At 46.2% G+C, this 144,179-nt stretch overlaps 1 long non-coding RNA gene across 1 annotated transcript; it reads right to left on the bottom strand.

Moving 5' to 3' along the window:
* Positions 1-37,512: 37,512 nt before the first annotated feature.
* LOC141165084 (uncharacterized) lies at positions 37,513-111,606 on the bottom strand. Its single transcript, XR_012251050.1, has 3 exons — positions 111,548-111,606; positions 37,958-38,038; positions 37,513-37,696 (listed from the first exon to the last, which is right to left on the bottom strand). It is a non-coding gene; the product is annotated as an uncharacterized lncRNA (long non-coding RNA).
* Positions 111,607-144,179: the final 32,573 nt, after the last annotated feature.

The following is a 144,179-nucleotide window of genomic DNA, read 5'->3' as shown; positions in this document are numbered from 1 at the left end:
TTCCCAACATCTGCAAAATTGAGTTCCAACGCGTGGTGCATCGCACACCAGTCGGCGATCTGAAAGCTACAAGCGCTGCTGAAGCACGGCGAGGGCGGCCTGTAGCCGAGGCAGTACTGCAGTGCTTCCAGATTCCGACTGATGTGGTCATTTTGAATATGGAGGCTGAGGAGGAGGAGGAGGTGCAGAAGCTGTAGGATGTGGTGGCAAACCTGATTGACCCAGGGCCCGCAAATCTTGGCATCAGGAGGACGTGTTCCGTTCTAGGGTCTGACTGGGTCCCGGCTTGCACTATATTAACCCAATGTGCCGTCATCGAGATGTACCATCCCTGCCCACAAGCACTTGTCCATGTGACCGTGGTCAGGTGGACCTTCCCAGTAACTGCGTTGTTGAGGGCATGGGTAGTGTTCTGGGACACGTGCTTGTGTAATGCGGGGATGTCACACCTGGAAAAATAGTGGCGGTTGGGGACCTAGAGCAAAAGGATGGCGACCGCCATCAGATTGAGGAAAGATTCTGTCTCTACAAGACTAAAAGGCAACATTTCAAGTGCAAGCATTCAATAAATGTGTGAGTTTAGTTGTGTGGCCTGCAGGGCGTTAGCTGCATATTTGCTCTTGAGTTCAAAAGACTGGGGTAGGGACAACTGAACGCAGCATTGGGACAAGGATATGGATGCTGACGGTGATGGTTGCATGTGTGTAATGACAGGTACAGGGCGGGAGGCATCATCGCCTGCTCCATGGACAGAGGATTGGCATGCATGCACAACAGTGGAGCAGGCAGTGGTGTCACCTGCAAACACTGTTTCTGGACCCTGGCGTTAGGCCAAACTAGTCGGATGCTTTGCTGTCATGTGCCTGAGCATGCTGGTGGTGGTCAGTCTGATAGTTATGTTGCCCCTGCTGATGCTGGCATGGCAGAGGGTGCAAATGGCCTTTTTGAGGTTATCTGGACAGTCTTTAAAAAAGAGCCAGATCTGGAAGACCTAACAGTTGGACTGGCAACTTCCCTCATGTTCGTGTTCTGGGGAACAGTTGCCCGCCTTGTGTCTGTGGCCACCCCACTGCTTGTTACTGCCTGTTGTGGTGCTACGCCTCCCTCCCCCTGTGTGCTGCTGTCCCCACTATGCATGTCACCTTGCCAGGTTGGGTCAGTGACTTCATAGTCCACTACTTCGTCTTCCAAGTGCGCACTCTGGGCCTCCTCCTGATGTGTCTCATCATCATCATCAACCTCTTGCGACAGTTTCCCACCATCGTCTTCACGTGACCGTGGCTGCTCAAATATTTCGGCATCGCTACATGCGATCTCCTCTTGCCTCACTTGAAGCGGGCCGGGCGAGAGGCCCGAATCTATAAATGGAAAAGTGAACAGCCCGTCAGAGTGTTCAAGTATGGGATCACTTGTCTCTGGGCACTCGGCATGTTGAGAGGAAGCAGGATCAGGGTGAGGAATATGTAGTCCAGACTCATGGCTACTGAGATTTGACTGTGTGGACAACAGGATGGTGGTGATGGCAAACTGACTGGAAGTTTTATCTGCTAGCCAACAACAACAATGTTTTCACACTACTTCAAGAGTTGTGTTCCATGGCCCCCTAGTAATTGGGACAGGAAGGTAGTTCGACATGATGTGGGTGTTTGTTGTGCTCCCTCAGCACGTACAATTTCATCTTGCCCACGGCCTCGGCCTCTGTATGCACCATCACCATCACGTCCACTTCCCCGTCCCCTTGCCACATGCCTTGACCATTTTAAATGGAGTGTAATATTTGGCCCGCTGCACAAAATGTCTGTATTATGGCTGTAGTAATATGGGATAATGTGTGATGACCACAGGTTTGTCCAGTGGCCTTTTAATATAGTATTGGTCAGCGACCAAGTGTTAATAGCTTCAACAAAACAAAGCTGACTGACTTTAAATGGAGGGTAATATTTAGCACCCTACAAAAATGTCACAATTATTACCACACTAATATGGGATCACGTATGATGACCACGGGTTTAGGGAGTGGCCTTATAGATGTGGTATTGGTCAGTGACCAAGTGTGAATAGGTTCAACAAAACACAGCTGGCTGACTTTAAATGGAGTGTAATATTTGGCACGCTCCATAAAATGTCTGTTTTATTACCGTAGTAATATGAGATCACGTGTGATGACCACGGTTTTGGGAACTGGCCTTATAGATGTGGTATTGGTCAGTGACCAAGTGTGAATAGGTTCAACAAAACACAGCTGGCTGACTTTAAATGGAGTGTAATATTTGGCACGCTCCATAAAATGTCTGTTTTATTACCGTAGTAATATGAGATCACGTGTGATGACCACGGTTTTAGGAACTGGCCTTATAGATGTGGTATTGGTCAATGACCAAGTGTGAATAGGTTCAACAATACACAGCTAGCTGACTTAAAATGGAGTGTAATATTTGTCACGCTCCACAAAATGTCTGTATTATTACTGCAATAATATGGGATGATGGAAAAGTTTCTCTGCTTCAACAATACAGCAATGCGAATAAAAAAAATAAAAAATCTGTCTGTATTCTGCTAACAAGCAAAAGGAGCAGTAAAATGGTGTACTGTATTGCTTTTTAAGCAAATAACCAGGATTAAGAGCAAACAAAAATAGCCCTGATATGTTGAGCTATGGATATCTGTAATAGCAGCAGCAGACAGAACTTGCAATGGGCTCAATTGTGCTGTATACAGTGTCCACAAACCCTGCCTGGCTAACTCCTGCTATCACCAGTAATATATGCAGCTGAATTAGTCCTCAGAAGGACTGTTAGTTCAGATGGATATATATATATATATTGCTGTAGAATACCTATATCTAACTATTAAACCGTCAATTCTGTCCCTCACTCAGCAGCACCTCTCCCTATCCCTACTCTGCCTGTTTGAAGTGTAGACTGTGACGAGCATAGGGTCACCAGTTGTTATTTAGACCCAATGATGCTTTGCGGCCAGCCAATCACTGTAATGCCACAACCAACATGGCTACAGCATTACAGTGAGTGGCAGGAAATCCCTATATGTTAATTGGCTGTCTAAAGAGCACCAAACATTCGGGGCGGGGACCCGAGCTCCTGCCCGAGCATCCCGAAAATACTCGAGTAGCGCTGACCATCTCAAGCAGTGAGATGCTCGGGCGAATACCGAGCAGAGGCGAGCATGCTCACTCATCACAACATATTACCTAAGATTCACAAGTCTATAATAGATCCACCCAAAAAGAATAATCTCCAGCGATGGATAAAATTAAAAGCAGTGCTTCCTTTATTAAATGCAAGTTAAAATAAACATGTAAGTCTGCAATAGAGAAGTTATGCCACCATATTCACTCCAGTGATGATTTACATGAGTCAAATTTTGACTCTTATAAGTCTTAATCTTGATCTGTTTGTTGATAGAGCAGATCTCACATTTATAATGGTATAGAACCTCCCTATGAATAAAGGGATGAATAAAGAGACAAATGGTTATATAACATTATGGTTATTAAAAAATTTCTTCCCATCCTAATCAGGATATTAAACTTGCACAGTTTCTGCAGAATACCAAAATGAGTTTTGTGGCAAGAAAAGCTTGTACCTTGGGCAACATTCTCTCTCCGAGCCATTTCTATGACAAACCACCAAATATTAATAATCCATCAATCTGGTTGTCATCCAAAGGACTTTTTAAATGTGGACATAATATCTGTAAGTCCTGCAATCATGCATGGGTTTCACCTACATTTTCTTCCCTAGCAAATGGCCGCCAATATCCTGTAAAAAGTTTTATCAACTGTAACACAACGGCAGTAATTTATCTGATAGAATGTGCCCTATATTCAATATGTAGGATGCACTATGGGTCCTTTGAAAAAACTGATCCGTAGGCACTTATCCGATACAACCAGTGATTCTGCAACTAATATTTCGGCGGTCTCCAAGCATTTTGCTTTAAAACATGCGGGAGAAACCCATCACTTGAAATTCATGGGATTAAAAAAATAATCAGACCTATAAGAGGGGCAGACCTAAAAAAAAACTGAGAAAGTTATTGGATATTTAAATTGCAAACTAGAATCCGCATGATTTAAATACCCTACAAGATCTTATACTTCAGTACAATTGATCTAATCATGTTTATTGTTCTTTCATCCTTTATCAACTTTGCTCTTTGTTTCTGTTTTTATACTTCTGTCTTTTTCTATGGAGCTTTTCTTTTGGTAAAACTTTTTTCCTTTTTTATTTATTTATTTTTATTTTTTTATTTTTCTCCCTGCCTTTTCTACCTATAGACAATTTGATTTGTCCTTCCCATTAATTCAATTCATCTGTTTTCATAGGGAGGTTCTATACCATTATATATTTGAAATTTGCACTATCAACAGATCATGATTAAGACTCATAAGAGTCGAAACGTGTCAATTTGATTGATGTAAATCATCACTGGAGTGAATATATGGTGGCATAACTTGTCTATCTCGGACTTACTTGTTTACTTTTACTTGGATTTAATAAAGGAAGCACTGCTTTTAATTTTATCTAACGCTGGAGATTATCCTTTCCGTGTGCTCTATATAAACCGACCCAAATCAGGGTGGCTCCCTGCGAGGATTTTTGAGGCGTGGATATGACAGACTCTATGCTGGTGAGCTCACTCTCCCCTTTCCCTGTTTTTGTATAATAGATCCACCGGGACGACCGATAGTCTCGGGAAGTGATTCAGTTTTTAGTCATTTAGGTGTCTTCTTGGATCGAATCTTGGGCCCCTTTTCAAAATGTACTATATCTTATATACAGGATTCTGATGATTTCTTATGTAAAATAAGAGAGGTAACCATTGAAAAAATGAGGAAATTATCCTTGCATCTTTTGATATTATATCACTATATACCTCAATAGATCATCAAAGAGAGTTAGAAGCAGTTGAAAGAAAATTGAGAGAAACTGATTACTCACCTAATTGTAAGAAGCTCATTGTTGCTATGCTCAAATTAGTAGGGTGTAAAGGCAGGCAGTGTATATAGCAGACTGCAGTGCATATAGCACAAGAGGCTCCATTCCAATTCTGCCTTCTGCTGCTGTTAGATATTTCTATACAAAGGCCCAGGTCTCAGGGGCCCGGAATACTTTTCTTTGTGTCTTAATCCTCATTATTTGCTTAAAAAGCAATCCAGAGAACACCATTTTTCTGTGCCATTTGCTTGCTGGCACTGCAGAATACAACCAGGTCCTTTCCATATTACAGCGCTAGAAATCCAGCTATTTAAAATGGTGTTTTCTCCATCAAACGGATCACATATACGTTGTCAGAAAATACTGCAATTTCTGGCCCCCTTTGAAAATTTCCTTTAGTGTGTCAGTGAAGCAATTCACAGCAGTTTGCTGTTCAAACTACTTACCTACAGGCCAGGTACTGAAAACTCTGTTATGTCCGTCACACTGATCACATATATGTTGTCAGAAAATACTGCCATTTCTGGCCTCCATTAAAAATTTCCTTTCATGTGTCAGTGAAACAATTCACCGCAGTTTGCTGTTCAAACTACTTACCTACAGGCCAGGTATTTAAAACTCTGCTTTCTCCATCACACGGATCACATATACGTTGTCAGAAAATACTGCAATTTCTGGACTCCATTAAATATTTCCTTTAGTGTGTCAGTGAAGCAATTTACAGCAGTTTGCTGCTCAAACTACTTACATACAGGCCAGGTATTTAAAACTCTGTTTTCTCTGTCACACGGATCACATATAAGTTCGCTCCAAACTCAGTCATTTGTAGTGAGCGCGGAAGATACTGTCCTCCATTTAAAATGGGCAAGGCACATGGCAAGGGACGGGGAACTGGACATGATGGTAATGGTGCATGCAGAGGCCGTGGACAAGGCCGTGGGCAAGCCGAAATTGTGCCACAACAAACACCCACATCTTCTGGCCTGACCTTCCTGTCCCAATTTCTAGGGGAAAGCAGCACACCACTTTTGAACCCAGAGCAGTGTCAAAAGGTAGTTGATTGAATAGCGGATAATGCTTCCAGTCATGTAGCCACCACCACCACCACCACCCTGTCTTCCACACGGTCACGTCTCAGTAGCCATGAGTCTGGACCGCATATTCCTCACTCTGATCCTCCTTCCTCCCACCATGCCGAGTACCCAGAGACAACTGTTCCCACACTTGGACACTCTGAAGAGCTGTTCACTTTTCCATTTATAGATTCGGGCCTCTCACTCGGTCCACTTAAAGCAGGGCAAGAGGAGATCACGTGTAGCGATGCCCAAATATTTGAGTAGCCACGGTCACACGATGGCGATGGTGGGAAAGTGTCACAAGAGGTGGACGATGATGAGAAACAATTGCCAGAAAGTCAGGAGGAGAACCAGAGTGCGGAAGTGGAAGATGAGGTGGTGGATGATATAGCAACTGACCCAACCTGGCAGGAGGACATGCAGAGCTAGGACAGCAGCACACAGGGGGATGGAGGCAGAGCACCCCAACAGGCAGGAAGAAGCAGTGTGGTGGCCGCAGACAGAAGGCAGGCAACCATTCCCCGTAACACCAACACGAAGGAAGTTGCCAGTACAACTGTTAGGTCTTCCCGAGTCTTGTTGTTTTTTAAAGACTCTGACGATAACCCCAAAAAAGCCATTTGCACCACCTGCCAGGCCAGAATCAGCAGCGGTGGCAAAATGACCAGACTGACCACCACCAGCATGATCAAGCACCCGACTTTGTGGGCCGAACCCCAAAGTCCAGGAACTGTGTCTGCGGGTGGCACCATTGCTTCTTCCACTGTTGTGCATGCAAGCCAATCCCCTGTCCATGGTGCATGCGAAGATGCCTCCTGCCCTGCACCTGTCGTTGCACACTCTCAAGTAGCAGCATCAGGAAACATGTCCATGTCCTTGTCCCAGTGCAGCGTTCAGTTGTCCATACCCTAGTCCTTGTAACGCAAGCGCAAATACGCAGCCAACGCCCCACAGGCCACACTATTAAATTCTCACATTTCACGACTGCTTGCGCTCGAAATGCTGCCTTTTAGGCTCGTGGAGACGGAAGCATTCCGCAACCTGATGGCGGCAGCTATCCCTTGGTTCTCGGTTCCCAGCCGCCACTATTTCTCCCGGTGTGCCATCCCCGCTTTACACAAGCACGTATTCCAAAACATTAGCCATGCCCTCAACAACACAGCTACCGGTAAATTCCACCTAACCACGAACACATGGACAAGTTCTTGTGGACAGGGACGGTAAATCTTGCTGACGGCATGCTGGGTTAACATAGTGGAAGCAAGGACCCAGTCAGACCTTGGGACTGAACACGTCCTCCCGGCGCCAAGAATTGCGGGCCCTAGGTCAATCGGGGTTGCCCCCACGGTCTACAGCTCCTGCACCTCATCCTCCTCAGCCTCCTCCTCCTATTCAGACTCCATCTCCGAAGTGATCACATCAGTCACAAGCTGACAGCTCTGAAAGAGCAGGCAGATCTGTGGCTCACACCGCTGAACCTACAGCCAGGCATGGTCATGTGTGACAATGGCCGGAACCTGGTGGCGGCTCTGAGGCAAGGCGAGCTCACACACGTACCATGCCTGGCCCATGTGCTTAACCTCGTGGTTCAGCGGTTTCTCAAATCCTACACGGAGCTGCCGGATCTGCTTGTTAAAGTACGACGCCTGTGTGCCCATTTTAGAAAGTCAGCTACAGCTTCCGCCGCCTTTGCCGTGATTCAGCAGCATTTGCAGCTTCCGGCTCACAGACTGGTGTGTGATGTCTCCACGCGTTGGAACTCTACACTACAGATGTTGGGAAGGATTTGTGAGCAGAATAGGGCAGTTGTTGAGTATCAGCATCAACCAGGACGTCGATATTCAGTTCAGACTCCACACATAAGACCTCAGGAGTGGACATAGATGTCAGACATATGTACAATCCTCCAGAAATTTGAGGACTATACCAAGATGGTGAGCGGCGATGACGCCATAATTAGCTTCACCACCCCGCTTCTCTGTCTTCTGAAATGCTCTATGCTCACAATCAAAGAGGATGCATTGCAGGCGGAGCACAATGAGATGGAGCAAGGAACCATACAAAGTAATTACACACAGCCAAGCCTCATCTCATCCCAACGTGGATTGGGTGACAATGAGGAAGAAGACGAGGAGTAGGAAGGACAGGAGCTAGTTTCATGCACTATAGATGGTACTACCTGCACAGCTGTCATACCGTCTGTTCAGCGTGGATGGCCAGAGGACATAGAGGAGGAGGAGGAGGAGACCATGGTCAGTCATCCTCTTGGTGAGGACACGGGAGTCTTGCCTGTTAGTAGTCTTGCACGCATGGCTGAGTTTATGTTACGCTGCCTTTCCCATGACCCTCGCGTTCTCAAAATTTTGGGTTACAGTCATTACTGGTTGGTGACACTTGTAGACCCACGCTACAAGGAGAACTTTATATCTCTTATTGCTGAGGTGAACTGGTCTATAAAAATGGGGCTGTACCATATGCCCTTGTTGCGGAACTATTAAAAAAATTCCCATCTGAAAACGCTGGCGGCAGAGGGCACACTTCGTTGGACAACCAAGGAGTACAGGCAAGAGAGGCACAACTCCAATCCAGTAGAGGCAGGGGAACACTGTCAAAGTTATGGGAGAGTTTTCTCAGACCCTCCCATGGCACAGTCCCTGAGGCGCGGGGTACTCTCACAAAGAGTGCAAAGTTTTGGAAGATGCTGAGGGAGTACCTTGCTGACCATAACAACATCCTCCGTGATTCCTCTGTGCCTTATAATTATTGGGTATCCAAGCTGTATACGTGGCATGAACTGCCTCTCTATGCCTTGGAGGTCCTGGCCTGCCCTGCCGCCAGCGTTTTATCAGAGCGGGTTTTTAGTGCCGCTGGTGGAATTATAACTGATAAGCGCATCCGCCTGTCAACTGAAAATGCTGACAGGCTGACTCTTATAAAAATGAACAAGGGCTGGATTGGGCCAAACTTCTCAACACCACTGAATGATAGCAGCGTAACATAAACTCAAATCCAATGTCTTTTCTTGGGAGGTGTATTCCCATGCACCTTTTCACACCCAGACATGGGTATATGCTTCTTGATTTTGGCTATTTGCTCTTGCCCTTCTCCATATCCTCATCCTCCAGCACCATATCATCAGGGTGACTGTGGTCCGTGATGCAACACCCACATAATTTTTTTAGAGGGTGTTTATGATGCCTGTAAAAAAAAATTTTTATACAGTATGTTCATGTATACCCCCCAGGGGTAAATGTTTGTCAGCCCATACACTTAGTGCATGAGCATTACAAGTAAAGGAGGCCCTCTCCTTTCTAATGGGAACATTTTTTTATGAGACTCTCCTCCACGTCTCTTCCAAGGGGCATTGAAGTGCCTCTAAATTTTTGGCAGCCCTTGCATTCACTGCACAGGCCAACACTATGGGAGACTTTCTCTTTTCTAATGGGAATTTGTCACTACTGTGGCCCTGCTCTATATGTCTTTAAATTCTTAGTGGGATTTTTCCAAAAATTGGTCAGCCATTGGACTCACTGCATACCCTATAACTGTATAGCAGACCCTCTCCTTTCTAATGGGAACATGTCGTACTTGTTACTGCGGCCCTGCTCTGTGTGTCTTTAATTTCTTAGCGGGGTTTTTCCTAAAATTGGTCAGCCATTGGACTCACTGCATACCCTATAACTGTATAGCAGACTCTCTCCTTTCTTATGGGAATTTGTCGTTACTGTTGCCCTGCTCTATGTGTCTTTAAATTCTTAGTGGGGTTTTTCCTAAAATTGGTCAGCTGTTGGACTCACTGCATACCCTATAACTGTATAGCAGACCCACTCCTTTCTAATGGGAACATGTCGTACTCGTTACTGTGGCTCTGCTCTGTGTGTCTTTAAATTCTTAGTGGGCTTTTACCTAAAATTGGTCAGCCGTTGGTCTCACTGCATACCCTATAACTGTATACCAGACTCTCTCCTTTCTAATGGGAACATGTCGTACTCGTTTCTGTGGCCCTGCTCTGTGTGTCTTTAAATTCTTAGTGGGGTTTTTCCTAAAATTAGTCAGTCGTTGGACTCACTGCATACCCTATAACTGTATAGCAGACTCTCTCCTTTCTAATGGGAATTTGTCGTTACTGTGGCCCTGCTCTATATGTCTTTAAATCCTTAGTGGGGTTTTTCCCAAACTTTGGCAGCCCTTGCAGTCACAGCATGGGCATTACCACTATGGGAGACCTGATCCTTTATAATGGGGACATTTTTTTACTGAGACCCTCCTCTATGTCTCTTCAAAGGGGTATTGGGTTGCGTCCGAATTTTTGGCAGCCCTTGCAGTCACTGTATATGCAATAACAGTAGAGTAGACCCACTTGTTAATAATTGGAGCAACAAAGCATAGCCGGCAGATGGCTCTCTAACAATAGCAAGGGCCGACTGCTGGCCTTTTAAGAATAGTAAGGGCCGTCTGATGGCCCTATAAAAATAGGCTTTATGACTTTCAGAGTCCCTCCATCATAAATAAAACAGGATGTGTCTTATGATGTGTCACACACCACATTGCCAGATAAGGTTGTAAAATGTTAAAATCACATTTCCAGGTGAATGCATTTGTCTTAAAAAATAACATAAAATAAAACAAAACAATAGGATCTTTCTTTAGTATAAAAAACAGTGTCACCAATTTAACCTCAATGTAATCACATTGTTCAGCTTATGCACCTCCACCTCCATCTCCGAAATGACCACATCAGTCGCAAGCTGACAGCACTGCAGCACTGCCTTGGCCAAGCGGCAACAGGCTGTGCTAAAGATAACATGCTTAATGCTTAACTGACAAACCGCCCAATGTTGCAGAGTTGTTGAAAGCTGTTACACAGAAGCCTGATCTGTGGCTCTCACCGCTGAACATACAGCCAGGCATGGTCGTGTGTGACAATGGGTGGAACCTGGTGACGGAGAAATGACAGCCGGAGTAGATACGGTTTCCCTCTACGCCAGTACTTTCACTGAGCTAAATACAACTCTCAGCAAAAAAAGTTGTGGACTGGCTCCGTACCGTCCCTGGCCACATTCACCTGTCCATGTGTTTGTGGTTAGGTGGTCCTTCCCAGTAAGTGCGCTGGGGAGGGCACGGGACCCGTGCTTGTGGAAGGCGGAGACGATACCGGGACAAACAGTGGCGGCTGGGGACCGAGTATGGACACCCCGCTGCCGCCGGCATGAGGTTGTGAAAAGCTTCCGCCTCCACGAGCTTAAAAGGCCATATTTCAAGTGCAAGCAGCTGCCCAGAAATCTGGCAGTTTAGTGTTGCGGCCTGTGGGTGGGTAGGTGTGTGGCTGTCTGCATACTTGCACTTGCATTCTATGTAACTGAAAACTAAGCAGATGGTGGCCTCTATCATCATCATGGCCTCACCTCGGCACTATGAACTCTCCTGAAGGAGAAGCCAGGGCCCGCCAGAGGAGTCTCCGATTCTCTGGTGGGCCTGTCCAACCCTGCCGAGAAGCAGCCATGGCTAAGAAAAGTGTGGCGGAAGGTTCCCGGACACTCCATGGCTGCTTTTTTTAATGTGGATCGGCCATGCTTATGCATGTTATTTCTTAAACCGCATTACAGATCAGGCCATTGTCCAACTCTGTATTCAAGAAATTAAATGCGCTAAGAAAGATGTGTGTGTGTGAAAGCACCACCGACAAGTGCTAGTTGATGTTGGATGGGTTGCCATTGCTTCTGCAACAAGCTGCAAGCAGCTGTCAAAAAATTGGCAGTATAGTATTGCAGCCTGTGGGTGGGTGGCTGGCTGCATACTATAATGGGGTAGGGACAACTGAACGCTGCACTGGGACAAGGACATGGACGGTGATTGTTGCAAGTCAGCAATGACAGGTGCATGGCGGGAGGCATCTTCGAATGCGCCAAGGATCAATTTTAGGCAGTGACCTGGGAGTCAGAAATGCTTTCATAGGTCTTCCCCATGCTGTTCCCATGTCTTTTCTGCACTGTATGCATGTGTCTGATGATGTGTCACACACCACATGGCCAGATAAGGTTGTAAAATGTTAAATTGACATTTCCCAGTGAATGCATTTGTCTTTGTTGAAAGCAATGCAAAAGTGCAAGAACGCATCAAAAACGCTACGTGTGAACATAGCCCAAGGTATGGAGTAGTATTTTTGTTTTTGGTTATCTATTTTGCTTTATATACACTGTACATGTCATGGAAAGGATGTTCCTTAACATATTTCCCAGGAAAATCCATTTTGGTTTTGTTTTGGTATGTTTTATTGTGAGTCCGTAAAAGTGGCGTAATACCTCTGACAAAGTTGTTGACCTGGGAGTCAGAAATGCTTCCTGGGGTCTTCCCCATGCTGTTCCCATGTCATTTGAGCACTGTTCCCATCGATTTGGGCAATTTTTAGGCCCTCTGCAGACCGCCAGGGAAAGCCGCCTGAAAAATGCTCAAGGTTCCCATAGACTTACATTGGGCTCGTTGCTCGGGTCGAGCCCCCGAGTATTCCAATTTGCTCGACCCGAGCAACGAGTACTCGAGCATTTTTAGTGCTCTCTCATCACTAATAGGAACAGATAGGAACAATTTATTGAAATTCAAAATTAATCATCCTAGGAAGTTAGTGGAATCACTTTGTATGTAAACTTTTGACTTAGCAGTAAGTAATAAAATGCCTTAAAAAATTCTCTATCTCTCATTATTCTGGTGTTTGGCAAATATTAAAAAATATAGTAATCCTAATAGACCTAAAACAGGAAAGTTTTTTTCTGATTTCATGTCAGACATTGAGAAAAACATGCATATGTGTCTTTTTATATAGTGTATGTAAACTTCTGGTTTCATTTGTATATATCCAAGTAATAATGATGATGTATCTGCCCTGCAATATTATGGAGAGCACGATGACATACAGTATATAGATAAATTGCAAAAAATGTAAAGAATATAACCAAATAAATAAACAGAAAGTCAAGGTTAATACTAGTGATGATCGAGCATTAAAAAGCTTGAGTGCTCTGTACTCAAATCTAGCAGGTCGGACGCTCGGACGGGCTCGGTTTGAGTACCGAGTATAATGAAAGTCAAAGGGAAACTTGAGTATTTTTCCCGAAGATCCTAGAAGGAAGGCTGAGGAGGCAGGAAAATTGCTCAAATGGAATGGGAACAGCTTGGGGAAGACGCCTGGAGGCATCTCTGACTCCCAGGTTGCTGCTGGGAACAATGTTGTCAGAGTATTACTCCACGTTTATGGACTAACAATAAAACATAGAAAAACAAAGATAAAATGGATTTTACAAGAAAAAATGCTAGGAAACATTATTTCCAGTATAATGATTTGTATAAAGGGCAAAATCAAAAAGAGAAAAAAAAAACCTGCCTCCTCCACCACTTAATAGCCTAGCCATCTTCACTGTATTTCCCCATCAACTATGGGTACAATAGATTACATAGTAGAAAAGGAAATAAAACTACACCCACCGGTAGTCACCAGTAAATGTAATTTTAACATTTTACTACCTTATCTAGGCATGTGGAATGTGTAACATGGCCAGACACATAATGTTTAATTTGTGAACAAGAGAATTGTAGGGGTAGACCTCATACACATCCTGTAAAAATTAAGAAGAAGGGCATCATAGACACCATGGAAAAATTAAGAGCGAGGACTGCCTGATGACCTTCTAAAACTATAATTGAGAGCCTCATGATGACCCTCATTAAAATTATAAGTGAGGGCTGCCTGTTTAACCTCTAAAAGTTATGAGCGAGGACAGTAGCATGATGACCCTCTAAAAATTATGAGCGAGGGCTGCCTGTTTACCCTCTAAGAATTATTAGCGAAGACCACATGATGACCCCATAAACATTTTGAGCGAGGGCCACCTGTTTACCTTCTAAAAATTATGAGTGAGAGCTGCTTTATGACCTTCTAAAAATTATAAAAATTATAAACGATGGCCTATTTACCCTCTTAAAATTATGAGCAAGGGCGGCATGATGACCCTTTAACAATTATGAGTGCTGCATGATGATGTTCTAAAAATTATGAGTGAGAGCTGCCTGGTGACACTCTAAAAATTATAAGTGAAGGCCACATGATGACCCTCAAAAATTATGAGCGAGGGCCATCTAATGACCCTCAAAAATTATGAACGAGGGCAACCTAATGACCCTCTAAAAATTATGAGCGAGGACTAACTGTTTACCCTCTAAAAATTATGAATGAGGGCCGCCTGATGACCTCCTAAAATTATGAATGAGGGCTGCCAGATGACCCTCTAAAAATTATGAGCGATGGCTGCCTGATTACCCTCTAAAAATTCTGAGCAATGGGCAGCATGATGACCCTCTAACAATTATGAGTGAGGGCCACCTGGTGACACTTTAAAATTATGAATGAGAACAACCTGTAAGCTATCTAAAAATTATGAGCGAGGGCCGCTTGTTTACCTCCTAAAAATTATGAGCAAGGGATGCCTGATGACCCTCTAAAAATAATAAGCGACGGCGGCCTGCTTACCCTCTAAATATTATGAAGGAGGACCTCATGATAACCCCCTAAAAATTACGAGAGAGGGCCACCTAATGACGTTTAAAAATTATGAGCGAGGGCCACTTGATGACCCTCTAAAAATTATAAATGAGGGCCACCTGATGACCCTCTAAAAATTATAAATGAGGGCCACCTGATGACACTCTAAAAATTATGAGTGAGGGCTGCATGATGATCCTCTAAAAAATTGGAGTGAGGGCCACATGAGACCTTGTTGATATGGTGGGGGAGGAGGGGAAGGACATGAAAAAGAAGAAACCATGAACTGTATACCCTTTTTTGGGTGGGAAGGGGTGCATGGGTAAAAACCAGAAAAAAAAGGAACATTTGAATTGGCTTTTTGTTCCGCTTCTATCATCGGGTAAGGTTGAGAAGTCTTGGCCAATCCAGGTCTTATTCATTTTGATAAGAGTCAGCCTGTCAGCATTTTCATAGTAAATGCGCCTATCAGTTATTATGCCCCCGGGGGCACTAAAAACCCGCTCTGACAAAACGCTAGTGGCAGGGCAGACCAGCACCTCCAAGGAGTAGAGGGACAGTTCATGCCACGTGTCCAGCTTAGAAACCCAATTGTTATATGGCACAGAGGAATCACGGAGGATGCTGGTGTACACCTTCCCCAATTCTGGTAAGCATGGCCCCTTCATTCCAAATTCTGGTATGCATGGCACCACTCATCCCCAATCCTAGTATACATGGCCCCCTCATGACCAATCCTGGTTTGCATGGACCCTCATCTCCAATTCTGGAATGCATGGCCCCCTCATCCCCAATCCTGGCATGCATGGCACCCTTGTTTCCTAATGCTGGTATGAATGGCCCCTTCATCCCCAATTCAGGTATGCATGGCACCCCTCATCCCCAATCCTAGTATGCATAGCCCCCTCATCTTCAATCCTGGTATGCATGGCCCTGTCATGCCCAATCCTGGTATGCATGGCACCCCTGATCCCCATCCTAGTATGCATGGTGCCCCTGATCCCTATCATCATATGCATGGTACCCCTCATCCCAATCCTGGTATGTATGGCACCCCTCATCCCTATCCTGGTATGCATGGCACGCCTCATCCCCAATCCTAGTATGCATGGCCCCTTCATCACCAATCCTGGTATGCATGGCACCCTCATCTCCAATTCTGGTATGCATGGCCCCCTCATCCCCAATCCTGGTATGCATGGCACCCCTATTTCCTAATGCTGGCATGCATGTCAACTTCATCCCCAATTCTGGTATGCATGGCACCCCTCATCCCCAATTCTAGTATGCATAGCCCCCTCATCCCCAATCCTGGTATGCATGGCCCCGTCATGCCCAGTCCTGGTATGCATGGCACCCCTGATCCCTATCATCATATGCATGGTACCCCTCATCCCAATCCTGGTATGTATGGCACCCCTCATCCCTATCCAGGTATGCATGTCACCCCACATCCCCAATCCTAGTATGCATGGCCCCCTCATCCCCAATCCTGGTATGCATGTCCCCCTCATCTTCAATTTTGGTATGAATGGCCCCCTCATCCCCAATCCTGGTATGCATGGCCCCCTCATTCCCAGTCCTGGTGTGCATGGACCCCTCATCCCCAATCCTGGTATGCATGGCACCCCTGATCCCCATCCTGGTACGCATGGCACCCCTCATCCCCATCCTGGTACGCATGGCACCCCTGATCCCCATCCTTGTAGGCATGGCACCTCTGATACCCAATTCTGGTATGCATGGCACCACTGATCCCCATCCTGGTATGCATGACGCCCCTGATTCCTATCGTCATATGCATGGTACCCCTCATCCCAATCCTGGTATGTATGGCACCCCTCATCCCTATCCTGGTATGCATGGCACCCCTCATCCCAATCCTGGTATGCATGACACCCCTCATCCCCATCCTGGTATGCATGGCACCCCTCATCCCCCAATCCTGTTATGCATGGCACCCCATCCCTAATCCTGGTTTGTATGGCACTCCACATCCCGTTCCTGGTATGCATGGCCCCCTCATCCCAAATCCTGGTATGCATGGCCCCCTAATCTCCAATTCTGGTATGCATGGCCCCCTCATCCCCAATCCTGGTATGCATGGCACCCCTGTTTCCTAATGCTGGTATGCATGGCCCCCTCATCCCAATCCTGGTATGTATGTCACCCCTCATCCCTATCCTGGTATGCATGGCACCCCTCATCCAAATCATGGTATGCATGGCACCCCTCATCCCCAATCCTGGTATTCATGGCACCCCTCATCCCCAATCCTGGTATTCATGGCATCCCTCATCGCCAATCCTGGTATGTATGGCACCCATGTTTCCTAATGCTGGTATGCATAGCACCCCTGATCCCCATCCTGGTACGGATGGCACCCCTGATCCACATCCTGGTACGCATGGCAGCCCTTTTCCCCATCCTGGTATGCATGGCACCCCTGATCCCCATCCTGGTATGCATGGCACCCCTGATACCCAATCCTGGTATGCATGGTGCCCCTGATCCCCATCCTGGTATGCATGGCGCCCCTGATCCCTATCATCATATGCATGGTACCCCTCATCCCAATCCTGGTATGTATGGCACCCCTCATCCCTATCCTGGTATGCATGGCACCCCTCATCTTAATGCTGGTATGCATGGCACCCCTGATCCCTATCCTGCTATGCATGGCACCCCATCCCTCATTATGGTATGCATGGCACTAGTGTTGAGTGAGTACTAAAATGTTCGGGTGCTCGAAGCTCGGGCCGAGCTCACCGTGATACTCGTGTGCTTGACCCGACCAACGAGCCCAATGTTAGTCTATGGAAGACTCGAGCATTTTTGCGGCGGCACCCCCGGCAGTCTGTGTGACACATGCATACAGTGCTGAAAAGACATGGGAACAGCATGGGGAAGAACCCTGGAAGCATCTCTGACACCCAGGTCACTGCCTAAAAGTGTGCCCACACTCGGTCCCCAGCTGCCAGGGGGTGGCCGGGTGTCCATACTCGGTCACAAGCCGCCCCTATTTGTCCTGGTGCGCCTTATACACAAACGTGCATACCAAAACATTACCTGTGCCCTCCCCAGCGCATTTAGTGGGAAGGACAGCCAAACCACAAATGCGTGGACAAGTGAATGTGGCTAGGGAGGGTCCATCTCACTGACGCCTTCACACTGGGTTAATATTGTGGAAGCCGGGACTCAGTTGGACAATGGGATGCAACAGGTCCTCCAGACAGAGGATTGCGGGTCCTGGGTCGATCAGGCTTCAACACAAAGTTCAGAAGGTAGACAGCAGCAGTGGTCGGACTCCTACACAATGAGTAAATTATTCATGATCATGAGGACATCCATCTCCTTAGCTTTCTGTTCCTTGGAATGCAAGTGCATGTATGTAGTAGCGGCTAGGCCTGAGGTGGTCAGCGTTTTGGCGCATATCCTACCTCCTCCGAGGATTGCTGGATGCTTTCCTGCTACTATCCCAGTTCTATGACTCCAGGTAAAACAAAGCTTCAGGTGATGAATGATGGATGAGGTGGTGGAAAAGGATAGAGCAGGAGGAACAGGGACCATTCACATCAATATCAGGCCAGTCAATCACAAATGTCTTGCAGTATGTTTCTGAACCAAAAGGAGCGGTTCGGCTACACAGTTATAGGGCATACAGTGAGTGCAATTCCTACTAAAAATTTCTAGGCACTCCAATGCCCCTTGAAAGTGACATGGAGGTCAGAGGGACTTAACTAAACCGTTTTTTCCATTTATAGCAACTGGGTCTCCTGTACACTGTTGGCCTAAGCAGTGAATGGAAGGCTTTCCAAAAATTATGAGGAACTGCAATGCCCCTTGAAACAGACATGGATTACAGCATACTAAAATCCTTCTACCCATTATTGGGGAGTGGGTCTCCCTTAGTGTTCGCCTATGCATTGAAAAGCAAAAGCTGACTAAAATTAGGAGGAAATGCAATAGCCGTTGGAAGAGTCGTGGAGGTTAGAGTTAATTAAAAACAACATTTCAATGCCCATTGGTAGAGCTGTGGAGTTCAGAGTGGTTTAACAAGATGGTTTTAATGCACCTTGGAAGAGACTTGGAGGTCGCAGTGGAATAAAAACACAAAATCAATGCCCCTTGGAAGATTGGTGGAGGTCGCAGTAGGTTAACAAGACGTTTTTAATGCCTCTTGGAATAGTGGTGGAGGTCGCAGTAGCTTAACAAGATGGTTTAAATGCTCATTGGAAGAGACGTGGTGGTCACAGTGGAATAAAAAAACAAGATCAATGCCCCTTGGAAGAGTGGTGGAGGTCGCAGTAGCTTAACAAGATGGTTTTAATGCCCCTTGATAGAGAGGTGGAGGTTGCAGTAGCTTGACAAGACTGTTTAAATGCCCCTTGGAAGAGACGTGGAGGTCACAGTGGAATAAAAAGACAATATCAATGCCCCTTGGAAGAGTGGTGGAGGTCGCAGTAGCTTAACAAGACAGTTTAAATGCCCATTGGAAGAGACGTTGAGGTCACAGTGGAATAAAAAGACAATTTCAATGCCCCTTGGAAGAGTGGTGGAGGTCGCAGTAGCTTAACAAGACGTTTTTAATGCCCCTTGGAATAGTGGTGGAGGTCGCAGTAGCTTAACAAGATGGTTTAAATGCCCCTTGGAAGAGTGGTGGAGGTCGCAGTAGCTTAACAAGACGGTTTCAATTCACCTTGGAAGAGTGGTGGAGGTTGCAGTGGAATAAAAAGACAATATCAATCCCACTTGGAAGAGTGGTGGAGGTCGCAGTAGCTTAACAAGACAGTTTAAATGCCCCTTGGAAGAGACATGGAGGTCACAGTGGAATAAAAAGACAATATCAATTACCCTTGGAAGAGTGGTGGAGGTGCAGTAGTTTAACAAGACGGTTCAAATGCCCCTTGGAAGAGACGTTGAGGTGACAGTGGAATAAAAAGACAATATCAATGCCCCTTGGAAGAGTGGTGGAGGTCGCAGTAGATTGAAAAGACGGTTTAAATGCCCCTTGGAAGATACGTGGAGGTCACAGTGGAATAAAAAGACAATATCAATGCCCCTTGGAAGAGTGGTGGAGGTCGTAGTAGCTTAAAAAGACGGTTTTAATGCCCCTTGGAAGAGCGGTGGAGGTTCCAGTAGCTTAATAAGATGGTTTTAATGTCCCTTGGAAGAGTGTTGGAGGTCGCAGTAGCTTAAAAAGATGATTTTAATGCACCTTGGAAGAGTGGTGGAGGTCGCAGTGGAATAAAAAGACAATATCAATGCAACTTGGAAGAGTGGTGGAGTTTGCAGTAGCTTAACAAGATGGTTTTAATGACCCTTGGAAGAGTGGTGGATGTCGCAGTGGAATAAAAAGACAATATCAATGCCCCTTGGAAGAGTGATGGAGGTTGCAGTAGCTTAACAATACGGTTTAAATGCCCCTTGGAAGAGACGTGGAGGTCACAGTGGAATAAAAAGACAATATCAATGCGCCTTGGAAGAGTGGTGGAGGTCGCAGTAGCTTAACAAGAAAGTTTAAATGCCCCTTGGAAGAGACGTGGAGGTCACATTGGAATAAAAAGACAATATCAAGGCCCCTTTGAAGAGTGGTGGAGGTCGCAGTAGCTTAACAAGACTGTTTTAATGCCCTTGGAAGAGTGGTGGAAGTCGCAGTAGCTTAACAAGACGGTTTAAATGCCCCTTGGAAGAGACGTGGAGGTCACAGTGGACTAAAAAGACAATATCAATGCCCCTTGGAAAAGTGGTGGAGGTCGCAGTAGCTTAACAAGACGGTTTTAATGCCCCTTGGAAGAGCGGTGGAGGTCACAGTAGCTTAACAAGACAGTTTTAATGCTCCTTAGAAGAATGGTGGAGGTCGCAGTGGAATAAACAGACAATATCAATGCCCCCTGGAAGAGATGTGGATGTCACAGTAGCTTAACAAGACGGTTTTAATGCCCCTTGGAAGAGACGTGGAGGTCAGAGTGGTTTAACAAGATGGTTTTAATGCCCCTTGGAAGAGACGTGGAGTTCAGAGAAGCTTAACAAGACGGTTTTCATGCCCCTTACAAGAGCCATGCAGTACATTATATTATAAACATTATTCCCATTATTGGGGAGTGGGTTTCCCATAGTCTTTGCCTTTGCCTTCCAAGCAAAAGCTGACAAAAATTAGGACGGAGGAACTTGCAATGCTGGCAAGCAAGAGCCATGCAGTACAGCATATTCAAAGCATTATTCCCATTATTGGGGAGTGGGTCTCCCATAGTCTTTGCCTATGCCTCCCAAGCAAAAGCTGCCAAAAATTAGGACGTAGGAACTTGCAATGCTGGCAACACGGACCATGGTTACCCTGGTGGTATAGGGGTGGGGGAGGCTGAGGATAAGGAGAAGAGCAAAATACAGCCGAAATGATGAAGCGTATACCCATGAAATAACACAGTGGATTTGACTTTATGTTACTCTACTGTCATTTGGTGGTGATGAGAAGTCTTGTCAAATCCAGCCGTTGTTCATTTTGATAAGGGTCAGCTTGTCCGCATTTTCAGTTGACAGGTGAGTGCGCTTATCAGTTATAATTCCCCCAGCGGCACTAAAAACATGCTCCGATAACACGCTAGCGGCAGGGCAGGCCAGGACCTCCAAGGCGTACAGAGCGAGTTCATTCCAAGTGTCCAGCTTGGATACCCAATAATTAAAAGGCACAGAGGAATCACGGAGGACGCTGGTACGGTCGGCAAGGCACTCCCTCACCATCTTTTGAAACTTTCCACTCTTTGTGAGAGTACCCCGCGCCACAGGTCCTGTAAGCTGCTCGGGTCTCAGAAAGCTGTCCAAGAATATTGACAGTGTTTTTCTGCCTCTGCTGGATTGGAGTTGCGTCTCTCTCGCCTGTACGCCTTGGTTGACCACCGCCACCGCCATAAGGTTGCAGAAGGATTCCGTCTCCACAAGCCTAAAAGGCAGCATTTCCAATGCAAGCAGTCATGAAATGTGCGAATTTAGGACTGTGGCCTGTGGGGCTTTGACTGCAAATTTGCGCTTTCATTCAAATCTCTGGGATATGGACAATTGAACGCTGCAGTGGGACATGGACGTTGATGCTGTTTCTTGAGAAACTGCCATAACAAGAAAAGGCTGAGAGGAGGGGGCATCTTTGCATGCAGTATGGACAGGGGATTGCCTTGCACACACAACAGGGGGTTCTATTACACGCACAACAGTGGAAGAAGCAGTGGTGACACCCGCTGACACTGGTCGTGGACACTGGGGTTCGCCCCACAAAGTCGGGTGCTTTGCTGACATGTGCCTGATCATGCTGGTGGTGGTCAGGCTGGTAGTATTGTCACCCCTGCTGATGCTGGCATGGCAGGTGGTACAAATGGCCTTTTTGGGATTATCAGCAAAGTCTTTAAAAAAATTCCAGACTCTGGAAGACCTACCGGTTGTACTGGCAACGTCCCTCGTGTTGGTGTTACGGGAAACTCTTGCCCGCCTTCTGTGTGCGGCCACCACACTGCTTCTTCCTGCCTGTTGGGGTACCCTGACTCCCTCCCCCTGTGTGCTGCTGGCCTCGCTCTGCGTGTCCTCCTGCCACGTTGAGTCAGTTACTAGATCATCCACCACCTCCTCCTCCTCTTCCACTTGCGCACCACGATCCTCCTCCTCACTTCGTGGCAATTGTGTCTAGTCATCGTCCACCTCTTGTGACCAATTGCCAGCGTCTACTTCCTCTGGCCGTGGCTGTACAAATATTTGGGCATCGCCACATGGGATCTCCTCTTCCACCACTTCAAGGGAGCAGGCGAGGGGCACAAATATGGAAATAGACCAGTGAACAGCTCTTCAGAGTGTCCCACTGTGGGATCAGTTGCTGTCTGACGACACTCGGCATGGAGGGAGGAAGGAGCATCTGGGTGAGGAGGAGTATGCGGTCGAGACTCACGGCTACTAAAACTTTACCGTGTGGAAGACAGACCGGAGGTGGTGGTGCCCAGGTAACTGGAAGTATTATCTGCTATCCAATTAATAACCTGTTCACACTGAACAGTTTGCAATACTGGTGTTGTAGTGAGGTTCCCTAGTTATTCGGTCAAGAAGTGGGAGCGAGAAGATGTGGCTGTTGGTTGTGGCACATTTTCACCTTGGCCACGGCCCCGTCCTCTACACACACCATCACCAGAACGTCCAGTTCCACGTCCGTTGCCACGCGCCTTGCCCATTGTAAATTAAATAAAATAGCTTACACTCACACTATCAATGGAAAAAGGGTAATAAAAAGGAGATTAGAACCGTGGAAGAGGAAAACCACAGTTCTATTACTCTGGCAAACACCAGAATCTTTTATACAGGTATATTAGTGTCTGAACAGTCAGGGAGACACTATTACTGTTTTTTTTATGTAAAAAAGGCCAAAAGCTGGATAATACGGAGATTTGAACCATGGAACTGCAAAACCAAAAACTTCTAGTTATCTGGCCTACACCAAAATATTTTAAACAGATATATTTGTGTCTGAACAGTCAGGGAGACACTTTTACTGTTTTTTTTATTTAAAAAAGGCCAAAAGCTGAATAATACAGAGATTTGAACCGTGCAACTGCAAAACCAAACTTCTAGTTATCTGGCCTACACCAGAATATTTTAAACAGATATATTGGTGTCTGAACAGTCACAGACACACTCAATTTTTTGTTTGGGGGGGGGGGTGGGAAATACCAAAAGTTTAATAAGACTCGTATTTGTACAGTCTGATTGAGGAAAAAATAAATACAGGATTTCGATGAAAAAAAAAGGATTTCTCCTGGCCCCTGAGACCGGGGGACAAGTCTAGCAATTTGACCAGCAGGAGCACACAGGACTGTAATGCAGTGTTTGCTGGTATAACCACTGCGTCTCCTATACAGCCTGCCTGCATGCCTGATATCTGGGATGGATATTAGTCCTGAGAAGGACTGTTTGTTTGATTTGGCAGGCTTTAGAGACCCTACACTAACTATTTCACAGTATAAATCTCTCCCTAGCTCTGCAGCACTGACCCTACACTGTCTGATCCGGAGCGACTGTGTCCAATATGGCGGCGCCTGGTTTTAAACACTCGAGGTGACGCTGTGCGGCCAGCCAATCACAGTAATGCTCACAAACAACATGGCTGCTGCATTACAATGACTGGCTGGCAATCCCTGCATGTTCATTGGCTCTGTAAAGAGCACCAAACGTGCAGGGTGGAGTGTAACCCGGAAATGCTCGGTGCTCGCCGAACATCCCAAGTAGCGAGATGCTCGGGCGAGTGCCGAGCAGTGTCGAGCGTGCTCGCTCAACACTACATGGCACCCATCATCCCCCAATCCAGTTATGCATGGCACCCCATCCTTCATCCTGGTTTGTATGGCACTCCTCATCCCTTTTCTGGTATGCATGGCACCCCTCATCCTTATTCTGGTATGTTTGGAATCACTCATCCTAATCCAGGTATGCATAGCACCCCTAATCCTTATCCTGGTATGCATGGTACCCCTCATCCCAATCCTGGTCTGTATGGCACCCTCATCCCTATCCTGGTATGCATGGTACCCCTCATCCCTATCCTGGTATGTATGGCACCCCTCATCCCTATCCTGGTATGCATGGCACCTGTAACATACCTGGCGGCGTCCTTGCATGGTGGTCCATCTCCCACTGTGCAAGAGCGCGCACTTGATCTCCAGTCCAGAATGTCTCTCTGGCTTCCCTCCATGCTGTCTGTTTGTGTCTGTTTCTGCTGCTTAAGGGCGGCGCCCGATCACTTCCTGCTTTTTGTACCTGCTGTGGGTCACACCCCTTGTGCGTCCTCAGCCTATTGCTGTCTGTCACCTGGTATATAGCTCAGCTGCTCCCATCTATCCCTGCCTGAGCATAGTGTTTCTTTCAGTGTGTGCTTGCATTCTGAAGGTGCCAGGTCCCGTTCTTTGTCTCCTGCTTTGCGGTATCAGTTCCCGTGTCTGAACTGAGTCCTGTCTATGTCTCCTGCCTTGCGGTATCAGTTCCCGTGTCTGAACTGAGTCCTGTCAGTGTTCTCTTGTCTGCCTATCCTGGAGGCTGTATTTCCAGGCCTGTCTGGACACGCTCCTAGCCTGTTCCTCCCGCCTTCTAGGGGCCGATTACCTAGACCTGTTCCTGTATCTTGTCTGTCCTGTCTGAACACGCTCCTTGCCTGTTCCTCCCGCCTCTCTGGGGGCCGTATTCCCAGACCCGCTCCTGTATCCCGCTGCAGTGTCGGTCTCCTCCGTACACTCAGTTCCAGTCTGAACTCTTTCCTATCCTTTACCTGTTTTGCCTCTATGTCCGTTCCCTTCCTTTTTCTGCAGAGTCTGAACTCGTACCTAACTCCTGCTTGTTGTCTCTGTACTCCCGTTTGTGAGTTTGTGGTCCACTCGCTACTTCACTGCAAGTATCCTGTGGGTATCTGGCTCTGCCTTTCTCTTCCTGTCTGTTCCGTGTGAACAGAGCCCTGTCCCCCCTGCTCTGCCTTGCTTACCGTTCCGGCGGTTCTAGCCTGCTCCTACTCCTTTGTTCACCGCTCCGGCGGTTCTAGCCTGCTCTGACTCCTTTGCTCACCGCTCCGGCGGTTCTAGCCTGCTCTGACTCCTTTGCTCACCGCTTCGGTGGTTCTAGCCTGCTCTGACTCCTTTGCTCGCTGCTCCGGCAGCCTTGCTCCGCTCGGACCCTTTTGCTCGCTGCTCCGGCAGTATCGCTCCGCTCTTATCCTTTTGCTCACTGCTCCGGCAGTCTTGCTCCACTCTTGCTCACCGCTCCAGGCGGCCTCGTCCTGCTTTACTCTTGCTCACTGCTCCGGCAGTCTCGCTCAGCTCTGACCCTTTGTTAACCGCTCCTGGCGGCCTTGTCCTGCTCCACTCTTGCTCACCGCTCCAGGCGGCCTCGTCCTGCTTTACTCTTGCTCACTGCTCCGGCAGTCTCGCTCAGCTCTGACCCTTTGTTCACCGCTCCTGGCGGCCTTGTCCTGCCCTGTTCTCGCTCACCTCTCTGGGCGGCCTCACTCTGCTGTGTTTGTCCGCCACATCTGTGGTTCTGTTCCTGAGTCCCAGTGTGTACTGGGTCCTATCCCGCCAGTGTCCCTACCTGCTAGTGCCTCCCTGTCTGCACTCTAACTGTGCTTGCCTGTACCCCTCTGCCTATATTGTTCCTGAGTTCCAGTGTGTACTGGGTCCTATCCCGCCTGTGTTCCTACCTGCTAGTGCCTCCCTGTCTGCACTCTAGCTGTGCTTGCCTGTACCCCCCTGCCTGCATACCAGTCGTGCCTTCCTATACCCACCAGTCTGTGTGCCAGCCTACCAGTCTGTTCCTGTATTCCCCTGTGTGGGTCAACAGCCGTGTCCGGGGTCTGTCCTGGAGTAGCACCTGGTCCCTCTGCTCGGTTCCTCCTTGGTGCACTGGCGTCGTATGCCGTCGTGCGACCCTGGTCGGATCGGGTGAATACCTAGTTACGCCCCTCCAGGCATTCACTCTCCGGCACGGTCCAGTGGAATCACTACATAAACACGCACACGCCAGTCAGTCCGGGCGTGTGCATTACAGCATGCTCAGGCCATGGTTCCCGTTGAGCCCCACGGCGTTCGCTCTCTGAGAAGTTTTCCAGCGAATACATGCATTAAAATAAATAAATAATTTTTTTCCTTAGCTGAGTTCCAGGCGAATTACGCACCGTCCAGATGGATCTATCAGCTCTCGTTCCTGCGGATCCGCCACGTTACTATGGGGATCCAAGACAGTGTTGTGCATTTGTGGAGCAATGCATGCTACACTTTAAGGCCTACCCTCTCTATTTTCCTTCCGATTGGGCTAAAGTGGCCTTTATGATTGACTACCTAGCGGGTGATGCCTTGAAATGGGTCACCCCCCTATGGGAAGCATGGGATCCTGTCGTCCTTGACCTGCAGGCCTTCCTGGTGGCCTTTCGTATGGTCTTCGAGGACCCTAACCCTGAAGCCCCTGCTGAAGCTTCACTTAACAATATCCCGGAGCAGCCCCGACGGGTAATGTGTGTGGGTAGCGCAATAGTCCTCCAGCCCAATGAGACTACTGCCCACCCAGAATCCTCACAGGGTGACTACGCTTTCCAGAATACTTCTCCCAACCTCAAGAGGCAGTCCAGACGTGCTAGACGTAGAGGCAAGCTGTCACGCCAGGGTCTGTCCTCCCTGAGACCTCCTGACCCCAACCTTGAAGTCCCTACTGAAGCTTCATCTCCCTGTATCCCGGAGAAGCCCCAACGGGTAATGTGCGTGGGTAGTGCACCAGTTCTCCTGCCCGAAGAGACTTCTGCCCATCCAGACTCCACACAGGAGAACTTCCTGCACCCGGCATCAGATGCTTCACCCACTTTAACCGGTGTGCATGTCCAAGGATGCTCCAAAGCTGTGGTTACCTCAGAGTCTGTGCACCTCTACTACCTGGTGGAGGACCCCCTGTTGCCTCCTGAATCCTCCGGGATACCACTCGATGACAAATGGAGAGAGACTTCTCTACACCCGGTACTCGATACTTTGTCCGCTTCGTCCTGTGAGCCTGACAATGGGTACCCCAAAGTGGTAGTTACCCCCGAGTCTCTACACCCCTCCGACCAGGCGGAGGACCTCCAGTTGTCTCCTGTACCCTCTGGGGTGCCACCTGAAAATATGTGGAGAGAGACTTCCTTGTGTGCTGTTCCTGGTACTCCACCCGTTTCGTCTGTTGCTGAGAATGGCTGGATAGGAGGTAGCATCCTAGCTAACCAGATGAGATCAGTTTTTCCTGTGGACAGTGGAAGTGATCTCCTTGAAGTGAACGACTGGTCCTCGAATTCCCTGCGGAAGATTCTGGCAGGCCTGAAGAAGAGGGGGCGTAAGGGGGGGGTACTGTAACATACCTGGCGGCGTCCTTGCATGGTGGTCCATCTCCCACTGTGCAAGAGCGCGCACTTGATCTCCAGTCCAGAATGTCTCTCTGGCTTCCCTCCATGCTGTCTGTTTGTGTCTGTTTCTGCTGCTTAAGGGCGGCGCCCGATCACTTCCTGCTTTTTGTACCTGCTGTGGGTCACACCCCTTGTGCGTCCTCAGCCTATTGCTGTCTGTCACCTGGTATATAGCTCAGCTGCTCCCATCTATCCCTGCCTGAGCATAGTGTTTCTTTCAGTGTGTGCTTGCACTCTGAAGGTGCCAGGTCCCGTTCTTTGTCTCCTGCTTTGCGGTATCAGTTCCCGTGTCTGAACTGAGTCCTGTCTATGTCTCCTGCCTTGCGGTATCAGTTCCCGTGTCTGAACTGAGTCCTGTCTGTGTTCTCTTGTCTGCCTATCCTGGAGGCTGTATTTCCAGGCCTGTCTGGACACGCTCCTAGCCTGTTCCTCCCGCCTTCTAGGGGCCGATTACCTAGACCTGTTCCTGTATCTTGTCTGTCCTGTCTGAACACGCTCCTTGCCTGTTCCTCCCGCCTCTCTGGGGGCCGTATTCCCAGACCCGCTCCTGTATCCCGCTGCAGTGTCGGTCTCCTCCGTACACTCAGTTCCAGTCTGAACTCTTTCCTATCCTTTACCTGTTTTGCCTCTATGTCCGTTCCCTTCCTTTTTCTGCAGAGTCTGAACTCGTACCTAACTCCTGCTTGTTGTCTCTGTACTCCCGTTTGTGAGTTTGTGGTCCACTCGCTACTTCACTGCAAGTATCCTGTGGGTATCTGGCTCTGCCTTTCTCTTCCTGTCTGTTCCGTGTGAACAGAGCCCTGTCCCCCCTGCTCTGCCTTGCTTACCGTTCCGGCGGTTCTAGCCTGCTCCTACTCCTTTGTTCACCGCTCCGGCGGTTCTAGCCTGCTCTGACTCCTTTGCTCACCGCTCCGGCGGTTCTAGCCTGCTCTGACTCCTTTGCTCACCGCTTCGGCGGTTCTAGCCTGCTCTGACTCCTTTGCTCGCTGCTCCGACAGCCTTGCTCCGCTCGGACCCTTTTGCTCGCTGCTCCGGCAGTATCGCTCCGCTCTTATCCTTTTGCTCACTGCTCCGGCAGTCTTGCTCCACTCTTGCTCACCGCTCCAGGCGGCCTCGTCCTGCTTTACTCTTGCTCACTGCTCCGGCAGTCTCGCTCAGCTCTGACCCTTTGTTAACCGCTCCTGGCGGCCTTGTCCTGCTCCACTCTTGCTCACCGCTCCAGGCGGCCTCGTCCTGCTTTACTCTTGCTCACTGCTCCGGCAGTCTCGCTCAGCTCTGACCCTTTGTTCACCGCTCCTGGCGGCCTTGTCCTGCCCTGTTCTCGCTCACCTCTCTGGGCGGCCTCACTCTGCTGTGTTTGTCCGCCACATCTGTGGTTCTGTTCCTGAGTCCCAGTGTGTACTGGGTCCTATCCCGCCAGTGTCCCTACCTGCTAGTGCCTCCCTGTCTGCACTCTAGCTGTGCTTGCCTGTACCCCTCTGCCTATATTGTTCCTGAGTTCCAGTGTGTACTGGGTCCTATCCCGCCTGTGTTCCTACCTGCTAGTGCCTCCCTGTCTGCACTCTAGCTGTGCTTGCCTGTACCCCCCTGCCTGCATACCAGTCGTGCCTGCCTATACCCACCAGTCTGTGTGCCAGCCTACCAGTCTGTTCCTGTATTCCCCTGTGTGGGTCAACAGCCGTGTCCGGGGTCTGTCCTGGAGTAGCACCTGGTCCCTCTGCTCGGTTCCTCCTTGGTGCACTGGCGTCGTATGCCGTCGTGCGACCCTGGTCGGATCGGGTGAATACCTAGTTACGCCCCTCCAGGCATTCACTCTCCGGCACGGTCCAGTGGAATCACTACATAAACACGCACACGCCAGTCAGTCCGGGCGTGTGCATTACAGTACCCCTCATCCCTATCCTGGTATGCAGTTATTATGTCCCCGGGGGCACTAAAAACCCGCTCTGAAAAAACGCTAGTGGCAGGGCAGACCAGCACCTCCAAGGCGTAGAGGGACAGTTCATGTCACGTGTACAGCTTAGATACCCAATTGTTATATGGCACAGAGGAATCACGAAGGATGCTGGTGTGGTCGGCTAGGTACATCTTCCCCAATTCTGGTATGCATGGCCCATTCTTCCCCAATTCTGGTATGCATGGCAACCCTCATACCCAATCCTAGTATGCATGGCCCCCTCATATCCAATCCTGGTATGCATTGCCCCCTCATCTCCAATCCTGGTATGCATAGCCCCCTCATGCCCAATCCTGGTATGCATGGCACCCCTGTTTCCTAATGCTGGCATGCATGGCACCCCTGATCCCCATCCTGGTATGCATGGCACCCCTGATCCCCATCCTGGTATGCATGGCACCCCTAATACCCAATCCTGGTATGCATGGTGCCCCTGATCCCTATAATCATATGCATGGTACCCCTCATCCCAATCCTGGTATGTACGGCACCCCTCATCCCTATCCTGGTATGCATGGCACCCCTCATCCCAATCCTAGTATGCATGGCCCCCTCATCCTTAATCCTGGTATGCATGACCCCTCATCTCCAATTCTGGTAAGCATGGCCCCCTCATCCCCAATCCTGGTATGCATGGCACCCCTGTTTCCTAATGCTGGTATGCATGACCCTTTCAGAACCAAATCTGGTATGCATGGCACCCCTCATCCTCAATGTTAGTATGCATAGCGCCTTCATTCCCAATCTTGGTATGCATAGCCCCTCATGCCCAATCATGGTATGCATGGCCCCCTCATGCCCAATCATGGTATGTATTGCACCCCTGTTTCCTAATGCTGGTATGCATGGCACCCCTGATCCCCATCCTGGTATGCAAGGCACCCCTGATTCCCAATCCTGGTGTGCATGGCACCCCTGATCCCCATCCTAATATGCATGGTACCCCTCATCCCAATTGTGGTATGTATGGCACCCCTCATCCCTATCCTGGTATGCATGGCACTCCTCATCCCAATCCTGGTATGTATGGCACCACTCATCCCTATCCTGGTATGCATGGCACCCCTCATCCCTATCTTGGTATGCATGGCACCCCTCATCCCAATCCTGGTATGCATGGCACCCCTCATCCCCATCCTGGTATGCATGGCACCCCTCATCCCCCAATCCTGTTATGCATGGCACCCCATCCTTCATCCTGGTTTGTATAGCACTCCTTATCCCTTTCCTGGTATGCATGGCACCCCTCATCCCAATCTTGGTATGCATGGCACCCTTCATCCCCAATCCCAGTATGCATGGCCCCCTCATCCCCAATCCTGGCATGCATGGCCCCCTCATGCCCAATCCTGGTATGCATGGCACCCCAGTTTCCTAATGCTGGTATGCATGGCACCCCTGATCCCCATCCTGGTATGTATTGCGCCCCTGATCCCTATCATCATATGCATGGTACCCCTCATCCCAATCCTGGTATGTATGTCACCCCTCATCCCTATCCTGGTATGCATGGTACCCCTCATCCCAATCCTGGTATGCATGGAACTCCTCATCCCTTTCCTGGTATGCATGGCACCCCACATCCTTATTCTGGTATGTATGTCACCACTCAACCTTATCCAGGTTTGCATGGCACCCATCATCCCTATCCTGGCATGCATGGCACCCCTCATCCCTATCCTGGTATGTATGGCACCCCATCCCTCATCCTGGTATGCATGGCACCCCTCATCCCAATCCTATTATGCATGGCACCCCATCCCTCATCCTGGTTTGTATGGCACTCCTCTTCCCTTTCCTGGTATGCATGGCACCCCTCATCCTTATTCTGGTATGCATGGCACCACTCATCCTTATTCAGGTATGCATGGCACCCCTAATCCCTATCCTGGTATGCATGGCACCCCTGATCCCCATCCTTGTATGCATGGCGCATCTGATTCCTCTCATCATATGCATGATACCCCTCATCCCAATCCTGGTATGTATGGCACCCCTCATCCCTATCCTGGTATGCATGGCACCCCTCATCCATATCCTGGTATGCATGGCACCCCATCCCTCATCCCAGTTTGTATGGTAATCCTCAACCCTTTCCTGGTATGTATGGCACCCCTCATCCCTAACCTGGCATGTCTGGCACCCCTCATCCCTATCCTGGTATGCATGGTACCCCTTATCCCTATCCTGGCATGCATGGCACCCTTCATCCCTATCCTTTTATGCATGGCACCCCTCATCCCTATCCTGGTATGCATGGTACCCTATCCCTCATCTCTTGTATGCATGGCACCCCTCATCCCCATTCTGTTATGCATGGTATCCCTTATCCCTATCCTGGTATGCATGGTACCCCTCATCCCCATTCTGGTATGCATGGGACCCTCTCATCCTTATCCTGGTATGCATGGTACCCTATCCCTCATCCCTTGTTTGCATGGCAACCCTCATCCCTATCGTGGTATGCATGGCACCCCTCATCCCTATCCTGGTTTGCATGGCACCCCTCATTCCTATCCTGGTATGCATGGTACCCCTCATTCCTATCCTGGTATGCATGGTACCCCTCATTCCTATCCTGGTATGCATGGTACCCCTCATCCCTATCCTGGTATGCATGGTACCCCTCATCCCTATCCTGGTATGTAGGGCCCCCCTCATCCCTATCCTGGTATGCATGGTACCCCCTCATCTCTATCCTGGTATGCATGGTACCCCTCATCCCTATCCTGGTATGTAGGGCCCCCCTCATCCCTATCCTGGTATGCATGGTACCCCTCATTCCTATCCTGGTATGCATGGTACCCCTCATTCCTATCCTGGTATGCATGGTACCCCTCATCCCTATCCTGGTATGCATGGTACCCCTCATCCCTATCCTGGTATGTAGGGCCCCCCTCATCCCTATCCTGGTATGCATGGTACCCCCTCATCTCTATCCTGGTATGCATGGTACCCCTCATCCCTATCCTGGTATGCATGGTACCCCTCATCCCTGTCCTGGTATGCATGGTACCCACTCATCACAATCCTGGTAAGCATGGCACCCCATCATCACTATCCCTCATCCTGGTATGCAAGGCACCCCATCCCTCATCCTTATATGCATGGCACCCCTCATCCCTATTCTGGAAAGCATGGTATCCTATCCCTCATCTCTTGTATGCATGGCACCCCTCATCCCCATTCTGTTATGCATGGTACCGCTTATCCCTATCCTGGTATGCATGGTACCCCTCATCCCCATTCTGGTATGCATGGGACCCTCTCATCCTTATCCTGGTATGCATGGTACCCCATCCCTCATCCCTTGTTTGCATGGCACCCCTCATCCCTATCGTGGTATGCATGGCACCCCTCATTCCTATCCTAGTATGCATGGTACCCCTCATCCCTATCCTGGTATGCATGGTACCCCTCATCCCTATCCTGGTATGCATGGTACCCACTCATCCCTATCCTGGTATGCATGGCACCCCTCATCCCTATCCTGGTATGCATGGTACCCTATCCCTCATCTCTTGTATGCATGGCACCCCTCATCCCCATTCTGTTATGCATGGTATCCCTTATCCCTATCCTGGTATGCATGGTACCCCTCATCCCCATTCTGGTATGCATGAGACCCTCTCATTCTTATCCTGGTATTCATGGTACCCCATCCCTCATCCCTTGTTTGCATGGCACCCCTCATCCCTATCGTGGTATGCATGGCACCCCTCATCCCTATCCTGGTATGCATGGTACCCCTCATTCCTATCCTGGTATGCATGGTACCACCTCATCTCTATCCTGGTATGCATGGTACCCCTCATCCCTGTCCTAGTATGCATGGTACCTACTCATCATTATCCTGGTATGCATGGCACCCCATCATCTCTATCCCTCATCCTGGTATGCAAGGCACACCCATCCCTCATCCTTATATGCATGATACCTCTCTTCCTTATCCTGGTATGTTTGGTACCGCCTCATCCCTATTCTGGTATGTATGGTACACCCTCATCCCTTTCCTGGTATGCATGGTACCCCCTCATCCCTATCCTCGTATGCATGGTACCCCTTAATCCCTATCCTGGTGTGCATGGTACCCCTCATCGCTATCATGCTGCATACACACAAAAAAATAAACAGTTATACTCAACTTTCTTCCCTGTGCTCCAGCGCTGCGTTCTGTTTTGCCGGAGGTCAGGGGAGGAGTGTGGCACTGGAGTACACGCGTGCCCATACCGCGCTGTCTGACGCCATTTTGTTGAAGGCACACTGCTAATGTGTCTTCAGTAAAATGGCGTCGGACAGCTCGCTTTGCGCATGTGCGATTCCGACTTCGCACCCCTGACCCGGCCCAGCCAGAACAGAGGCACAGCAGCAACGCTCCTCCCGGAAAGGTAAGCATGTCCATATGGACCCGGAAATCGCGGTATGCGTTCAGTGTTTATGCATACCGCAATCTCTGGCGACATACACTTCTCTTACCTATAACGGCTCGATGCGGTCTTCTGTCTGGAGCCAGACTGCGCAGGCGCGTTGTGCCTGCGCAGTCTATAGAGGCTTCGGACAGAGGGACGCAGCTAGCATTATATTATAGATGTCCTCCCCCAATTCATTATAATTAAATGTTATCTCCCCAATTCATAATAATTACATTTCCTCCCCCAATTAATAATAATTACATGTCCTCTCCCCTAATCCATTATAATTACATCTTCCTTTCCAAAATCATTATGATTACATGTCCTTTCTCCCAATTCATCAGAATTGCAAGCACTCCTCCATAATTCATTATAATTACATTTATCCCACCCCTACCCCCATTCATTGTATATTCATGTCCTCTCTGACATGTGTGGTACATTTTTGGATACTTAGAGTACACCACATGTAAACTAAGTACAGGATGGGCTATTTATATGGATACACCTAAATTAAATGGGAATGGTTGGTGATATCAACTTCCTGTTTGTGGCACATTAGTATATGGGAGGGGGAAAACATTTCCAGATGGGTGGTGACCATGGTGGCCATTTTGAAGTCAGCCATTTTGGATCCAACTTTATTTTTTTCAATGGGAAGAGAGTCATGTGACACATCAAACATATTGAGAATTTCATAAGAAAAACAATGGTGTGCTTGGTTTTAACGTAACTTTATTCTTTCATGAGTTTTTTACAAGTTTATGACCACTTATAAAATGTGTTCAAAGTGCTGCCCACTGTGTTGGATTGTCAATGCAACTCTCTTCTCCCACTCTTGACACACTGATAGCAACACCGCAGAAGAAATGCTAGCACAGGCTTCCAGAAGACTTATTTCCCACATGAAAAACTCATTTGCTGCTTGCTGACAAATCCATACAAATAATAAGAAATTAGGAAAAACAACTGCAGAAAAGTGGGATAAATAAGGAAGTTACAAGTAAATAAATATTTATATAAAAATGCATATATAACACTACAATACCAAGGATACATTTATATATCCATTTGTTATGCTCTTATGCTGTCCACTTTTTTCTCGAACAGCACACTCAGCCATAGAGTTTCATTGATTCGTAAACAAATTAGTTTTTAAACTGAACCTATGTCTCCTGTCCATGAGACTCAGAGTATGTTCTATTCTCATCCATTTTCCACATGAATCTTGGCCATCAAAGTCTTTGGGGATCTGTGCAAAATATATGTCACATGGAAGACATACTTTTGTATTTCAGACTTCCATCCACATTTTATCTTTTTTTAACTGATCCATTGTTAAGAGTCAATGGTTAAAAAAAGACAATTGGAAAAAAATGAAAGCATCTTGGATGCAACTAGGATGACACCTGAGAAAAACAATTGGTCCCTTTCTCTCAGATGGTAACACTCACACGGATGTGTGTATATAGTTTAAGACCTGTAGGGGCATCTGATAAAATATCTCAGGGCCCCCTCCTTCTTTTTAGAAGTTGTAAATATTACTGCCATAAGATTGCCCTAATATCAGTGTAATGATGTTTAAAATATGCAAAACATCATACAGCTCTAAATAATCACTATAATCACAAAGCACAACCTGAATAAATATATATATATATATATATATATATATACATATATATATATATATATATAAATAATTCATATGGGGAAGCATAGCTGAATTCATAAACATACGCCAGTGCATATCAATGCTACTAATGCATTTTCCTTCAAAGAAACAGTATAGTAGTACGGTGCTTACCCATATGGTACTTACCATGAATGGATACGAATGCTGAACTCTCCTCACTGCACCAACATGCGTTTCGCTTACAGCTTTTTCAAGAGATCAAATGCTAAATAAAAGTCTCTTATATTAGTTCCAACCATTTTTTATAACCGACACTAGCTAAACCTCTTTTTCATAATGCTACCCTAAATAAATGATTTTCAAGCTTTGTGTTTCCCTTCTGAGTGATACATTGTGGGATAATTTTAGTGTAAAACTTTAGCATAGTGCAATGCACAACAGTGAGTCTTCCTTAAATCCCACTGAACAGATGCCAACATAATGGGTTATAGATAACTTAGTGACAAAGTATTTATAATTGGTGGAGAAAGGTTGAACTTGATGGTCCGTTTTTTTTTCAACCTATGTAAGTATGTAATATCCTCGAAATTAAGATCTACTTTGGAGAATCTCAGAATTCCTTACGTTCTTGGTCGCATATAGACTTTTTAATTAAATAGTTTTGAGATGTTTTACTTATTAGTTTAGTTTTCCAAAAGACACAGTATGAAATGCTAGACTGTAAAATGATTTCAGGAAGTGTACATGCAATCAGCAGTGGCACTATCACTCAACCCTGTCACATTTAATACAAAATTGACAAAGAGAAAGGCATCTTGATAAAACTCATGGAGCAGATTTGATACGAAATTGGAAAGGCTAAGGCAATGTGTTTATTTGATGTGCCAAGACATCATTAACATCAAGACAATGTGTCACTTGTTTAATCTGACAAGTGGAAATAAACTCCTACTATATAGGAAAGGTTTGATGTGTTCTTTATGAGTACATATTGAGAGACTATGTACTCCTTATTAAGTTTTTAAACATAGGGATTGATTGGCATATGTCAAGTTTCTGAATATTTCCTGTCTGTAGAGACCATGTATTGAAAAAAATTCCTGACTTCCAATATAACAGTGGTTAAAAATAAAATCAATGTAAAAATCTACAGTTCTAAGAATTATGTGGGATAGTTACAGATTACAAATAAACAAAAATAACTTTTGCAAAGAAAATATTTCAGCCTATCACATCTGCAAGTCATATTACAAATAATATTATCCTTTGAAAAAAAAAATATCCTCAAAAGGGAACAGAACTGTGGTTTATTAAAATTATTCTATGGCATAGCTTTAAAAGTTTGATCCAGTTTTGTATTTCAACATTTTTTCTTGAAAATATTGATAAGCAAATTCTAATAAGTTAAACTATTTCAATATACTTTGTATAGCACTGCCAATTATAATATAGTATGTTCAAAAAGGACATAAATATGTTAACAGGTACGCGGATGCAACAGCGCAGACAATGAGGAGACAGTGGTACTTAAACCATCAACTATTTATTAGATTAACACAATTAGAGGGGTGCCTTCGTCACAATATCAAGGGGCAGAGAAAAAGGTTAAAAGGAAACAAATTATGATACAAAAGGAATATGGCAATTCGGATAAACAAGATATTGACACAATACTATTTACACATTATAGTTATATTACTACAATTAGCGTAAACAACTTTTATTGTCAGTAAGGTCTTAGTCTTAATACCCTAACCAAAAGGGCATCTCTATCACTACCAGGCCCATAACCATTGTCACTTTCTAGGCAGCACAAAATGTCACACAGGTCCTAATGGGGAGTCGATGATATTGCCCTCTAGGCCGCAAATCTTAAATTGATGAGTAACTCCGCAAACTCGTCACGCTGGCCGCCTTTATTCCTGAAGCACAGCCTTGATCCCCACTTTGTACCATATGTCTACACTGAGAGTGACAGCTCATGTGAACATCCCTCCTCTGCAGCCTAGTCATCTCTCTCTTGGTCCTGGCTCTGCTCACTCAGCTCAGCTCTCCCAGCTCTGGTCTCTCTTGGTTCCTTCACTCGGGTTTGGTCTCTTGGGTATTCACCTGGGTCTGGTCTCTCTGTCCCTTTACTCGGTCAGGCCTTTTGGTTCCATTACTCAGGTCTGGTCTCTCAGTTCCTTTACTCTGGTCATCATTTTTTGGGGGAGGGAAGAGTTTAAACTATTACTTTATTATTACTTTTTTTTAATCACAATAGATAAATTTTACTTGCATTGCTTGATTTTTTATGATAACTATAATGTGCTGACATACCAATACATTAATCTCTGATATTCACACTTAAATTTTTTTGCTGCATTTTCCCCACATTTTTTAAATGAAAAAAAAATTACTGTCCCAGCAAAATGAATGAGATTTCTGATATCTCATGCACATGTTGCTTACTTTTTCCTTCCAGATTTGAAGCAGTTTCGATTCTGTAGTACGTCAATTCTTACAGCGTTTTTGCAGCTTTTTTCACAAATTCTAATAAATAGGAAAAAAACACGTAAAGATAACACTTGGAAAACCCATGCAAAAGCGCACATTTTTATGCAGCATTCTTCCTGCCAAGAGACACTTTTTTATTTAACGTGTGCACATACCCTTACTTGTACCCTTGTATTATTAATTGAATGGTGAACTGCAGAGGTATAATTCATGAACATCTATGGTATTTTATAGGGGGGAGCAGCCAGATGCTGATTGTTTTTGTTTGATAAGGCAGGCTAGTTCACATTTTTCTAAGCTCCAATGTGTCATAATTAGCCACAGTGAGAAAAATATACACAAATGCATTTGTAAGCTGGTCAGAAGTTTGATGCCGCTCTTGACCATAAACATGGCTCATAGACTGACGACTGAGAGACTGTTGTATGTTAATCTTTAATGGGCTGCAACACCTGAAAAAGATCAACCACAACATGACATAACATGACTCAGGTTGGCTACTACAGTGGGTACGGAAAGTATTCATACCCCTTTAAATTTTCACTCCTTGTTTCATTGCAGCCATTTGGTAAATTCTAAACAGTTCATTTTTTTCTCATTAAAGTACACTCTGCACCCCATCTTAACTGAAAAAAAAACAGATGTAGAAATTTTTGCAAACTTATTAAAAAAGAAAAACTGAAATATCACATGGTCATAAGTATTCAGACCCTTTGCTCAGACACTCATATTTAAGTCACATGCTGTCCATTTCCTTGTGTTCCTCCTTGAGATGGTTCTACTCCTTCATTGGAGTCCAGTTGTGTTTAATTAAACTGATAGGGCTTGATTTAGAAAGGCACACACCTGTCTATATAAGACCTCACAGCTCACAGTGCATGTCAGACCAAATGAGAATCATGAGCTCAAAGGAACTGCCCAAGGAGCTCAGAGACAGAATTGCGGCAAGGCACAGATCTGACCAAGGTTACAAAAGAATTTCTGCATTATTCAAGGTTCCTAAGAGCACAGTGGCCTCCATAATCCTTAAGTACAAGAAGTTTGGGACCACCAGAAGTCTTCCTAGACCTGGCCATCCAGCCAAACTGAGCAATCGTGGGAGAAGAGCCTTGGTGAGAGAGGTAAAGAAGAACCCCAAGATCACTGTGGCTGAGCTCCAGAGATGCAGTAGGGAGATGGGAGAAAGTTCCACAAAGTCAACTATCACTGCAGCCCTCCGTCAGTCGAACCTTTAAGGCAGAGTGGCCCAACGGAAGCCTCTCCTCAGTGCAAGACATATGAAAGCCCGCATACAGTTTGCTCAAAAACACATGAAGGACTCCCAGACTATGAGAAATAAGATTCTCTGGTCTGATGAGATGAAAATAGAACTTTTTGGTGATAATTCCAAGCGGTATGTGTGGAGAAAACCAGGCACTGCTCATCACCTGCCCAATACAATCCCAACAGTGAAACATGGTGGTGACAGCATCATGCTATGTGGGTGTTTTCCGGCTGCAGGGGCAGGACAACTGGTTGCAATTGAAGGAAACATGAATGCGCCAAAGTACAAAGATATCCTGGATGAAAACCTCTTCAAGAGTGCTCTGGACCTCAGACTTGGCCGAAGTCCCAACAATACAATGGCCCAAAGCACACAGCTAAAACAACAACAATAATATTATTATTATTATTAATAATAATGCTTTAGTGCATATAAGGGTGTGGCCGTCCTTTGAGCTGAAAGGTTCATTCTGCCTCTCAGGTCTATGCTTCTACTAAGGGTTCAGTCTCTCTGCCCTTATCCATATGTATGTCACTTGACAAATGGTAAGGTTTTATTATTAGAGTTAGGACTGTCCCATAAGGGTTCCCGTGATGTGGCCGGATGGATTTTACATTATTTTGATCAAAATTCATGTTAACTAAATACCCTTTATTATTTATCATTATTTTTATGCACTGTGTGATTTATCCATTTACTTTTAGGTATTTGTGCATTTTGCTTTTGTCTTTGTTTTTTTTCTGTCTAATGGCCTTATGTGAACATGCATTTATATTTTGCATGCACATCAACTTATGTTTCAGTTCAGACTCCCAGGTTTTTTCTTTGTAGTCTAATGTGCTTTAGTGCATATAAGGGTGTGGCCATTCTTTGTCTGAGCTGAAAGGTTCATTCTGCCTCTCAGGTTCATGCTTCTACTAAGGGTTCAGTCTCTCTGCCCTTATCCATATGTATGTCACTTGACAAATGGTAAAGTCTTAATATTAAAGTTAGGACTGTCCCATAAGAGTGGCCGTGATGTGGCGGGATGGCTTTTACATTTTGATCAAAATGTATGTTAACTAAATACCCTTTATTTATCATTATTTTTATGCACTGTCTAATTTATCCACTTACTTTTAGGTATTTGTGTATTTTGCTTTTGTCTTTGTTTTTTTTTTCTTAAAATAACAAAGGAGTGGCTTCAGAACAACTTTGTGACCATTCTTGACTGGCCCAGCCAGAGCCCTGACCTAAACCCAATTGAGCATCTCTGGAGAGACCTGAAAATTGCTGTCCACCAACGTTCACCATCCAACCTCACGGAACTGGAGAGGATCTGCAAGGTAGAAAGGCAGAGGATCTCCAAATCCAGGTGTGAAAAACTTGTTGCATCTTTCCCAAGAAGACTCATGGCTGTATTAGCTCAAAAGGGTGCTTCTACTCAATACCGAGCAAAGGGTCTGAATACTTATGACCATGTGATATTTTAGTTATTCTTTAATAAATTTGCAAAAAATTCAACATTTCTGTTTTTTTTCAGTCAAGATGGGGTGCAGAGTGTACTTTAATGAGAGAAAAAAAAATTAACTTTTAAGAATATACCAAATGGCTAAAATGAAACAAAGAGTGAAAAATTTAAAGGGGTCTGAATACTTTCCGTACCCACTCTATTTCAATGGAGCAAACCAACAAAAAAAGATGAAGGCTATAATAAATAACAAATCTCTAGCGTTTCACACAATCACTCCTGTCCAATCACCCGCTGTAAAGCTGTGCTTCATAGATTTGGTGGTCTCTTGATGTGTATTGTGTAGTCTAAAGACATTTATTTCAAAGTGTTCCATGACTTCTGTGGGTTATAATATTTTTGGATACAGTCAGTGGTTCCACCAATAAGATGGTGCAAATTATAATTCCAACAAGAAGTTTTTCTGTAGGTTACATAGAGTGTGTGCATGCACAAAGGCATACTCAAGATATTTACCTGCAAGACATTGAAGCTAGGCGTTTTTTCCCCCTTTAAATATGAAACTGAATGATGAATCCAAGAACTTTACTGACAAATAAGTTGGTTTATGCTTGAAAGATTTCTCAATTGAGAATGTGAATGAACTGAAATTGTCTCAATGAGGCAGTTAGATTCTTTCATTACTTGACCTTCAAATACTCTTTTCTTTTATTTTTTGTTCAAAACTAGAAACTTATCTGTTTTTAAGCATTTTATGCAGCGCTTTTATCCCATCCATCTAAGCTTTTATTCAGCTCTTCATGCACTATCAACATTGTATTTATGCTTAAGCTGTAATTGAAAGGTCCAATAGCAAATAAAGTCAAACATTTTACCTTCAAGATAACCCACTTTGGATGGGATTATTAACAAACTGTCATTATTGCAACAATTACCTCTGTATGAATTCAGCAAAGAATTATAAAATACAGAATTGCAAAACATTTCAGATATTGAGCCTTGTAATGAACATGGAGAAATTAAATACTTTACATATAAATATACTTCTTGTATAAACGTGTCACTTCAATGATAAATTACTCATCCTAAATTGCAGTGCAGGAATTGCTGTATTCAAGATGGAGGCTTTTAAGATGCTGGAGAGATATAATTGGTACAAACTCACTAATTGGTCCATATAATAATGATAATGGTAATAATAATGGTAATAATAACACCTTTAGCAAGTCTGGCTTCTCTATCTACAAGAGATGAGCAATTATAGCCAAAGGAAGCTTCATTTAGTCATTGCAGGATTGCAGGAGAAAATGGTATTTCATGGTATCTAAGGTAGAGTTGTGTTATATCTCCCAAAGAAGAATCTGCTTTGTGCTCTGGCTACTATACAGGGTCCTGAACAAGTGGCATCCCACTATAAGATCTATTACCTTAAAGGGAACCTGTTAGGTTGGATAATTTTATTAATTTGGAATTATAAGGTTAGTCTGCAAGTTAATAGTTATGAAGGTGCTGCAGTACTGAAAGTGTGGCATTGAGAAGAAAATGAACTTTCTACCTCTCAGGAGCCACCAGCTTTCAGTGCTGGAGTGCTGGCATTGCTTCAGTCATCACTCATTAAACAGTAAGTGGTGGCTGTAGCTTGCCCTGTTACTTTGACTTACCGGTCACTCACCTGTGCACTACAAATGCCCACAAAAGCAGTGGTTGCAACCGACTTCGAAAATCTCTTGGTTGGCTGGTTGTGACGTACTGTATGTCACCGCTGCCTCCCAGGGCACACACAATGTGTCAATGAAGCTGGGCTGCAAAAATCTGGCTTACTGCACATTGTCAGGTAGGCAGAGATTTACAAAGAGCCAGTGGTGGTGACAGTGGACTAGTAATTCATGTTAGTTACACACCAAGGGCATGAGAACATGATTAGTGGATTGACTGAAGGCCGAGGGTGGCTAAAGATGTTTTTTGGTGTTGATGTTTGTGCTCAGGACACTCTAGAATATTTTGTCCATGCTAAACTAGCAAACTATTTTCAATATATCTTGCTTTGTTCACACATCCAAGTAGGATTATTTCTGCTGCATATAGAGAGATAGATAGATTAAAGGGGTGGTCTGAACTACAAATTAATTTCAATTACTAATGCCTATCAGTTTAATGCTTTAATCTAAACTATTTTCTAATATACTTTAATTCAAAATTCCCTTTCCTTCCCTAGCTACACTATCTGACTGCTTTACTTTTTTTTTTTACAATTTCCTTTTTCATGATGTTTCATTTGAGAATCCCAGTGCATGCCACTGCCGCAGCATTTGCGCTCTCCCTAAAACGAAGCGCCATTGGTGACCTTCATATCAGGTGCTCAGCTAGTCCCTGCTCTGTCACTGTGCGATGTGCACAATGACAGTGCACTCTCGTTGGTTCAGATCAGTAGTAATGAGCCAGCAGCCGAGCACACTATTAGTGCACTTTGTAAGCGAAATATCAGGCTTGTAAATACCCACACCACCCATGCAAGTAATATTTTTATTTAACTTTATACCTGGTCTGGAGGATCTGTACTATATTCTCTTTATATTAGCTAGATACTTCATTGTTCATTTCATATGGATTGGCTCACAATTCATTTCAGATCAGCAGACAAGTGCAGATGATATTCTACCTCAGAATGTACAGTGGGTATGGAAAGTATTCAGACTCTTTAAATTTTTCACTCTTTGTTTCATTGCAGCCATTTGGTAAATTCTAAAAAGTTCATTTTTTTTCTCATTAAAGTACACTCTGCACACCATCTTGACTGAAAAAAAACAGAAATGTAGAAATTTTTGCAAAGTTATTAAAAAAGAAATACTGAAATATCCCATGGTCATAAGTATTCAGACCCTTTGCTCAGACACTCATATTTAAGCCACATGCTGTCCATTTCCGTGTGATCCTCCTTGAGATGGTTCTACTCCTTCATTGGAGTCCAGTTGTGTTTAATTAAACTGATAGGACTTGATTTGGAAAGGCACACACCTGTCTATATAAGACCTCACAGCTCACAGTGCATGTCAGACCAAATGAGAATCATAAGCTCAAAAGGAACTGCCCAAGGAGCTCAGAGAAAGAATTGTGGCAAGGCACTGATCTGGCCAAGGTTACAAAAGAATTTCTGCATTATTCAAGGTTCCTAAGAGCATTTAAATCCCTCTCATGTCATTTTGGGGTCTACTAATATGTGGATTGAGATATTACTTATAGGGGAGACGTGTCCCCTTTTATTTAAAGTTTCTCTCTCCCCCACTATAGGCTATTAATCAGTTTTTCTAGTTTTCTAGGGATTATTGACCATATATTACATGGTTAATTTGTAGGTCTTTTTATCCTAAGAGCACAGTGGCCTCCATAATCCTTAAGTAGAAGAAGTTTGGGACCACCAGAAGTCTTCCTAGACCTGGCCATCCAGCCAAACTGAGCAATCGTGGAAGAAGAGCCTTGGTGAGAGAGGATCCTGAGCATTTCTGCATCGTGGACACATAGCCTAAATCCTCATTATTTTCTTAAAAAGCAATCCAGAGAACACCGTTTTTCTGTGTCATTTGCTTGTTGGCTCTGCAGAATAAAGCCAGGTCCTTTCCATATTACAGCGCTAGAAATCCATCTATTTAAAACTGTTTCTCCGTCACACGGATAACATATACATTGTCAGAAAATACTGCCATTTCTGGCCTCCATTAAAAATTTCCTTTAGTGTGTCAGTGAAGCAATTCACAGCAGTTTGCTGTTCAAACTACTTACCTACAGGCAATCTATTTGAAACTCTGTTTTCTCCGTCACACGGATCACATATAAATTCGCTCCAAACTCAGTCATTTGTAGTTGACAGGCGGATGCGCTTATCAGATATAATTGCACCAGCAGCACTAAAACCCCGCTCTGATAAAATGCTGGCGGCAGGGCAGGCCAGGACCTGCAAGGCATAGAGAGCCAGTTCATTCCACGTATCCAGCTTGGATACCTAATAATTATAGGGCACAGCGTGGTTCAGCGGTTTCTCAAATCCTACCCGGAGCTGCCGGATCTGCTTGTCAAAGTACGCCGCCTGTGTACCCATTTTAGAAAGTCAGCTACAGCTTCCGCCACCCTTGCTGTGTTTCAGCAGCATTTGCAGCTTCCGGCTCACAGACTGGTGTGGATTTTCCCACACTTTAGAACTCTACACTGCACATGTTGGGAAGGATTTGTGAACAGAAGAGGGCAGTGGTTGAGTACTAGCATCAACAAGGCCATCGGTATTCAGTTCAGACTCCACACATAAGACCTCAGGAGGGGACTTGGATGTCAGACATATGTACCATCCTCCAAAACTTTGAGGACTCCATCAAGATGGTGAGCAGCGATGACGCCATAATTAGCGTCACCATCCCGCTTCTCTGTCTTCTGAAACGTTCTCTGCTCACAATCAAAGAGGATGGAGCACGATGAGATGGAGAAAGGAACCATACAGGGTGATTACACACAGCCAAGCCCTCATCTCATCCCAATGTGGATTGGGTGACAAAGAGGAACAGAAGGAGGAGGAGGAGGAGAAGGAGGAAGGACAGGAGCTAGTTTCATGCACTATAGACGGTACTACCTGCACGGCTGTCATACCGTCTGTTCAGCGTGGATGGCGAGAGGACAGAGAGGAGGAGGAGGAGAGCATGGTCAGTCATCCTCTTGGTGAGGACACGGAAGTCTTGCCTGTTAGTAGTCTTGCACGCATGGATGAGTTTATGTTACGCTGCCTTTCCCATGACCCTCGCATCTCAGCGTTTTTTCAGAGCGGGTTTTTAGTGCCGCTGGTGGAATTATATCTGATAAGCGCATCCGCCTGTCAACTGTGGCCCTGCTCTATGTGTCTTTAAATAGTGGGGTTTTTCCTAAATTGGTTAGCCGTTGGACTCAATGGATAACTTATAACTGTAGAGCAGACTCTCTCCTTTCCAATGGGAACATGTCGTACTTGTTACTGTGGCCCTGCTCTATGTGACTTTAAATTCTTAGTAGGGTTTTTCCCAAATTTTGGCAGCCCTTGCAGTCACAGCATGGGCATTACCACTATGGGAGACCCACTCCTTTATAATGGAAACATTTTTTTTACTGAGACCCTCCTCTATGTCTCTTCAAAGGGGTATTGGGTTGCATACAAATTTTTGGCAGCCCTTGCAGTCACTGGATACGCAATAACAGTATAGGGACCCACTTGTTAATAATGGGAACAACAAAGCACAGCCGGCTGATGGCTCTCTAACAATAGTGAGGGCCGACTGCTGACCTTTTAAGAATAGTAAGGGCTGTCTGATGTCCCTATAAAAATAGGCTTTATGACTTTCAGAGTCCCTCCATCATAAATAAAACAGGATGTGACTGATGATGTGTCACACACCACATTGCCAGATAAGGTTGTAAAATGTTAAAATGACATTTCCTGGTGAATGCATTTGTCTTAAAAAAAATAAAGTAAAAAAAACAAAAACAATAGGATCTTTCATTAGTATAAAAAACAGCGTCACCAATTTAACCTCAGCGTAATCGCATTGTTCAGCTCCTGCACCTCCTCCTCCATTTCCAAAATGACCACATCAGTCACAAGCTGACAGCACTGCAGCACTGCCTTGGCCAAGCGGCAACAGGCTGTGCTGAAGATAACATGCTTAATGCTTAATTGACAAACCGCCCAGCGCTGCAGAGTTGTTGAAAGCTGTAACACAGCAGCCTGATCTGTGGCTCTCACCGCTGAACATAGAGCCAGGTATGGTCGTGTGTGACAATGTTTGGAACCTGGTGACGGAGAAATGACATCCAGAGTAGATACGGTTTCCCTCTATGCCAGTCCTTTCACCGAGCTAAATGGCTGTGGTGAAATAACACTCAGCAAACAAAAGCTGTGTACTGGCTCCATACCGTCCCTGGCCACATTCACCTGTCCACAGGTTTGTAGTTAGGAGGTCCTTCCCAGTAAGTGCACTGGGAGGGCACAGGTAATGTTGTGGGAACCGTGCTTGTGGAAGGCAGAGATGACACCGGGAGAAACAGTGGCGGCTGGGGACCGAGTATGGACACCCGGCAGCGCGCCGGCATGAGGTTGTAAAAAGCTTCCGCCTCCACGAGCCTAAAAGGCCATATTTCAAGTGCAAGCAGCTGCCCAGAAATCTTGCAGTTTAGTGTTGCGGCTAATGGGTGGGTGGGTGACTGGCTGCATACTTGCACTTGCATTCCGAGTAACAGAAAACTAAGCAGATGGTGGCCTCTATCATAATCATGGCCTCACCTTGGCTCTATGAACTCTTCTGATGGAGAAGCCAGGCCCACCGGAAGAGTCTCCGGTTCTCTGGTGGGCCCGTCCAACCCTGCCGAGAAGCAGCCCTGGCTAAGAAAAAGAAAAGTGTGGGGGAATGTTCCGGGACCCTCTATGGCTACTTTTTTAATGTGGATCGGACATACTTATGCATGTTACTTCTTAAACCGCAATGCAGATCAGGCCATTGTCCAACTCTGTATTCATGAAATTAAATGCGCAAAAGAAAGATGTTTGTGTGTCAAAGCACCACCGACAAGTGCGAGTTGATGTTGGATGGGCTGCCATTGCTTCTGCAACAAGCTGCATTAGAGGACTTCCTGGTAGAAATGACACCCAGGGCAGATACGATTTCCCTCTATGCCAGTCCTTTCACCGAGCTAAATACAATTCTCATCAAAAAATGCTGGTGGCTGGCTCCGTACCATCCCTGGTCTCATTCACCTGTTCACGTGTTTGTGGTTAGGCAGTCCTTCCCAGTAAGTGCACTGGGGAGGGCACGGGTAATGTTGTGGAACCAGTGCTTTTGGAAGGCGGAGATGATACCGGGAGAAATAGTGGCGGCTGGGGATGGAGTATGGTCACCCGGCCACCGCCAGCAGGAGGTTATGAAAAGCTTCTGCCTCCACAAGCCTAAAAGGCAAAATTTCAAGTGAAAGCAGCTTTAGAGGACTTCCTGGGAGAAATGACAGCTGGGTAGATATGGTGTCCCAAGTCCTTTCACCAAGCTAACGAATATGGCTGTGGTGAAATACAACTCAGCAAAAAAAGCTGTGGACTGGCTCCGTATCATCCCTGGCCACATTCACCTGTCGAAGTGTTTGTAGTTAGGCAGTCCTTCCCAGTAAGTGCACTGGGGAGGGCACGGGTAATGTTGTGGGACCCGTGCTTGTGGAAAACGGAGACGACACCGGGAGAAACAGTGGTGGCTGGGAACCGAGTATGGACACCCGGCATGAGGTTATGAAAAGCTCCCGCCTCCACGAGCCTAAAAGGCCACATTTCAAGTGCAAGCAGATGTCAAAAAAATTGGCAGTAAAGTATTGCAGCCTGTGGGTGGGTGGCTGGCTGGCTGCATTCTTGCGCTTGCATTCCAAGGAATGGGGTAGGGACAACAGAATGTTGCACTGGTTCAAGGATATGGACAGTGATTGTTGCAAGTCTGCAACGACAGGTGCATGGTGGGAGGCATCTTTGCATGTGCAAAGGATCACTTAAAATGGGCACACTTTTAGTCTGTGACCTGGGAGTCAGAAATGCTTCCAGAGGTCTTCCCAATGCTGTTCCCATGGCTTTTCAGCACTGTATGCATGTGTCTGATAATGTGTCACACACTACATGGCCAGATAAGGTTGTAAAAGGTTAAAATTGACATTTCCCAGTGAATGAATTTGTCTTTGTTGAAAGCAATGTGAAAGTGCAAGAACACAACAAAAACGCTATGTGTGAACATAGCCCAAGGTGTGGAGGAGTATTTTTGGTTTTGGTTTTTGTATGTTTTATTGTGAGTCCGTAAAAGTGGCGTAATACTCTCACAACGTTGTTGACAGCAGTGACCTGGGAGTCAGAAATGCTTCCAGGGGTCTTCCCCATGCTGTTCCCATGTCATTTGAGCACTGTTCCCATCGATTTGGGCAATTTTTAGGCCCTCTGCAGACCGCCGGGGGAGCCGCCTGAAAAATGCTCGAGTTTCCCATAGACTTACATTGGGCCCGTTGCTCGGGTCGAGCACCCGAGTATTCCAATTTGCTCAACCCGAGCAACGAGTACCCAAGCAATTTAGTGCTCGCTCATCACTAATGATAATTCTACTTAAGCCTAATAACTTAAAGTGGAGTAATCAATTGTCACTTCAATATTGTCTGGTCTATGTGACATTTAACTTTGTTTTTTGCAGAATAGCTAGAATCATTGATAACAATATTACCATCATGGGGGAAGTTATTTATTAAAGTACATCATAGAATAATGCACCAATTTGTTAAAAACAAGGATAAATAAGTTCTAGATCATGGACTTTCATAGATTTATCATTTTTACTAGTGTTGAGCGAGCATGCTCGACACTGCTCGGTACTCGCCCGAGTATCTCACTACTCAGGATGTTCGGCGAGCACCGAGCATTTTCGGGTTACTCGGGCGGGAGATCGGTTCTCCGCCCTGCATGTTTGGCGCTCTTTACAGAGCCAATGAACATGCAGGGATTGCCAGCCAGTCACTAATAACGCAGCCATGTTGGTTGTGGGCATTACAGTGATTGGCTGGCCGCGCAGCGTCACCTCGAGTATTTAAAACCGGGCGCCACCATCTTGGACACAGTCGCTCCAGATCAGAAAGTGTAGGGAGAGTGCTGCTGAGCTAGAGAGAGATTTATACTGCGAAATAGGTAGTGTAGGGTCTCTAAAGCCTGCAAAATCAAACAAATAGTCCTTCTGAGAACTAATATCCATCCCAGATATCAGGCAGGCAGGCTGTATAGGAGATGCAGTGGTTATACCAACAAACACTGCATTACAGTCCTGTGTGTTGCTGCTCAAATTGGTAGACTTAGCCCCAGGTCTCAGGGGCCAGGAAAAATCCTTTTTTTTTCATCTAAAGCCTCTTTTTTTTTTTTTCTCAGTCAGACTGTACAAATACCCGTCTTATTAACCTTTTAGTATTCCCCCCCCCCAAAAAAAAGAGATTAGTTACTTACCGGTAACGGGATTTCTCGGAGACCATGACAGCACCACGAGAGAGGGAATCCGCCCACCAAGGACCGGAAACCTACAGGCTTAAAAGTGGGCGGCCCTCCCTCTCGCCTCAGTTTGGATTACAGAGCATTAAGAGGACCGCCCGGTTAGTAGACATAGCAAGATAATCATGAAACAAACAGTATATACATTTTCTTACAACACCAATGTGTGAGAATAAAGAATGAAAACAGATAAGAAGTGCTCCCAAAAAGGGGTGAAGGGAGGGAATATAAGGATGCTGTCATGGTCTCTGAGAAATCCCATTACCGGTAAGTAACTAATCTCTTTATCAGTCGACCATGACAGCACCACGAGAGAATTGCAGAGATGAAGATTCTAGGGAGGGACCATCGCTTGGAGCACCCTTCTCCCAAATGTGAGGTCAGACGAAGCACCCAGATCTAGTCTATAGTGCTTATAGAAGGTAGATTGAGAAGACCAGGTAGCTGCCTTACATATGTCCTCCATCGAGATGCCAGACCTCTCTGCCCATGAGGTTGCCACCGCCCGGGTAGAGTGAGCTTTCAGGCCACGCGGTGCTTCCTCTCCGCTGGATACATAGGCTAGCCTAATGGCCTCCCTAATCCATCTAGCTATGGTGGATCTAGAGACCTTAAGCCCCTTCCTAACCCCCTGATAGGAGATAAACAGGGAACTATCTCTCCTAAAGGGCTGAGTGACAGCAAGGTACCTAACCACACACCTTTTCACATCTAAAGCATGGAAATCTGCTTCTCTCTGATTACTAGGGTTCGGGCAAAAAGAGGGTAATATTACTTCCTGAAGTCTATGATAACGGGAAGCTACCTTAGGCAAGTATGCTGGATCTGCTCTAAGAATTATTCTGTCGTCCAGGACCTGGGTGAAGGGAGGGCCAGAGTCTGAATATCACCAATCCTCCTAGCAGATGTTAGGGCTACAAGAAGCTCTGTTTTGAGGGTAATAGATCTCAGGGATACAGAATCTACCGGCTCAATGGGTGACCCAGCTAACGCTTTCAGAACCACGTTTAGGTCCCATGGAACGACATTAGTTTTGGTAACCGGCCGGGACCTACCAACTGCTTTTATAAATCGGGAAATCTAATAGTTTTCTGCAAGGACACAGTTATAGAGAGCACCTAGTGCTGACACTTGAACCTTCAAGGTGCTCGTTGCTAACCCCAGCTCGAAGCCCCTTTGTAGGAACTCTAAAATCTTCCCAATTGGTGCTCCCTTATCCATTGAAGATTTAGAAAAGGATTAAATCTTGTTACAAATTTTTGCATAAATTTTGGTAGTGACAGGCTTTCTACTACGTAATAAAGTAGATACTAGACTCTGGGAAAACCCTTTTAGTTCTAGCAGGGACCTCTCAAATTCCATGCCATCAAGTGGAGGCCCGGAGCTCGCGGATGGAGCACTGGACCCTGGCTGAGGAGATCCGGAACTTCAGGCAGGACCCAAGGGTCCGAGACGGACATGTTCCTCAGGCATGAGAACCAGGGCCTTTTGGGCCAAAAGGGGGCGATCAAGAGGACCCTTGCCTTGTCCTCTCTGATCTTTCTTAGCACCATAGGCAGAAGGTTTAACGGTGGGAAGGCATAGGCCAGACTGAAGTTCCAAGGGATTTGGAGAACGTCTGCTGTCAGGGGCCTTTCTCTCGGATCTAGGGAGCAAAAAACCTTTGTCTTCCGGTTTTGCTTTGTGGCGAAGAGATCCACCACCGGAAGACCCCATTTCCGGACTAATAGGGAAAAAATGTCCTGTTTTAGTTCCCATTCGCCTTGCCTTAAAAAATGACGGCTTAAGAAGTCTGCCTTTGAATTTTCTTTCCCTTTGATGTGGAGGGCTGTCAAAGAGAGGAGATGGCGTTCCGAGATCTGAAAGAGATGATCTGCCACTCTCATTAGCGATCCAGCACGAGTAATATAAGCTACTGCTATATTATTATTGGACAGGATCCTAATGTTCTTATTGTGAAGGAATGGTAAGAAATGATTAACAGCCCTATCAACTGCCAGTAGTTCCCTGTTATTAGAGGAAAGAGCTCTCTCAGCGTCCGACCAGAACCCCTGGGCAATCATATCCCCCAAGTGAGCTCCCCAGCCATGTAGACTTGCGTCAGTTGTAATTATTTCAGATATTCTGACCACCCAGGGAACTCCTTGAGATAAGTTTTCTAAATTCTCCCACCACTGTAGAGAGTCAATAGACCGAGGAGATAAGAATATCCGTCTCTCCAAGTGCCGACGTAGTGAGACCTCAATCTGTAGGACGTCCCACTGTATAACTCTGGAGTGGTATTGTGCCCACATTACCCCCGGCAGACAAGATATTAGGGTACCAAGTAAGGACATTGCAGCCCTAAGGGACATGACCGGCTTTGCAAGAACATCCTTCCACCAGCCTTTTGACCTTCTGTTTTTTGGCTTCTGGAAGGAAACACATCTGGAGGTCTGAGTCTAGCATGATACCTAGGAACTGCTGTACTCTCGAAGGGACTACCCTGGATTTCTCCAGATTTAGAATCCAGCCGAGGTTTTCCAGAATAGAGGAGACCAATTTAAGATGGGAGACACATTGAGAGGCTGAGTCCCCAATGATCAAAAAATCATCTAAGTAAGGGATAGTTAACACATTATGTTCCCGTACATGAGCCATCACCTCCGCTATCACCTTTGTAAATACTCTAGGGGCTATAGCGAGACTGAATGGCAAGGCCGCAAATTGGAAATGTTTGATTTCATCCCCTATGACCAAGGCCACTCTAAGGTATTTTTGGAAGCTTCTGTCTATAGGTATATGGTAATATGCGTCCTTTAGATCCAAAACTACCATGTGACAGCCTGAAAACAATAGTTTTATAGTAGACTTAATGGACTCCATTTTAAAGATGGGAATTAACAAAAATTTATTCAGGGCCTTAAGGTTAATAATGCACCTAAAGGATCCGTCAGGTTTAGTGACTAAAAATAACGGTGAGTAGAACCCCAGTCCCTTTTCTGCTATCGGAACCTCCACTAAGACGGCCTTATGGAGCAGATTCAGGACCTCCACTTGTAGGGCCATCTGCTACCGTGTTGAGGACCGGTTTGGGGTCAGGACGAACCTCCCACGAGGGACTCTCTGAAAGTCGAGTCTCAGGCCGGAACCTGGGCCGCGAGTCATTGGCTCGGTTTTCGGGGACCTTGGCTAGCAGAAGAGGATCCGAACAGGAGCCCTTTACCTTTCGGTCTACGGTTTTCCCATTTATCCTGACCCTTCTGGCGCTTAATACGTAGAAACCTTCTTTTCTGAAAAGGACGTTTGTACGTGGGGGCAGATAGGTTAGGAAAGCCCCTTTTTGTGTCACTTGCTCTATCCAGTAGCTCATCCAGAACCGACCCAAAAAGATGTCCCCCTTCACAAGGGATAGGGCAGAGTCTTGTCCTCGCATGAATGTCCCCCGGCCAACATTTTAGCCACAAGGCTCTCCGGGCCGAGTTAGACATGGCGGCCGACCTTACTGCTAATCTGACAGAATCTGCCGATGCGTCCGCTAGAAAGGCTGCCGCCCCCTGAAGAAGAGACATGTCCGCCAAGATTTCCTTCCTGGGGGTATTGTTTTTAAGATGGGCTTCAAGCTGGTCCAGCCAGATCATTAGGGACCTTGCGGTACAAGTAGCTGCCACCGCGGGTTTTAGGGCTCCCGCCGAAGTCTCCCAGGTCCCTCTAAGGAAAGAATCAGCCTTTCTATCCAGGGGGTCTTTAAGAGCTCCCATATCATCAAACGGAAGGGAGGAACTCTTAGAGGCTTTGGAAATGGCCACATCTATCTTGGGGGCTTTTTCCCAGGAGGAAGAGGCCGATTCCTCAAAGGGGTACTTCCTTTTGAAGAATGGAGGTAGAGCGCCCTTCCTTTCCGTTTTTTTCCATTCACTAAGGATTAAGTCCTGAATCTTTTCGTTCAACGGAAAACTCCTTCTCTTCCTTTGACCCAGCCCCCCGAACATAACGTCCTGGACTGACTTCTCCTGCCTGGCCTCTGTGATGCCCATAGTGGACCGAACTATTTTAATCAATCCGTCCACTTCACCAAGGGGGAAGCAATTTTGTCCCACACCACTATCAGAGGAGGAAGCTGAGGAAAAGGCTGCACTATCTGAATCCAACTCATAGGGAGAAGATAGGGGGTCATCCAAGACTAAGGGGATCTCACAGTCCGAGTTCACTTTCTCTTTAACCCTCTTGGAGAGGACTTTGCGAATCTCTGTTTTAACTAAGGTTTTTAAACCAGAAGTTAGAGCAGGACCCTCTTCTGCCAGTGTCTGGTTTATGCATAACTGACATATCTTTTTAGGGTATCCGTCAGGAAGAAGAGACTTGCATAGCGCACACTGTATATGCCTTGCCTTGGCGGTACATTTCTTCCCCTGTTAAAATTTAGAAGGGGAGAAGGGATACCATATTACTAAGTGAACTTACTCGAAGATCACTTACCCAGGCGGCTCAGGAAGGAAAAACAGCTGGTACCGGTTTGGAGGAAGGACCCTTCTCAGCCGGGGGACCTTCCCTAGAGGCTGAAGATTCGTCCATTCTACCGGAGGTATGGTGACCAGACCTAGACCCCGAGCTCCGTTTTCCTGAGGACCGGCTACCAGAACCACGTGCGCGATGCGTTTTTTTGGGGCTCCCCAGACAGCCGCTGAGATGGTGAAGATGGTGGCTGCTCCACCTGCTGCTGCTGCAACTGGACACCTTCAGACTCCATAATGAAAGAATGAAGCTTTGGGAAGCACTGAGCCATGTTACCTGATAGGTTAAATAGGTATTGACTCCTCCCCTCTAGCAGCGCATCAGCACACTTTTTCCATTTTTTTTTTTTTTTATTTCACGCTCTCTTTACACGGCACATGATCGCCGAGTCACAGTGACGTCATCGGGCCGCAACTTACCAAAACCCGGAAGTACGCGCCACACGAGCTTCGCGCGAGCACGCATGCTGTCAGCACTCCCTCAGGTAAGCCGCGCTTTAGTGATGCACCGCACTGCGTTCACCCAGGGCAGGGTGAGGGGACACAATCGCCTTGGCCCTCGCCCCCCCTCCCCATCCCCATACTTACGGAGAGTGATGGTGGGCTGTCACCCCCACTCGGGATGCAGACCCCACGGCACTTTTGGGGCTCAGCCAGGGCCTACACTCCCACGGGAGGCGCACCTGGCTTGAGGCAGAAAAGGGGATGCCACCCCAGACAGGGGCGCAGCCCCACTGCAAAAGGAACCCCCAGTGCTCAGGATGCTGTGCCTCTCCCATATAGGGGCGCGCGAGCATAGGCCAACGCTGGAGCTGCCGTCCCCAGACAGGGGCGCAGGATCGACAGCCGTCGCCATCCACGTTCTTTCGCCTGCGACCGGCTTCCTCCATCAAGGACAGGAAACCAAACTGAGGCGAGAGGGAGGGCCGCCCCCTTTTAAGCCTGTAGGTTTCCTGTCCTTGGTGGGCGGATTCCCTCTCTCGTGGTGCTGTCATGGTCGACCGATAAAACTAAAGTGTGTCTGTGAGTGTTCAGAAAAAAATATATCTGTTTAAGAGAGTCTGGTTTCGGCCAGATAACTAGAACTGTGGTTTTGCAGTTCCACGGTTCAAATCTCTGTATTATCCACTTTTTTGCCTTTTTTCCATAAAAAAAACAGATTGAGTGTCTCGCTGACTGTTCAGACACAAATATATCTGTTTAAAAGATTCTGGTTTAGGCCAGAAAACTAGAACTGTGGTTTTCCTCTTCCATGATTCAAATCTCCTTTTTCTTACCCTTTTGCCATTGATAGTGCGAGTGTAAGCTATTTTACTTCATTTACAATGGGCAAGAGGCGTGGCATGGAACGCGGAACTGGACTTTCTGGTGATGGTGCGTGCAGAGGACGGGGCCCTGGCCAAGTTGAAAGTGTGCCACAACCAACTGCCACATCTTCTCGCTCCTACTTCTTGACTGAATTACTATGGAAGCACACAACAACACCACTATTGCGACCTGATCTGTGTGAACAGGTTATTAATTGGATAGTAGATAATATTTCCAGTTACCTGGGCACCGACACCTCCGGTCTGTCTTCCACACTGTCAAGTCACGTAGCCATGAGTCTCGACAGCATACTTCTCCTCACCCTGATGGTCCTTCCTCCCACCATGCCGAGTGTCGTCAGACAGCAACTGATCCCACACTTGGACACTCTGAAGAGCTGTTCACTGGTCCATTTCCAGATTTGGGCCCCTCGCATGCTCCACTTGAAGTGGTGGAAGAGGAGATCCTATATAGCGATGGCCAAATATTTGAACAGCCACGGCCACAGGAAGGCGACGTTGGCAATTTGTCACAAGAGGTGGACGATGACGATAGACAATTGCCAGGAAGTGAGGAGGAGGACTTTGTTGTGGTAGTGGAAGAGGAGGAGGTGGTGGATGATCTAGTAACTGACCCAACGTGGCAGGACGACAAGCAGAGCGAGGCCAGCAGCACACAGGGGGAGGGAGGCACAGTAAGCCAACAGGCAGGAAGAAGCAGTTTGGTGGCCGAAGACAGAAGGCGGGCAAACGTTCCCCGTAACACCAACATGAGGGACGTTGCCAGTACAACCGGTAGGTCTTCCAGAGTCTGGAATTTTTTTAAAGACTCTGCTGATAACCCCAAAAAGGCCTTTTGTACCACCTGCCAAGCCAGCATCAGCAGGGGTGACAAAACTACCAGCCTGACCACCACCAGCATGATCAGGCACATGTCAGCAAAGCACCAGACTTTGTGGGGCGAACCCCAGGGTCCACAACCAGTGTCAGCGGGTGTCACCACTGCTTCTTCCAATGTTGAGCATGTTAGAGAACCCACTGTTGTGCGTGCAAGGCAATCCCCTGTCCATACTGCATGCAAAGATGCCCCCTCCTCTCAGTCTTCTCAAGAAACAGCATCAACGTCCACATCCACGTCCCACTGCAGCGTTCAATTGTGCATATCCCAGACCTTTGAACGAAAGCGCAAATTCGCAACTAACGCCACAAAGGCCATAGTCCTAAATTCACACATTTCACGACTGCTTGCTTTGGAAATGCTGCGTTATAGGCTGGTGGAGACGGAATCCTTCCGCAACCTTATGGAGGTGCCCGTCCCTCGGTTCTCGGTCCTCAGCCGACACTATTTTGCCCGGTGTGCGATCCCCGCACTACACAAGCACATGTCCCAAAACATCTGCCGTGCCCTCAACAACGCAGTTACTGGGAGAGTCCACCTGACAACGGACACATGGACAAGTGCTTGTGGCCAGGGATGGTACATCTCCCTGACGGCACACTGGATAAACATAGTGGAAGCCGGGACCCAGTCGGACCTTGGGACGGAACACATCCTCCCCATACCGAGGATTGCGGGCCCGATGTCAGTCAGAGTTGCCCTCACAGTGTACAGCTCCTGCGCATCATCCTCCTTCTCCTCATGTTCAGCCTCCATCTCAGATAACCACATCAGTTACAAGCTGGAAGCACTGCAGTACTGCCTCAGCCAAGCAGCAACAGGCTGTGCTGAAACTCATAAGCCTAGGTGAGAAACCTCACACTGCTTGTGAGTTGTGGACAGCTGTGAAAGAGCAGGTAGATCTGTGGCTGAGACCGCTGAACCTACATTCAGGCATGGTCGTGTGTGACAATGGCCGTAACCTGGTGGCGGCTCTGAGGCGAGGCGAGATCACACACGTATCATGCCTGGTTTATGTGCTTAACCTCGTGGTTCAGCGGTTTCTTACCCCGAGTTGCCAGATCTGCTCGTCAAAGTACGCCGCCTGTCAGCTCATTTTCGGAAGTCGGCTGCAGCTTCCGCCGCCCTTGCTGTGCTGCAGCAGTGGTTGCAGCTTCCGGCACACCGACTGGTGTGTGATGTCCCTACACGTTGGAACTCTACCCTCCACATGTTGCAAAGGATTTGTGAGCAGAAGAGAGCAGTTGTGGAGTACCAGCTGCAACAAGGCCGTCGATATTCAGGTCGAACTCCACACATAAAACCTCAGGAGTGGACCTGGATGTCTGACATATGTACCATCCTGACAAACTATGAGGAGTCAACCAAGATGGTGAGTGGCGATGACGCCATCATTAGCATCAGCATCCCACATGTCTGTCTTTTGCATCGCTCTCTGCAGAGAATTAAAGAGGAGGCATTGCAGCCAGAGTATGATGAGATGGATCAAGAAGCCGTAGCGGGCGATTACACAGCCCAGCCTCAACTCATCCCAATGTGCATTGGGGGATAATGAGGGAGAGGAGGAGGAGGAGGAAGAAGTACAGGAGCTGGTATCATGCGCTGTAGACGGTAGTACCTGTACAACTGTCTTACCGTCGGTTCAGCGTGGGTGGCCTGATGACAGGGGGGAAGGAGGAGGAGGGGGAGGAGGAGGAGGAGGAGGAGGAGACCATGGTCGGTCGTCATCTTGGTGAGGACTCGTAAGTCTTGCCTGTTACCAGTCTGGCACGCATGGCTGACTTTATGTTACGCTGCCTTAACCGTGACCATCGCGTTGTCAAAATGTTTGGGTGACAGTCATTACTGGTTGGTGACACTTTTAGACCCCCGCTACAAGGAGAACTTGCACTCTTATTCCTGAAGTCGAGAGGTCTACAAAAATGGGGCAGTACCAGAGGCCCTTGCTGCAGAACTGTTAAAAAAACTCCCATCTGAACACGCTAGTGGCAGAGGTCACAGTTCGTTGCCCAACCAAGGCGTACAGGCGAGAGAGACGCAACTCCAATCCAGCAGAGGCAGGGGAACACTGTCATGTTCTGGGACAGTTTTCTGAGACCCGCCCAGCTTACAGGCCCTGAGGCGCAGGGTATTCTCACAAGGAGTGGAAAGTTTCAAAAGATGGTGAGGGAGTACCTTGCCGACTGTACCAGCGTCCTCCGTGATTCCTCTGTGCCTTTTAATTATTGGGTATCCAAGCTGGACACTTGGAATGAACTCGCTCTGTACGCCTTGGAGGTCCTGGCCTGTCCTGCCGCTAGCGTGTTATCGGAGCGTGTTTTTAGTGTCGCTGATAAGCGCACTCACTTGTCAACTGACAATGCTGACAAGCTGACCCTTATCAAAATGAACAAGGGCTGGATTGGGCCAGACTTCTCATCACCACCAAATGACAGCAGAGTAACATAAAGTCAAATCCACTGTTATTTCGGGAGGTGTATTCCCATGCATCGCTTCACACCCACACATGGGTATACGCTTCCTCATTTCGGCTGTATTTTGCTCTTCTCCTTATCCTCAGCCTCCACCACCACTATACCACCAGGGTGACAGTGTTCCATGTTGCCAGCATTGCAAGTTCCTTCGTCCTAATTTTTGGCAGCTTTTGCTTGGAAGGCATAGGCAAAGACTATGGGAAACCCACTCCCCAATAATAGGAATAATGTTTTTAAAATGCTGTACTGCATGGCTCTTGTAAGGGGCATTAAAATCGTCTTGTTAAGCTTTTGGGACCTCCACGTCTCTTCCAAGGGACATTGATATTGTCTATTTATTCCACTGTGACCTCCACGTCTCTTCCAAGGGGCATTAGAACCGTCTTGTTAAGCTACTGTGACCTCCACGTCTCTTCCAAGGGGCATTAAAACCATTTTGTTAAACCACTCTGAACTCCACAGCTCTTCCAAGGGGCATAGCATTTCTTCCTAATTTTAGTCAGCTTTTGCTTTTCAATGCATAGATGAATACTAACGGAGACCCACTCCCCAATAATGGGTAGAAGGTTTTTAGTACGCTGTAATCCACATCTGTTTCAAGGGGCATTGCATTTCCTCATAATTTTTGGAAAGCCTTCCATTCACTGCTTAGGCCAACAGTGTACAGGAGACCCGGTTGCTATAAATGGAAAAAACAGTTTAGTTAAGGCCCTCTAACATCCATGCCACTTCCAAGAGGCATTGGAGTGCCTCGAAATTTTTGGTAGGCATTGCACTCACTGTATGCCCTATAACTGTGTAGCTGAACCACTCCTTTTCGTACAGAAACATATCCTACCAGACATGTGTGGTTGACTGGCCTGATACTGATGTGAATGGTCCCTGTTCCTCCTGCTCTCTCCTTTGCCACTACCTCATCCATCATTCATCACCTGAAGCTTTGTTTTAACGGGAGTCAGAACTGGGATAGTAGCAGGAAAACATCCAGCAATCCTCGAAGGAGGTAGGCTATGCGCCAAAACGCTGACCACCTCAGGCCTAGCCGCTACTACATACATGCGCTTGCATTCCAAGAAGCAAAGCTAAGGAGATGGATGGCCTCATGATCATCTATAATTTACTCGTTGTGTAGGAAGCAGACCACTGCTGCTGTCTACCTACTGAACTTTGTGTTGAAGCCCGATTGACCCAGGACCCGCAATCCTCTATGTCTGGAGGATGTTTTGCATCCCAGTGTCCAACTTTGTCCCGGCTTCCACAATATTAACCCAGTGTGAAGGTGTCAGTGAGATGGACCATCCCTGGCTACATTCACTTGTCCACGTGTTTGTGGTTAGGCTGTCCTTCCCACTAAATGCCCTGGGGAGGGCACAGGTATTGTTTTGGTATGCGCGTTTGTGTATAAGGTGCACCGGGACAAATAGGGGCGGCTGGGGACTGCGTATGGACACCTGGCCGCCCCCAGGCGGCTGGGGACCGTGTGTGGGCACCCGGCCGCGGGGCAGCTGGGGACTGAGTATGGAAACTTGGCCGCCAATGCAGCCATGACGTGGTGGCCAGATTCAGCCTCCACATGCCTAAAAGGCCCAATTTCAAGTGCAAGCAAGCAGTATGGTGTTGCAGCCTGGGGGTGGGTGGGTGGCAGGCTGCATTCTTGCGCTTGCATTGCAAGGAATGGGGGAGGTACAATTGAACACTACCCTGTGACAAGGACTTGAACGGCGACAGGTGCAGGGCGGGAGGCATCGTCACATGTGCCATGAACAGGGGGTTGGCGTGCACATACTACAGCGGAATAGGCTGTCCTTCCCACTTAATGCACTGGAGAGGGCACTGGTAATGTTTTGGTATGCGCGCTTGTGTATAAGGCGCACCAGGACAAATAGTGGCGGCAGGGAACCGAGTATGGACACCCGACCGCCCCCTGGTGGCTGGGGACCGAGTGTGGACACCCGGCCGCCGGGCGGCTGGGGACTGAATATGGATACCAGGCCGCCGACTCAGCCATGACATGGTGGCCAGCGTCTGCCTCCACATGCCTAAAAGACCTCATTTCAAGTGCTAGCAAGCTATAAGCATGGTATTACAGCCTGGGGGTGGGTGGGTGGCAGGCTGCATACTTACACTTGCATTCCAAGAAAACAAAGCAGATGCTAACGTCTATCATCATCATCATACTCCTCACCTTGGCACTCTCAACTCCCCTGATGGAGAAGCCACGGCCCACCGGAGGAGTCTGGTTGTCTGGTGGGCTCGTCCAATGCTGCCCTAAAGCAGGCCTGGCTAAGAAAAGTGTGGGGAAGGTTACCGGGACAAATAGTGGCGGCTGGGTACTGAGTATGGAGACCTCGCTGCCGAAGCAGCCATGAGGTAGTGGCCAGCTTCGGCCACCTCCAAACTAAAAGGCCCAATTTCAAGTACAAGCTAGCAGTATAGTATTGCAGCCTGCGGGTGGGTGGGTGGTTGGTTGCATATTTGCCCTTGCATTGCAAGGAATGGGGGAGGTACAATTGAACAATGCCCTGGGACAAGGACTAGCACGGGGATAGTTGCAAGTCTGCATCTTGTGATGTGGCAAGAATCACTTCTGATGTGCACACTTTTAGGCAGTGACCTGGGTGTCAGAGATGCTTCCAGGGGTCTTCTCCATGCTGTTCCCATGTCTTTTCAGCACTGTATGCATGTGTCACACAGCACATGGCCAGATAAGATGGTAAAATGTTAAAATGACATTTCCCAGTGAATGCATTTGTCACGGTTGAAAGCAATACAAAAGTGCACAAACGCATAAAAAAAATGATACTTGTGAACATAGCCCAAGGTGTGGAGGAGTATTTTTGGTTTTGGTTATTTATTTTACCTTATACACAAGTGTTTTCCCTTGTTTTGTTTTATTGTGAGCCCGTAAAAGTGGGTTAATACCTCTGACCATGTTGTTGACAGCAGTGACCTGGGGGGTCAGAAATGCTTCCTGGGGCGGTCCCCATGCTGTCCCAATGTTATTTGAGCACTGTCACTATCGTTTTGGGCACTTTTTAGGTTTTCTACAGACTGCCGGGGGTGCCGTCGCAAAAATGCTCGGGTCTCCCATAGACTAACATTGGGCTCGTTGCTCGGGTAGAGCACCCGAGTATCACGGTGAGCTCGGCCCGAGCTTCGATCACCCGAGCATTTTAGTGCTCGCTCAACACTAATTTTTACCGTTCTCACTGTAAGTTACAGATTATTAAGTATATCTGAAGAGTATTTGACACTGTAATACAATTTTTCTATTTAACTATGCAAATAAAGTAAACTGCAAATTTCCAGGAAATCTTAATTTTCCCACAGGGATTTTTTTAAGTTATCCTGTGTCTGTACCTTAATTAGGGCAGTATTAAAAAGTATGTCAATGAGTAAAAACACCAAAGCATTTTCTCTTAAACATGTTCAAATAATACTTCAACTTTACCTTAAGTTAAAATGTTTAAGGACGTTGGAGATTATTGGGTAATATTTGCTTTGGAAAGATGTATAATATTTCGGTATAAGACTATTTGCACTGGAACTCATTTTGTGGCTTGTCAAGTAGACTAAACTAGACTGTGTGACTGGGCTGAGGTTTTATTGGACTTGTCTGTTCCAGGTTCCAAACCATTGAGTTTGTCAGTTAGTGATTTGCAATGGGACTGGGAAATATCAAAGGGCCTATAGTGTCATTCACTTAAATATTTCATTATAACATTGAAGCTGAAAAATTATTAAGTGGTTTATTTATATTACTTGCATTATCTGCACATAATATATTGCAGACTTTGCATTCATGGTATTTTAATGAATAAAATATTTTTATCGCTGATAATACACGGCAATGAATGAAACAATTATCCAGATTGTTAACATTGTGGATTTATCTTGATTTTAACATGTGTTGTTTATGTGATTTAGTGGCACTTGCAATATAAGTGCTAAAGGTTCTCCTCCTTTGTGAAGCACCACCTGTTTAATAATGCAGCCTTCATCACTGTCTGCACAGCTCTCCTGTTCTCATAATGGCAGTGAATTGAGAGGCAAATGACAAGACCTGTCCAATTGAAAAAACAGCATGTGAGAAAGCCATTTTTTGATTGAAGGATACTGATGGTCAGGTCTGGTCACATGCACAATTGGTGGGAAGGTGGCACTAACAAGCAGGCGGCACTTCTTGAAGGAGGAGAACCTGTAAAATGTATGTTTGAAAGTGCCACAAAATCATTTTCTAAATATATCAAGTAAAATAAAGACAATGTAGATAACATCTTTAACCCTAGAACGCATACCTGGGGCCTCGTAGGCCTGCCCTGTTAATTGTTTTCTATTTTCTGCAAGATTACTTAAGTTAGAATTTTGAAACTCTAGGTATTCCTCAGGTTTATAGTTGTTTGTCATTTTGTTTGAGTTATTCCATGTTATTTGCACACGGGCCTAAAAGGCCCCAAGTATGTGAAAGAGTAGATTTTTATGGTCATGCGTTCTAAGGGATCATCCACTACTGGACCACATCTGATTAATGCACCCAGGGAGCTTCCAGACCAATGCCGTTCCTTGATACTTCGCATTAAAGAAACAATGTTAATTCCACTCAGACCAAGATGAGGGACAACTGACTGTCTACAGGGCTCACGACACCACAGATCTTGATCCCAGCAGACCAAATGGAGAAACATCTCTTAGTATGGGGGTGAGTGCTTAGTACGTGAGGTATCAATTTTCTTATTTTGTTTACTTTCCTAAACTCATCAATAAAGAGTTGTACAGTTGTGGAAAAGCTCTTTAATGAACACTCCTTTGAACAAGTTTAGACATTTGTAAGATCAGAATAAATCCACAAAATTTTAGTATGTTGACATGTAAACAGTAATTGTGTTGCTATTATATTGAGCAATATATGAGCATGAATGAGCTTTGACATAAACCCATTATAAAGCCAAACACTGACCTCATGAATACATTCATAATGCAACTCCTTCAAGCTACAGGATGTAGAGAACTTTATCATTGCACCCATGGACATCTGTAGGTTCATAGCCCAATATTCAGTAGTTTATACAAGAATAGAATACTGCTATATAAAGGCACCACATGGTGGTGCGCAAAGTGCATACAACACAGAGTAACAGATAATACATGTGCCACTGTATAGGTCCTGTTCACATGACTACCCTAAACCCAATAAAAACAGAACACTAAAATATTCATTTTGATGGACAAATCTAGAGTCTGGAAGCAAGTTCTTTAAAGACTCTACCTCAGACCAAAGGAATACTTTGGGGAAAATGTGAAACTAAAAGGTTTTAGATAAAATCCAAAGTCACACATGCTTTCATTTCAATGTTTTTTATTGGTTTTTACAAGGAATAAAGTTTAACAATAATCACAAACAATAAAGAGACAAAAAAAGTCATACATGTTTTAAGGCAACTGTGTTCTAATGTAATAATGATATAATTTAACATGGCACAATGATGTCTACTAATGATGTTAGCTTAAGTGCTCTTTGTGATTAAATGAATAAATAAATCATATTCTGGGATTTCTTTTTAATATTTAAACTTAAAAGAGAAAGTAATAATTCTTCATTAACTTGTTTAATAGTGCAAAACGAATACTGGACTTCATTCTCAACACTTCCTGCTCAAGGAGAAGCAATGTCGGAGTTAAGTGGGATGTGGTTCAAGCAGGCGCACTCAGGGGATGCCATCATCTCTGATTTGTCAGCACCTGACATAGTTAATTATCGGACTTGTCTGTCTTTTCAATATATTAGGAACACACAGAGGGTATTTGCAGTGGCTGCTAATAATGGCAATATTCACAAAGTTCAGACATATCAATAGGAATGAATGGTATTTAAAGGTAAAATGTCATATTTGTAGCAATAGTAGTTACAATAGTGTAGCTAGGCTCATATAGGCATTTACATGGCAGTTTTGTAGCTTCAATATTTTACTGCTTTGGTAAAATTTGCAATGTTAATTAATAAAAATGTATGACATTTTGTCTCTACAGCTTGATGAAATCAGGTTAGAATGAAATGTGCTGGTGACATGAGACGTTGCTGCCATATTGACTAGGCAACATGTGACTACCAGTATAGATCTAATGAAATACACTTGTTGCTGCAAATTCAAAGAGAAATTTTGGTCAACACTTATAAGTCAAAAGTATTTGCAACATAAATTACAGACCAAAAGTTTGGACACACCTTCTCATTTAAAGATTTTTCTGTATTTTCATGAAAATTGTACATTCACATTGAAGGCATCAAAACTATGAATTAACACATGTGGAATTATATACTTAACAAAAAAGTGTGAAACAACTGAAAATATGTCTTATATTCTAGGTTCTTCAAAGTAGCCACCTTTTGCTTTGATGACTGCTTTGCACACTCTTGGCATTCTCTTGATTAGCTTCAATCATAATCAGGCAGCAACAAAGCAGAACATCAGACCGGCTTGTGCATTGGTAATCTGACCTGGTGTTGGTAAGGCCTGTTTTTTTTTTTCTGTGATGTTTTTATCCACCAACCGGACTATCCTGCGCTAGTACCTTTCATCAATTTTTCTCTGCCGTCCACATCCTAGGAGATTAGCTAAAAGACCATGGGTTATAAACTTCTTGATTATGTTGCACACCGTTGACAAACAAACATCAAGATCTCTGAGATGGAATTGTACCCTTGAGATTGTTATTTTTCAACAATTTTGGCTCTCAAATCCTCAGACAGTTCTCTTCTTCTCTTTCTGTACTCCATGCTTAGTGTGGCACACACTGACACACATAGCAAAGCTTGAATCAATTCTTCCTTGTTCATCTGGTTTCAGGTGTGATTTTCATATTGTTCACACCTGTTACTTGCCACAGGTGAGTTTGAACAAGCATCACATGCTTGAAACAAAATTGTTTACCCACATTTTTGGAAAGGTTCAAACAATTTAGTCAGGCCCATTTTGGGGATTTTTGTGTGAAATTATGTCCAATTTGCCTTTTTTTCTCATTTTTTGTGTTGCTTCAATGCACACAAAGGAAATAAAAATAAACATGCATATAATAAAACATGTGTAATTGCAATAATTTTCTGAGACAAAAATAGTTAATTTTCTGGAATAATTTCCAGGGTGCCAACACTCTCGGCTATGACATCGTTATGTTCGTCCTAATATAATGTAACTTGCATCAGAATGTACATGTACAGTACAGACCAAAAGTTTGGACACACCTTCTCATTTAAAGATTTTTCTGTATTTTCATGACTATGAAAATTGTACATTCACACTAAAGGCATCAAAACTATGAATTAACACATGTGGAATTACAGTATATACTTAACAAAAAAGTGTGAAACGACTGAAAATATGTCTTATATTCTAGGTTCTTCAAAGTAGCCACCTTTTGCTTTGATGACTGCTTTGCACACTCTTGGCATTCTCTTAATGAGCTTCAAGAGGTAGTCACTGGAAATGGTTTTCCAACAATCTTGAAGGAGTTCCCAGAGATGCTTAGCACTTGTTGGCCCTTTTGCCTTCACTCTGTGGTCCAGCTCACCCCAAACCATCTTGATTGGGTTCAGGTCTGGTGATTGGAGGCCAGGTCATCTGGCGTAGCACCCCATCACTCTCCCTCTTGGTCAAATAGGTTTTCCCCAAATTTGGGCAGCCCTTGCAGTCACAGCATGGGCGTTACCACTATAGGAGAACAGCTCCTTTATAATGGGATTTTTTTTTTTTTACTGAGACCCTTCTCTATGTCTCTTCAAAGGGGTATAGGGTTGCGTCCGAATTTTTGGCAGCCCTTGCAGTCACTGCATACACAATAACGGTAGAGGAGACCCACTCGTTAATAATGTGAACAGCAAAGCATAGCCGACTGATGGCTCTCTAACAATAGCGAGGGCCGAATGCTGGCCTTTTAAGAATAAAAGATTCCCTCCATCATAAATTAAACAGGATGTGTCTTATGACCACATGGCCAGATAAAGTTGTAAAATGTCTTTTGTATTAAAAAATAACATACAAAAAAACAGTAGGATCTTTTTAGTATAAAAAACTGAATTGCCAATGTAACCTCAATGTAATCACAATGTTCAGCTCCTGCACCTCCTCCTCCATCTCCGAAATGACCACATCAGTCACAAGCTGAAAGCACTGCAGCACTGCCTTGGCCAAGCGGCAACAGGCTGTGCTGAAGATAACATGCTTAATGCTTAGGTGACAAACCGCCAAGTGCTGCAGAGTTGTTGAAAGCTGTAACACAGCTGCCTGATCTGTGGCTCTCATCGCTGAACAGACAGCCAAGCATGGTCGTGTGTGACAATGGGCGGAACCTGGTGACGCAGAAATGACAGCCGGAGTAGATAAGGTTTCACTCTATGCCAGTCCTTTCAGAGAGCTAAAGAATATGGCTGTGGTGAAAAACAACTCCCACTGAGAAGCTGTTTCAGATTGCAAAACATTGGGCCCACCAGAGGATTTGATTATGAAAGCTCACTTTCTCCCTCGCTCAAGACACCAATAGCAGCTGCAATGTTAGTGCTATCATGAACTCTCCTGATGTAGAAGCCAGGGCACACCAGAGGATTCTCTGGTGGGATCGTTCAACCCTGCCGAGAAAAGCAGTCCTGGCTAAGAAAAGTGTGTGGGAAGGTTTCCGGACACTATGGCTGCTTTTTTACTGAGGTGGAAACCCAAGCTAACACGGGGAGAATATACAAAATCCTTGCTGGGATTTGAACCCAGGACCCCAGCGCTGCAAGGCTTCAGTGCTAGCCACTGATCCAATGTGCTGTCGTTCACCCTCTGATATCTAACAGGCTGGAGAAACTTGCACCTACTGCCACTGTATCTTCATCTCCTTTGTGAGAAACTAATGTATTTGGGCTGCCACTCAGTCTACCAAATAAAATTCCCGAGAAGGAAATTGGGGATGGCTTCACTACTTGTACTGGGGGCAGTGCTAATACCATGGCATCGTACCATCATTTACTGGAAATATTCCAGGCTGGTAGGAGGCAAGCAGAGTCCCACAGAAAAGTATCAGCAGTAATGTTCAGGGACCCGCGCTTGTAGAAGGTGGAGACAATACCGGGAGAAACAGTGGGGGCTGGGGACCGAGTATGGACACCCGGCTGTCGCCAGCATGAGGTAGTGAAAAGATTCCGCCTCCACGAGCCTAAAAGGCCACATTACAAGTGCAAGCAGCTGCCCAGAAATCTGGCAATTTAGTATTGCAGCCTGTGGGTGGGTGGCTGACTGCATACTTGCGCTTGCATTCCAAGTAACAGAAAACTAATCAAATGGTGGCCTCTATTACCATCATGGTCTTACCTCGGCACTATGAACTCTCCTGAAGGAGAAGCCAGGGCCCAGCGGAGGAGCCTCCAGTTCTAGGGTGGGCCCGTCCAACCTTGCCAAGAAGCATCCTGTAACATCCCTGGCGGCGTGCTTACATGGCTTACCATCTCCCACCATGCAAGACCGCAATGTTACCTATCAGGCCAGGCTGCACACTATGCTCCAGTACTTGCTGTTTGCATGTCTCTTGTCTGCTGTCTTAGGGTGGCGGCGCTGTTGCTTCCTGATTCTTAAAGCTACAGTGTGCACAGTCCTAATGCATCCCCAGCCTATTGCTGTGAGTCACTGGATACTTAAACCCCCTCCACCCAGTAGGAGGGGCCTGAGCAACACTTTCCATCTGTCTGTTTCTTGCAACTGAGTTTCCAGGTCCTGTCCTGTATCTAGTCTGTTTCTGCCACCCTGGGGGCTGAGTTCCCAGGCTCGTTCCTGTATCTTGTTCCTGGTTCAGATCCTGTCTGAACAGTGTCCTAGTTCGTTACCTGTTTGTCTCTATGTCTGAATCTTCTCTTTTTCCTGCAGTGTCTGAACCTGCACCTAACTCCAACTCGTTGTCTCTGTACATCTGTTTGTGAGTTTTGTGTTCACTCGCTACTTCATTGCAAGTACCTTGTGTATATCTGGTTCTGCTTGTTCTGCTTCCCTGCCTCTGTATCTAACTCCTGTTTTCCAGCTATCTTGTGTTTTCCAGTCAGTTCCATGTGAACAGAGCCCTGTCCTGTCAACCGCATCTGCGGGTTTTGCTTTGCTCTGCTTGTTCACCGCATCTGCGGGTTTTGCTCTGCTCTGCTTGTTCACCGCATCTGTGGGTTTTGCTCTGCTCTGCTTGTTCACCGCATCTGCGGGTTTTGCTCTGCTCGTTCACCGCATCTGCGGGTTTTGCTCTGCTCTGCTTATTCACCGCATCTGCGGGTTTTGCTCTGCTCTGCTTATTCACCGCATCTGCGGGTTTTGCTCTGCTCTGCTTGTTCACCGCATCTGTGGGTTTTGCTCTGCTCTGCTTGTTCACCGCATCTGTGGGTTTTGCTCTGATCTGCTTGTTCACCGCACCTGCGGGTTTTGCTCTGCTCTGCTTGTTCACCGCACCTGCGGGTTTTGCTTTGCTTGTTTACTGCACCTGCGGCTTTGCTCTGCTCGTTCACCGCACCTGCGGGATTTGCTCTGCTCCGCTTGTCTACCGCACTTGCGGGTTTTGCTCTGCTCAGCTTGTCTACCGCACCTGCGGCTCCGTTCCTGTATCCCAGTCTGTACTGGTCCCTATCTTGCCTACATTCCTACCTGCCAGTACCCGCCTGTCTGCATGTCAGCCGTGCCTGCCTGTGCCCACCTGTCTGCATGCCAGCCGTGCCTGCCGGTGCCCACCTGTCTGCATGCCAGCCGTGCCAGCCAGTGCCCACCTGTCTGAATACCAGCTGTGCCTGTCAATATCCACCTGTCTGAATACCAGCCGTGCCTGCCAGTACCCACCTGTCAATATGCCAGTCTAACCTGCCTGTTCCTGCATTTCCCGGTGTGGGTCATCATCTGTGACCGGGGTCTGACCTAGAGTAGCACCTTGTCCCTCTGCTCGGTTCACGGAGTCGACTGAGCCGCCGTGCGACCTTGGTCGGACCGAGTTGATACTTAGTTACGCCCCTCCAGGCACTCCTTGGTTCATGGTACAGTGGGATCACTAATCACGCTCACGCTAGTCTGCCCGTGCGCGAGCGCAACAATTTGCTCAGGCCATGGTTCCCGTTGAGCCCCACGGTCCTTCGCTCTCAGCGACATTTGAATCCTTGTCTGGCGAATACGTGCACCAAGGAAAAAGTTTTTCGCAAGCTGAGGTCCAGGCGATTTATGCACCAGCCCAAATGGAGCTATCAGCACTCGTTCCTGCGGATCCACCATGGTACTATGGGGATCCAAAACGAAGCCGTGCATTTGTGGAGCAATGGACGCTGCATTTTAAATTCTATGTTCAATATTTAACTTCCTATCTGGTTAAAGTAGCATTTCTGATGTCCTACCTAGCGGGTGATGCATTGAAATGGATCATTCCCTATGGGAAGCATGGGATCCTATCGTCTTTAACCTGCAGGCCTTCTTGGTGGCCTAATGGTCTTCGATGACCCTAATCCTGAAGCTTCTGCTAAAGCTTCCCTTCCCAAAATCCTGGAGCAGCCCCGATGGGTGATGTGTGTAGGTAGCCTTCCAGTTCTCCAGCCTGAAGAGACTGCTGCCCACACAGAATCCACACAAGATGACAATGCTCCACAGAATACTTCTCTTCCCAACCTCAAGAGGCAGTCCAGACGTGCAAGGCATAGAGGCAAACTGTCACGCCAGGTTCTGTCCTCCCAAAGACCTCCTGTTCCCCAGCCTGTAGAGGCAGCTATCGGCACAGAATCCATGAAGGATGACCATGTTTGTCAGGCAAAGCAGAGGCCAGAACTCAGTCACAAAATTGGATTGCGGTCCCGCTGCGGTTGTTTGGGACCCCCTGATGGTCGTTGTCCAGCTTAGGTTGGAGAATCCCAAGACATTAGGTCTGTAGGAGAGGCTGCCCTTGGCGTTAGTGTTTCCTCTCCACAGATGACCATGACTGTCTCTGTGGTAAGTGAAGGCCTCGGATTAACCGGAATTTTCGGGCTTAAAGCCTTGAAGAGTCGGTGTCTGATTCCCGTCTGACAACTTCAGAAGCCGGTTTGGGCATGGTCAGTGGAAGGACAAGCACTACTTAGAAACAGTCAAAATATGTCTGTACAAATTAAGCTCCAGATTGGAGCATTACACATGAAGAAGTTCACATTCCAGGTGCTGGTTTACCCACAGGTCGTCCAGAGCCGAAAGATCTTGTGCCCGCACAGGTCTGGAGATCCTGCATGGTGTTCCCAAGGGGACTGCTGAGGTGTAAGGGGTGCCCAGTCCCCATATCTTCAGGACAGTCAGCAGTTTCTTCTTCTTCACCAGATCTGCTAGTCGCTGACTCGCTGTGCGCTGAAGTCTCCGAAGGAAGGGAAGCGGAGGCATTGTCCCCACACAGTCTCGACGATTGTATCAATGATCTGGCTTTAGGCACCGCCCCACCTCGCAGACGTGTCATCTCAGAAACCAGACTGAAGTTGGTCCCTAATCAAGGATCCTCCATCTCTAACAAATCTGGCAATAAGTCCATCAAGGCTGTGGCTACCTCCAAGTCTCTGCACTCCTCCAACCAGGCGGAGGACCTCCAGTTGCCTCCTGAATCCTCCGGGGTGCTATCTGATAACAAATGGAGAGAGACTTTTTTGCACCCTATACCTGGTACTTCGCCCATTTTATCCAGTAAGCTTGGCAAAGTGTATGTCAAAGCGGTGGTTAACCCCGAGTCTCTGCACCCGTTCAACCTAGTGGAGGACCTCCAGTTGTCCGGTGAATCCTTTGGGGTACTACCCGATATTAACAAGTGGAGAGAGACTTTCCTGTGTCCTGTTCCTGGTACTTCATCCACTTCCTCTGATGCGGAGGTTGGTTCCATGGGAGGAAGCATCTTAGTCACCAAGATGGTGAGACCAGTTTTGTTCCCTCTAGTGGACAGAAGAGGAAATCCTCTTGAAGAGAAGGATCGGCCTGGCTTGAAGAAGAGGGGGCGTAAAGTGGGGGTACTGTAACATCCCTGGCGGAGTGCTTGCATGGCTTACCATCTCCCACTATGCAAGGCCACAATCTTACCTATCAGGCCAGGCTGCACACTATGCTCCAGTACCTGCTGTTTGTATGTCTCTTGTCTGCTGGCTTAGGGCGGCGGCGCTGTTGCTCCCTGATTCTTAAAGCTACAGTGTGCGCAGTCCTAATGCATCCCCAGCCTATTGCTGTGAGTCACTGGATTCCAGTATGAGGGGCCTGAGCAACACTTTCCGTCTGTGTGTTTCTTGCAACTGAGTTGCCAGGTCCCTCTGCTCGGATCCTCCCTGGTTCACGGAGTCGTCTGAGCCGCCGTGCGACATTGGTCGGACCGAGTTGATACTTAGTTACGCCCCTCCAGGCACTCCTCGGTTCATGGTACAGTGGGATTACTAATCACGCTTAAGCTAGTCTGCCCGGGCACGAGCGCAACACATCCCTGGCTAAGAAAAGTGTGTGGGAAGGTTCCCAGTCACTCTATGGCTGCATTTTTAATATGGACTGGCTCCGTACCATCCCTGGCAAATTTATCTGATTTATCTGTCCACGTGTTTGTGGTTAGGCGGTCTTTCCCAGTAAGTGAACTGGGGAGGGCACGGGTAATGTTGTGGGACCCGTGCTTGTGAAAGGCGGAGACGATACCGGGAGAAATAGTGGCGGCTGGGGACTGAGTATGGACACCCGGCTGTCGCCAGCATGAGGTTGTGAAAAGCTTCTGCCTCTGCGAGCCTAAAAAGCCACATTTCAAGTGCAAGCAGCTTTAGAGGACTTCTTGGGAAAAATGACAGCTGGAGTAGATATGGTTTCCCAAGTCCTTTCACCAAGCTAAAGAATATTGCTGTGGTGAAATACAACTCTCAGCAAAAAAAGCTGTGGACTGGCTCCGTACCATCCCTGGTCACATTCACTTGACCACATGTTTGTGGGTAGGCGGTGCTTCCAAGTAAGTTCACTGGGGAGGGCAGGGGTAATGTTGTAGGACCTGTGCTTGTGGAAGGCAGAGACGACCCAGGGACAAAATAGTGGCGGCTGGGGACCAAGTATGGATACCTAGTCGCCGCCGCCATAAGGTTGTGGACAGCTTCTGCCTCAATGAGCCTAAAAGGCCACATTTCAAGTGTAAGCAGCTGTCAAAAATTTGGCAGTATAGTATTGCAGCCTGTGTGTGGGTGGGTGGCTGCATACTTGCGCTTGCATTCCATTGAATGGGGTAGAGACAACTGAACTCTGCACTGGGACAAGGACATTGATGGTGATTGTTGCAAGTCTGCAATGACAGGTGCATGGCGGGAGGATCTTCGCATCACTTATGATGGACACACTTTTAGGCAGTGACCTGGGAGTCAGACATGCTTCCAGGGGTCTTCCCCATGCTGTTCCCATGTCTTTTCGGCATTGTGTGCATGTGTCTGATGTGTCACACACCACATGGCCAGATAAGGTTGTAAAATGTTAAAATGACATTTCCAAGTGAATGCATTTGTCTTGGTTGAAAGCAATGCAAAAGCGCAAAAATGCACCAAAAACGCTAGGTGTGAACATAACCAAAAACAAAAATACTCCTCCACACCTTGGGCTATCTATTTTGCCTTATATACACGTCATTACCCTGGAAAGGATGTTCCTTAACATATTTCCCAGGAAAATCCATTTTGGTTTCATTTTTGCATGTTTTATTGTGAGTCCGTAAATGTGGCGTAATACTTCTGACAATGTTGTTGACAGCAGTGACCTGGGAGTCAGAAATGCATCAAGGGGTCTTCCCCATGCTGTTCCCATGTCATTTGAGCACTGTTCCCATCGATTTTGGCAATTTTTAGGCCCTCTGCAGACCGCCGGGGGGAGCCGCCTGAAAAATGCTCGAGTTTCCCATAGACTTACATCGGGCTCGTTGCTCAGGTAGAGCACCCGAGCATTCCAATTTGCTTGACCTGAGCATTGAGCACCCGAGCATTTTAGTGCTCGCCCATCACTAACGGTTATAAATCCAAATGACATACATTTGCCCATTTAAGTCTGTGGTTAAAATAGCATATATATCAAGACATTTTCCTGACTTATATATGACTTATGACTTAGTTGTCTCGGGCTGGTTTATGGCTGGAAGTCCCCGTGCAATATGCAGAGGCTTGGGGTTTCAATGCGCAGCGTTATCAATAAGAGGTGCCGAGGAACACACAGGAAAGAGCAAATAGCGGAGAAGCCGCAAAGGTAAACAGTGAGGTGAGTACATGGGCGTACCCACCATGGGGCGGGGGGGGCAGCTGCCCCCCCCCTAGAAGCAGGCACCTGGGTCGGCGTCAGCACCCGGCGCACCCAGGCAAATGCCGGGGCACTGAGCATCCGGCACAATACTTACCCCTCCCCGTGCCTCCGCAGCAGCTCCTGCATCCTCCGCGGCTTCTGCACTGACGTCTCAGGTCAGAGGGCGCGGTGACGTCTTTACACCGTGCTCTCTCCTGAGCAGTCACAGCGCAGAGCGGTATGAGGCCGGCGATGTTGGAGTCTGGAGCAGCGGCAGCAGGTGAGATGTGAGGTGAGTATTTGATTTTTTTTTTATTTTTTATTATATGGAGGCCTGTGGCAATATAAGGGAGGGGGGTGAGGTGGAGGTGTGTGACATCCTGCATGGGGCATTATAAGGTGGGGGTGTGTGACATCCTGCATGGGGCATTATAAGGGAAGGGGGGTGACATCCTGCATGGGGCATTATAAGGTGGGGCGACATCCTACATGGGGCATTATATGGGGGGGGGGACAGCCTGCATAGGGCATTATGTGGGGGCAACAGCCTGTGTGGGGCATTATGTGGGTGGGGAACAGCCTTCATGAGGCACTATGTGTGGGGAACAGCCTGCATGGAGCGTTATATGGGGGCCAGTATTCTGTATGGAGTGTTATATGGGGGCCAGTATTATGTATGGAGTGTTATATGGGGGCCAGTATTCTGTATGGAGCGTTATATGGGGGCCAGTATTCTGTATGGAGCATTATATGGGGGGCCAGTATTCTGTATGGAGCATTATATAGGGGCCAGTATCCTGCATGGAGCATTATATGGGGGCCAGTATCCTGCATGGAGCGTTATATTGGGGCTAGTATCCTGCATGGAGCATTATATGGGGGCCAGTATTCCGTATGGAGCCTTATATGGGAGCCAGTATTCTGTATGGAGCATTATATGGGGGCCAGTATCCTGCATGGTGCATTATATGAGGGCCAGTATCCTGCCTGGAGCGTTATATGGGGGCCAGTATCCTGCCTGGAGCGTTATATGGGGGCCAGTATTCTGCATGGAGCGTTATAGGGGGGCCAGTATACTGTATGGAGCATTATATGGGAGCCAGTATTCTGTATGGAGGGTTATATGGAGACCAGTATCCTGTATGGGGCATTTTATGGCGGCCAGTATACTGTGTGGAGCGATTCGCCGGTTTCTGAGCTATTGTGAAATTTACAATAGATATCATTCATGTAATGTAAGAAGTGAAATCTTTGCATTGTACTATTATATATATATGTATATATATATATGTATATATATATATATATATATATATATTTCTCTTCTGTATCTGTAACCATGGCTTGCCCCCCCCCCCCCCCTAGTTTTGATCCTGGGTACGCCCATGGGTGAGTATATGTTTTTTTTCCGCTGTTTAACCTTTTGCCAGCCCTATATTGTTCAGCAAAATGGTGGCGATCTCACTGCCATTTTGTTAAATTTGAATAGAGCAAATTGTAAGAAATTCGTATTCTGAAGAATATGGATTTTTGTAAAATTTGAGTAGAATTAAATTCCATTAGAATAAATTTGCCCTTCTCTAGTGGCATAACTTTTGTGGTCTCAGTGGTCATAGAAGTGACCAGGCTTCACAGGCACATCACTGAGATGATGTATCTATTTCTTGGGACTTGTATATAATTGGGTGCTGCACAGGTCACGGATGCCATTTTAAGTCTGTAGTCTATGGGAGGGTAAACAAACTGAGTAGGCAAGCATGTGTTATGGCACCTTAGTTACTCCAGGCTGCATATAGTTTAGGCCATAGGTTGGAAAAGGCTTAAGTTATATATCATATAACAGGAATTGGCTTGGAATGAGGGTGAATTGTGCACTGGATTCATTATTTACTTTTCCTGTTGGGTCTACTGTTAGGAGAACCACAAAAAGCAGTAATACTTTGGTAGCAATTGAGTTACATTACTTGCTTGGGGACTATTGGGGATACTTTACTATTGGGAACACTATAGTACACTTACTTTTGGAGGCGTAAGTTGGGAGCTGTATTACTAGAAGGCACTCTGGCACAGTTACTTAGGAGGATTTACAGTGAATCACAATTACTATGTCTGTCCATTATTATGTTAGTGCTCAAAAAACAGATAAATACAGTGGGGAAAATTAGTATTTGATACACTGCCGATTTTGCAAGTTTTCTCACCTACAAAGAATGGAGAGGTCTGTAATTTTTATCCTAGGTACACTTCAACTGTGAGAGACAGTATCTTAAAAAAATCCAGAAAATCACATTGTATGATTTTTCCATAATTAATTTGCATTTTTTTGCATGAAATAAGTATTTGATACAATAGAAAAACAGAACTTAATATTTGGTACAGAAACATTTGTTTGCAACAGAGGTCACATGTTTCCTGTAGTTCTTGACCAAGTTTGCACACACTGCAGCAGGGATTTTGGCTCACTCCTCCATACAGATCTTTCCAGATTTTGCAGCTGTTACCCTGGCTGTGTGTTTTGAGTCATTGTCATGCTGGAAGACCCAGCCAGGATCCATCTTCAATTCTCTTACTGAGGGAGGAGGTTGTTGGCCAAAATCTCACGGTACATGACCCCATCCATCCTCCCTTTAATACAGTGCAGCCGTCCTGTCCTCTTTGCAGAAAATCACCCCCAAAGTATGATGTTTACCCCACCATGCTTCACGGTTAGGACGGTGTTCTTGGGGTTTTACTCATCCTTCTTCTACCTCCAAACACGGCAAGTGGAGTGGAGATCAAAATAGAACTTTTTAGTATCATCTGACCACATGACCTTCTCCCATGTCTCCTCTGGATCATCCTGATGGTCATTGGCGAACTTCAAATGGGCCTGGACATGTGCTGGCAGGGGAACCTCACGTGTCCTGCAGAATTTTAATCCATGATGGCGTAGTGTGTTTATAATTGTAATGTTTGAGAATGTGGTCCCAGCTCTCTTCAGGTCATTGACAAGGACCTCCCAGGTAGTTCTGGGCTGATTCTTAACCTTTCTCAGAATCATCCTTACCCCACGAGGTGAGATCTTGCATGGGGCCCCAGACCGAGGAAGATTGACAGTCATCTTGTGTTTCTCCCATTTTCTAATAATTGTGCCAACAGTTGTTGCCGTCTCACCAAGCTGCATGCCTATTGTCCTGTAGCCCATCCCAGCCTTGTCCAGGTCTACAATTTGGTCCCTAGTGTCCTTAGACAGCTCATTGGTCTTGGCCATGGTGGAGATGTTGGAGTGTGATTGAATGTGTGGACAGGTATCTTTTATACAGGTATCAAGTTTAAACTAGTGAAATTAATACAGGTAATGAGTGCAGAGTAAGAGGGCTTGTTAAGCAAAAACTAACAGGTCTGTGAGAGCCAGAAATCTTGCTGGTTGGTAGGTGATCAAATGCTTATTTCATGCAATAAAAAGCAATTTATTATTTAAAAATCATACAATGTGATTTTCAGATTTTTAGATTCTGTCTTTCACAGTTGAAGTGTACCTACGATAAACATTACAGACCTCTCCATTCTTTATAGGTGGGAAAATTTGCAAAATTGGCAGTGTATCAAATACTTATTTTCCCCACTGTAAGTACAGGTAGCACAAATCAACATTTATTCATTGACTCCACTGGACAAAAGTTGACACCAATAAAGACCAAACAGCTAATAAAAGAAAGGGAGTGCTGCCCCAAGACTACAGAAACCATGATTATTAAAAAAGTATTTACCCGCACATAAATATGAACACATTGAAAAAGGATATAACATACAATATAACTTTATTAAGGTAGAAAACAACCATTACAAAGAGAAAACCGAAAGTATTGGCCGGCATACCTGTTGGTATAAGTGTAATGTGTAGGTGCACATTCACGCTGTGACCATTAACAGACAAAGTTAACCTAGAATTAAAACAACGAATAGGTAACCTGCAGTAAGTAAAAAAAATAGTAATAAATGTAAAATACATCTTTTCACAGGCAGGTGTGATAAGTATATCAATATGATCAGTATAAGTATAATTTTTTGAATGTATGTTTGCTTTTTTGTGTGGCTACATGCTTTTGTAATAATCACTTATTTAAATATGACATTAGTATAAGCTCTATAATATTACCACAATATAAATTCAGTGTATATAAAACATGCAATACAGTCTGTAAGGTATCACATGTACAAATATTTTTCTAACTTGCACAACAAACAAAACAAAAAGTACATTCTACCAGCATTATGTCAATATAATTCAAGATTATTTAATTACATTTGTCCTTCAATCTCGTTTCATTCAATTTTAGCCTGTGGCTACAATCAAGTTTTTTTAATCCCTTATACTAGATTAAAGTCTAAAATCCGTCTTAGTGCCAAGTTATCACATACCTTATACAAGCTCAATACAATCAAATGGATTAAAGCTAAACGTGGATGTAAAGTTACTAAAGCCAATAAAGATCAAGGGGAATAAAACAAGAAAACAAGGTCACTGAAGACAAATATTAAAGACTGTGGACTCAATTGTATCAATTGTATGAATACATTGTGGCTGAAAACAATAATTGCAAATTATATATTCTTTTGCATTTTTTTTTTCAATTATTGTTCATTTTAAACAATCTATTTGCCTAAGGCTGTACTTTCACTTTAAGCTACTTAACAAAAAGTACTAAAAATTAGCCAACAAATATTAAATTACCACAATAAACTCTAATTGTACATTAAATGGGTAGTCCCATACATGCAAGTTACTAGTTATACATCGGATAGCTGATAACATGCTGTGGGATCCCCACTGATTTTGAGTTCAGGGACGGGCTATCTGTGGCAATCCTTAATGAATGGAGTTGTAGTGTGCATGGGAGGAATCATTCCATTCAAACATGATTGTTGAAGTTAAAGTGATTAGCAAGTTTTCACCTATCTATAACTTGCAATTATGGTACAAACTCTTTAATCCTAAACTCACAGGTTACTTATTTATATCTGCTCCCACTTCTCCAGTCAGTTTGTTTTTTTATTCTATGTCATGTGAAAGGCTCGTTAAAGGATTGATATTAACTTTTAGAATTGCTACATCCAATAAGTGGTGCCAGTCCAGAAGTATCTATTTGCATATTTAAATTTCCTGAGGAGCATTGCATGACCTATAAGTCTCCTTATGCCGGCTTGGCACTCTCCACAAGGATAAATATTTCCTCTTAGAGCCCTAGTCAGATGCATCTCACCTAGCCAAATCAGATCTCCTAAATGGTCAATATTTATGTTTTGGATTGCTACATCCAATAGGTGGTGGCGGAGATCAAGTCTTCTTCCTTCTGATGAGGCCATTTGCACAGTCTATAATAGTTATTTATGTAATCTAAAAGTGTAATTTCATTCCTTTCAAAGTAAAACTGTAGAGAATTTTCAGAATTTGTAAAATGTACATGCTTAGGACAATTAACAAACAATGATCGTTAATTATTTTACGTTGATCCTCCAAATGGTGCTCTCCACATTATACTGAAGGTCCATAGCTCCATATTATATAAGAATGATTGATGCATTGCAAATACAAATTAGTTTTATTAGAGTGTTCTCCCTATAGACATTGATAGCATATCTCTAAGATGGGGAGTGGGTCTCCCTTAGTGTTCGCCTATGCATTGAAAAGCAAAAGCTGACTAAAATTAGGAGGAAATGCATTGCCCGTTGGAAGAGTCGTGGAGGTTAGAGTTAATTAAAAACAACATTTCAATGCCCCTTGGAAGAGCTGTGGAGTTCAGAGTGGATTAACAAGACAGTAGGTCATAGTATCTTAACAAGTCGGTTTTAATGCCCCTTGGAAGAGTGGTGGAGGTTACAGTGGAAAAAAAAGACAATATCAATGCCCCGTGGAAGAGACGTGGAGGTCACAGTAGCTTAACAAGACAGTTTTAATGCCCCTTGGAAGAGTGGTGGAGGTTACATTGGAATAAAAAGACAATATCAATGCTCCGAGGAAGAGACGTGGAGGTCACAGTAGCTTAACAAGACTATTTTAATGCCCCCTACAAGACCCATGCAGTACAGCATATTAAAAACATTATTTCCATTATTGGGGAGTGGGTCTCCCATAATCTTTGCCTATGCCTTCCAAGCAAAAGCTGCCAAAAATTAGGACGGAGGAACCTTCAATGCTGGCAACATGGAACACGTTCACCCTGGTGGTATAGTGGTGGTGGAGGCTGGGGATAAGGAGAAGAGCAAAAAACAGGGGAAATGAGGAAGCGTATACCCATGTATGGGTGTGAAGCGGTGCATGGGAATACACCTCTCGAAACAACACAGTGGATATAACTTTATGTTACTCTGCTGTCCTTTTGTGGTGATGAGATGTCTTGCCGAATCCAGTCCTTGTTCATTTTGATAAGTGTCAGCATTGTCAGTTGACAGGCGAGTGCGCTTATCAGTTATAATTCCCCCAGGGGCACTAAAAACACAGTCTGATAACATGCTAACGGCAGGGCAGGCCAGGATCTTCAAGGCGTACAGAGCGAGTTCATTCCAAGTGTCCAGCTTGGATACCCAATAATTAAAAGGCACAGAGGAATCACGGAGGACGCTGGTACGGTCGGCAAGGTTCTCCCTCACCATCTTTTGAAACTTTCCACTTTTTGTGAGAGTACCCCGCACCTCAGGGCCTGTAAGCTGGGCGGGTCTCAGAAAACTGTCCCAGAACGTTGACAGTGTTCCCCTGCCTCTGCTGGATTGGAGTTGCGTCTCTCTCGCCTGTTCGCCTTGGTTGGTCAACGAACTGTGACCTGTGCCGTTAGTGTGTTCAGATGGGAATTTTTTTTAACAGTTCTGCAGCAAGGGCCTTCTGGTACTACCACATTTTTGTAGACGACTCCACCTCAGGAATAAGAGAGTGAAAGTTCTCCTTGTAGCGGGGGTCTAAAAGTGTCACCAACCAGTAATGACTGTCACCCAACATTTTGACAATGCGATGGTCACGGTTAAGGCAGCGTAACATAAAGTCAGCTATGCATGCTAGACTGGCACGCAGATGACGACTGACCATGATCTCCTCCACCTCCTCCTCCCCACTGTCATCAGGCCACCCACGCTTAACCGACAGTATGACAGTTGTACAGGTACTACCGTCTACAGTGCATGATATCAGCTCCTGTTCTTCCTTCTCCTTCTCTCCCTCATTGTCCCTCAATGCATGTTGGGATGAGATAAGGCTGAACTGTGTGTAATCGCTTCTTGATCCATCTCATCATACTCTGGCTGCAATGTATCCTCTTTAATTCTCTGCAGAGAGCATTGCAAAAGACAGACAAGTGGGATGCTAACGCTAATGATGGCATCATAGTCACTCACCATCTTGGTGGCCTCCTCATAGTTTGTCAGGATGGTAGATATGTCAGACATCCTGGTCCACTCCTAAGGTCTCATATGTGGAGTCTGACCTGAATATCGATGGCCTTGTTGCAGCTGGTACTCCACAACTGCTCTCTTCTGCTCACAAATCCTTTGCAACATGTGGAGGGTAGAGTTCCAACGTGTGGGGACATCACACACCAGTCGGTGTGCTGGAAGCTGCAAGCACTGCTGCAACACTACAAGGGCGGTGGAAGCTGTAGCCGACAGGCGGCGTACTTTGACGAGCTGATCTGGCAACTCTGGGTACGATTTAATAAACCGCTTAACCACGAGGTTAAGCACATGAGCCAGGCATGGTAAGTGTGTGATCTCGCCTCGCCTCAGAGCCGCCACCAGGTTTCAACCATTGTCACACATGACCATGCCTAGATGTAGGTTCAGCGGTCTCAGCCACAGATCTGTCTGCTCTTTCACAGCTGTCCACAACTCACAAGCAGTGTGAAGTTTATCACCTAAGATTATGAGTTTCAGCACAGCCTGTTGCCGCTTGGCTGAGGCTGTACTGCAGTGCTTCCAGCTTGTAACTGATGTGGTGATATCTGAGATGGAGGCTGAATATGAGGAGGAGGAGGAGGATGATGCGCAGGAGCTATACACTGTGGGGGCAACTCTGACTGACATAGGGCCCGCAATCCTCGGTGTGGGGAGGATGTGTTCCGTTCCAAGGTCCGACTGGGTCTCGGCTTCCACTATGTTTACCCAGTGTGCCGTCAGGGAGATGTACCATCCCTGGCCACAAGCACTTGTCCACATGTCCGTTGTCAGGTGGACTCTCCCAGTAACTGCGTTGTTGAGGGCACGGCAGATGTTTTGGGACACGTGCTTGTGTAGTGCGGGGATGGCACACCGGGCAAAATAGTGTTGGCTGGGGACCGAGTACTGAGGGTTGGCCACCGCCATAAGGTTGCAGAAGGATTCTGTCTCCACCAGCCTAAAAGGCAGCATTTCCAACGCCAGCAGTTGTGAAATGTGCGAATTTAGGACTGTGGACTGTGGGGCGTTGGCTGCGAATATGCACTTTCGTTCAAAGGTCTGGGATATGGACAATTGAACACTGCGGTGGGACGTGGAAGTGGACGTTGATGCTGTTTCTTGAGAAACTGCTATAACAAGTGAAGACTGAGAGGAGGGGGCATCTTTGCATGCAGTATGGACAGGGGATTGCCTTGCACGCACAACAGGGGGTTCTCTTACACGCACAACAGCGGAAGAAGCAATGGTGACACCCGCTGACACTGGTCGTGGACCCTGGGGTTTGCCCCACAAAGTCGGGTGCTTTGCTGCCATGTGCCTGATCATGCTGGTGGTGGTCAGGCTGGTAGTTTTGTCACCCCTGCTGATGCTGGCCTAGCAGGTAGTACAAATGGCCTTTTTGGGGTTATCAGCAGAGTCTTTAGAAAATTTCCAGAATCTGGAAAACCTACCGGTTGTAAAAAAATTCCAGACTCTGGAAGACCTACCGGTTGTACTGGCCTCGTGTTTGTGCTATGGGGAACGGTTGCCTGCCTTCTGTCTGCGGCCACCACACTGCTTCTTCCTGCCTGTTGGGGTACTCTGCCTCGCTCCCCCTGTGTGCTGCTGGCCTCGCTCTGCGTGTCCTCCTGCCACGTTGGGTCAGTTACTAGATCATCCACCACCTCCTCTTCTTCCACTTCTGCACCATGGTCCTCCTCCTCACTTCGTTGCAATTGTGTCTCGTCATCATCCACCTCTTGTGACAAATTGCCAGCGTCGCCTTCCTGTGGCCATGGCTGTTCAAATATTTGGCCTTCGCTACCTGGGATATCCTCTTCCACCACTTCAAGCGGAGCAGGCGAGGGTCCCAAATTTGGAAATGGACCAGTGACCAGCTCTTCAGAGTGTCCAACTGTGGGATCAGTTGCTGTCTGACCACACTCAGCATGGTGGGAGGAAAGAGCATCAGGGTGAGGAGGAGTATGTAGTCAAGACTCACGGCTACTAAAACTTTACCGTGTGGAAGACAGACCGGAGGTGGTGGTGCCCAGGTGACTGGCAGTATTATCTGCTATCCAATTAATAACCTGTTCACACTGATCAGTTCGCAATAGTGGTCTTGTTGTTGTGTGTTTCCCTAGTAATTCGGTGAAGAACTGGGAGCGAGAAGATGTGTCTGTTGGTTGTAGCATTTTCACCTTGGCCACGGCCCCATACTCTGCACGCACCATCACCAGAACGTCCAGTACCACGTCCCTTGCCACGCACCTTGCCCATTGTAAATGAAGTAAAATAGCTTACACTCGCACTATCAATGGCAAAATGGTAATAAAAAGGAGATTAGAACTGTGGAACTGCAAAACCACAGTTATAATATCCTGGTGTATACCAGACTTGTTAAAATAGATATATTTGTGTCTGAACAGTAGGCGACACACTCAAACAGTTTTTTTTTAATGGAAAAAAGGCAAGCAGGTTGATAACACCCAGATTTAAACTGTGGAAGAGGAAAATCACAGTTCTATTTCTCTGACCTACACCAGACTCTTAAACAAATATAATGGTGTCTGAACAGTCAGCGAGACACTCAATTTTTTTTTTTTTTAGGGGGCGGGGGGGAATACCAAAAGGTTAATAAGACGGGTATTTGTACAGTCTTACTGAGGAAAAAAAAAATTATATTAAAAAAAAAAAAAAAGGCTTTTTCTTTTCCCCTGAGACCTGGGGATAAGTCTAGCAATTTGACAAGCAGGAGCACACAGGACTGTAATGCAGTGTTTGTTGGTATAACCACTGTGTCTCCTATACAGCCTGCCTGCCTGATATCTGGGATGGATATTAGTCCTGAGAAGAACTGTTTGATTTGGCAGGCTTTAGAGACCCTACATTAACTTTTTCACAGTATAAATCTCTCCCTAGCTCTGCAGCACTGACCCTACACTGTCTGATCCGGAGCAACTGTGTCAAAGATGGCGGCGCCTGGTTTTAAATACTCGAGGTGACGCTGTGCGGTCAGCCAATCTCTGTAATGCCCACAAACATGGCTGCGGCATTACAATGACTGTCTGGCAATCCCTGCATGTTCATTGGCTCTGTAAAGAGCACCAAACGTGCAGGGCGGAGACCTGAGCTCCCACCCGAGTAACCTGGAAATGATTGGTGCTCGTCGAACATCCCGAGTAGCGAGATGCTCGGGCGAGTGCTGAGCAGTGTCGAGCGTGCTCGCTCAACACTACATGGCACCCCTCATCCCCCAATCCTTTTATGCATGGCACTCCATCCTGGTTTGTATGGCACTCCTTATCCCTTTTCTGGTATGCATGGCACCCCTCATCCTTATCCTGGTATGCATGGTACCCCTCATCCCTATCCTGCTATGCATGGTTCCCCTCATCCCTATCCTGGTATGCAGTTATGTCACTGGGGGCACTAAAAACCCGCTCTGATAAAACGCTAGTGGCAGGGCAGACCAGCACCTCCAAGACGTAGAGGGACAGTTCATGTCACGTGTACAGCTTAGATACCCAATTGTTATATGGCACAGAGGAATCACGAAGGATGCTGGTGTGGTCGGCTAGGTACACGTTGCCCAATTGTGGTATGCATGGCCCATTCTTCCCCAATTCTGGTATGCATGGCACCCCTCATCCCCAATCCTAGTATGCATGGCCCCCTCATATCCAATCCTGGTATGCATTGCCCACTCATCTACAATCCTGGTATGCATAGCCCCCTCATGCCCAATCCTGGTATGCATGGCACCCCTGTTTCCTAATGCTGGCATGCATGGCACCCCTGATCCCCATCCTGGTACGCATGGCACCCCTGATCCCCATCCTGGTATGCATTGCACCCCTGATCCCCATCCTGGTATGCATGGCATCCCTAATACCCAATCCTGGTATGCATGGCGCCTCTAATCCCTATCATCATATGCATGGTACCCCTCATCCCAATCCTGGTCTGTATGGCACCCTCATCCCTATCCTGGTATGCATCAGATCACAAAGTAATTTCTTCCTATCACACATTGATGGAACGCCATTATCAAGATACCAGATCCAAGCTATATTTAATAAATGCATAACATCGACAGGGAACCACCCCAATGATTACAGGAAACACTCATTCCGCATAGGCGATGCCATGGAAGCAGCAAGAGCAGGACTGTCAGAAACGGAAGTTCAGAGGATAGGGAGATGGCGATCCACGTGTTTGGCGAGATACATAAGACCAGACTTGTTATCCTAACGTGGTTTGTTTCTTTTACAGGTGACGCTAAGCCAACAGTGTGTGTGATAGGCCACTCGTATATATATTGGGCAGAAAAATGGGCGAAAATCCGCCCAGGCGGGAGGAAATTAGAGTTTCATAACACATATTTCAACTGGAGAGGTATTAGAGGCCTGCTATGGCCACAGGTACTAATGGAGGTAATCAAGGTAGGGAGAGAGGCAAGAGGTCTGGTCATCTTAGTTATACAGGCCGGGGGAAACAACCTAGGTCATCACAAGAGCGCATAACTAATGGAAATAATGAAACTAGACACTGAGCGCTTCAGAGAATTTTTCACAAAACTAGCTATAGTATGGTCAGAGATTGTGCAGATAGCGGTATGGCAAGGTGCGCGAGACATCACGGCCATCGAACGGACAAGGCGGGTAATAAATATTCGGATGGCAAAATTTAGAAGAGACAGAGGCGGTGTAGTGGTACGACACCGACAACTGGAAGGAGATAAATCAGGCCTCATACGGCCCGACGGTGTTCACTTAATGGATATTGGACTGGACATATTCCTGTCAGAACTCCAGGACGGAGTGGAACAAGCGTTAAGAGTGATGGGTGGGGGTCAGAGTCCTGCATACGAGTACGCAGGATCCTCTGTGGCCTGGAAATAGAAAGGACATGTTGGAGAGTTACACTTGTTGACCAAGTTGCCGGAGTGGAGACCCAGGGCATGCTGCAACAAGCTGAATTATTTTAGAAATAAAATGCCTTTCTAATGGAATGAGTATAAAGAGTTAATAAAGCTGTGACCGATCATCACCCACCCAGTTGTAAGAGTTACATTATTGTATTGTCAAGGAAAGGGGGGCGGTAGGGGGGCTGAGCGTCTTGGTTTGGTTGGGCGTCCCCACAGTCTGCCTAGGCTAGATGCATGTAAAAATTCTTATTAGATACACAGGCGGTGCAGCTTGCTTCGCAGCTGGGCTACTACGCCCAAAGTATTGCCTAGGCTAGATGCAGTTAAAAATTCTACGCTGACTAGCAGACACTGAAGCTTTGGAGCAGACCGCTGAGTAAACAGCTCTTCAGACTCAACCATCTGTGTTACCCCAAGCCATAGTGTTTGTAGCTTCTTACAGTTAAAAGGAGGGGGGGAGCGACTCAACCCACCTGGAATTGACGATGCCAATGTCACGTAAGACACAGCAAGTGGACTCCAAAAAGAGTCTCCATTTTTTCCCAAAATTGTGGCACAGACACCACTTAACCCTAGAACGCATACCTGGGGCCTCGCAGGCCCGCCCTGTTAATTGTTTTCTATTTTCTGCAAGATTACTTTAGCTAGAATTTTGAAACTCTAGGTATTCTTCATGTATATAGTTGTTTGTCATTTGAGTTTGAGTTATTCCATGTTATTTGCACACGGGCCTAAAAGGCCCCAGGTATGTGAAAGTGTAGATTTTTATGGTCATGCGTTCTAGGGATAAGTGGCATCAATTGCCCCACAGTTGCTTAAAACGGTTGGTGAGGTGATTTTACCAAATCCTCAAGCTTTTAGTCTCCCCAGGATGACACAGGGGTAGAAAAGTCCTTGCGAATCCATGATTTGTTCATCTTTATGAACGTGAGTCTGTCTACATTCACAGTGGACAGCCGCGTGCGCTTATATGTCAGCACACCACCAGCAGCGCTGAACGCACGTTCAAAGAGAACGCTGGCTGCAGGGCATGACAAGATCTCCAAGGCGTGAGTGGCGAGCGCCGGCCATTTTTCCAGATTGGAATCCCAAAATGAGCAAGGGTCCAGTGACACAGTCATGGCTTTGATGTTCACTTGGAGATACTCCTGTACCATCCTCTCTAGGCGTTGACTATGTGTCAGACTTCTTGTCTCCTGTGGCCTTGCAAAGGATGGTCTAAAAAATTGGTGAAATGATTCCACAAAATTGCTGTTACCAGCAGATATTGTGTTACTTTTACGGTTTGAGCGATGAAGACTCGACAGTCCCATGGTTGGCAGGTTAGAACTGTGAGATTCACTATGTGCACCACTGATGTTTTGTGGAAAAGCACATGTAAGATTCTGCAACAGCATCTGCAGATACTCCTGCATGCGTGATTCCCTTTCTATGGCAGGAATTATTTCGGCAAATTTACTTTTGTACTGGGGATCTAAGAGTGTGGCAACCCAGTAGTCGGGATTACTTCGAATTCTGACAATCCGAGGGTCATGTTGTAGGTAGTTCAGCAAGAAGGCACTTATGTGTCTTGCGCATCCAGGAGGACCAAGTCCTTGTTGTGTTGGTAGCGAGGTAAGAATCATGCTTCCTTCCTCTGCCCTCTCCCCCCATCCTCGCACAACAGAAATGTGATCAAAGTCTCCCTCATCTGATGAGTCTTCCATGCCCATCGCCAGTTCATCCTCCACTTCTTCCTCGGCTCCTGCACCTTCCTCAACAGTTTGGTTGCTACCATGCGCCCTGGTTAATCCCTCTCCCCCACCCTCCCATGCCTGCCGCCTTGGTGCTGCCGACCGTCTGGACCTTGGAGATGTTATTCCTTCTGCATACGACTCCTCCTCTACTTCCTCCACCTCCTCTTGTCCCACCACCTGACTCTGAATTCTGTTTAATGTGTGCTCCAGCATGTAAATCACCGGAATAGTCATGCTGATAAATGGCATCGTCGTCAGCACTAAACATCTTCGTCGCCATTTCAAAACTGTGCAGAAGGGTGTGTGGCACCCCTGAGGGGTCAGTCGCCACAGAGGTACTGCATCTCACCCAGAGGTGTGGTATCTCACCCTCAGGTAAGGAAGGAGTATGGCTCGGGACCCTAAAACCTGCATCCAACACATACCCGCAGTGGGGGTAGGGCGAGATTGCTCCTAAGGGAGAACACAGTCCCAGGTCCCTAGCTGGCGGGAGAGTCCTATGTAGTGGGTGCTTAGGGGAGCACATGACAGGGAGAGTATAAATAGGAAGCCATCTTAGAAAGAGCAAGTCAGTCAGAGGAGAAGTGACAGGAGCAGAGGCTCTGCATGAGCTCTGCTCCGGAGGCGGGCCTAGCCTGGGAGGCCCAGGACTGAAGGAGATAAGAGAGGAGTGGGAGCAGGAAGGCTCCAGGAACTGAAGGGACCCTAGGGGTACTGGCCATGCAGAAGGCCACCCGTACGCCCGCTGCTGCCAGGAGGTAGAGGGGTCAGGCCAGATACGGGGAACCAGTCCCTCAACTAGCTGAGAAACAGCAAGGCTCAACTAGAAACCGGAGGCTGCAACATTTCATGTACTGCAGGCCAAATTCCACACCAGTCTTACTAAGAAGGTAGCCACATAGGACCCAGGGGACGGAACACACGTCGCCCGCCAAGACCCGAGGATACCGGATAGAAGTGTCACTGCATGAGAGGTGCAGGGAGAAGGCCAGAGAAAGGACACAAAGAAGGGGGTCCTGCCAAGTACTCTGGAGCTATCTTGGGGTGGACTGAGCCCCTCACTGAGTATGCACAGCACAACGGGGGAGAGTGCTCTGGTACCTGTAATCTGGACTGCAACAACTGTGAGTAAAGATCTTGGGACTGCATCACATGGACTCTGTGTTCATTACTGACTCCCTGCACTACAACCACCATCATCCACCCACACTGCCCTGAAGCTACACTCTTCCTGTGGGGAGTAATAATACCGTTGCTGCAAAACCACCAGCTTCAGAGGACTGTTCCGCAGCTGCGGCCCCTTTGGCACTCCACAGGTGGCATAGTCGGACATTATAAAACCCATATATACAAATTACCCTTGGATTGACCGCCCTGGGTCACGGACTGGGTCACCGCCACGGTGACTACAACCCCCAGCGTCTACCGGTCCGGATCCGGGTACCCCACGGCCCAGGGGGCGCGTCAACTTCATAGGTCCCTGATCTGAGACCACTCCTGCAGCGTGATTTGCCACACCTCTGGATCTCGTTGGCCCAGGCTATACGTCAGAACGTATTGCACCAGGGCTTGTTGATGCTGCCACAGTCGCTGCAACATGTGCAGAGTTGAATTCCACCGTGTCGGCACATCGCATTTCAGCCGGTGAACTGGCAGGCCCAACGACTTCTGTAGAGATGTAAGTCGTTGAACTGCGGGATGCGAACGGCGGAAGTGAGCACACAGCGACCGTGCCCTCTGCAGAAGGCCATCTAGTCCGGGATAGTGGGCTAAAAATTGATGGACAACCAGGTTCAACACGTGAGCCATACAAGGCACGTGTGTGACATTGCCCCGGCGAAGGGCCGCACCCAGGTTTGCAGCATTGTCGCACACGGCCTTCCCTGGTTGCAGGTCCAGTGGAGACAACCATTCATGAAACTGGGTCTCCAGAGCTGACCACATTTCCTCAGCTGTGTGACTCACATTTCCCAGACGTTTCAAAGTAAACACTGATGCCGTTGAGCCCTGCTGCCAGCATAGTAAGGAGGTGTGCAGGATTCCTTCTGCACAGTTAGAAAGCAGGTGGCATTACCAGACAGGCTTTGGGTGCAGGTGGAGGACCGAGAGGAGGCAGAAGCAGTGGAGGAACTTCGAGATAAAGAGGATTGACGCACAACTCCTGGGGACGGTAAGACTTGGACAGCAGCCCCTTGTCCTGCTGTCACCATAGTTACCCAGTGCCCATTTAGCGACATGTAACGCCCCTGTCCATGCCTACTCGTCCAAGTGTCTGTGGTGAAATGCACCCTGTCACACACACAGTTTCTCAAAGAAGCGGTGATGTTGTGTGCGACATGCTGGTGGAGCGTAGGCACACCTTTCTTTGAGAAGTAGTGCCGACTGGGCATCTGGTACTGGGGCACTGCGACGGACATAAGGTCTCGAAAATCCTCTGTGTCCACCAGGTGGAAAGGCAGCATTTCTGTAGCCAACAGCTTGCAGATGGTGAAATTCAACCTCTTAGCTTTGTCATGGCTAGGAGGAAATGGTCTTTTACTTTTCCATATCTGAGGGACCGAGGGCTGGCTGTTGTGCTTAGACGGGGTTGAGTAGGGTGTCCCCGGCAAACTGATGGTCAGTGAGGAAGATGCAGGCGGACATGTTAAGTTGCCTTGATCCAAAGGTGGTGCTCTCGATGTCGGAGAGCGCTCAACACCAGCAGGTGTTTCCACTTCCAAATGAATTGACGACCTGCCAATCAAACTGGCTGTTGCGGGTAAAGAGGTGGCAGGTCTGCGTCCAAAAACATGCGTGACTGCTGTCCCCCCAGTCACAGAGGATGAAGAGGCCGCGGATGCACAAGATGGGGCAGACGGTGGTTGGCCCAGCCCGCTAGGCCGCATTGTAGCACAGTGAGCTTCCCACTGCAACTTATGCTTCATATCCATGTGACGGTTCATGCATGAAGTACTCAAACTATGGATTTTTTGGCCTCTACTTAGCTTTTGGTGACAAATATTACAGATAACACGAGTTGGATCATCCTTATCGATCTGAAAAAATGCCCAGGCTATGCAAGGCTTAGAGCCCATGCGACCTGAAGAGCCACTACGACTTGTGGTCATAGGCAGAGTTGTGTTTGAGGATGCAGTTGTTGACGTGCTTCCAGTACTCCGTTTCTGTCCAGGAAGGCACAACCTAACCTCATTGTCAATAGCATCTGTGACGCCCCGCTGCGCTTGGTATCACAGATCCTAGAAGAGTGCATTGATGGAATCCTCCACAAGAGGCCCCCATAAACATTCACACATCTCCACCTTCCACCTCAGACCAGCAGAGGGAGCCAGTTAGGGATATAAATAGGGAAGGTGAAGCTAGGCAGTTCAGTTCCTCTGAAGAGTTCCTGCAGTAGAGAAGCCTAAGAGAGGTCAGTCTGCAGTGGAGCACAGTCTAGTCTAGAGAACTCAGTTAATAGTTCAGCAGTGGAGCATGAGGCTCCTGCTAGCTAGATTCAGGGAGCCCAGTTAGAGCTTAAGGTGTGCCGGCGCCATAAGATCGGTGAAGCACGGCAAGCTACCGTTAATGTGTATAGCCTAGTGAGGGCACGAGTAGGCCGAAGGCGAGTTAGTACATAAGGGGCAGAGGAGCTTAACCAGCTCACCCCGAAGCATTTACCGGACACCGGATCCGAGCTTACCGGGATCTCTATGACCCAGTAAGGCATAACCGGAATCCCTGGAGAACTATAAGTCCCAGGATCGCTAAGGTGCTGATACGTAACAGAGCCAGGAGACGCTTAGGCCCCGCATACTGGGAGCGTGAACTCCAAGAGAAGGCCCTACCACAAGGTCAGCCAGCGCAGGACAGAGACAAAGTTAGGCCTAGCTCCAGGCAGGTCAGAAACTTACTACGCAGAGGCAAGAAACAGGAGGCCCTACACCCGCTCATTGGGGAGGATCATGATATGCACCCTTCACCCTACAGTGCTCCGGGATGTGCCTGAATTTCCACCAGTAAAAGGTACTGAAGTGACTACAGTGTCCATTCCCGTTCTTGTTCTGACCCAGCTGGGTCTCGCCTGTCCTGCATTCCCCCTGCATACGCTGCCCTGAGGCCTAGCTCCACCTGTGGGGAGCTATACCATTGAGCTGCCTTATCACCGGCCTCAGTGGACTTCTGCAGCGCTGGTGCTTCTCACCAGATACCACAGGTGGCGTCACGAACTCTTATAAAATTAACAATTATCCACCCTTTTAAAGAGTGAACCCAGGGTACGGACCCGGGAGCCGACCACCGCAACATTCCCAAGGCCAGGCAAAGGCCCGGGTACCGAGTCATCCCCATCCCCTGGGCTAGTCACATCCTCCTCTACCTCCTCTGCTGACCTCATCGACTGGCTGACTGTGGGTTGACAGTAAGTGGGATCTCCAACCTCGTCATCATCACCCTGTGTGTTCTCACACCAGTCGTCCTCAGAGCCAACCTCTTCCTGCCCTGACCGAAAAGTCAAGTTGTCGCTCCAATCAGGTATTTGAGTCTCATCATCGTCTTCATCATTGTCTCCACCAACAGGAGTTACAGTTTGGGAACGAGGGTCTACATTATGCTCAGAACCTTCTTCATCTGGTCCTGGATCCGACTCATAAAGATTCTGGGCATCAGTGCAGATCATTTCCTCGTCTGGATTAACAGAAGCTCTGGAGCAGACCTCCGTTTCCCAGGCTATAGTATGAGTAAACAGCTGTGCAGACTCAACCATCTGTGTTACCCGATACTCAGAAGGGCATCTGGAGACTAGGGAGCTGTGAGGAAGCAAGTGCGATTGGGGTGACACCTCTGAGGACTGGAGTATTTATGATGTTGAAGTTGAGGTGGAGGAGAGCCCATTTGAAGGAGCACTTGATATCCGTTGAAGCACCTGCTGTTTTTGTGCCTCATCCGGAATTTGTAGCGATGGGTGTGTCCGTAAGAAAGGGATCGTATCACATTGTCCATGAAAAGAAGTAGACATATTAGTTTGGCTGGAAGATGGTCTTTCTTCTGCAGATGTTACTCCCCCCCCCACCGCGGGGGGGCTCGAGCCACCAGAGGACAGGCACCAGTATTGGGAGATGGGGGCTGGCCGTCAGGGTCCACCACGGCTCTGGCATAAACCCAGCGACATGGAGGTGGCACGGGCAGGAACGGACTGGCCGTGTCAGCTTCGCACTTTTTTGGTTTTTGAAGGGCATGACATGCCTATATCTGTGTCTCCCCCTCCTTTTACTCCTCCACCTCTTTTCTTTTCGCATGACTATATGTACTTGTCACTTTTCCATGTGTTAGTTGTGTCTTCTGAGCAGTTTGTCAGCTTTTGGACACCTTTGAAGTGTTTTCTATGTGTTTTCTATGTGTTGCTCTGTGTTTTTGTTTGCCTGCCATTGGTTTTAATGGTGTTCGAATGTGTTCGTCGAACAGTTCGACGAACATGCGGGAGTTCGATGAACTGAACCGAACTTGAACACTACGGGGGTGGCTCAACACTAGTCTGGACCGCATATTCCTCACCCTGAACCTCCTTCCTCCCACCATGTCAAGTACCCAGAGACACCTGATCCCACACGTGGACACTCTGAAGAGCTGTTCACTTTTCCATTTATAGATTCGGGCCTCTCGCCCGGTCCACTTGAAGCTGGGCAAGAGGAGATCGCGTGTAGTGATGCCCAAATATTTGAGCAGCCACGGTCACATGAAGGCGACGTTGGGAAAGTGTCACAAGAGGTGGACGATGATGAGACAATTGCCAGAAAGTCAGGAGGAGGACCAGGGTGCGGAAGTGGAAGACGAGTTGGTGGATGATCTAGTAACTGACCCAACCTGGCAGAATGACATGCAGAGCGAGGACAGAAGCACACAGGGGGAGGGAGGCACAGCACCCCAACAGGCAGGAAGAAGCAGTGTAGTGGCCGCAGACAGAAGGCAGGCAACCGTTCCCCCGTAACACCAACACGAAGGAAATTGCCAGTACAACTGTTAGGTCTTCTCGAGTCTGGTTGCTTTTTAAAGACTCTGCAAATAACCCCAAAAAGGCCATATGCACCACCTGCCAGGCCAGCATCAGCAGGGGTGGCAAAACGACAAGCCTGACAACCAACAGCATGATCAGGCACATGGCAGCAAAGCACCCGACTTTGTGGGCCGAACCCCCGGGTCCAGGAACAGTGTCTGCAGGTGGCACCATAGCTTCTTCCGCTGTTGGGTATGCAAGCCAATCCCCTGTCCATGGTGCATACGAAGATGCCTCCTGCCATGCACCTGTCATTGCACACTCAAGTAGCAGCATCAGGCAGCACATCCATGTCCTTGTCCCAGCGCAGAGTTCAGTTGTCCATACCCAAGTCCTTGGAACGCAAGCGCAAATATGCAGCCAACACCCCACAGGCCACACTACTAAATTCTCACATTTCACGACTTGCGCTCGAAATGTTGCCTTTTAGGCTCGTGGAGACAGAAGCATTCCGCAACCTGATGGCGGTGGCCGTCCCTCGGTACTCTGTCCCCAGCCGCCACTTTCTCTCGGTGTGCCATCCCCGCATTACACAAGCACGTGTTCCAAAACATTAGCTGTGCTCTCAACAACGCAGTTACCGGTAAAGTCCACCTAACCACGGACAGGTGTACAAGTGTTTGTGGGCAGGGACGGTACATCTCGCTGACGGCACACTGGGTTAACATAGTGCAAGCCTGGACCCAGTCGGACCTTGGGACGGAACACATCCTCCCGACGCCAAGGATTGCAGGCCCTAAGTCAATCAGGTTTGCCCCCCACGGTCTACAGCTCCTCATCCTCCTCAGCCTCCATCTCCGAATTGACCACATCAGTCACAAGCTGGAAGCACTGCAGCACTGCCTTGGCCAAGAGGCAACAGGCTGTGCTGAAGCTAAAATGCTTAGCTGAAAAAACGCACAATGCTGAAGAGTTGTGGACAGCTCTGAAAGAGCAGGCAGATCTGTGGCTCACATAGCTGAACCTACAGCCAGGCATGGTCGTGTGTGACAATGGCCGGAACCTGGTGGCGGCTCTGAGTCGAAGTGAGCTCACACACGTACCATGCCTGGCCCTTCTGCTTAACCTCATGGTTCAGCGGTTTCTGAAATCCTTCCCAGAGCTGCCAGATCTGCTTGTTAAAGTACGCCGCCTGTGTGCCCATTTTAGAAAGTCAGCTACAGCTTCCGCCACCCTTGCAGTGTTTCAGCAGCATTTGCAGCTTCCGGCTCACAGACTGGTGTGGATTTCCCCATGCTTTGGAACTCTACACTGCAGATGTTGGGAAGGATTTGTGAGAAGAAGAGGGCAGTGGTTGAGTACTAGCATCAACAAGTCCGTCGATATTCAGTTCAGACTCCACACATAAGACCTCAGGAGTGAACATAGATGTCAGACATATGTACCATCCTCCAAAACTTTGAGGACTCCATCAAGATGGTGAGCAGCGATGAAGCCATAATTAGCGTCACCATCCCGCTTCGCTCTCTTCTGAAACGCTCTCTGCTCACAATCAAAGAGGATGCATTGCAGGCGGAGCACGATGAGATGGAGAAAGGAACAATACAGGGTGATTACACACAGCCAAGCCTCATCTCATCCCAACGTGGATTGGGTGACAATGAGGAAGAGGAGGAGGAGGAGGGACAGGAGCTAGTTTCATGCACTATAGACGGTACTACCTGCACAGCTGTCATAACATCTGTTCAGCGTGGATGGCCAGAGGACAGAGAGGAGGAGGAAAAGAGCATGGTCAGTTATCCTCTTGGTGAGGACACGGAAGTCTTGCCTGTTAGTAGTCTGGCATGCATGGCTGAGTTTATGCTACGCTGCCTTTCCCATAATAGTCGCATTCTCAATATTTTGGGTGACAGTCATTACTGGTTGGTGACACTTCTAGACCCACGCTACAAGGAGAACTTTCTCTTATTCCTGAGGCGGACAGGTGCACAAAAACGGGGCTGTACCAGAAGGCCCTTGTTGTGGAACTATTAAAGAAATTCCCATCTGAAAACGCTGGCGGCAGAGGGCACACTTTGTTGGACAGCCAAGCAGTACAGGCGAGAGAGACACAAATGCAATCCAGCAGAGGCAGGGGAACACTGTCAAAGTTCTGGGAGAGTTTTCCCAGACCCTCCCATCGCACAGGCCCTGAGGCGCGGGGTACTCTCACAAGGAGTGCAAAGTTTGGGAAGATTCTGAGGGAGTACCTTGCCAACTGTACCAACGTCCTCCATGATTCCGCTGTGCCTTATAATTATTGGGTATCCAAGCTGGATAGGAGGAATGAACTGGCTCTCTATGCCTTAGAGGTCCTGGCCTGCCCTGCCGCCAGTGTTTTATCAGAGCGGGTTTTTTGTGCCACTGGTGGAATTATAAATGATAAGCGCATCCGCCTGTCAACTGAAAATGCTGACAGGCTGACTCTTATAAAAATGAACAAGGGCTGGATTGGGCCAGACTTCTCAACACCACCGAATGATAGCAGCGTAACAAACTCAAATCCAGTGTCTTTTCTTGGGAGGTGTATTCCCATGCACCTTTTCACACCCACACATGGGTATACGCTTCCTGATTTTGGCTATCTGCTCTTGTCCTCGTCCTTCTCCTCATCCTCCACCACCATATCACCAGGGTGACCGTGGTCCGTGATGCAACACCCACATAATTTTTTTAAAGGGTGTTTATGATGCCCGTAAAAAAAAAAAAATTATACAGTATGTTCATGTATACCCCCCAGGTTTAAATGCTTGTCAGCCCATACACTTAGTGCATGGGCATTACAAGTATTGGAGGCCCGCTCCTTTCTAATGGGAACATTTTTTTTTTGAGGCCCTCCTCCACTTCTCTTCCAAGGGTCACTGAAGTGCCTCCAAATTTTTGGCAGCCTTTGCATGCACTGCACAGGCTAACACTGTGGGAGACTCTCTCCTTTCTAAAGGAAATTTGTCGTTACTGTGGCCCTGCTCTATATGTCTTTACATTTTTTGTGGGGTTTTTCCTAAAATTGGTGAGCCGTTGGACTCACTGCATACCCTATAACTGTATAAGAGACCCTCTCCTTTCTAATGGGAACATGACGTACTTGTTACTGTGGCCCTGCTCTGTGTGTCTATAAATTCTTAGTGGGGATTTTCCTAAAATTGGTCAGCCGTTGGACTCACTGCATGCCCTATAACTGTATAGCAGACCCTCTCCTTTCTAATGGGAACATGTCGTACTTTGTTACTGTGGCCCTGCTCCGTGTGTCTTTAAATTCTTAGTGGGGTTTTTCCTAAAATTGGTCAGTCATTGGACTCACTGCATACCATATAACTGTATAGCAGACCCTCGCCTTTCTAATTGGAACATGTTGCACCTTGTTACTGTGGCCCTGCTCTGTGTGTCTTTAAATTCTTAGTGGGGTTTTTCCTAAAATTGGTCAGCCGTTGGACACACTGCATACCCTATAACTTCTTGCAGACTCTCTCCTTTCTAAATGGAATTTGTCGTTACTGTTGCCCTGCTCTGTGTCTTTAAATTATTAGTGGGGTTTTTCCCAAATTTTGGCAGCCCTTGCAGTCACAGCATGGGCATTACCACCCGCTCCTTTATAATGGGAACATTTTTTTTTATTGAGACCCTCCCCTATGTCTCTTCAAAGGGGTATTGGGTTGCATCCAAATTTTTGGCAGCCCTTGAAGTCACTAGATACGCAATAACAGTATAGTAGACCCACTTGTTAATAATGGGAAAAACAAAGTATAGCCGGCTGATGGCTCTCTAACAATATCGAGGTCCGACTTCTTGCCTTTTAAGAATAGTAAGGGCCATCTGATGGCCCTATAAAAATAGGCTTTCTGACTTTCAGAGTCCCTCCATCATAAATAAAACAGGATGTGTCTGATGATGTGTCACACACCACATTGCCAGATAAGGTTGTAAAATGTTAAAATGACATTTCCTGGTGAATACATTTGTCTTAAAAAATAACGTAAAAAAAACAACCATAGGAACTTTCTTTAGTATAAAAAACAGCGTCACCAATTTTACCTCAATGTAATCACATTGTTCAGCTCCTGCACCTCCTCCTCCATCTCCGAAATGACTACATCAGTCACAAGCTGACGGCACTGCAGCATTGCCTTGGCCAAGCGGCAACAGGCTGTGCTGAAGATATCATGCTTAGTGCTTAATTGACGAAACGCCCAGCGCTGCAGAGTTGTTGAAAGCTGTAACACAGAAGCCTGATCTGTGGCTCTCACTGCTGAACATACAGCTGGGCATGGTCATGTGTGACAATGGGCGGAACCTGGTGATGGAGAAATGTCAGCCGGGGTAGATACTGTTTCCCTCAGTGCCAGTCCTTTAACCGAGCTAAAGAATATGGCTGTGGTGAAATACAACTCCCACTGAGAAGCTGTGTTAGATTGAAAAACATTGTGCCCACAAGAGGATTTGATTCTGAGGGATAACCTTTCTCACCCACTCAAGAGCCCTATAGCAGCTGCAAAGTTAGCGCTATCATGAACTCTCCTGAGGTAGAAGCCAAGGCACAGAGGATTCTCTGGTGGGACCGTTCAACCCTGCCGAGAAACAGTATTTGCTAAGAATAGTTTGTGGGAAAGTTCCCAGACACTCTATGGCTGCTTTTTTACTGAGGAGGAAACACATGCAAACACGGGGAGAACATACAAAGTCCTTGCAGATGTTGTCCTTGCTGGGATTTGAACCCAGGATCCCAGCGCTGCAAGGCTTCAGTGCTAACCACTGATCCAATGTGCTGCTGTTCACCCTCTAATATCTAACAGGCTGGAGAAACTTGCACCTACTGCCACTGTATCTTCAGCTACTTTGTGAGAAACTAATTTATTTGGGCAGCCACTCAGTCTACCAAATAAAATTCCTGAGAAGGAAATTGGGGATGGCTTCTCTACTGGTACTGGGGTCAGTGCTAATACCATGGCATCGTTCCACAGTTTGCTGGAAATATTCCAGGCTGGTAGGAGGCAAGCAAATTCCAAGAGAAAAGTACCAGCAGTAATGTTCAGGCTACATTTCAAGTGCAAGCAACTTTAGAGGACTTCCTGGGAGAAATGACAAGCAGGGTAGATACGGTTTCCCTCTATGCCAGTCCTTTCACTGAGCTAAATACAACTCTCAGCAAAAAAAAGTTGTGGACTGGCTCCGTACCTTCCCTGGCCACATTCACCTGTCCATGTTTTTGTGGTTAGGCGGTCCTTCACAGTAAGTGCACTAGGGAGGGCATGGGTAATGTTGTGGGACCCGTGCTTATGGAAGGCGGAGGCCATACCGGGAAATATAGTGGCGACTGGGGACGGAGTATGGACACCTGGCCGCCGGCATAAGGTTGTGAAAAGCTTCTGCCTCCACGAGCTTAAAAGTCCATATTTCAAGTGCAAAGAGCTGCCCAGAAATCTGGCAGTTTAGTCTTGCAGCCTATGGATTCTGCATACTAGCACTTGCATTCCAAGTAACAGAAAAGTAAGCAGATGGTGGTCTCTATCATCATCATGGCCTCGCCTCGGCACTATGAACTCTCCTGAAGGAGAAGCCAGGGCCCGCCGGAGGAGTCTCCAGTTCTCTGGTGGACCCGTCCAACCCTGCCGAAAATCAGCCCTGTCTGAGAAAAGTGTGGGGGGGGGGGGGGAGGTTCCAGGACACTCTATGGCTGCTTTTTAAATGTGGATCGGCCATGCTTATGCATGTTATTTTTCAAATAGCATTACAGATCAGGCCATTGCCCAACTCTGTATTCAAGACATTAAATGCGCAAAGAAAGATGTGTGTGCGTCAAAGCACCCCCGACAAGTGCGAGCTAATGTTGGACAGACTGCCATTGCTTCTGCAAACAAAGCTCAATTACAGGACTTCCTGGGAGAAATGACACGCATGGTACATACAGTTTCCCCTCTATGCCAGTCCTTTCACCAAGCTAAATACAACTCTCAGCAAAAAAAGTTGTTGACTGGCTCCGTACTGTCCCTGGCCACATTCACCTGTCCACGTGTTTGTGATTAGGCGGTCTTAACCAGTAAGTGCACTGAAGAGGGCACAGGTAATGTTGTGGGACCCGTGCTTGCGGAAGGCCGCCGCCGGCATGGGGTTATGAAAATCTTCCGCCTCCACGAGCCTAAAAGGCCACATTTCAAGTGCAAGCAGCTGTCAAAAATTTGGCAGTATAGTATTGCAGCCTGAGGGTGGCTGGCAGCATACTTGCACTTGCATTCCAAGGAATGGGGTAGGGACAACTGAACGCTGCAGTGGGACAAGGATGTGGACGGTGATTGTTGCAAGTCTGCAATGACAGGTGCATGGCGGGAGGCATCTTCGTATGCGCCAAGGATCGCTTCTGATGAGCACACTTTTAAGCAGTGACCTTGGAGTCAGAGATGCTTCCAGAGGTCTTCCCCATGCTGTTCCCATGTCTTTTCAGCACTGTATGCATGTGTCTGATGATGTGTCACACACCACATGGCCCGATAAGGTTGTAAAATGTTAAAATTACATTTCCTTGTGAATGCATTTGTCTTGGTTGAAAGCAATGCCAAAGTGCAAAAACGCATCAAAAACTCTACGTGTGAACATAGCCCAAGTTGTGGAGGAGTATTTTTGTTTTTGGTTATTTATTTTGCCTTATATACAAGTGATTACCCTGGAAAGGATGTTCCTTAGCATATTTCCCAGGAAAATCCATTTTGGTTTCATTTTTGTATGTTTTATTTTGAGTCCATAAAAGTAGCGTAATACTCTGACCACATTGCTGACAGCAGTGATCTGGGAGTCAGAGATGCTTCCAGCGGTCTTCACCATGCTGTTCCCATGTCATTTGAGCACTGTTCCCATAGATTTGGGCAATTTTTAGGCCCTCTGCAGACCGCCGGGGGAGTCGCCTGAAAAATGCTCGGGTTTCCCATAGACTTACATTGGGCTCGTTGCTCGAGTCGAGCACCCAAGTATTCCAATTTGCTCAACCCGAGCAACGAGTACCCGAGAATGTTAGTGCTCGGTCAACACTACTCGCTTCACATTATAATCCTTACAGTGGAACATCTGCAGAAGGCAATTGCTGAAACACAATCTAATATCTCTGCTATAGAAACACAGGTAACAGCTACTTTATCATCCACAGATTGAAACAACTTAAAAAGCAAGATAAAGAAAATACTCCAGGAACATCAAAAATTTCAAAGGGACTATCAGAATAACCACGTATACAGATGGAACGACCCGTCCTATACAAGAACATGGTGACAAAACCAAGGTCCGCACGGCAACAAGTCATTCAGCTTGGGGAGCGACACTTCAACAGGACAACATCGACCATGGTTTTTAGCCAAAGGCTGCAGGGGAGGTTATCAACACACAGACCAGCCTGGAGATCTAGGAGATTGCATGACCACGAGCTCCCAGGTAAGGCACCTAACCTGGTAGTAAACATCTTTGGCTGTACCATCTACCTTGCAGAACTGACTGCACTTCAGAAGGGCATTTCCTTTTGTCCAACATCCAACTGGGATTCATTCCAGATGGAGAAGGACTTGCAGCGGTTTTACCGCTTAATCAGGTTTAAGACTCATGAGACCTCTGCTAACAGAGGGCCTCCACAGGTGGGACTTGTGACTCTAGGAAACCCTAGCACATTCAACCCTCCACATACCAACCATGCTACAGAAACTCTCATTAATTTGATAGAGACATCAAACAACAGATACATCAACAAAATCTAGGCTTCTTTTCCTCACACCAGAATTTATCCACAGAAGAAAAACCTGCCATTACATCTTTGCACAACAACAAGAAGATCATTATCAAACCTGCAGACAAAGGGGGAGCCATAGTGGTAATGGATCATGCACAATACTGTAGTGAAATTAACCGCCAATTAGCAGATACCAATACCTAAAGAATGATTCCCAGGGACCCAACAAGTACAATCAAAGCCCAAATCCAACAAGTCATCACTACTTATCTGGATAAAAATATCATTGACCAAAAAACGGCTACCTTTCTAACCAATTCACACCTTGTAACTCCAGTATTCTATATTCTGCCAAAAATTGATAAATCTCTCTCCAACCCACCCGTATGCTTTATAGCAGCCTCCAGTAAAATAAAACAGCACAGCCAAAGCAATAAAAGAAATTTTAAAAATTCCACAATAATTCAATTAGAAACATAGTAAAAAGGCAAAGGTATATACTAGCCAAGATCTCAAGGACAATGCACAACAGGATGCAGCAGACTTATTAGAAGGAGGTAACACATGCAGAATGCTGATGAACTATCACTCTCAACCTCTCAATTCATTGAGGGGGTGGATGTCTAGCATTAAAACTGCACACAGATGAAATTTGCGATAGGGCACATTCACACACATGTAGCACAGTGCCTAGCCAGCAACCTATTACACACTCATCCTATTCGATTAGACAGGTTGCCCGTCACCCTATCAGTGCATAACAGAGGTGAAAGCCCCTAATTTACAAGGTCACCAGTGATGCACCTGGCTGCACCTTGTAAGATTAAAAAAGTGAAAATGTATAATAGGAGATATTGGTTAATATTTTGGCTAAAATAAGCAAGCTCGCAACTCGCGTCAAGGGTCCTCACTGTCTTGCGAGTCCCTACTGTTAAAATAATGGTTCAGCTTCGAATCATTGCCTTTAAGAAGACTTATTTTTCAGTCAGATAATCCTTATTTAGCAATACTTTTGTTTATTCTGTTTTCTTGTAGTGTTCTCATGACCTTTATAAGAATTGGCTCATTGGTTTATAATTATCATACTTGTCCTATGTCTGTACACAAAATAAAGTCCCAATATATCACCACCAGGAAACTCCCTAAGTTCACCATGACCTGGACTGTATTCAGTACTATCAGTGAGAAAGGATGTTGGGAGTATCATACATCATGAATATCCTGCAGGTGTATTGACAAGCACCTGTTATTTAATTATTCTGCGCCAAAGATAACATATTACTTACATCATCTCATATGCATGTATCAAAGCACAACCCACGTTGATTGGGGTATATAATTACATTACATCTTAAAATAAACAGAATCATTCTCTTGAGACAGTCTGTAGTGAGTATCTTATTTGAAGCGTCATTCCTATAGGAAATCTATATAGGTAATCTCTTTTGTCTACCTGAGAAGAAGTGAGATCCCCTCCCGTCTTTAACAGCTGGAGGCCCCAGCAAGATCTATTTTTTTCCTTTTAATTTCATCTGAGACTGAACAACAGCTTTACCCCTATCCCGAACAGAAACAAACCCCGGCCGGGTAAGTGAGTGGCCTTAACACTCTGAGCAAATTTCTCTCCGAGAGAGGTGGGGTCGACCTAGGTCAGTCTCCGGGGATCTAGAACGGGAAACCCTCAGGTAGCAATTTTATTATTATTATTATTATTAATTTCTTTTAATATATATTATTACTAAATATTTCACATAACTGGAAAAATTCCTAATTCAAATACTATATCGTATTTCTGCACTTTTGCATGCATTAACTATTTCATATAATATATATATAGTACTTCTACCTCAGCTAATCCCCAATCATTGCTGCTTCCAACTTAACTAACGTTCACACTAAGTGTAACTGTGTTAAGTTCATGCTTATTATAGCAAAAATGTACGAGATATAAGTGATTAGATGACGTGTGCTGAATGCGAGTGTAGTACTCTGGTTAGCAAATACAACAGTGGAGCTGTCACGCATTTTAGGAAGCTGCGAGATTAGTGTGGAATCTGAAGGTTGGGGGCTACGGGAGGAAGATAATACATTCCTTACGTTAGTATATGTGAATATTAACAGTCATTGTTTTGTTGAACCTTATACCATTTATGAATATTGTGATATTGATTCAGCTAGAGCAATAAATAGAATCCAGGATTCACAGGATATAAAGTTATTTTGCCCAGTTGCCCTAGAAAATTTTAATAGGAATTGGAGTACGAGAAGTGCTGTGGTGGAGAATGAGGAGGTGTTAATGACTGAAGTGGTGATTAAGAGAAATGAATAATTGATAGGCTGCAAAAGCATACATGACTTGTGAAAAGTGTTTGTGCTCGGTTACAGTAGTGAGAAAGCGAAAGCCTCATGGTAGGGATACTGCTTCGTTTCTGGAAAGGATACATTTGTACCCTGTAAGTGCACACCAGTATAGGAGAAGTAACGTTACATACCGAGTTTTCCCTGCCATATTGTTCCACATCCACACACTATAGGTAAAGAGTGGCAGTATATTATAGAAAACAGATGGTATATGCCTGTGTGACAGGATATTATTACTCATAATAATTATCTTGCCAATATTGGCACGGACTCAGGAATAGACGTAGGATATTCTTCAAGTGAGGACTCTGACCCAGATGTATGAAGAATTTATAGCGATTGCTTTTGGAACGGTTTTGTTTATAATAGTCTACATTTATTTGTTTAGACGAACTTGTCTCAGCATCAGAGCAGAGCAAAGAGTTGCAGTTCAGCTTAAGGCCCTCGAATCAGGGGTAACTGGCTAACGTACTTGACCAGTTGACCCAGCTGATTGAATCAGGGGTAACCAGCTAACGTATCTGACTGGTTGACCCAGCTGATTATATAGCAGGATACTGAAGATAGGGATCGCAACCCTTGACAAATCCTGTTATGGGTGCTCGAATCTCCAGATCAAGGAACAAGGATCCGAGGTGCACCATGTGTGATCTGGTGAGAATGGAGCATGGCAGGGCAGCTGTAAAAGATGCAACAAAGATATTGAAAAAGGGCTGGTATGCCAGCCAAGGGATGCCTAGATGCTGAGAGATGGAAACGGTTTAGTCAGGAACATTCACAATGGATTGATAAGCATGATTACGGAGCACAATCCAACTTGAAAAAGAAACGGATACAGGTATTGACGATGAAACACGGAAAATGCTTGGTAAAGTACCAACTGCATTATGGGTACAGGATAAAACAGATGTTGGACTGCTAAAAATAACTCCAGTCACGATTAAGCTAAAACATGGTGTTGTACCGGTACGTATGAGACAATATCCCCTGAGCAAGGAGCAAACAGAAGCAATTGCAGTACAGGTGAATAAATACCTAGAAAAAGGTATAATCAAGGAATGTATGGTTCATGATTTGAGAGAGATTAATAAATTAATGGTTGTAGACGCGCCCATAGTACCAACTCCACATACCCTATTAAATCAAATTCCATCTAATGCAAAATTTTTCACAGTGATTGACCTCAGTAATGCTTTCTTCTCAGTGCCAATAGATGATGAGAGCCAGCTGCTGTTTGCCTTCATCCATGGAGGAAAGCAGTATTGCTGGACCCGGTTACATCAGGGGGGGGAGCAATTTCTCCCTCCATGTTCTCAGAGGCAATGGCCGGAGTACTTCTCTCTTGGCATCCTGAGAATCAAGACATTCAGCTACTTCAGTATGTGGATGATCTACTGTTGTGTACCCCAAGTAAGGATGTATGTTTAAAAGAGACATTATCTTTGCTGATCTTCTTATACCACGAAGGTTGCAAGGTATCTAAGGAAAAGCTACAAATTGCAAAAGAAAGAGTGGTATTCCTGGGACATTGTATCTCCTTCCAACTCAAACACATGACTGCAGAGAGGAAAAAGGCAATCAGTCAGGCTGTAGAACCAACTACTTCCAGCACATTAAGAACATTCCTGGGGCTGGTTAGCTACTGTAGAGAGTGGATTCCTTCTGCATCTGCCATGATGCAGCCCCTATTTGACGTGCTCTCTGCATGCAATAAGGGTCAGCTTTATTTGCTGACCCTAGAAGCAAAACAGGGGTTCCAAATGCTCAAGGACGCCATTCTCTCAGCACCAGCACTGGGAATCCCAAACTACTTTTTGCCATTTTTCCTTTTCTGTTATGAATCAGGGGGGCATGCCAAAGGTGTGCTTACTCAAAAGCATGGAGGCAGACATCGTCCCCTGGGGTACTACTCTACTCAGCTAGACGTTGTTGCAAAGGGGGCACCCTCGTGCATCAGAGCGGTAGCCGCCTGTGCCATTTTAAAGGAAAAGGTGGCTGATATAGTTCTAGACAATGCACTAGAAATTCAAGCTCCCCATTCAGTACAGGAGCTCCTGCTCCAGGCCAGGACGAAACACCTGTCTATGAGCAGATTGACCAAGTACGAGGTGGCATTATTGACTCCCCCAAATGTCACAATCAGAAGGTGTACTACTCTTAACCCTGCCACGCTAATACCTGAACCAATTGATGATGAAACATTATACTTTGAGCATAACTGCTTTGAGTTAATGGACGCAGAAACTAAGCCGCTAGCCAATGTGCAAGAAACACCAATGTCCGAGGCGGATCTGGAACTATATGTAGATGGCTCCCGATACTACCTAGATGGGAAGCCCCATACAGGCTATGCCATAGTCAGTCAAAATGAAGTATTGAAGGGTGAAGCACTGTCCCCTAAAATGTCTGCCCAGGAAGCCGAGTTAAAAGCACTCGCTGAAGCATGTATAATTGCAGAAAACAGAGTTGCGAATGTTTTTACAGACAGTTGCTACGCATTTGGCATTTGCCATGATTATGGTCCCATATGGAAAAGCAGAAAGTTTATTGGTTCTTCTGGTAAACCCATAAAGAATGCAGAAGCAGTAGCACAACTCCTCAGAGCATTGGAGTTGCCAAAACAGGTTGCTATTGTAAAGGTACAAGCTCACACCAAAGAGTGCACAAAAGAGGCTGAGGGAAACAGGAGGGCGGATGCAGCTGCAAAAGCTGCAGCCCTGTTGCCCCTCCCAGTAGAAACATACACTGTGCAAGTGTCTGGGAGTGTGGACTTGGATCTTTTGCAGAGCCTACAGGATCAGGTCTCTGCACCAGAAAAGGAAGATTGGACTAAACGCTCAGCTAAACAGGGAAAGGATGGACTGTGGAGAGCAGATGGCAAATACTGTCTGCCAAGATCCCTGTACTCTATGATATGCACTCTTTCTCATGGACCAACCCATCAGTCCAAGGATGCAATGGTAAGTCAGGTAAAGATCTATTGGGTAGCACCAGGATTCCATTATGCTGCTGTTAAATTCATGCAGGGATGCATAATCTGTGCATGTCATAATGTGGGAAAAACGGTGAAAGTGCCACCAAAGGGCACCGTGAAACCATTATACCCGTTTCAGCGACTTCAGATAGATTTCATTCAGCTCCCAAAGGTAGGCATTTATGAATATGTGCTTGTCTGTATCGACTTATTCTCATCATGGCCAGAGGCCTGTGATATAGAACAAGCACAGCGGATCAAGGAAGGTGTGCGGAAGGCAAATGCCTTAGAAAATTTACCACTACCCGAGTGGCTCGCTTGGATGAATCCTTTAAACTTATTTAGGGAAGTTTGAGGGTGGATAAGTAGTGTCATACATTTCTTGATCCAGGCTGTGTTTATAATAGTGGTGGTTGCAAAAATCCTAAAACTTTTTGTGATGATGATAAAGAAAATTCTTGCTTCTAATTGTAAATGTTTTCCAGGTAAATCCCAACATAAAATTGATACAGACACTGAAGTGAAACAAACCCAAGTCCTTACTACAATAATAACCACAGCACAGCGAGAATGCATCTTCTGCAACAAGATTACTGCAGCAGACTTATCGGATTGTATGTTCTGCGCAAAACCATTGGTCTGAAAAGCAAATCCTACCAGCAGAGGATGGAACCTGATAGATGCTGAACTCTCAGCTACTATTTACTCAAAGATACCGAACATATAACTTGTAGTTGTATATACACAGCAGTCTATTATATTAAAGTAGACATATACCTGACAATCCCTCTATACATATAGCAACTATACTCAGAAAATGGAAGGGAAAGTAAGGGACAGTGGGTCTGATAACAAATTAATTTGAACGGATGCGCAGCAGGACTGGCATGCCACTACATACGGAGGGTAAGCCCCGTGATGTCGTGAAGTAGGGTTAATTTGCAGGCCTAGAATTTAGGTAGGGACATGAGGGACAGACAGTATGACAAGATGATAAAAAGAGGGGAATTGTTCAAATAATGGTTCAGCTTCGAATCATTGCCTTTAAGAAGACTTGTTTTTCAGTCAGATAATCCTTATTTAGCAATACTTTTGTTTGTTCTGTTTTCTAGTAGTGTTCTCATGACCTTTATAAGAATTGGCTCATTGGTTTATAATTATCATACTTGTCCTATGTCTGTACACAAAATAAAGTCCCAATATATCACCACCAGGAAACTCCCTAAGTTCACCATGACCTGGACTGTATTCAGTACTATCAGTGAGAAAGGATGTTGGGAGTATCATACATCATGAATATCCTGCAGATGTATTGACAAGCACCTGTTATTTAATTATTCTGCGCCAAAGATAACATATTACTTACATCATCTCATACGCATGTATCAAAGCACAACCCACGTTGATTGGGGTATATAATTACATTACATCTTAAAATAAACAGAATCATTCTCTTGAGACAGTCTGTAGTGAGTGTCTTATTTGAAGCGTCATTCCTATAGGAAATCTATATAGGTAATCTCTTTTGTCTACCTGAGAAGAAGTGAGATCCCCTCCCGTCTTTAACACTATACTACGGTACAATAAAACAGCAAAGCTAAAGCAATAAAAGGAATTTTAAACCTTCCACAATAATTCAATTGGATAGCAAAAAGGCAATGGTGTTTACCAGCCAAAATCTCAAGGACAATGTCCTATAGTAGCCTCCACTGATTCAATCTTGTTTCCTCTATCCATCTATTTTGAAAAGATCCTGACCCCACTCACCAAGAGAGCCAGATTGTTCCTTCTTGACACAGGCTATTTTCTCTATACTATTAGAGACCTACATACTATCCCCCCGACAGTCTCCTTGCAACATTTGATGTGTACAGCCTCTACACATCTATCTCTCATGAGAAAGAATTGAAAGACATCTCTAATCTACTGTTCTACTCTAACATGGAACATAACTTGGCCCAACTTCGTCTGGATCTTCTTACATTGATTCTCCATGACAGTTTCTTTCTTTTTGGAGACACTATGTACAACCATGTGGAACTGGAATGGGCTCAAACGTGGCACCAGCCTATGCCAATACAAACATGAGTCACTTTGAGGAACAACATGTATATACCAATGAGCTTTTCATAAGACTTGCCATTAACTACTATAGATACATCAACAATGTCTTCTGCATTTGGCAAGGCCAATTGGAAACATTAGAATCTTTTTTCACATATCTCATCTCCATCACACCGGAACTTCAGTTTTCCCTCAAATATGACATTAAACAAATTCCATTCCTAGACACTTTAGTCAAGAAAGATTCAGAAGGAACCCTCTCAACCGACATCTACTCGAAGCCCACTGACTGCAATAGTCTGCTCCATTACCCCAGCTGCCATCCCAGATTCACTAAAAACAGTCTGTCTCACTCACAATTTAATAGGGTATCCAGTGTAGTCATATAAGAGAACCTCTTACAGACAAGACTGAAGGATATGTCACACAAATTCAGGGAAAGGTGCTACTCACAATCACTTCTACTAAAAGAAGAAAAGATCCTGACATCAGAATCTCTCCCTCCATCCACAATTCAAGTTGAATTAGTACCATTCATACACGCATACCACTAGCGATGAGCGAGCACTAAAATGCTCGGGTGCTTGAAGCTCGGGTCGAGCACATTGGAATACTCGGTTGCTCGACCCGAGCAACGAGCCCAATGTAAGTCTATGGGAAACTCAAGCATTTTTCTGGCGGTACCCCCCGGCGGTCTGCAGAAGGTAAAAATTGCCCAAATCGATGGGAACAGTGCTCAATTAAACATCAGGCAGGCAGAATATATAGGCAGACAGGCAGGTAGGGTATATAGGAGGGTGCATGAAAAACATAGCAGGGCACTTGGAACACACTAGTGCCCTCCGATTTTCATGCACCCGTCTCTTTAAAAAAGCCGGCCGGTAATTTATCAGCGGTAGAAACTGGTTCCCGACAATTTAGAACAGAAAGAATAGAGCATAAAACATTACCCCTTTCCCAGGCTTCAAACATCTGCCCCAGCCGTCTGCTTAACCTCCGCTAGAGACTAAAATTACGTGGAACCCCAATTTTTTTTTTAATAAATCGTTTATTTTAACACTAAATGACAAGTACAGTAATCAACACTATCACTGTACTTCTTATATATGTGACTGACATGTTTCTATCTATCTAATCTATGTGTGATGCTCTATTCTTTCTGTTCTAAATTGTCGGGTACCGATGTATGCCGCTGAGGAATTGCCGGCCGGCTTTTTTAAAGAGACAGGTGCATGAAAACACTATTATTTTTTTTTTAATAAATCCTTTATTTTAACACTAAATAACAAGTACAGTAACCAACACTGTCACTGTACATATATATGACTGACATGTTTCTATCTAATCTTTGTGTGATGCTCTATTCTTTCTGTTCTAAATTGTCAGGTACCGATATATGACGCTCATGAATTGCCGGCTTTTCTTGTTTCACTGTGAGCACTGTTCCCATCGATTTGGGCAATCACTGTAATGCCACAACCACCAAGGCTGTGACATTACAATGAGTGGCAGACAATCCCTGCATGATTGGTGCTCTAAATAGTGCCAAACATGCAGGACGGGGACCCGAGCTCCCGCCCGAGCATCTCGAAAGTACTCGGCGAGCTCCGAGCATCTTGAGTACTGAGATGCTCGGGCGAGTACCGAGCAGTGGCGAGCATGCTCGCTCATCACTACATACCACCTGTTGATGCCCAAAATTCACACCATCATAAAAAGGCCCTGGCCCCTCCTCACCAAAGTGTATCCAGAAATAGAAGCCTTCAAATCATCGGCCCTGATGTGCGCTAAAAGACCTTAAAACATCAGAGACAGACTAGTTAGAGCCGATATAGGCAGCATACTCAGAGTACCCACCCAAAGTTTCCTTAGTACCCATAGACTGGGAACATTTCCGTCACTCAACTGTGCAGCATGCTCAAATGTCATCAAAGATGAGAAAGTAACACACCCAAGAACAGGGAAATCATACCTCATCTGCAGTTTCTTTACCTGTGACTCCAATTTTTTCATTTATACAGGGCTGCCATCAGGGCATTACTGCACTTACTGCTGTATAGGGCCCAGTGAGCAGCAGTACAGAGGTGGGGCATGAGCCCAGTCAGGGCCCCCCTCTTGTGCTTCTGCTCACTGGGCCTCATGCTGTAACAAAGTGACGAGTGCTGCACACCTTGGCACTAAGTGCTTTACCAGAGCTCCGCAGCCGTGCAGCTTGAACAGCTCCCTCATACTTCTCCGGACTTCTGGTCAGGTGACAGCGCTTACATACCATCACCTGACCAGAAGTCAGGAGAAGTATGAGGAGCTGCACGGCTACGGAGCTCTGGGAAAGCACACAGAGCCATTAACAGGACACCACAAGCTGAGCTGCGCCTGCAGGTGAGGTTAAGTATGATCAAACTTTTTTCCTTTTTCTTTCTAAAATGAATTAAATAGGTGAGGGAGGGGGACTGCAAATGATGTAGTGAGGGGGGGGGCTGTAAATTATGGAGTGACGGGGCTGTGAGTGAGGGGGGCTGTAAATTATAGAGTGAGGGAGCTGTAAGTGATGGAGTGAGGGAGGCTGTAAGTGATGGAGAGAGGGGGCTGTAAGTGATGGAGAGGGGGGGGCTGTAAATTATGGAGTAAGGTGGGGCTGTAAATTATGGAGTGAGAGGGGCTGTAAATTATGACGTGAGTGGGGACTGCAGATGATTAAGTGGGGGAAGCTGCAAATGATGGAGCAAGGGGAGGCTGAAAATGATGGGGTAAGGGTGATGCAAATGATGGAATGAGGGGGGGACGAGACACTGCAATTGATGGAGTGAGGGGGGAACGAGGGACTGCAAATGATGGAGTGAGGGGGACTGCAAATGATGAAGAGAGGGGGACTGCAAATTATGAAGTAAGGCCGAGGGGGGCTGCAAATGATGAAGTGAGGGGGGAGGGAGACTGCAAATGAAGAAGTGAGAGAGGGAGGGAGACTGCAAATGATGGAATGAGGGGTGATGGGGGACTGCAAAGGATGAAGTGAGGGAGAGACAGCTAATGATGAAGTGAGGGACAAGGGGGACTGGAAATGATGACGTGAGGGGGTACTGCAAATGTTGAAGTGAGGGGGGACTGCAAATGATGAAGTACTGAGTGAGGGCGTTGAGGTTGCAGGAGTGTGACTGATTGCATTTGCGGAAAGAGTATGGGTGCTAACTAATTTATATATTAGGTGGGGAAAGGGTCTATTTATAGTTAGTGGGGGCGTAGTGTTGGATAACAATTTATATTTGGAATGGTGAGATATTATTATTTATTATTATAGCGCCATTTATTCCATGGCGCTTTACATGTGAAAAAGGGGTATACATGCAAAAACAATTACAATGATCTTTAACAAAACGTGACGGCGACTGGTACAGGATGAGCAAGGACCCTGCCCGCGAGGACTCACAGTTTTCAAGGGATGGGTGAGGATACAGTTGTTGCATAATAGCTAATGATAGATTAATGGTGGATGCATGTCTGTATTCAGCTGAATAGAAGGGGGAAAAGTGGGGAATGTGCTCTATATAACTGTTATTTTATGCAGAGATGAGTCCTGGCTGGAAGAAGTGATGGCGGTCTGTGCTGGATGAAAAAAAAAAGCGAAGATGAAGGACTTGAATTAGAGACATCACTGTGGAGTCAGTGTGTTACTTGTACTCTTACACTATACACTATATATAGAGCGCCCATGTATAATGTCACTGGTGATCCCTGAATTACCTGTACACTGATACTATACACTATACACTATGTACAGAGCTCCTGTGTATAATATCACTGGTGCTCACTGTATTGCCTGTACGCTATACACTATATACAGAGCTACTGTGTATAATATCACTGATGTTCACTGTATTACCTGTACACTATATATAAAGCTCCTGTGTATAATATCACTGGTGTTCACTGTATTACCTGTACAGCATGCACTATATACAGAGCTCTTGCATATAATATCACTGATGATCCCTGTATTACCTGTACACCGACACTATATACAGAGCTCCTGTGTATAATGGTGTCATGCCAGGTGTGAATGCAATACAGGGGGGGGGTAAAGGAGCCCAGACACTAGGGAAAGTTCCTAGACCAAGAAGAGGGGGAAACTATGTCCTACTCTTAAAACAAAGAGAGTCAGATTGAATACATACCCCCCAAACCCTGACCCCAAGGGGATTGAATAATGAAATTGCTTGCCTAACTTAAATGCTTTCTTTCTTTCTTACAGACATGCAGATTTTTCAGAACCAATTAGGTGAGTCCTGATCCTGGCACCCACATATCTGCATACATCTTTTTTTCATCCTTTCCTCCTCATATTACTGGACACCCATTTTGTCCTATATTGTTATCTTATTAACCTGAGCATACTTGCCCACTATATATTGAAAGGAGCTAACTATGTCCCATCTTATAGCCCATTGGAACACAGAACCATGGATTTATCAATTACACTACCCCTCTTTCGCTCCTTATATCACAGAACATTTATCTACCACTGATTTCCAACTGGCCATAGGATCTCTCCTCACAAGCCACTGGCAACAACCTATTTCAGACCTAGGGGTGCTAACTCCATCCTGATTATAAAGAACCAGTAATTATTAAACATTACCATTTATTCTATATCCAGAATTCACCACCAATGATTTGTATATTCACACTAATATGTATGTATGTATGTATGTATATATATATATATATATATATATATATATATATATATGTGTATGTATGTACAGTCATGGCCAAAAGTTTTGAGAATGACACCAAAATTATATTTTCACATGATCTGCTGGCCTCTGGTTTTTATTAGTGTTTGTCTGATGTTTATATCACATACAGAAATATAATTGCAATCATATTATGAGTACCAATAGGTTATATTGACAGTTAGAATGAGTTAATGCAGCAAGTCAATATTTGCAGTGTTGCCCCTTCTTCTTCAAGACCTCTGTAATTCTCCCTGGCATGCTCTCAATCAACTTTTGGACCAAATCCTGACTGATAGCAGTCCATTCTTGCATAATCAATGCTTGCATTTTGCCAGAATTTGTTGGTTTTTGTTTGTCCACCCGTCTCTTGATGATTGACCACAAGTTCTCAATGGGATTAAGATCTGGGGAGTTTCCAGGCCATGGACCCAAAATCTCTATGTTTTGTTCCATGAGCCATTTATTTATCACCTTTGCTTTATGGCAAGGTGCTCCATCATGCTGGAAAAGGCATTGTTGGGCGCCAAACTGCTCTTGGACAGTTGGGAGAAGTTGCTCTTGGAGGACATTCTGGTACCATTCTTTATTCATGGCTGTGTTTTTAGGCAAGACTGTGAGTGAGCTGATTCCCTTGGCTGAGAAGCAACCCCACGCATGAATGGTTTCAGGATGCTTTACAGTTGGCATGAGACAAGACTGGTGGTAGAGCTCACCTCTTCTTCTCCGAATAAGCTGTTTTCCAGATGTCCCAAACAATCGAAAAGGGGATTCATCAGAGAAAATAACTTTGCCCCAGTCCTCAGCAGTCCACTCCCTGTACCTTTTGCAGAATATCAGTTGGTCCCTGATGTTTTTTCTGGAGAGAAGTGGCTTCTTTGCTGCCCTCCTTGAAACCAGCCCTTGCTCAAAGAGTCTCCGCCTCACAGTGCGTGCAGAAGCACTCACACCAGCCTGCTGCCATTCCTGAGCAAGCTCGGCACTGCTGGTAGTCTGATCCCGCAGCTGAAACAGTTTTAAGATACGGTCCTGGCGCTTGCTGGTCTTTCTTGGGCACCCTGGAGCCTTTTTGACAACAATGGAAGCTCTCTCCTTGAAGTTCTTGATGATGCGATAGATTGTTGACTGAGGTGCAATCTTTGTAGCTGCGATACTCTTCCCTGTTAGGCCATTTTTGTGCAGTGCAATGATGGCTGCACGTGTTTCTTTAGAGATAACCATGGTTAACTGAAGAGAAACAATGATACCAAGAACCAGCCTCCTTTTAAAGTGTCCAGTGATGTCATTCTTACTTAATCATGACTGATTGATCGCCAGCCCTGTCCTCATCAACACCCACACCTGTGTTAATGGATCAATCACTAAAACGATGTTAGCTGCTCCTTTTAAGGCAGGACTGCAATGATGTTGAAATGTGTTTTGGGGGTTAAAGTTCATTTTCTGGGCAAATATTGACTTTGCAAGTACAGTAATTGCTGTTAAGCGGATCACTCTTTGACATTCAGGAGTATATGCAAATTGCCATTACAAAAAATGAAGCAGTAAACTTTGGAAAAATTACTATTTGTCTCATTCTCAATACTTTTGGCCATGTATGTATGTATGTAGTTACCTAGTGTATCTTAAATTGGTGAAACCTTCACAAATGGTGCGGTGACTCAGATCACACTCGAGGGGAACTCTAGCTCTCTGGGTGACCATCACCGGACCACCTACGGATGAGCCGGGACTGCCCAAAGCAAGAGCCTGATCAACTCTCATCACTGAATACGGTAAGTCTGCAGATTTAATGAATCCGTAGTACTTACTCGTATTTTGAGCGGTCTCTGGTGAGTTTGTGGTGTCTAGATTGGCCCTTAGGGACAGCCCGTCTGACTGGGCGGGTCCCCGCTGTGGGATTCCAAGAGCTCTGTTGTGTAGTCGCTCCTGGCTAACTGCTGCTCTGTGTATGAATCTCCCTTAACTTCTGACAAAGATTCTTAGGAGACTGAACACTATTAGTTTCAGTCGCGGAAGGTGATCGAAGATTAGGTAGGACACGCACACAGATATAACCATATCTAGTGTCCAGAGAGCTGCGGATGAGAGCTCTCCTCCTTTCACCTAGAGCCGTATATGACTCCCCCAACGGGAGGGGTGAAGTCAGTGGAACAGCTGAGGCCGGCATGACTCGTACTGTGCACAAATCAAGGATCTTTGTCAGTTGGAAGGCAGTAGTGATTAATCAATGTTTCCGTGGAGCAGAAAGAGAGTGTCTCCCCCGCAGGAGGGAGAGGGTGTGATGACTATCATGGCCAGTCGAGAAGGGAAAAGTTCATTTAAGAATGCACCGAAAGTGTTTAAGTTTAGAAAAGTTTAGGAAAGTTGCACATGAGATTTGTGATGAAGGATATGTTGAAATAGAAGAGAAGGAAGGAAATATGTAAAGAAAACCAAAAGAGTAATGTCATTGTGTGGGTCGTACCCGGGCAGGTAGATTACAGTACGAGATGTTGAATGCAGCAAGGAAGATAATGGGTTGTTGGAAAGTGATTATATATGTGGAAAAAGGCTGTGCTGAGTTTGTCAAAAGAAGGGAAAAAGTATGTGCAGAAACTTAAACAGTTAACTAAAATATGCGAGCTACCAGAAAAGGGCCGGTTACAGTTGTTCGAATAGCAAGGAATTATGAAGAAGGAAAAGGGCAAGCTAAAAGATAAAGGATTGTTACAAACAGCCTTGGCTTGATCTAGAACAGCAGAGAATTTGTCAAAGAAGGGTGGATGGAGGAAGAAAATACAGACAATAAGGGAAAGATTCCATGTTATGTGTATTACAAAGATACTGCTCTCCAGCCACCGCCCGATAATTGCGGACGGGGGGTGGGTGGACCTGTACAAATTGCAGTCAGCAGATTATTGCGTTGCATGTCACACACCCCATCCAGGAGGCTCACCCCTTGCTATTACCCAAGCCACTCTTAGTGCCCCATCCTCATCTGTTATACCCATGTCTGCCCAAAGTTGCAACCCTTCCTGCAGCGGCCATGTTGCTACACCCATTGCATCACCTCCGGCCTCTGACCAGATGTCCCTTTGGTAGAAGCTATTTTGGCGCACCCTTCCTGTAGTGTGCTGCCTTCCAGTGGTGGCCATCTTGGCACACCCGGAATACAGGCAGCAATGCACACTACACCCAGAATGTGTATGATGAAGATCATCATGATTAGTGCGTGACACAACTTACAGCTACAATCGACAATATTCTGAGCCATGTTGGAACAAGGAACCTTATTTATATTGCTCTACCTGCTATAAGTTCAGGAATGAATGGATTTCCTATACAAGCCTGTGCCCAAGCGATAGTCCAAGCTATAGGGGAGTATAGAGGACTAACTACATTGGAGGTGATAAGACTAATCAGCAATGACTATCACAAATCTCAAATTCTCACACAAGCTGTGGAAAGTGCCACAGCTCGATCAGACTCACTCTGCCGCCAGATGATCTCACAAGATAACCTGAATGAACTATTTCCTTGACAAACAATCCCACCTCATGCTATAAGGAGAATTAATTCCCTGTGTTTCTCCTGCTAATACTCCATTGTTTCCAGTGAAGAAAAAAACTGCAGAGGAGAACCGGATAAATTCAGGATGGTGCAAGATCTGAGAGCTGTGAATGCAGTTACAATCCTGGAGACCCCAGTGGTGCCAAATCCACATACATTACTAAGTGAAATTCCCCCTGAGGCAACGCATTTTACAGTAATCGACTTGGCAAATGCCTTCTTCAGTGTGCCTCTGCATCCAGACTGTCAGTATCTTTATGCTTTTACGCACAGAGGAGTACAGTACACCTGGACCGTTATGCCTCAAGGAGCTCAGAACTCTCCTCATCACTTCACACTGGCCTAAACTACCTGTCTCCAACCCTGGAAGAGTGAGAATCCTGAAGTCACATTGATACAATATGTGAATGATCTATTCCTCTGCTGTCCAGAAGACCAAACTTGCTGCAGGTTCAGCTATTCTTTGCTCCAATTTCTGGCCACCATCGGATGCAAAGTTACTACAGATACAGAACTCCACCACAGAACAGCAGATGTTGTACTTGGCCATCCTACAACTATGGGGGTTGAAAGCTATCCTTGCACAAGCCCAGCACAACCATCTATCTATGCAACGTCGTGTCAGAATCCAATGTGAGCTCCTTTTACCACAAAATATAGCTCTTCGGTGATGTACTGTCTTGAACCCCTCCACTCTGCTTCCTCTGTCAAGGGGGGACTGCCCTGAAGACTTAGGGGGGTCCTCAGAAGACCATGAATACCCTTATTCGAGTGACCATGATTGCCTTGAGGTCATGAAGGCAGAAACCTCTCACCTACCTACTGTCTCTGAGCAGCCACTGCCTGAAGCGGATCTGATACTGTATACTGACGAGTCCAGGTACGCAGATGAATATGGAACTTACCATACCGGATATGCGGTGGTGTCCCCACCATCGATTGTTTCTTCTGGACCACTGCCATCTTATGTGTCAGCTCAAGAGGCCGAACTTTATGTTTTGACCGAAGCCTGCAAGTGCGTAGAGAGTTGAGTGGCCAATATCTACATGGACTCGAGGTACGGATTCGGGATTGCCCCCGACTTTGACCTGATATGGGTCCTGAGGGGCTACAAGACAGCCAGTGGAGCTCCAATCCGGAATGCAGTGGCAGTGAGAAGTCTGCTAGAATCTCTGAAGTTACCTAGGCAAGTGGCTGTGATCAAAATTAAGGCTCATGGGAAACTGAATTCAGAGGAAGCCAAGGGCTGACATTACAGCAAAAGCAGCGGCTATGGAACCAATATTTCCAGGGGAAGCAGAGGTGTCGGGGGGTACGGAGGTGTTTGTGCTCACCAGAAGTCAGAGACAACGAGGGGATGAGGAAGAAACGGGAATGAGAAATTTGGGGTTGGAAGAAGAAGGGGTTGGAAGATGAAGAGGAGCAAAGACTGGAAGAGAATCCGACACACAGGACTTAAGTGGACCGGCAGAATGCGGTAACGGAAGAAGGAAAACAAGGATGGATCGCACGGGGAGGAACATTTTGTAAGGACCGAATCTGGAGAGTGGAAAGAAGAATATGTCTGCCAAGACCACTGTATCCTGCAGTGGTTCAGTGGGCTCATGGAAAGGTACATAGAGGGAAGAATCAAATGATTTCAGCTATCAAACTCTATAGATCTCAGCTCTTGCTACCAACTATACTAGGAGCTGAGAGATTTGTAACATTTGTAATCCCGGAAGAACAGAACATGAGTCAAAGAAGAAACTGGCAAAGTCATAGTATCCATTCCAGAGAATGCAAATTGATCAGTGGAAGAGTGGAAGATATGAATATGTTCTGGTGGTGGTGGATATGTTTTCCGGCTGGACAGATGCATACCCAGTGGCCAACATGACTGCTAGAACTACAGTGAAAAGGCTTCTGGCAGAACTTATCTGCAGATTCGGGATACCAGAAGTGATTGAAAGTGATCAAGGACCCGCCTTCAATGCAGAAGTTACCAAATCAATCTGGGAGATGATTGGGGCAGATGTGGGCCTGCATACTCCTTATCATCCTCAAAGTAATGGCAAAGTTGAAAGGATGAATGGCACTTTAAAAAAACAAAATTCTTAAAGCCAGTAAAGAATTGTCACTTCCATGGCCGGAAGTGCTGCCTATTGCCCTATACTCAGTTCGAAATACCCCGAGACAACCCACAGGGCTCACACCATATGAGATCTTGTTTGGGGGGCCACCTAGAATGGGTCGATATTACCCACAGCAGCTTAGTTCAGGGAATGATAAGCTTGTGAATTTTGTTGTCGGACTTGCTAAAGAGTTAAAACTAACACATGCTACAGTGTACTCTTCTATTCCAGACTCAGATCTAGAACCAGGTACTCACAGCATCCAACCTGGAGATTTTGTCTGGATAAAGAACCCACAACCCTGATGTTCCCTTGTCTGATGACAGTAGCTGGGGGGGAAGCCTTTGTTACGGTAACACGTGCATTCTAAGCAATTACTACTAAAGAGAATGATATTCCAGTTTTCTGGTACAACACTTCCTTGAATGTGGTGACATGAAGATTAGGATTAGATTGGAGGGCAAATAGACTGGGGAATGTGCCATAACTAAAGCAATAATGTCTGTTTACCTTATATCTGAGTCACAGGAATCCAAAGAGGAAATAGAGGCAGCGTTTACATCTACCATGTCTTTCCAAAACAGAATAGCTCTGGATATGTTACTTGCAGAGAAAGGAGGGGTATGCAAAATGATAGGTGAGCATTGTTGTACGTATATCCCAGACAATACCGGCCCCACAGGGAAAGTTACTAAGGCTTTCAAAATCTATGCACAAACAGTTCCCCTTAGAACAAAAGTGTTGTACCAGAGAGATTACCGGAAGTAAATGAGTTTGTAAAGTTAATATCCATATTTCTGTGTTAGGGGTGGCCCTCGATTACCCAGTCACTAGATCTTTTAGGGTTTCCACCCCTTTCCTGTAGGTCTTCGTACGAGTTAGATTTAGGAACGTCGGTGGGTCCGTCTAAAAGGGACGAGGCGCCCGTCACATCATAGGGTTCCAGAATAGCCTTGTCATAGGGTCAATTTCTTCTCCCCCTCTGATTTTTAGCATATGGATTAGTGTTGAGCCACCCCCGTAGTGTTCGAGTTCGGTTCGGTTCGTCGAACACCCGTGTGTTCGCCGAACTGTTCGTCGAACTGTTCGTCGAACACCTTCGAACACCGTTAAAACCAATGGCAGGCAAACAAAAACACATAGAAACACATAGAAAACACCTTCAAAGGTGTCCAAAAGCTGACAAACTGCTCAGAAGACACAACTAACACATGGAAAAGTGACAAGTACATATAGTCATGCGAAAAGAAAAGAGGTGGAGGAGTAAAAGGAGGGGGAGACACAGATATAGGCATGTCATGCCCTTCTAAAATCCAAAAAGTGAGAAGCCGACACGTTCAGTCCGCTCCTGCCCGTGCCACCGCCGTGTCGCCGGGTTTGTGCCAGAGCCGCGGTGAACCCTGACGGCCAGCCCCCCTCTCCCAATACTGGTGCCTGTCCGCTGGTGGGTCGAGCGAGCCCCCCTGTGGTGGAGGCAGCTCTAAGCTTTTTAATTTAAATTGTCTCTCTAATTTGAATGAATACACTTTAAATCCATTTACAAGGATCTATTGGAGGGCAAGTCTCATGCCAGCAGCCGCGTAATTCCAGCGCCAGTAGCGTCCACTAAAGCTGCTGCAGTTAAAAAGCTTTTATAAGGATCGAGCTCGGCTGTCCACCGCAAGGCATCCTACTGCCAGTCCCAGCCCCTGTGCCTTGGGGTGCCTCCTGATGCTCTTCACTGAGTATCCCGTGGTCCCGAAGCATTTCCTTTGAAAAAATTAAGTGTCCAAACTACAGGTGGTGTAGCTTGCTTAACAGCCGGGATAATCCGCTGACTAGCAGACACTGCTACTAGGCACAAAGTATCTCCTGGGCTAGATGCAGTTAAAAATTTGTAATTAGATACTCTCGTTGGATGCTGAGAAAGCATTCCATAGAGTCTCCTGGCACGCCATATATGATTCTCTTAAAAAGCTTGGGGTAGGGGTCTAGGGGACCCTTTTATAGCCAAAATCACGGCCCTGTATCACAATATGTCACCTAGGCTGAAGATAAATGGAACTGTAGCACCCTGAGGGCTCGGTTGCTACAGAGGTATTGCACCTCACCCAGAGGTGTGATATCTCACTCTCAGGTAAGGATGGAGTGTGGATCAGGACCCGACACCTGCATGCATTACACCACATTGCCGTGGGGCAGGGCGACCAATATGCCTCTGAGATGGGCACGACAGTCCCTGTCCCTGGCTGGAGTGGGGGGAGGGAACACTGAGGAAGGGGAACCCTGTAGTGCAGGAGCAAGGAGGAAGCAGTTCCTGGGTGCATTGAGAAGGGAGTATAAAAGGTGGGCACCATCTTAGTTCAGTGCAGAGAAGTCTGAGCAGAAGTGTCAGGGAGCAGGGGCTCTGCATGAGCTCTGCTCCGGAGGCAGGCCTAGTAACAGAGGCCCAGGACTGGAAGAGGGAGAAGGAAGGAAGAGGAGCGGAGAAGGCTCCAGGAACGAGGAATGAAGGGATCCCAGGGGTGCGGACGGGCGAGTCGCCACCGCACACCCTAATCCACCTGCGTGGAGGGGTCAGGCCAAAGGGGGAGACCGGTCCCCGAAACTAGTGGAGGCAGGAAACGACCCTCAGCTAGAAACCGGAGGCTGTGACATTTTATGTGGCGCAGCCCCTCGCTGCACCCGCTAGGAAGGCACCACATAGGGTCAGGGAAACTGGCGCCAAGTTTACCAAGAGGAGGCCCGAGGCAGCCGGACAGAAGGGTTGGTAAGAAAGGCCAGACAAAGGACACACAAAGGGGGTCCTGTGAAGCGCTCCAAAGTTATCTGGGAGTTGTCTGAGCCCCTCACCTGGTGAGCACAGTACGACGTGGGCAGCCGTTACCTGCAGACGTGGTCTGGATAATAAGAACTGTGAGTAAAGGCCCTGGACTGCATCACTGACTCCGTGTCGTTACTGCTGCTGCCCTGCACCATCACCCCCATCCTCCGCATACACTGCCCTGAGGCTATACTCCTCCCGCTCTGCTGCACCCACAACACCAGCCTCAGCGGTCTGCCCTGCAGCGGCGGTTCACTCTGACCGCAATCCACGGGTGGCATAGTCAGACATTTAAACATCAAAACCACATAAATAGTTCCGCCACTGGTTTGACCACCCTGAGCCACGGAACCGGGTCGCCGCCACGAAGACTACAACCACCAGCATCCACCAAAAAGGGTCCGGCTCCGGGTGTCCCAAGGCCCAGGGGGTGCATCAGAACATTTTCATCACCTTTCACAATCACCAATGGGACAAGGCAGGGATGTCCTCTGTCCCCTCTCTTATACATCCTAGTGACGGAGCACCTGCTCTCATCAATTCGCCATAACCCCAATATTAGGTGGATTGAGGTGGGAGGCACCGAGTACAAGTGCTCTCTATTTGCTGATGATGTCCTAGTATATATCACTCAATCACATATATCCATCCATGCTGTTATGGCTGAAATACATCACTTTGTTACATGGTCAAATTTTAAAATCAATGCAGCGAAGTCTGAGGCCCTCGATGTCTCCCTCCCCAAATCCATATAGGATTCCATCCAGTCCAACTTTCCCTTTGCCTGGCCCTCACAGGGTATCAAATACTTAGGAATTCCTATTCATAGAGACCTCTCCCATCTATGTTATCTTAATTTTGGGCCCTTTATTGAACAACTCCATACAGACCACGGTTGGCAAGTTAGAACTGTAAGATTCACTACGTGAACCACTGGTGTTTTGTGGAAAAGCACATGTACACTGTGTTCCAAATTATTATGCAAAAAGTGTTTAGGAGTGATAAGGGAAGAATTTGTTTGTTTGTCAGTTAAACTCATTGATGGTGATGTGTGTCAGGGCTCTTTATATCACTGTAAGCAATTGCAGACACCTGTGCTAATTAGTTTGGCAGGTGTGTCCAATGAAAGGCAAGACTACTTAAGAAGGCTGTCTCACATTATTAAGCAACCTACATTTTCTGCCAAAATGGGAAAGAAAAAGGATGTGTCGGCTGCTGAGAAGCAACAAATTGTGGAGTGTTTAGGTCAAGGCATGACTACAATCAACATTGTGCGATGATCAAGATGAAGTGTCTTGGCAATCAAGAAGTATGTAGCTGTTTCACAGTACACACGTGTGCGTGCTGATAAGGGCAAATTGAGGACTCTTTCCTACAGGCAATTACGTCAGGTTAAAAGAGCAGCGGCAAAAAAGCCTTGCCATAGCAGCAGACAAGTTTTTGAAGCTGCTGGTGCCTCCAACGTCCCCCGAACAACAAGATGCAGGGTCCTTCAGAGGTTTGCAGCTGTGCATACGCCATCCTGTCGACCTCCTCTATCCACTTCACACAAGCAGAAACGGCTCCAGTGGGCTAAACATTACATGAAGACTGATTTCAAAACTGTTTTGTTCACGGATGAGTGCCGTGCAGCGCTCGATGGTCCAGATGGATGGAGTGGAGGATGGCTGGTTGATGGACACCCCACGCAAACACGGCTACAACGCCAACAAGGAGGAGGTGGAGTAATGTTTTGGGCTGGAATCATGGGGATAGAGATTGTCGGCCCCTTTAGGATCCCTGAAGGCGCTAAAGATGAACTCCATAATGTATGTGGATTTTCTCAAACAGCACTTCCTGCCATGGTTCAAGAAGAAGAACCGTGTATTTCACAGCAAGATCATTTTTTTGCATGATAATGCACCATCTTATGCTGCACATAAAACATCTGCATCTCTGGCTGATATGGGCATAAAAGGGGACAAACTTAAGGTGTGACCCCCATGCTCCCCCAATTTTTTTGGTCTTTATTAAAATGAAAAGTTTGATCGAAAAGTTTGGGGGATCTAAGAGTGTGGCAACCCAGTATTCATGATTACTTCGAATTCTGACAATATGAGGGTCATGTTGCAGGTAGTGCAGCAAGAAGGCACTTATGTGTCTTGCGCATCTCGGAGCCCCAAAATTATTTTCCGGGCTAGATGCAGCTAAAAATTATTATTAATTTTAAATCTGGTGGAGCTTAGTATAGATGGCCTAATAGGATCAGTGCTGCACACTGCTACAAAGCCCAAATTATTTTCCAGCCAAGATACAGATAAACATGATTAGTAATTTTAAATCTGGTGGAGCTTATTATAGATGGCCTAATAGAATCAGTGCTGCACACTGCTGCAAAGCCCAAATTATTTTCCAGCCAAGATACAGATAAACATGATTAGTAATTTGAAAGCTTAAAACGGTTGGTAGGGTGATTTTAACCAATCATCAAGCTTTTACTCTACCCAGGATGACACAGGGGTAGAAAAGTCGTTTCGGATCCATGATTTGTTCATCTTTATGCACGTGAGTCTGTCTACATTATCAGTGGAGAGCCGCGTGCGCTTATCTGTCAGCACACCACCAGCAGCGCTGAACACACGTTCAGACAGAACGCTGGCTGCGGGGCATGACAAGATCTCCAAGGTGTAAGTGGCTAGCTCCGGCCATTTATCCAGATTGGAAGCCCAAAAAGAGCAAGGGTCCAGTGACACAGTCATGGCTTCAATGTTTACTTGGAGATACTCCTGTACCATCGTCTCTAGGCGTTGACTATGTGTCAGACTTCTTGTCTCCTGTGGCCTTGCAAAGGATGGGCTAAAAAAGTGGTGAAATGATTCCGCAAAATTGACGTTACCAACAGATACTGTGGTTCTGTTACGGTTTGAGTGCTGAACACTTGACGGTCCCACGGTTGGCAAGTTGGAACTGTGAGATTCACTACGTGCACCACTGGTGTTTTGTGGAAAAGCACATGTAAGATTCTGCAACAGTCTCTGCTGATACTCCTGCATGCGTGCATCCCTTTCTATGGCAGGAATAATTTCTGCAAATTTACTTTTGTACCCGGGATCTAACAGTGTTGGAACCCAGTAGTCAGAATTATTTCTAATTCTCACAATTCGAGGGTCATGTTGCAGGTAGTGCAGCAAGAAGGCACTCATGTGTGTTGCGCATCCAGGAGCACCAAGTCCCTGTTGTGTTGGTGGCGAGGTAACAATCATGCTTCCTTCCTCTGTCCTCTCCCCCCAACCTCGCACAACAGAAATGTGATCAAGGTCTCCCTCATCTGATGAGTCTTCCATCAGTTCGTCCTCCACTTCTTCCTGGGCTCCTGCACCTTCCTCACTAGTTTGGCTGCTACCATGCGCCCTGGTAAAACCATCTCCCCCACCCTCACATGCCTGCCGCCTTGGTGCTGCCGACCGTCTGGACCTTGCAGATGTTAGCCCTTCCGCATACAACTCCTCCTCCTCTACTTCCTCCACCTCCTCTTGTGCCACCACCTGACTCCGAATTCTGTTTAACATGTGCTCCAGCATGTAAATCACCGGAATAGTCATGCTAAAAATGGCATCGTCAGCACTAAACATCTTCGTCGCCATTTCAAGACTGTGCAGAAGGGTGCATAGGTCCCTGATCTGAGACCACTCCTCCAGCGTGATTTGCCCCACCTCTGGATCTCGTTGGCCCAGGCTATACGTCAGAACGTATTGCACCAGGGCTTGTCGGTGCTGCCACAGTCGCTGCAACATGTGCAGAGTTGAATTCCACCGGGTAGGCACATCGCATTTTAGCCTGTGAAGTGGCAGGCCCAACGACTTCTGTAGAGATGTAAGTCGCTGAGCTGTGGGATGCGAACGGCGGAAGTGAGCACACAGCGACCGTGCCCTCTGCAGAAGGCCATCTAGTTTGGGATAGTGGGCTAAAAATTGCTGGACAACCAGGTTCAACACGTGAGCCATACAAGGCACGTGTGTGACATTGCCCCTGCGAAGGGCCACACCCAGGTTTGCAGCATTGTCGCACACGGCCTTCCCTGGTTTCAGGTCAGGTGGAGACAACCATTCATGAAATTGGTTCTCCAGAGCTGACCACAACTCCTCAGCTGTGTGACTCACATTTCCAAGACATTTCAAAGTAAAAACCGCCTGATGACGTTGAGCCCTACTGCCAGCATAGTAAGGAGGTATGCAGGATCCCTTCTGCGCAGTTAGAAAGCTTGTGGCATGACCAGACAGGCTTTGGGTGCAGGTGGAAGACCGAGAGGAGGTTGAGGAGGCAGAAGCAGTGGAGGAACTTTGACATAAAGAGGATTGACGCACAACTCGTGGGGACGGCAAGACTTGGACAGCAGCCCCTTGTCCTGCTGTCACCATAGTTACCCAGTGCCCAGTCAGCGACATGTAACGCCCCTGTCCATGCCTACTCGTCCAAGTGTCTGTGGTGAAATGCACCCTGTCACACACAGAGTTTCTCAAAGAAGCGGTGATGTTGTGTGCGACATGCTGGTGGAGCGCAGGCACACCTTTCTTTGAGAAGTAGTGCCGACTAGGCATCTGGTACTGGGGCACTGCAATGGACATAAGGTCTCGAAAATCCTCTGTGTCCACCAGGCAGAAAGGCAGCATTTCTGTAGCCAAGAGCTTGCAGATGGTGAAATTCAACCTCTTAGCTTTCTCATGGCTAGGAGGAAATGGTCTTTTACTTGTCCACATCTGAGGGACCGAGGGCTGGCTATTGTGCTTAGACGGGGTTGATAAGGGTGTCCCCGGCAAACTGCCGGTCTGTGAGGAAGATGCAGGCGGACATGTTAGGTTGCCTTGATCCAAAGGTGGTGCTATCGATGTCGGACAGCGCTCAACACCAGCTGGTGTTACCACCTCCAAAGAAAATGATGAAGTGCCAATCACGCTGGCTGTTGCGGGTAAAGAGGTGGCAGGTCTGCGCCCCAAAACAGGTGTGACTGCTGTCCCCCCAGTCACAGAGGATGAAGAGGCCGCTGATGCACAAGATATGGCAGACGGTGGTTGGCCCGGCCGGCTAGGCCGCATTGTAGCACACTGAGCTTCCCACTGCAACTTATGCTTCATGTCCATGTGCCGGTTCATGCATGAAGTACTCAAACTATGTATTTTTTGGCCTCTACTTAGCTTTTGCTGACAAATGTTACAGATAACACGAGTTGGGTCATCTTTATCGATCTGAAAAAATGCCCAGGCTATGCAAGGCTTAGCACCCATGCGACCTGAAGAGCCACCATGACTTGTGGTGAGAGGCAGAGTTGTGTTTCAGGATGCAGTTGTTGACGTGCTTCCAGTACTACGTCTCTGTCCAGGAAGGCGCAACCTGACCTCGTCGTCACTAGCATCTTCCTCCACCTCCTCTGCTGACCTCATCTCTTGGCTGACTGTGGGTTGACAGTAAGTGGGATCTCCAACCTCATCATCATCACCCTGTGCGTTATCACACCCGTCGTCCTCAGAGCCAACCTGTTACTGCCCTGACAAAAAACTAAAGTTGTCGCTCCAATCAGGTATTTGAGTCTCATCATTGTCTTCCTCTTTGTCTCCACCAACAGGAGTTACAGTTTGGGAATGAGGGTCTACATTATGGTCATAACCTTCTGCGTCTGGTCCTGGATCCGACTCATAAAGATTCTGGGCATCAGTGCAGATCATTTCCTCGTCTGGATTCACAAAAGCGCTGGAGTCGACCTCTGATTCCCAGGCTATAGTATGAGTAAACAGCTCTGCAGACTCAACCATCTGTTCTACCTCATACTCAGACGGGCAGCTGGAGATTTGGGAGCTGTGAGGAAGCAAGTGCGATGGGGGTGACACCTTTGAGGACTGGAGTATTTGTGATGTTGAAGTTGATGTGGAGGAGAGCCCACTTAAAGGAGCACTTGATATCCGTTGAAGCACCTGCTGTTTTTGTGCCTCATCTGGAATTTGTAGCGATTGGCGTGGCCGTAAGAAAGGGATCTTATCACATTGTCCGCTAAAAGAAGTAGACATTTTAGTTTGGCTGGAAGATGGTCTTTCTTCTGCAGATGTTACTGTTGCTTTAACACCTACCCCACGGACACAACCCTTTTTCCCCTTCCCAGCACGCCTATTCCCCTTTCCACCAGCAGCAGGCCTTTTTCCACTCATTTTGGTGGTTAACTAATTCACAACTCTGGAGTTGTTTGCACAAAAAAACAATGGATGGGAACCGAGCAGAGCTGAGTGGCCAAACTGTGGTATTAGGCCAAAACTATTGGCTGGGTTAGATGCAGAAAAAAATTATATTCGATTTGCAACCTGATGGAGGTCAGTATAGATGGACTAATAGAACAAGTCCCACACACAGCTAGAAGCCCAAATATTTTTTCAGAGGTAGATGCAGAAAAAAAATGTATTCAGTTTGCAACCTGATGGAGGTCAGTATAGATGGACTAATAGAGAAAGTCCCACACACTGCTAGAAGGCCAAATATTTTTTCAGAGCTAGATGCAGACAAAAAATTATTTTGAATTTGCAACCTGATGGAGGTCAGTATAGGTGGACTAATAGAACAAGTCCCACACACTGCTAGAAGGCCAAATATTTTTTCAGAGCTAGATGCAGAAAAAAATTATATTCAGTTTGCAACCTGATGGAGGTCAGTATAGATGGACTAATAGAACAAGTCCCACACACAGCTAGAAGCCCAAATATTTTTTCAGAGGTAGATGCAGAAAAAAATTATATTCAGTTTGCAACCTGATGGAGGTCTGTATAGATGGATTAATAGAACAAGTCCCACACACAGCTAGAAGCTCAATATTTCTTCAGAGGTAGACGCAGAAAAAATATTATTTTTAATTTGCAACCTGATGGAGATCAGTATAGATGGACTAATAGAAAAAGTCCCACACACTGCTAGAAGGCCAAATATTTTTTCAGAGCTAGATGCAGAAAAAAATTATATTCAGTTTGCAACCTGATGGAGGTCAGTATAGATGGACTAATAGAACAAGTCCCACACACAGCTAGAAGCCCAAATATTTTTTCAGAGGTAGATGCAGAAAAAAATTGTATTCAGTTTGCAACGTGATGGAGGTCAGTATAGATGGACTAATAGAACAAGTCCTACACACAGCTAGAAGCCCAAATATTTTTTCAGAGGTAGATGCAGAAAAAAAATATATTCAGTTTGCAACCTGATGGAGGTCAGTATAGATGGTCTAATAGAGAAAGTCCCACACACTGCTAGAAGGCCAAATATTTTTTCAGAGCTAGATACAGACAAAAAATTATTTTTAATTTGCAACCTGATGGAGGTCAGTATAGATGGACTAATAGAGAAAGTCCCACACACTGCTAGAAGGCCAAATATTTTTTCAGAGCAAGATGCAGAAAAAAATTATATTCAGTTTGCAACCTGATGGAGGTCAGTATAGATGGACTAATAGAACAAGTCCCACACACAGCTAGAAGGCCAAATATTTTTTCAGAGGTAGATGCAGATAAAAATTATTTTTAATTTGCAGTCTGATGGAGGTCAGTATAGATGGACTAATAGAGAAAGTCCCACACACTGCTATAAGGCCAAATATTTTTTCAGAGCTAGATGCAGACAAAAAATTATTTTGAATTTGCAACCTGATGGAGGTCAGTATAGATGGACTAATAGAGAAAGTCCCACACACTGCTAGAAGGCCAAATATTTTTTCAGAGCTAGATGCAGACAAAAAAATATTTTTAATTTGCAACCTGATGGAGGTCAGTATAGATGGACTAATAGAGAAAGTCCCACACACTGCTAGAAGGCCAAATATTTTTTCAGAGCTAGATGCAGATAAAAATTATTTTTAATTTGCAACCTGATGGAGGTCAGTATAGATGGACTAATAGAGAAAGTCCCACACACTGCTAGAAGGCCAAATATTTTTTCAGAGCTAGATGCAGAAAAAAATTATATTCAGTTTGCAACCTGATGGAGGTCAGTATAGATGGACTAATAGAACAAGTCCCACACACAGCTAGAAGCCCAAATATTTTTTCAGAGGTAGATGCAGAAAAAAAATATATTCAGTTTGCAACCTGATGGAGGTCTGTATTGATGGATTAATAGAACAAGTCCCACACACAGCTAGAAGCCCAAATATTTTTTCAGAGGTAGATTCAGAAAAAAATTATATTCAGTTTGCAACCTGATAGAGGTCTGTATAGATGGATTAATAGAACAAGTCCCACACACAGCTAGAAGCCCAATATTTTTTCAGAAGTAGATGCAGAAAAAAAATATATTCAGTTTGCAACCTGATGGAGGTCAGTATAGACGGACTAATAGAGAATGTCCAACACACTGCTAGAAGGCCAAATATTTTTTCAGAGCTAGATGCAGACAAAAAATTATTTTTAATTTGCAACCTGATGGAGGTCAGTATAGATGGACTAATAGAGAAAGTCCCACACACTGCTAGAAGGCCAAATATTTTTTCAGAGCTAGATGCAGATATAAATTATTTTTAATTTGCAACCTGATGGAGGTCAGTATAGATGGACTAATAGAGAACGTCCCACACACTGCTAGAAGGCCAAATATTTTTTCAGAGCTAGATGCAGAAAAAAATTATATTCAGTTTGCAACCTGATGGAGGTCAGTATAGATGGACTAATAGAACAAGTCCCACACACAGCTAGAAGGCCAATATTTTTTCAGAAGTAGATGCAGAAAAAAAATATATTCAGTTTGCAACCTGATGGAGGTCAGTATAGATGGACTAATAGAGAAAGTCCGACACACTGCTAGAAGGCCAAATATTTTTTCAGAGCTAGATGCAGAAAAAAAATATATTCAGTTTGCAACCTGATGGAGGTCAGTATAGATGGACTAATAGAGAAAGTCCCACACACTGCTAGAAGGCCAAATATTTTTTCAGAGCTAGATTCAGATATAAATTATTTTAATTTGCAACCTGATGGAGGTCAGTATAGATGGACTAATAGAGAAAGTCCCACACACTGCTAGAAGGCCAAATATTTTTTCAGAGCTAGATGCAGAAAAAAATTATATTTAGTTTGCAACCTGATGGAGGTCAGTATAGATGGACTAATAGAACAAGTCCCACACACAGCTAGAAGGCCAAATATTTTTTCAGAGGTAGATGCAGATAAAAATAATTTTTAATTTACAGCCTGATGGAGGTCAGTACAGATGGACTAATAGAGAAAGTCCCACACACTGCTAGAAGGCCAAATATTTTTTCAGAGCTAGATGCAGACAAAAAATTATTTTGAATTTGCAACCTGATGGAGGTCAGTATAGATGGACTAATAGAGAAAGTCCCACACACTGCTAGAAGGCCAAATATTTTTTCAGAGCTAAATGCAGACAAAAAATTATTTTTAATTTGCAACCTGATGGAGGTCAGTATAGATGGACTAATAGAGAAAGTCCCACACACTGCTAGAAGGCCAAATATTTTTTCAGAGCTAGATGCAGATAAAAATTATTTTTAATTTGCAACCTGATGGAGGTCAGTATAGATGGACTAATAGAGAAAGTCCCACACACTGCTAGAAGGCCAAATATTTTTTCAGAGCTAGATGCAGAAAAAAATTATATTCAGTTTGCAACCTGATGGAGGTCAGTATAGATGGACTAATAGAACAAGTCCCACACACAGCTAGAAGCCCAAATATTTTTTCAGAGGTAGATGCAGATAAAAATTATTTTTAATTTGCAACCTGATGGAGGTCAGTATAGATGGACTAATAGAGAAAGTCCCACACACTGCTAGAAGGCCAAATATTTTTTCAGAGCTAGATGCAGACAAAAAAATTATTTTGAATTTGCAGCTTGATGGAGGTCAGTATAGATGGACTAATAGAACAAGTCCCACACACTGCTGGAAGGCCAAATATTTTTTCAGAGCTAGAAGCAGAAAAAAATTATATTCAGTTTGCAACCTGATGGAGGTCAGTATAGATGGACTAATAGAACAAGTCCCACGCACTGCTAGAAGCCCAAATATTTTTTCAGAGCTAGATGCAGAAAAAAATTATATTCAATTTGCAACCTGATGGAGGTCAGTATAGATGGACTAATAGAATGATGCTATGCCCAAAAGATTTTACTTCACTAGGTGCAGTAAAAAAATTGGTATTCTATACACAGGTGGTATATCTTGCAACACAGATAGGCTACTCCACTGACTAACACACTCTGCAATAGGCCAAAAAGGATTAGCTTTGCTAGATTCAGCCAAATGCTGTGAAAAAAACTTGCACAGCACTGGCACAGACCTGCCTGGCAAAAACTGATAGGAACTGATGTAACCTAGTCCTGAAAAGGACTGCAATTACAATTAGTCTATACTCCCACAATCTATCTATTTAAGAGCACAGACCTGCCTGATAAAAATCGTAGGAAATGCTGTAACCTAGTCCTTAAAAGGACTGCAATCACAACTATTCCCTACTCCCAAGCTATCTGTAGATATGTGCGAAAATTGGCTTGAAATTAACAAGGTATAGCGCACACAGCAACAGCGGTGCTGTCTAACACGCAGCTGCAGCAGTGAGAAAATGGTGGCGACGGGGAAAATGGCTTGGTCTTATAGGGCAAGGACATGTGACATACACTGCCAATGACACTTGCCCTTGCTTGTGTGAAAAAAAGCACTTCGCTCCGTGTGTGCGCTGCTGATAGGCTGACAGATTGCACCTCCCCACTGTAAATGCGGGAAAGAGAAAAAAAAATGGAGATCTTATTCCTGCAGAGATCCATCCCCTGCCCCTCCCCCCACCCCGCTGTACACTCAAACTGCATATTAACATTAATTTTCATCATTACTGAGAAAAAATCCAGTTATGATTTTGGTGCACGAACAGTTATCGAACATAACCTCGAACAGCCGAATTTTTCTCAAATCGTTCGTGTTCGCCGAACGGCTCGAACACCGCCCAAAACAGCTCGAATTTCAGATTGGCGAACAGTTCGAGTCGAACAACGCTCATCTCTACTTGTAACGGCTGGATGCGGTCTGTGCAAACTGTGCAGGCGCAGTCTATAGAGGCTTCGGACAGAGGGACGCTGGTAGCGTTATATTATAGATATTAAACTGAATACATTGTTGGAATGTCAGCATCCCCACACAGAGTTAAACATAGAAGTCAACATATTTCAGCAAAAGAAATGTCATAATCTTAGTATTATAAGTGTGTGTATCCCCCATATATCTGGGATTATTCACCACTTTCTTTTGTTTGATTAGACACCCATTAAATTGAAGTACCACTACCTGAGGACACCTATGTACACAATCAAGGCCAGACCTCCAAGTAAGGTAAATGGATTGATCTCACCCAGGGGCTAAGGTCCTTTAGCGCTCACTCAAGGGTAACTTTTGCTGCAAAGAACCTCCCGACAAGTTTCTTTTCGGTAATTCATCAGGGGATTGTGTTTTGAGCTTGTGATCAAAAAAAGGCCGAGCCGCCACTTACGAACGCTGCTGCTGCTGTTAGATATCTAGCGTTGTCCTTTTTATTATATATCCCGTGCCGCACCAGCTCCAGAGAGGGAGTCTGATGCACATCCAGTCCCAACGTGCCTAGTTTCCGGATGTGCCATGATACGTTGTCCCCCGCTGGAACGCATTACCTAACTCCTGATGCAGGAGTCATATCCGGTGAATGCGGTCCAGAATCAGCTTGTGGAAGCATGCATCCCATCGGTAGTTACCATGGAGACGCCCACACCTCTAATACAGGGGTATCTCTGCCCCATGCTTCCGCAGCAGACCATTGTGCACGGATTTAAAGCAGAATTTGTGCACAACCACACATAAACCTGTTTGCATAATATGGCTAAGACTTTCCAATGACCATATTGCCTATACAGTATGTGCAAAATTTAACATCAAACTATGGGTATTACACATAGACCAGTGGTCAAAGAACAGGCAAAAATAAGCATATCATCATAATAATGATGATGATTAAGACCCATGTGACAATTTGCTAATATCCCATATCAAAAAAACCCATAAAAAAATAACCTTTACTAGATATTAAAATATTGCCTTAAGGCACACAAACAAATACTGTATAACATAGAAATAGACATAAAATTTGTGAAATGATGATCAATTGCTGTTAGCTCAGATGGATATATAGAAAGACATCAAGCTATAGGCTATAACGTCTAACAAGACGACATGTAGTCTAGAGAGACCCAACCATTCAGAGGCTCTCACAAAAGCCTATTCTTATATAACAGTCATAGATCATAATAGCAAGATTAACCACTAAGAGTACCGCTAGAATATATTACTCATTTATTTTGATTCAAAAAAGAAGATCCCCGGTGGAGGCGACATCAGTACAATATAAGATGATTCCTGAATCCTCCAATTCATCTCAGCATATCACCTGTTAATGTGAATGTGCTTAATAACTAGGTGCAGTTAGCAGTATAATCACCATGTGATATTAGTACTCCAAAATTATAAACTAATATATAGATAAATAACTTACCCAAGCTGGTATATAACAGCAGGTTCCCTTGCAAAAAAAAAAAAAGGGTTCATATAGTATGAAGTATGCACAGATGAAGCAATACCTCCCACTATAGTTGTAGATATTTCAGATAAAGTGCATAAATAATTACTCATCTTAATATGCAGGGACACTGCCTTCCCAGTGTAGTATAGGGGTTCCACATTCTTCAACGCATTTCTCCGTGTAAATACCCCATCTTATTTAATTAATCAACCCCTCCTTCCTTAATCTGGAGGAAAAACCTCCATTGATACCATCAGAAGAAATTGTCCCCTCCCTGTGCAGCAACGCATGTCTAACATACCTTCATCCACTAGAGGTCTGAGGCACATACAGCTCAAAACAAAGCTATGTGTTCCTTAATGGTGGCAACTCACTAAGGCCAGTAGTGTAAATGAATGTATATGAGGGATCATACTCTACAGTTATAGATCAAACATATAATACATAAATATTGAAGTCCAGGATGCAGATAGATAACACCTCAATAAGTAAAGAATGCATTAAAAGTTGGGGGGAGGAGAAGGGAGTTTGAGGGAGATGCACATAGAGCATTTGAGTGTTATCGATGCTTGTGATAGACAGGATGATATGCAAGAAAAACTTATATATGATAACTACAGAAAATCTATAATATAACCGGGGATGCGTTCCTCTGTCTGAAGCCTCGATAGACTGCACATGCATGACGCGCAGTCTGGCTCCAGACAGAAGCACGCATCCAGCCGTTACAGGTAAGAGGAGTATATGGCGCCGGAGATCTCGGTATGCGTAGACACTGAACGCATACCGCGATCTCCGGCGCCATCCTTAGATACTTACCTGACCAGGAGAAGCATTGCCGCAGCGCCTCTCTTCGCTGGAGACCGGGGGCGGAGTGAAGGCGTCAGATCGGCGCGTGCGCATTGCGCTATCCAGCGGCATTTTACTGAAGACACATTTACAGTGTGTCTTCAGCAAAATGGCGCCGGACAGCGCGGTGCTCCAGCGCCGCACTCCTCCCCCGGCCTCCGGCAGAAGAGGACGCAGCAGCGCTGGAGTACAGAGAAGAAAGGTGAGTATAACTGTTTATTTTTTTTGTATGTGTGTACAGTGTGAAAGGGATGAGGGGGCCACACATAACAGGATTGTGGGGTGAGGGGACCATGCATATATTAGGATTGGGGGGTGAGGGGTACCACGCATACCAGGATTGGGCGATGAGGGGTGTCACACATCCCAGGATTGGGGGGTGAGGGGTGCCACACATACCAGGATTGGGGGGTGAGGGGTACCACGCATACCAGGATTGGGGGGTGAGGGGTACCACGCATACCAGGATTGGGGGGTGAGGGGTGCCACACATACCAGGATTGGGGGGGAGGTGTACCACGCATACCAGGATTGGGGGGTGAGGGGTATCACGCATACCATGATTGCGGGGTGAGGGGACCATGCATACCAGGATTGAGGGTGAGGGGTACCATGCATACCGGGATTGGGGATGAGGGGTGCCACATATACCGGGATTGGGGATGAGGAGTGCCACACATACCGGGATTGGGGATGAGGGGTGCCACACATACCGGGATTGGGGATGAGCGGTGCCATGCATACCGGGATTGAGGATGAGGGGGCCACACATACCGGGATAGGGATGAGGCGTGCCATGCATATCGGGATTGGGGATGAGGGGTGCCACGCATACCGGGATTGGGGATGAGGGGTGCCACGCATACCAGGATTGGGGATGAGGGGTGCCACGCATACCGGGATTGGGGATGAGGGGGCCACACATAACAGGATTGTGGGGTGAGGGGACCATGCATATATTAGGATTGGGGGGTGAGGGGTACCACACATAACAGGATTGGGGGTGAGGGGTACCACGCATACCAGGATTGGGCGATGAGGGGTGTCACACATCCCAGGATTGGGGGGTGAGGGGTGCCACACATACCAGGATTGGGGGGTGAGGGGTACCACGCATACCAGGATTGGGGGGTGAGGGGTACCACGCATACTAGCATTGGGGGGTGAGGGGTGCCACACATACCAGGATTGGGGGGGAGGTGTACCACGCATACCAGGATTGGGGGGTGAGGGGTACCACGCATACCATGATTGCGGGGTGAGGGGACCATGCATACCAGGATTGAGGGTGAGGGGTACCATGCATACCGGGATTGGGGATGAGGGGTGCCACATATACCGGGATTGGGGATGAGGAGTGCCACACATACCGGGATTGGGGATGAGGGGTGCCACACATACCGGGATTGGGGATGAGCGGTGCCATGCATACCGGGATTGAGGATGAGGGGGCCCCACATACCGGGATAGGGATGAGGAGTGCCATGCATATCGGGATTGGGGATAAGGGGTGCCACGCATACCGGGATTGGGGATGAGGGGTGCCACGCATACCAGGATTGGGGATGAGGGGTGCCACGCATACCGGGATTGGGGATGAGGGGTGCTACACATACAAGGATTGGGGATGAGGGGTGCCTTGCATGCCGGGATTGGGGATGAGGGGTGCCACGCATGCCGGGATTGGGGATGAGGGGTGCCACGCATGCTGGGATTGGGGATGAGGGGTGCTACGCATGCCGGGGTTGGGGATGGGGGATGGAGTGCCATGCATACCGGGATGAGGGATGGGGTACCATGCATACCAGGATGAGGGATACCATACACACCAGGATAGTGATGAGGGGTGCCACACATACCAGGATAGGGATGAGGGGTGCCACGCATACCGGGATTGGGGGTGAGGGTGCCAAGCATAATGGGATTGAGGGTGAGGGGTGCCACGCATACCGGGATTGGGGGTGAGGAGTGCCACGCATACTGGGATTGGGGGTGAGGGGTGCCATGCATACCGGGATTGGGGGTGAGGGGTACCACGCATACCAGGATTGGGGGTGAAGGGTGCCACGCATACTGGGATTGGGGGTGAGGGGTGCCACGCATACCGGGATTGGGGGTGAGGGGTGCCACGCATACCGGGATGAGGGATGGGGTACCATGCATACCCTGATGAGGGATACCATACACACCAGGATAGTGATGAGGGGTGCCACGCATACCAGGATAGGGATGAGGGGTGCCACGCATACCAAGACAGGGATGAGGGGTGCCACGCATACCAGGATTGGGGGTGAGGGGTGCCAAGCATAATGGGATTGAGGGTGAGGGGTGCCACGCAAACCGGGATTGGGGGTGAGGAGTGCCACGCATACTGGGATTGGGGGTGAGGGGTGCCACGCATACCAGGATTGGGGGTGAGGGGTGCCACGCATACTGGGATTGGGGGTGAGGGGTGCCACACATACTGGGATTGGGGGTGAGGGCTGCCACGCATACCAGGATTGGGGGTGAGGGGTGCCACACATTCCAGGATTGGGGATGAGGGGTGCCAGGCATACCGGGATTGGATATGAGGGGTGCCATGCATACCGGGATTGGGGATGAGGGGTGCCACGCATACCAGGATTGGGGTTCCATGCATACCAGGATGAGGGATACGATACACACCAGGATAGGGATGAGGGATGGGGTACCATGCATACCAGTATGAGGGATACCATACACACCAGGATAAGGATGAGTGGTGCCACGCATACCGGGATTGGGGGTGAGGGGTGCCACGCATACCGGGATTGGGGGTGAGGGGTGCCATGCATACCTGCATGAGGGGTGCTACGCATACCGGGATTGGGGGTGAGGTGCCACACATACTGGGATTGGGGTTGAGGGGTGCCACGCATACCGGGATAGGGAGTGAGGGATAGGGTGCCATGCATACCAGGATGAGGGATACCATACACACCAGGATAGGGATGAGGGGTGCCACGTATACCAGGATTGGGGGTGAGGAGTGCCACGCATACCAGGATTGGGGGTGAGGGGTGCCACGCATACCAGGATTGGGGGTGAGGGGTGCCACGCATACAAGGATTGGGGGTGAGGGGTGCCACGCATACCAGGATTGGATGGTGGGGACAGGATGGGGGCCGCACAAATACAAGGAGGGGGGCAGCACATACCAGCATGGGAGACCATATACCAATAAAAATGCTCACCACCCGGGCATAGAACGGGTTCAATAGCTAGTTATTAAATAATCACGCTGGCTGATCATAGTGGTCCCTATTAATTAGATGAAACAACAATAATTTAGTTGTTTGTTGAGACCATTCGGAGTCAAGGTACATAACCTGAAATTCCACTGACATTCCTTTTGGAGTAAAAGCTTATTCCAGTATCCCCCTCTCTCATTTTTCCGGAACGCCTCTAATACACAAAGGAAACTGCGTTTGGGTTATCAAAATGATATTCCCTAATGTGGCGGGCAAGAGGGGTATCCCTCTTGGGTCGCACATCCCCAAGATGTTCTCCAATTCTTCTCCGCAGTTCCCTTTTGGTCTTCCCAATGTAAATCTTGGGGCAGGTGCAAGTTGCCATGTATATTACTCCTTCCGTCTTGCAATTTGCAAAATCACTCATGAAGAAGGCCTTCCCCCCCATACTCCCAGTAAAGCTTTTACATGGTCTTAACCACGGACAAAATTTACAATTTCGGCATCTAAAGGTACCGCACGTTCTACATTCAAGCCAGGACCCCTGTTTAATAGGCCGTTTATAGAGACTGTGGACCAAACGGTCCTGAATGGATCATCCTTTCCTATAGGTAATGCTAGGATAGTCAGAAACAAACCCCTTGAGATCTGGGTCCATCTTAAGGATACCCCAGTATTTACGGACAATTATAGACACCTCTTTTACCCTGCTGTCGAACGTACCAATAATTCTGGGTGAACCATTACCATCATCCTCATTAGTTATTGGATATAGCAATCTATGTCTATTCTGACCACTGGCATGAATGTAAGCTGTTTCGATAACCTTATCAGGATACCCCCTACTTTTAAAGCGGTCCCTCAGCTCGCAAGACTGGGATAAAAATACCTCCTGGTTGGAACAGTTTCTCCTAATACGTAAAAACTGTCCCTTGGGAATGCCCTTTTTGAGTGGACCTGGGTGGTGGCTCTCCCATCTAAGGAGACTGTTTGCTGCGGCCGGTTTTCGGTAGGTTCGTGTAGTAATGAATCCTTCCTGAGATCTACCAATCATTAAATCCAAAAAAGTCACCCAGATTGGCAATCCACAGATACTTGTAGCGTGGCAGAAGGAATCAGTATCTTCCTCCCTAAGATCTATGTGCCTACTCCTCGAAGAGGAGAAAAAGAACTTTGAAAGGTCAAGTAAACACCTAAATGAACTGATTGACAAAACACTTAAACTGAAGGGCGACCCTGAATTTAACAAGAGGGAAGCGATTTTGCAGTCTTCAGTTGAACGTTTTCAGGCCATTATCAAAGATAGAAAACACAATCAGTTTGTGAGAGACTTTAACGATTTCAAAGATAATAAAGCATATAATTTTGTATTTTCGACATCAAGCAATAATACAGATATATTGTCATCTGACGCTGAGAGCTCAGATAGAGAGAGGTCAAATTCGAGGGGTAGGTGGAGACAGAGAAGTAGAGAGAGGGATAGGTTTCAGAGAAGTAGATGGCGGGGACGCAGAGGAAAGGGGATAGACCCCATTGTTTACAGAGATTCCGGGAATCCACCTCGAGGTATGACGCCCGAACTCCCAGGACTGTCAAAAATAACAGAAACTGGAGGGACACGAGAATTAGTGTCACCAGCCTCCTCTTCATCTGAAACAGAAAACAATAGAGGGGCCAATGAGTCATATAATCAATCTGACCAAATATAAATTGACACAGGATGAACTAAGAGTACTGTGTAAAGGCCTATCCTTTGTCCCCATGACTCCTTACAACTCCTTTATGTGGGTTAAAGACATTCATTTATTTGGTCGTAAATTGAAATGGCACAAGTTTTACAAACAGCAAAATAAGGAGAAAAGTAAAAGACTGGGGATAAATGAGGATGAACGTACTGCTCTGGAAACCCTTACTGAACTCTTGAATGAAAATGAGGAACCTCGGGGTCTAGGTCCCTTTACCGAGCTAAAAAAAAAAGTGTACTAGATTGTCTCCTCCCACAGGTGACTTGGATAGTATTGACATTTTTTGAAAATTAGTGGAAGATGAACTCTCCTGGATGAGTACCCCCAAAATGACAGAATATAGATCTAACCTGTCTATAAGTGAATCTGAGGCTTTGAGGAGACTGGAAGTAAATCAGGATTTAATTATCAAACCCTCGGGTAAAGGGGGAAACTTGGTGATTCTTGACCATCCTCTCTTCCTCTCGATGTGTCTGAATATTCTACGGGACAGGGACACTTATGAGATACTGGATAAAGACCCTACCACTCAATATCTAGATATTTTGACATCTTTATTGATTGAGAACCTTGAAACTAGGGTTATCTCAAAGAATGAATATGAGTTTCTAATACCTACTCACCCTGTGACCCCTACTTTCTATGCCCTTCCTAAATTGCACAAGGGCACTAACCTCCTTAAGGGTCGTCCTATTGTATCGGGGGTGGGCTCCTTGTGTCAAAATGTGAGAGTATATGTAGACAAAGTACTACGACCATTTGTGTCATCTTTACCGTCACATCTGAGGGACACATCGGACCTCCTGGTCAAGCTTGAAAGGGTAAATGTTGGTGATGGGGTGCTATTTGCATCTATTGACGTGGAAGCCCTCTATAGCAACATTCCACACAAGGCAGGTCTTAAAGGGTTGCAGCATTTTTTGGGGACTAGGGCAACACAATTTGCCACACATAATCATTTCGTATGTAATTTGATGTCGTTCATACTTACCCATAATCATTTTTCCTTTAATGGCAAGACCTACCACCAGCTCAGGGGGACTGCGATGGAGAGCCCCTCTGCCCCATCGTATGCAAATCTCTTCCTGGGCTGGTGGGAGGAGACTGTAGTGTTGCGGGAGGAAGCATGGTGGTTTCCATTTATTTTGCTGTGGTCTCTGTTTATCGATGACATTTTCATTCTGTGGTCAGGGCCGGGGGATGATTTCCAGAAATTTATACAGTGCCTCAATATGAATGAAATTAATATGACGTTTACATCTGAAATAAGGGGGGATGATTTGACATTTTTGGATTTAACGATTGGTAGAGATCAGGAAGGGTTCATTACAACACGAACCTACCGAAAACCAACCTAAGCAAACAGTCTCCTCAGATGGGAGAGCCACCACCCAGGTCCACTCAAAAAGGGAATTCCCAAGGGACAGTTTTTACGTATTAGGAGAAACTGTTCCAACCAGGAGGTATTTTTATCCCAGTCTCGCGAGCTGAGGGACCGCTTTGAAAGTAGGGGGTATCCTGATAAGGTTATCGAAACAGCTTACATTCATGCCAGTGGTCAGAATAGACAAAGATTGCTATATACGATAATTAATGAGGATGATGGTAATGGTCCGCCCAGAATTATTGGTATGTTCGACAGCAGGGCAAATGAGGTGTCTACAATTGTCCGTAAATACTGGGGTATCCTTAAGATGGACCCAGATCTCAAGGGGTTTGTTTCTGACTATCCTAGCATTACCTATAGGAAAGGATGATCCATTCGGGACCGTTTGGTCCACAGTCTCTATAAACGGCCTATTAAACAGGGGTCCTGGCTTGAACGTAGAACGTGCGATACCTTTAGTTGCGGAAATTGTAAATTTTGTCCGTGGTTAAGACCATGTAAAAGCTTTACTGGGAGTATGGGGAGAAGGCCTTCTTCAAGAGGGATTTTGCAAATTGCAAGACGGAAGGAGTAATATACATGGCAACTTGCCCTTGCCCAAGAATTACATTGGGAAGACCAAAAGGGAACTGCGGAGAAGAATTGGAGAACATCTTGGGGATGTGCGACACAAGAGGGATACCCCTCTTGCCCGCCACATTAGGGAATATCATTTTGATAACCCGAACGCAGTTTCCTTTTGTGTATTAGAGTTGGTCCGGAAAAATGAGAGAGGGGGTGATTGGAATCAGCTTTTACTCCAAGAGGAATGTCAGTGGATTTTCAGGTTATGTACCTTGACTCCGAATGATCTCAAAGAACAACAAAATTATTGTTGTTTCATCTAATTAATAGGGACCACTATGATCAGCTGGCGTGGTTATTTCAGAATTTTCTGTAATTATCATGTCTAAGTTTTTCTTGCATATCATCCTGTCTATCACAAGCATCGATAACACTCAAATGCTTTATGTGCGTCTCCCTCAAATCCCCTCCCCCCTCCCCTCAACTTTTAATGCATTCTTTACTTATTGAGGTGTTATCTATCTGTATCCTGGACTTCAATATTTATGTATCATATGTTTGATCTATAACTGTAGAGTGTGATCCCTCATATACATTCACACTACTGGCCTTAGTGAGTTGCCACCATTAAGGAACACATATCTTGGTATGTGCCTCAGACCTCTAGTGGATGAAGGTATGTTAGACATGCGTTGCTGCACAGGAAGGGGACAATTTCTTCTGATGGTATCAATGAAGTTTTTTCCCCCAGATTAAGGAAGGAGGGGTTGATTAATTAAATCAGATGGGGTATATTAAGAGGGCTCGTGGCAGCATAAGATAGACTGCAAACCATCAGCAGGATACCTAATTGCATTATCATCCCATTTTTTCTCTTGATGAACCTTGATTTACACGGGGAAACGCGTCGAGGAATGTGGAACCCCTATACTATACTGGGAAGGCAGTGTCCCTGCATATTAAGATGAGCAATTATTTATGCACTTTTACTCTATATGCACTTTATCTGAAATATCTACAACTATAGTGGGAGCCTAAACACAAGCAGATCACCAAAGTGAAATGCAATCTCCAATGTACAACAGAAAAACCCAAACCAACGTCTAATAGGTATTAGTGGAGTCGATCCAATAAGTAATGAAATAACAAATACCCAAGACACATTAGAGATATATGCAAAAATAAGATAATTTATTCACAAAACTACGTTATAATATAAAACGCATCACATAGAAGGTTACGGGGAGAAGACAGCTAAAACAATAAGGATTACAGGGTGTATCGTCCCAAAATAGCAGGGCAGAATAGTGAG

This window comes from Phyllobates terribilis, unplaced genomic scaffold, assembly GCF_046119375.1.
Source record: "Phyllobates terribilis strain yellow unplaced genomic scaffold, ASM4611937v1 Scaffold_11__3_contigs__length_659146591, whole genome shotgun sequence".
Taxonomy (NCBI): Eukaryota; Metazoa; Chordata; class Amphibia; order Anura; family Dendrobatidae; genus Phyllobates; species Phyllobates terribilis.
The sequence above is the reverse complement of the archived record's forward strand: the minus strand, read 5'-3'. Positions and strand labels throughout refer to the sequence as shown.